The 103,360-nt window shown below is 42.5% G+C and overlaps 1 protein-coding gene across 1 annotated transcript; it reads right to left on the reverse strand.

The window, feature by feature from the left end:
* Positions 1–17,110: 17,110 nt before the first annotated feature.
* On the reverse strand, positions 17,111–91,386 carry TGFB2 (transforming growth factor beta 2). The gene is made up of 7 exons (XM_073338869.1): positions 89,825–91,386; positions 44,815–44,978; positions 26,911–27,043; positions 26,684–26,794; positions 24,621–24,798; positions 23,444–23,597; positions 17,111–20,913 (listed from the first exon to the last, which is right to left on the reverse strand). The coding sequence occupies exons 1-7, from the start codon at positions 90,165–90,167 to the stop codon at positions 20,755–20,757; spliced, it is 1,242 nt and encodes a 413-aa protein (XP_073194970.1). The 5' UTR covers positions 90,168–91,386; the 3' UTR covers positions 17,111–20,754.
* Positions 91,387–103,360: the final 11,974 nt, after the last annotated feature.

Below are 103,360 nucleotides of genomic sequence, written 5' to 3' on the forward strand. Positions count from 1 at the left end.
CAAAACTACCATTGGCTTCAATAGGGCTAGAATTTTACCCCAATGTGTTATGTTGGCTACATAGTCCTCTGCTATAATGCAGCCTCATTGGGGGGGGGGGGGAAAGAGGGGGAGTGAGGGGGCAGGGACAAGGACCTCCCTCCCTTTCCCCAACAAACTCCTTAGATAGACATGCTAGGAACACAGTACCAGGTTGGGGTAGGAGAAAGGATAGGGAAGGGGAAGGGTCACCTGACTGGTGCTTCTTCTGGGGAGCAATTTTGCAGGAAGGGATGGGAATAGATGGTACTGGCTGGCTGTAAGGTGGAGGGGGCATGCTGTGCCCTTTAAATAGCTCTAGAAGTTTATGCCCACCCTCTCCAGAGCAAGAGGCAATCTCCTCGAGAACTGAACCTCAGAAGAGTGGCTGTGAGGCACAGTAGGTGCCTGGCGCAGGGATGCTTATGCACCATCTTTTGCTGAGGGCTATGCCTCAGGGCTCAATCTTGCCCTGTGGATGGAACTCAGATAGAACACTTCCAGAAGGGACAAACTGCAGAGAGAAGAAAAAGCACTTAATGCCTGCTTCCGCTCCCCCTGAACTCAATGGGAGTTTTGTCACAAAGCAAAGGGGAACAGAATTGTACTTTTCAAGCACTGGCATTTACTCAAGACGAGATTCTGCCTCCCGAGCTCATGCTGAATAATACCTTACCCTTAGAGTAGCCCCTCTGAGTGCCCTTTATTCTCAGTCAGCTACTGCTTAATGTGAATCTGGCCTATGCAGTTTTCACCTTTCTTCCCCCCACCCCCACTTCACCTCTCCTTACTTTCAGAGAGGTTTTGGCACAGTGAGCAAAATAGCTGTGGCTCCATCCAGGATAGGTTGCTACCCCTTGGCTTAGGGCTGACTCTACTCTTTGCACCTCTTTTACACAAGCAGGTTTGGTTTGAAAGCCTTCTGTCAAAATGAAGAGGGCGGTTTGCCCCTTTTTATTTCCTGCAAAATGCTAGGAATGTTTGAAAGCTACAGTAACCAACGAAACAGAATAGGAAATGAGAGACATTCATCCCCTTAGAAACAGCTTTATTCCCCTCAGATTTCCAAAGAAGCATAGACATATTCTGCCTGTTTTGGCACCAAAAGATATTAAAACAACTTCTTCAAACATCAGGATTTTTTTCTGCCTTTTATAAGGGTTGCACACACTGGACATCAGAGCAAGAACACAGAGTTCAGCTTTAAAGATTCCAGCTATCAGCAGGAAACTAACACATGTAAAGTTCTCTCAGACTACACGGATTAATCAGAAAGAATATAAAGCCACATCTCCCTCCAAAACCTATTCTCTCAGGGTTAAAAAAAAAAAAAAACACACCACACAAAGTCCACAATTCATAATAGCCTGTCTTCTAATAGCCACCTTCAAAGCTGTTGAAAACTACAGAGGAGCTCTAAGATGAGCATAAAGGCCACCTGTGCTCCCTTTTGTCAGGGATATTTACTTTTCAGCTTTGGAAAACAGAACTTTCATTATGACAGTGGTTTAGCAGATTAATTAAAGCAGTCACTAGGAGTCTGGTTCAAAGCCCTCTGAGGTCAATGGGCTTTGGATAGGGCCTAGCTCAGGGATAGTCAATAGGCAGACTGGGGGTCAAAGCCAGACCACCAGATGCTTTTGAACAGATTGCAAAATCTAGGAGCCGTATCTGGGGATTAGCGCTCAACCAGTCTGATGCCCCCTCCTTCAGTTCCTTGCCCATCTCTCTCCCTTTAGACTTGTCTGCTCCCTCTCCAAGGACTTTTAAGTCCTCCAGCCAAGTCATGGTAGTGCCCCTTTCTAGAGAAGCAAAGTCCCACTGAATGAACTGTTTCAGGCAGCCCTCTGATCCACTGCCCAGACTGCACTGTTTCCCCAGTGGAAGATAGGGGAACCCAGACCCACCTGCTACTCCAGGTTCCAGCCCAGGGACCCTATACCTCAGCAATCAGTCTACCCAATCTTAGACCCTACCACTGTTTCCCTAAATTCTTTCCTACCCTCCTTTCTCTGTCTTCTGGCCAAGCCCTGTAACTGCCTTTGTTCCCTGTGGCTACTTCATTCTTTCTCAGCTTCTTGCTATTCCAAGGTAACATCCCAGAATTTACTTCCCCGCCTCCTAACACCTCTTTATCCCTCCCCTCTAGGAAGTGACTGTAGAGGTCCACCCTCTAGACTTTTCTTCTGTGACACTTCATGGTTTTATACCAACTCAGCCTGCCCCCGGCCCAGCTGGGCTTCATCTTCAGTTAGAGCTTATCAGCCCTGATTCTCCTCCAGGTGTAGCCTGTCTTGGGGCTAATTGGCTCTTTCTACCTACTCAGGCTTTGTGTAAGGGTGGACACCTTATCACAGGGATGGATAACCTTGTGAGCAGCAGTAACAACTGTAATTACAATTTAGGCCCAAAACCTGTGTAAAATTAAGCCCAAGTTTTTGCAGCATCAGAGTTTTAGATTACAAACTCCTTGGGACAGGAACATGTATTTATAATTATCTGTAAAGCATCATGCACATGGTGCTAGAGAAATATAATAAAGATATTGTGTTAATGCCCTCAGCCAGGGGTTCTCAAACTTCATTGCACCGCGACCCCCTTCTGACAACAAAACTTACTTCACAATCCCAGAAGGGGAGACCGAAGCCTGAGCCTGCCCAAACCCCACTGCCCTGGGTGGGAGAGACCAAAGCCCAAGCCCCACCACTCTGGGAAGGGGGACTGAATCAGAAGCTCAAGGGCTTGAGCCTCAGGCAAGGGGCCTGCAACCTGAGCCCTGCCACGCAGGGCTGCAGCCCTCAGGCTTTGGTTTCGGCCCTTAGCAGTGGGGCTCAGGCTTCAGCCCTGGGCTCCAGCAAGTCTAAGCCAGCCCTGGCAACCGCATTCAAAGGGGGTCGTGATCCACTTTGGAGTCCTGACCTACAGTTTGAGAATCGCTGCTCTCAGCAAAAGTTAAAGCCCCAAGGGAGGGTGGCAGTGGTCGACACCATTTTCCAGCATCAGGGTGAATCCCTCTCCTAGAGCATGGGGGGTTTCAGCTTGTGAAAAAAGATGTACTTTACCCCACCCTCTGGCACTTTTTCTTAATTTAGCCCAATGTGGAGAATTTAGAACCAGTACTCAAGGTGAACAAAGCACAGTACTATCATCTGAGGTTGGAGGTTTAATGCAGTTTCACTTCTTTATATGTCGAAGAAGGTGGGCAACCATTTACTGTACCTTGTGGAATGTGAAGAGATGGGATGAGGGTTTCTGTACAGAAGTGTGATGCAATACAAACTGGGACCGAATCCATAGCCCGCTGAAGCTGATGGAAAGACTCCCAATGAGTTTTGGATCTGGTCCTTGATGACTTGTAACTGAGCTCCCTGGAGAAGAAAGAACCTATCTTCAGCAGCCGAAAATGTAAAATAGTCTTGAGGTAAGTGCTGGCCTAAACAATGCTGAGACTTTGTTATTATTATTATTATTTATTATTATTGAAAGGGCCATTTTCACAGCAGCTAAGGCCAGCTACAAGTGATGACTCACTTGCACCACTGATCTACACAAATAGCATGTGCTAAGGTTACCATCTGGTATAACAATCTACATCACAAGGCTCCACATTTCCTGTTACCCAGGGTAAGTAAATTTCAAGCGTGAGGGAAAATTTTAGCAAGTACTGTACCTTTGCAGAGAGAATAATGTGTCTTACACAGAGGAGGGGAAAGAAAGGGAAATTATGAGGTAAATGTTATTCCCCTCCTTCTGCCCCCTCACCGCATAAGAAGAAAAACATATTAAGTTTGCAGTTCTCATTTCTATCGTATTTAAAAAGTCAAATCTATGTAATGAATACCTGCCTGGAGGGATTCCAACAGGATGCTGACAGGCTTTCTGGACACTGTTTGAAATGGATGATGAACATTTCATTCTCCCTTTTTAACGGTGGGATCGTATCATATACAACAATGATATAAGGAGCTTTAGACCCTGAAAAAATGTAATTATGTTCTACTCTCGCTCACGAGACTAGACGATGCCTCTCAGGCACAGCCTGCCCCCAGGGTGCTGAGGAGCCCCTCTGTAGCTGGGCCATCCTTTAAATGGGTGCAGCGTCTGCTCCTTGCACCACCCAAACACCTTGCACATCCTCAGTCTGACTCTGTATGTACATATCGGACGGCAGCTCTAGATGTGGGTGATAGACAGAGAGTTCTAAGTACATAGATGTAGCTATAGATGATACAGATAGGACATAATTCAGCATACCTCCATTCTCTTTAATAGCTCTGTGCTGATTAATAGTAGCAGAGGACCTGGGCCTATCTAGATCTGTGTCGCCAATATTACACACATCCAAGTAAACCGGTGCAGCTATAGATATAAAAGGCATAGTTTATAATTAAAGCCAACATGCAGGGCACTTTTGGGGTCACCCTGAATTCTGGCAAAGCGTGTCAATGTCCCACAAAACTGTCCTTTTGTTTCCTTCTGTGATACATTCCCCACTACCTCCCCTTTTGGGGTACAGAATCAGGGGCCACCAGTGGGTGGAGAGCTTTGAGTAGGCAGCTTTATGGGCTGTCTAGAAGTTACACCATTAAACCTCTCCCCACTCTCACCAAGGAACACTTCTGCATGTTAGGCCCAGCACTTGCCACCTCTAGCAGGAGCACCCGTGGTATCTGGCCAGCTTCTTTCAGCTAAAAGACAGGAACCAGCTCCTCACCTAATCAAACCAGTGTTTTCTACTGGAACAGTGCTTTGACATTTGGCAGGAGCTGGAGAGAAGACCTGGATTTGTGAAGAGAAGCAGAGAAAAGCCTCCCAGACAAAAGAGAGGTAAATAATAAAAATAAAAAAGAACAAGTTACTGAGTGCCAGACAAGGGACTCGGTGGTCTCAGGAGGTCAATGACATATTCCACTGTGTTGCAACAAGGGAGATAGCACAGCTCAATATAGACAAGCCTCTGCTGAGACCATAGAGGCTTCATCCTCCATTCACACCTTACCCAGGATCTGATGTTAAAAGAGAACTGTTGTTTGTTGATCTAAGGGCTTCCATGGCTGCTTCTGAAGTCTGGTGTGCATGATGGAAACAGCAGAATGAGGCCAGCAGCTGTGAGAAAGCAGCATTTCATCACAATCAGAGGTCTCTCATCTTAGCGCATTCTTCCGCGCTGTCCTTGGTATCTGAAACTGCACTTCGTCCTAGAGTGCTAGTTGCCTAGATGCTCCTCCTTCAAATTCCTCCTCCTCCAAACTCATTTCTGCATGCAGTCCCAAACCATTAGCCCGCCTCAGCAAAAATGCTGGCACCCAACCATGCTGTAAAGAGAGAAAATGAATGTATATAGGCAGATCCACAGTTGGTGTAAATTGTCATAGCTCCATTGAAGTTTCAATACTCCAAGGCGATTTCATTCCTGAAGTCAGTGGACAGTTTGCACCAGCCGGCATCTGCCCATTCCCAAGTTAGAAACTTGCTCTTAGTTTCCTCATGCAGTTTATTCTGTCCATCTATTTTGAAGTGAAAACTTCTTAAGGCGAGGAGCCTATCTTCCTCTGTGCTTTGTATAGTGCCAAGTACTTTGTCAATGCTTAGCAAATAATAAATAACTAATAGCCTCAGTGTGCCTCATGGGCTGATATTTAGAAGGTCATGGAATTGAAATCCTGTCTAACCTACTTGCTGGCCACTTTAATCAACTCTGTTGTAGAGTGCGTCTAACAATGTTAGGATCAGTCTGAAAATGTTATATATACATACACAGAGACAAACACAGCTGCTCTGTAACACTGGGGAGAGATTTCTCTCACTACCTACTACCTCACTACTCTCACTTCCCAGCTACTCAGGCCAGATGCTAGGTGCAAGATGTGGGCCTTAAAGAAAATAGTAAATCAGTGAGTGAATGTGGGAAAAGAATAGGCTAGTTCACTGATGGGCAACCTGCAGCCTATGGGCAGCACACAGCCTGTCAGGGTAATCCGCTGGCAGGCCGCAAGACAGTTTGTTTACCTTGACCATCCGCAGGCACGGCCGCCCCCAGCTCCCAGCGGCTGCAGTTCACCGTTCCCAGCCACTGGAAGCTGTGGGCGGTTATGCCTGCGGATAGTCAATGTAAACAAACCGTCTTGCAGCCTGTCAGTGGATTACCTTGATGGGCCGCAGGTTGCCCACCACTGGGCTAAATTGTAGAGGGCCAAACTATTTCCACCCTCTGAGTTAAGACAATTTTTAAGAAGATTTAAATGGGCTAGACCCAAGTACAGTAATCCCAGGAAGCAGCAAGATATGCAGAACGTTACACTGTTTTCCTGTGATATTTATCAGCTACTAACTTTATGCTGAAATACGAGAACAAGAGTATTGACCCAGAAGTTAACGTGGCCTGAAGCTAAGCCAAGGTCATTCTTATTTCTTGTGCTGCCTCAGTAAGGCCTAAATCAGCATTCATTTAGGTGATGGTGCAAATCAAGAGTTACTCCTTTGACATCACTGGAGTTACACTGGTTTAACTGATGGAGAAGCAGGCCCAAATCCTAGTTCCCAAAACATTTTGACATATCTTGTCCATTTTGAAAGTTCTTTACTTTTTGAGCTTTTGCTTTAAGTCACCGATACCCAAACTTTTATTTTTCAAGCATAACTTTAAAGGATGAGGCATTGGATGTGACAGCTTCCAAGAAGTTCATATTGTGTTTACCTATAGGAATACTACCAATGTTAGACCCAGATTTTGATCTTCTTTTGTCTTATATCTTTGTAACAGCCACATAATTCATTGTATGTGTTTCTTATTTCTTTATTGTATGTGTTTCTGATTTCTTTATTCCCTGCTGATTTTTCCTAAATTCTCCTCAGAACACAAGAACCATCTGAATGCCAGGAGCCCAGCACTTCTTAGCAGCCCTACAATAACAACACACCCTGCCTGAGCTCAACGCTCATAAGTCACTCTACAACAAACCCGCCATTGTGCAGAGCCCAAGAACCCATGAGCAACCTGATGACAAACCACCAGTGATAGAATGAAAAAAAACCCACTGAATTAAACAAAATTCAGTTTCAAACTTCTAAGCAATTATTTTATATTTAAAAACCAGGGTGTGGGGGGGAAGGGAATGCTCTGAAATTCTGTACATAAGTTCCGAAATATAATATTTCCCTGGCACATTTTTTATTATTTCTTAGCAAAATAAATAAATAAAATGAAATATACAACCGCCCCCAACTGTCTCACCATCTTCCAGGCTATGGCAAGACAAAGTATGACCAGACTCTCAGCACTGCTCCCAAATTCTATATATCACCAGTACATCAAGCACTTTTTTATTGTATATGTTCATGTAATATTTCAGTCAAGAGCCTTTGGGATGGAGGGGGCAAAGATCGTGTTCTTATTTATTTTTGCTAAACTATCTTTCTGACTTGATTCATCCAGGTTTAGGGCCACAAAATTATTATTGTAGGGTCTGATCCTGTACCATGGGAGTTCACAGGAGTCTTATCACTCCCATTAGTAGGAGCATACCCATGGACCAAGATTTTCAAAGGTGACCAGTGATTTTGGGTGCCTCAGTTTTGGGTATTAAGTTTCTGCCGTTTCAAAGGCACCTGATTTTCAGAAAATGTTGACCTTCTCCCCCTGAAAAATCAGACTTTTTGAAAGTGTTTCAAGTTGGGTGCCCCAGAATCATGCATCAGTTTTGGAAATGTGAGCTTTAGGTCTTCAGGTCTTGCTAGACACTCTGACAGGTATGCTGGGAACCTCTAGATATTGAGTTGGTAAAAAACAGCATCACCAACACAGCTTTAGCATTTAAAATGCTTGTATAGACCGAATAAATATGCTACTGCTATCAATGTCATTTTGAATGAGAAAAAACAGGAGATTTTTCACATACAAATATACATTCCTAGATGGGAAAAATGGTAAAGCTCTCAAGTTGGCTTGTGAATAACCAGAATTATCCACAAATACACTCGACTAAAAAACAAATGAAGGAACAGAATCCTACAATTCTGCCAGTTATCTTATTCCTTTATGGTCACCAGTCCTATCTGTGATTCCAGACCCCTCCGTTTTCCGAGGTTTCTTGAAAAACACATCAGTCGCAATATGAAATCTTTGATTCCCACAGAGAATTACATTTCAGAATGATGCTCCATGCTAGTAATTTTTTTCCTGGCCTTCCACATATGGCACTATTTATCTTCAAAGTTTTCCTCTTTGGCTCGTAGGCTGGTTTGTAAACCAGATGATCTTGTGTGGCCTAATTGTAAAATGATTTGTTGTGTGATTCAGTAGCATTGTTTATTTGTACAGTGGTTTGATGGAATTTGTAAACTGCATAATATTGTTTTACAGTGTTTTCTGTTATGAAGGAGTCACATTTTGGTCTAGTATTTGCAGAGGCAATTATAATTAGATGTAGTTCTCAAGATATTTTGATCTCTTTTCTCTTCCTATATAAGATAGTGAGATTAAAGCAGAAAAGTTATTGTTTAAGCAGGGCACTGACACTGAGTTTGAAGACTGAGTGACAATAATACACCAGGTTTTATATTACAAAAATATTTATGATCAGACAAATAAGATGTAAAGCTGAATGGTGGAAATTTGATGGGTGTTCAGCATTCCTAACAGTCTCCATGTTTTACTATGTTTTGGAATAGAATTTTAGCTCCCCTTTCCACAAATATCTTTTGTATTATGACTTCAGAGATGTGTTATTTGCCATTCAGGGCAATGGTAGCTTTGTTCTATTTGTCCATTGAATATTGTTTCGTTATGAGTATAGCTGCCAGGCCTATAAAATGTTCTAAGGGCTTTCTGACCTTCCCACTTAGTTTCTGTCGTTAAAGATGCCTTCAGGAGTCTGTTTGGTGTTCTAATGGGCAGATTTCTGAAGGGGTGTCATGAATGTAAATCCATGAAAACTTGGATTCCAAAGCCTTGCTCAGGAGATTTGGTAATGGGCCTTTCACTTCTAGGCCACTGATTTGAATCTAATCCACTCCACTCAAAGTCATTGGATCTTATGGCTGTTTGCTGGTCTGTGTGAAGAAGTGGTGGTCTCAGTCCAATTCCTTGTGGACAAACGTCCACATCAAACACAGAATTTCCATCATTACAATTGGCAAGCTTGTGGACAATCGCAGCATATCAGCCATCAATTGAATAGACATAAGGTCTGGGTTACCCTCTTAGCCTTTGAAGTTTTCTCCCTGACGAGGATTCAGCCACATTGACAAAGTGTTGCATATGGGAGCTGGCTCTGCTGCTGACCACATGGTATGATTTCATTGGATGAAAGAGTGACATCTGTTTCCAGGACTGTTGGCTTTTTTGCTTTCACCCTCACTTCATTTTTCATATGAAAAAGGTAAAGCACTGTTAGCCACTGGACCCCACCAGCAGTATGTGGGATCCAGGGAATTCTCCACTGAAGATTAGTGTTGATCACAGAGCACACTGTCCCCTTTGAAATGTTATCCTTCTTGTGTATTCCTTTGCTGTGAAGTGTTTGTGGCGAGAGAAGGGTAGTGATAAAGGGCCAGACTAAGTGTACAGATGGGGAATTGCCACTGTGTGTGATACATGAACCTCCAGTGTCTGATGAGTGTATTATAACATAATTGGGTACAAGCAGTAGAATCACTGTCTCCCAGATTCATTCACTAATGATTCCAGCAGGAAATACAGATGTACTAGTGATTCATACAGAAAGGCTGCTAAAGAGTTTGGCTGACCTTTCATTTTTATTTAGGCATTAGCTGTTTTTCATCTCAGTGTACAAGCAGGTACTGTGAGAGATTATCTCTGGCAGAGTTTCAAAGGGATATATCAAGACGAAGAGATAGGAGTGCATTGTAACAGAGGAGAGTAACCCAAATTTATACTGTAGTTTTACCCAGACTATTCAATTAAGTTATTTCTCCACAACTCTCTGCCAGGTTATCCTAGCAGAAACAGGTCTTGTCATCCTTTACTGCCTTGACAAAAATATTTCTTGTTCTACATTTCTCTACAAATATGTTGTTTTAAAACATGGCATTTTTTATTCCTTGGCAATCTTTATAATGAAACTCATTTCATTAACAACAATCTGGCCCGATTTGGGATTCAAGAGACCTTGGTTCTATTCCTAGCTCTGCCACTCACCTACTGTGTGGAAGCGACTCTTTTCTGTGTCTCAGGTACCCCATCTGTAAAAGGGGGGAAGTAATCATAGAATCATAGAATACCAGGGTTGGAAGGGACCTCAGGAGGTCATCTAGTCCAACCCCCTGCTCAAAGCAGGACCAATTCCCAGTTAAATCATCCCAGCCAGGGCTTTGTCAAGCCTGACCTTAAAAACCTCTAAGGAAGGAGATTCTACCACCTCCCCAGGTAACGCATTCCAGTGTTTCACCACCCTCTTAGTGAAAAAGTTTTTCCTAATATCCAATCTAAACCTCCCCCACTGCAACTTGAGACCATTACTCCTCGTTCTGTCATCTGCTACCATTGAGAACAGTCTAGAGCCATCCTCTTTGGAACCCCCTTTCAGGTAGTTGAAAGCAGCTATCAAATCCCCCCTCATTCTTCTCTTCTGCAGGCTAAACAATCCCAGCTCCCTCAGCCTCTCCTCATAAGTCATGTGTTCCAGACCCCTAATCATTTTTGTTGCCCTTCGCTGGACTCTCTCCAATTTATCCACATCCTTCTTGTAGTGCGGGGCCCAAAACTGGACACAGTACTCCAGATGAGGCCTCACCAATGTCAAATAGAGGGGAACGATCACGTCCCTCGATCTGCTCGCTATGCCCCTACTTATACATCCCAAAATGCCATTGGCCTTCTTGGCAACAAGGGCACACTGCTGACTCATATCCAGCTTCTCGTCCACTGTCACCCCTAGGTCCTTTTCCGCAGAATGACCTTTGCAAAGCACTTTCAGAGCTAGAGATGAGAAAATGCTCCATAAGAGCTACTTATTGTTATTAGGAGCGGTCAGAGAGATGGGCCCAAGCCACAGAGTTTGGGTCCAGAGTTAGATCCAAACTTTCCTAAAGTTCAAGGTATGTTCGATTCTGAGGTTTTGATCTGGTGCAGGAGTGTTGTAAAACACTGGGCTTTATTTCCTGGCCTCACTCACGTGACATGGGTCAGAGTTAAAGTGCTTGCCCCTGTCACCGGCAGAAGCCAATGTCCACTGTTCTTTTTTGTTTTTTAAATCACATGCAGATAAAACAGGAACACATCCCAATCCCCACAAACTAACACAGCCAGTGACTAAAACATGCCATTAGAGAAGTCTAGGATGCAGGTCAGGGTAGATGCCCAGGACCCTCCTGACGGATGAGAGGATTATGCTTCCTGGTGTGGCTCAGCTAGTGGCAATGATTATCTCTGAGCCCCAAGAGCTTCTGATCGCATGGCAGCTTCTCAGAGCTATGCACACAAATGAAATGCACTAAGGAAATCAATGTCACTCCACTCCCGCAAAGCTTGCTGACTCAAACCCATTGTTAAGGAAAAGGTGATCATCTTCATGTGAGAGCTGAGCCCGAGCCAGAACGTTTCCCGAGAGTTCGGGGTGCTCCCATCTGGAGTCTGAGTTTGCCCACTAAGGAGTTATGGATCAACTGCTAAATTCACTTCCCCAAAGTTTGAGTCTGGGGGAGTCCCCATCCCACATGGCGGCAGCAGCAGTGCAGTAAAGAGGCTGGCCCTACCCCCTGAGCCTTATTTGGTTTGGGGGGGGGAGACAGAAGGAAGGAGCTGGCCTCTGCGCATCCCAGAGCCCTGATCAGTTGCCAGCCCATCTGCTGTTGGGTGATGGGGATGCCACTGCAGAGGAGGAGCTCAGCCTTGCACAAGAGAGCATAGGCCACTGGCCGCCTGATCGGCTCTGGGCCTGATGCTGCTGAAAAGGGGCTTGCAGGACAGGGCTGGGAGGAGACTGCATATTATGGCTTGCAGGCAGTGGGATACGTGGCTGCTGTGACAGTCTGAGCTCTTGGCAGAGCTAAGCCCAGAGAACAGCCTACACCAGGCCCACCCCAGTAGGTCTGGCTGCCTAAGAACAAATGGAGCCCATAGGTCAGGGTAATTAGGAGAAAGTACAATAATCTGGCCTGACACTGAAGGAGCCCTAGGGTGACTATATTTCCCAAAGGGAAAGCAGGACACCACGTGGGACTAACCTGAACCTTCCTCCCACCCCTGCGCAAGGTTGGTCTAAGCCACTCGCCCAAGCCCACCACCTACCACGCAGGGCTGGAGTCGCTACTCACCCAAGCCCTGCCTCCCCCCTGCACAGGGCTGGCATCGCTGCTCCCCCCCCCTCCATGTTCCGCCACACCCCACTTTTTGACAAAAATGGGCATTTGTCCCGTTTGCTCTTGCCAACTGATCAAGATGGCAAGAACAAATGGGACAAGTGCCCACTGTGGCCAAAAAAGTCAGGACGGCCGGGACAGGGCTTAAAAAAGAGACCTTCCCAGCCAAAACAGGACGTATGGTCATATTAAGCCCAGACACGATGAGCGCAGTTAGCTGGCAGCCAACACAGCTGCAGCGGTAATGCAGTGCAGCCAGCAGGGATGGGGTGACCGCAGGCAAGGGAAGCCTGTGTGTGAAGGGGGAACCAAAGACGATGGCATCACAACCAGTTCAGCCAATCGGGCTGAGATATCCAGCTCCCAAGAGGAAGCTCTGACCAGCATGTGGACTAAAAGGATAGGCCCCTGAACATGATGTGGAGACCAGGACCTGGCCTCTGTATACTTGTGCCAAATGCAAGTGTAATCCACTCATCAGTGTGTGTTACAAGTCCCCCTCTGTGCCCAGTCTGTAGAGGATATGAATCTGCTACAGCACCACTTAGAGAGCCCTGGCTGACCTGCTGAAGCTGTAGTAACTCATGCTTTTAGGTCTGAAGGTCCACAGGCCAATTCCCAGTGTGTTTGCCAAGCTGGCAGTACCATATAACCATTATCTGCTACCCCAAAGAGAAGAAGGTGCTCCTAATCTGGGGCTAAAAGAGACTGAGGCTGGAAGAGCAATTTAGTTGCTGGCGAAGCTCCTTTGTTACCTGTCTGGGATTTTGTGCTTAGTATATAGTGTATAATTGCTGTGGTTAATTAACCACATGTGAGTCTTGTTAATTGTTCCTTTTAATTACCCTCGGATTCTGTCCATGCACTAAGTGGCTGATAAAGATATTGAAATATTTCTGTGATTGCAGTTATTGCTAGGTAAATTCCTAGCTGCTGAAAGGTTTCTCTATGCCAAGACAAAGGAGTAGGAATTTAGGAATAGTAGGAACCAGTTGCAAGTTTGATAAATACTATAACAAAGACCAAAGCAAAAACAAATACAATTTACTTGTGTCTCTGTTCATCTTACAGTGCTTTATGTTCACACGATCCATCCTGTATCCACATACTCCTTGCACACATTCAGTGCTCTTGATTTATGTGCACCTGTCTCCTCATACGTGAATTGGCTTTAGTTCAGACCAGACATCTGCAATGATTAATCTCGTACATTGCACATATAGTACTTTGGGTTTGTTAAAAAATGCTCATTTATTATATTTTGAAAACTTATTTAACTTTTCTCACCAAACTGAGGGAAGCACCATATTTTATAACATATCTGTACACAGATACACAGATTTAAGAAGATTTGGGAGCTGAGTTACAGCTCCCAAATCTTCTTAAATTGATCCAGACCACCTCTAAGATAGCAGGTTACACACTGCAAATGGAATGCATAACTTGACCGTGAACTGCTGCATATTTTGTACTTCATATTTACATTTTTCCAAATGGGTGGGGGGGGGTGGCGGGAGCCATTGTCTTCCAGATAAAGACACTTTCTGCTTTTGCTGGATGAGATAAATCTGTATATCCTTGGACTCTCTGCTGAGATTGGCAACAAGTTTACACCAGGCCACCAATTCATGTCACACAGGTTCCATCAGCTGGCAATGACATCGTCAGATCAGTACCATACTGCTGGAATTTTAGTCACTAGGTGACACAGAGTTCCCTGGAGGCCATCTTGATTTGTAGAGATTCAGTCCTGTAACTACTATTTTAGCAAATGGCAATTCAGATAATTAGATCCCTAAGTGAGATTTGGAGCTGGAGTGCTGGCAGTTATCCAAGCATTAAGAACTCATGGCACTATGGCCAAAGAGTCTAGGGGCTAAATTCACTCTAGTCACTCACTTAAGTGAGTGCGTAGGCCTTGGGTGAGTGTGAACCCTCTCCACAGGGGAAAATTTCATCCTGCTAATGTAAGTGGGTTCAACTAAAGTCGATGGAGCTGTCCTTGCATACTCCAGTAGTGAATTTGGCCATAAAAACTCTCGTTATAGATCAGCCTCAGAACCAAATTCCCCAAACTTTGGTAAGGTGTGGATCCAGATTTGAACATTATAGCTCAGCTCTAGGTCCCTGACCTCAGAATTTGAAAAAATTTGGACCCTCCTCTGAACTTTCTGGCCTGCACCCACCTCCAATTAGCTGCATGAAAATAGTATATAAGAACTATCTTCTGAATCCCACAGTGTGTTTCAAAACATAAAAAGCACATAAAGTTCTATTTGCCACTTGCATGTAGTTCCCTTTCTTATGACTAAACAATCCATCCAACTCACACCTAAAAAGTTTTATTGGGCTCAGCCTATAGCATGTGCAAACATTACAGAAACCCAGTGATCACTGACCCCTTCCCCACTCCTGCCAACATTTTGGTTTGGATTAAAACAACAAAAAAGGCAATGTTAGTTTCTTGGACCACCACAATATGTTTTAAGAAGGCTTTATACCCATGGGGCTCAGTATTAGATTCCAGCAGGTTACTTCATTAAACGAGCATATCAAATTTGATTGGGAATTCTCATCAGCTTTCTGTTCCGTTTAATTTTATTTTTATACAGATGAAGAAATTACTGTTACACCCATACCCACTGACAAGCCAACTACATTACTTCACATCTACTTTATAACCACATATAATTACATAACCTCTTGGTTTATTTTCTCCCAGAACTCATGGCTCCTCATAGAATCTATTCTGTCTGATCTAAGAGGCAGATTTTGGCCTAAAAACTGGTTTTCAAGACAGTTACATGGTTTGGAGTTTTATTCCTATATTGAATATTCTATGTTTATTAACCACATTTTGATTCAAGCACTGTAGGACGAGTGTCTCTGATCAAGTCTGGGTAAGCTGTATTAGTAAAGGGAAAAGACAAGCCCAACACACAGAAATATTCTGCACAAATAGCCTACCTTTAATTATGCATAGCTGTTTGATTACATCTCTTTATGATGGGGCAGTTCTCATTTTTCAACCCCACATCATAAAATCTTTTCTCAGGACATTCTGTTCTATTTTGTTTCTTTCTAATTATACCCACCATAATTATTTTTCTAACTAAAAATCCCCATCAACCCTCCCCCATGAAACATTCTTCACTTGTAGAAATAGAGAAACCAGGACTTCAAAGTGTTTTGACAAACAGGTGCTCTGTAAGAATGTGTAAGGATTACTTTTGGTAAGAATGTGATTGGAAAGTCCTATCATTGGCACTTTTACATCAAAAGCAGCATCTTTCAGCAGACCTTCATATAAATGGAAATTAAAGGCCTAATAATTTTACATTACTGCAGTTTTATGCTAGTGTAACACCACTGAAATTAATGAAGATCAACCAGTGTAAAACTAGACTAACCCTGGTGAACTGGGCCCTAAGATTATTTTAATGTTCATTCCAAACCTAATTGTTTAAGAAGATATTGACAGTCCTCGGGGTCCTTTTGTTGTTATTAGCAAAATATGCTAAATAACCAGGTACAAACAGATGGGTCTTTTCTTCAGCACCAAGGCATGCATAGTATTTCTTGGATAGCCTCTTAACTCCCACTGAAATCAACAGGAATTGCACTTGCTTTGCACTCCTTGCGATCAGCTTCTATGTTTGAAAACACTTTTTAATATATAGTATTAATAAATTCATCTTAAAACATTGTGGTCTAGCCCTGTGACCATCCCTCATTTGAGTTACGTTTACTCATGTGACTAAGGCTACTGATGGTCCAGGGAGTAAAAGTTGTGGTATTGGGCCCCTTGATTCTTAATTGCTCAGATGACGTGACTGTAAATTGCAGAATGGGGTGGGAAAGACTCTTCTCATAACAAACTGTGGAATCAAATTACTTGTTGAGAGAAATAGAACCATGTAACTATTTCTCTGCTATGAACAAACCACTATAAACACAGTGGTTTGCAAGTAGAGTATAACACACACACTTAGCCAACACATGACAGAACAAAGAGCAGGCAGGATTGTGACCTCTTATGAGACTGTGTGGGAAAACTGCACGAGACAAGACCTCACAGTGACTATGTAGCTCATCAATGTCAATACTGTACAATTTCAATGAGTTCTATCTCGAGGTCTGAGCTGGGCAAGAGCCTTTGTTATGTGGATCAAGAACTGGACTCAGATCACCCACTCACTTCACCTAGCACAACTGAACAGACAGAAGTCAAAATTACTTTGTCACCACCAGGTTGACCTGGTCTGGATTCAAACCCCAGATCTAGCAGCGAAAGCCCGCCACGCAATTGGTAAGAGACTGAAGGCAGTCTCTGTAGAGAGGTTCTAGACTGATTATGCGTTGTACAGATCAGGGTCTGGCACCAGCGATGAGGAGGTGTAACAGAGGTTTACAATACCACTGCCTATGTTGTAACTATGAATACAGAAGACTTTAGTCTCCATGACTGTCAATCCAGAACACCTTTTGCTGGCACTATATTCAACTGGAACAATTTTCTGTCAATCAATATGCCTGTATTTATCCTGCAATGAAAGGGAAAAAAGCACTGCATGGATTATGTAATCTTTGCACTAAAACAGAGCAAAGAAGAGATCCATCCATACAGAGAACAGTTTTTGTTAGATTCAGGCCCCAGAATACAATCTGAAGAGCAAGTATGCAAAAATTACTTCCCACATTAGGCTGAGACATACAGTACTGAACTGAGGGATTTCTTATGTCAGAAGAAGACTGCCATACGAATGCGACATAAGCATATAATTGAAATAATTTATTTACCACTAGAGCACCACAAAAACAGACATACACTGTGTTAAAATACAAGGTAATGGGTCATCAAAATACAACACAGCTGTTCTTATGTTCCTTTTTTTTTTTTTTAAACCATGCTGTCCATACAACTGTATTGCTGCTAAACACACAAAAAATGCTGTCCTAACCCAACCAGCCAAGTGCTGAGATGTGTTCCTCAGCCCCACCCCTTCCCTTTGAGTCTGATCCTGTGAGGTCCTGAGTATCTCCTGCCCAGTGCTGAGTATCCTTAATTCCTCACTATCTTCACTGCAAGCTGAGAAGATCAGCACCTCACAGAGGGGCCCCATAGTATGCGCCTCTGCGCCTCTTTATTTCCACTTACACCTCTTTCTAAGGCTTTACACTGAACTTAAATGGTGCCAGGGCCTCCCTCTCCACAGGGGTGAGTTTCACCCCAAAGGAGCTCTGTCTGCCCTTTGTAGGATCAGGCCCAATATCCTTATTCACTAACGGGAACTATATGTCTAAAAATAAACCAAAAAAGAAAAGATTTAGGAGCTGTAAAATAGAACATTTCAAATACTATCAGTGCATTTCTGAGGAAAAGATACAAAACAAAACTTCATCCAATTTGGGAGAAATGACCTAATGCAATTATAAGGCATTATTCTCAGATTTTTTAAAACATACCCATCTCCCTGGCCCAAACTTTTGCCTGCATCCAGCACATAGTGAGTGTAGTTGTACACCAATAGCATCTCAGATTCCGCTATTTCAAATCATCAAGCTTCAATACCAGGGTTTTGCCACATTTCAATTGTGAATGGCAAGTTGGGTTTTTTTAAAATTGTCCAACCCTTGTCCCCTCCTCCCCACCCATAGAATTCAGATATTGAAGCTAATAAAACAGATGAGGGCTAAATGCTGCAAACGCCAGCAGTCACGGTGCTTTCTACCTCAAAGAGTTTTGTTTATTTCCACGGGTCTCTTCGGGATAGTAAACATGGCTCCTGCAAGTGTTTGTAGGATTGGACCCTTCATTTGTTAATTTCAATTTGCTAAATAAATAATAAATAATAATAATAAGAGAAGAACCACACACACATACAAACCCTCATATACCTCCTCTGCACTGAGACAATAGGCAGGGTCAGATTATTCACAGGGCTACATTTTGATCTCGGCAATGAGCGCAGGCTCCCAGTGAAGTTAATGGGAACTGTCTGTGCAAATCAAAGGAGCAGAATCCAGACCTTGAGCCTGATTCTCCACTATATTACTTCAGTTTTACAGCAGTGTTGCTCGGCTAAAGTCAATGGAGTTACACTATCCTAAATTCAAGTTAATACAGTGGAGGATCAGGCCCCTAATGTTTTGTTTTAAAGCTTCAGGGGTAAAATCTCAACCCCATTTCAGTCAATGGCAAAACTCCCATTAACTTAAATGGAGCCAGGATCTCACCCTAGGTCCTGTTCCTGTATTGTATTTGAGGGAATGTGCCCTTTACATCCAGTTGTCATATTTCCTTGCACAGTCTTCAAGCTTTGCCATTCAGAACAATTTATAATGTAAAATCAATTGAACTGTTCCTTTTCATGTTTTTACACCTCTTGGTTCTAGGTTAGGGATCTGTTGCTATTCATTTTTTTTTAAACAACGTGTACGATGTAGATCTTTTTTTACTCTCTCTAGAGTACTCTGCAGATTGTTAGGGCCCAAAGGAGTTTCCTAGAAGACTTATGTTCCTTTTTTTTAGAAAGAGGAAAAAGAAAAGGTGTTATCTGAAGAAAAAAAAAGATTAAACAAAGACACAGAGCCCGATCCTCCAAATCCTTCCACATGCAAACACTCTCACTAGGCCTCATCTGCTGCCACAGAAGTCAGTGGCAAAACTTCTGCTGACCTCTGTGGGAGAAGGATCACTCCCATAGACTAACTGCAGGTGAAAAATCATTGCTGTGACAAAGGCCAACACAAGGCCTCTAAAGTGATTAAGTCCCACTCAAGCCTTGTTTTTAGGGCTTCAGTGATACATGTGCTTTGTCTTGGCCCTCTGCACAGTAGTGAATTTCACTGTGTGTAAGGGTTTGTAGGACTGGGCCCTAGCCTCATATCACTTAGGCTGTAAAATCTTTTCTTGAAAATCTTGCTCTTTTATCCATCCGTTTGACTGTCTTTAGCCGAGAAAACGAAACAAAACTGGGTTTAAAACGCTAAGTCGCGTTGCGATTCACTGCTACAAACGTGGATGAACTAGGATGTGGGGGAGGGGAGGAGGAGACCATTTTAATCCATCCTTTTTGTAAAACAAAAAACAAATGGAGTCAGGTAGCTTATGTCATAATGATGAACAATATACAAAGCATATGTATAGCAAATTATTATAAAACATGTATTTGTAGTGCAAGTCAAAATATAGGGACTCTACTCATACTGGCCAGCTAGAGGGAAACACATGACTGAGTGATCAAAAAGAGCCCCAAATTCAAATTCAAACTCATGAGAGTTGACAGTATTACAAAATACAAAAATATGGTGAAAATTTACACATTACACATAAAGTACTTAATTTTTTTAATAGTTTACAATAGAGATCTACAGATATGTTTCCAATTAAGCTGGCTTTTACTACCCACCTATTGTAATACTATAGGTATGGTTACATATACCAAAAGAACAAAACATCCCATAGCATAGCTATACAGCAACATATTAAGGTCTGAAGATTAGACCAGTACATGTTAAATATTTCACTGGTTTACTAAACTGACATTTTAATCATTTACAGTAAAAAAAAAAAATCTTATAGACTTGTCTTTGAGACTGAAACAGAGCGTCCTTTATTAGTAAGTTTTTCAGTATTTAAAACAAGGGTTTGAGACTTTAAAAGAAGCCTCCCTAGGCTGCTGGCATGTAAAATAAGGCATTTTTAAGGCAGATTTTCTCAATAATGTAATAACTGACTTCTGTTTTAATTGAACTAAACTAACCATTATTTTCAGGATCGTTTGAGCTTGAGTTCCCCTAAGCATTCAACATATTTCTGGCAGTTTATTTGGTCTCCACTTTGTCCACATTTGTTTCTTTTTTTCCAATGGCGAAGAAATGTTCATGTGATAGTTTTTACATACAAATAAATAATGCACTGTTAACACTAAAACTAAAAAGAATGGGTAGGATGTCTATCGCATAACAATACAGAGAGATCAAGTAAGGCATGGGACAGATACAGCAACTCCACTTAATGGGATTTTCCTGTTTTTTCCTTTCACATAGTAACACTAACACATTCTTCCAGTGTTTATTTTTTAAAAGGTGTGGTTCTTTTTGTTTTTGTTTTTGTTGTTGTTTTTGTTTTTTGTTTGCTTCTTGTCTATCTCACTAACTGAGTAGGAGAAGTGTAGGATAAAGGCCTTCAATGTTTTGTTTCAGATGCCAGTTTTAAAAAAAACAAAACACACAAACTTTCAAACAGTTCGGACTAGTACCGCTTTTCTTCTTCTTTTTAGGTTTTTTTTTTATTATTTTTGTATTTTTTAACACTGATGAACTTAGATTTTCTTTTTTCTTTCTTAATCTCTTTTTCTTTCTTCCTTGGTTATTTTTACATATTTGTTTATTGCTGTTTCAGGGATATCTTTAGCTGCATTTGCAAGATTTTACAATCATGTTGGAAAGTTGTTCAATTTTGGGTGTTTTGCCAATGTAGTACAGGATGGTGAGGGGTTCTAAATCCTGGGACACGCAGCACGGAGAGGCAGATGCTTCTGGATTTATGGTGTTATACAAACTGAGTACCTTGAAGAAGAAAGAAAAAAAACTGGGATGAAAACATTTATCACTGTGTCCACAAATCAATGCCTATCTCCATCTCTAGCATCACTTGCTCCTATAGACTTTGAGCCAAAGTCCAGTGAAGTCAGTGGAAAGGCTCCCATTGACTTCTATACTCTTTGGATTAGGCCTATAGCCCTGGTCACACTTTACACTTTAACAATACATCTCATCCCATTTGTCTTCCTTGCCAAATACAACTTCATGCCTTCTACATCACTCACCCTGTGCCTATCATCAACAGATGCCAGTATACAGCAAGACAGCCTTTCCTGCTACAACAGACTTCTAAAAACCTGTTCCATAGCACTTTCCATCTAGAAATATCATTCCAAACTCTGTTCAGTTTTGTACTGTGTTGTGCCAGCTTGTAAACCATCAGGGGTATGTATGGCTTCTGGCACAGATAATTCACTGTACAACACTGTGTGTGACTGCAGGCTTCACAAATAACACATTTGGTGCTGATGTTCAGCATTCTTTTGCTTTGAGGCTCTCTTATACCCTTGAGGTGCTGTCCCGTTTATTTAGATTGTTAGCTTTTTGGGACAGAGGCCTTGTCCTCTTACTTGGCTGCAAAACACTAGGCAAAAAAATGATATAAGTAAATCATAATGTGTGTGCAAAACTTCCATTAATGGTAAATAAGCTTAGTCAGAGTTGAACGGAAAGGTTTTTTATCTGCCAAGAACTGAGCTGAGTTCACGCTCTACAATGTTTTAAAGTGACAGTGATACACAGTAATCAATTGCTGGAGGAGAAAGGCACAACACTAAACTTAGGTCTTGGCAGGTGAGTAAGAGAGGAAATTCTTTTAAAACTATTTTATTTGCACATACATTGACCTGATTTGTGCACAGATATGGGGGCTCAAGGGCACAATGGACTTATGGGTATTTTTCTAAGGCGACTACCTTGGAAATTCAGCCCTTTAAATCCAGATGTATTAGATGTACATTACATTCTGTTAACGGGGTAGGCACTGAAAGAGCCATATTTATGCTTTCAGATTTTAGTTGACTGTTAACTGATGTTGGTTTTGCAAGTGCATCAAAGGGAAAAGTGAACCCTTCATTGAGTTAGGCATCGCTTGGTTTTTCTCCCATGCTGCTATGTCCATTATTGCTGCTATGGATTAACTGTGACTTTGATCGCAAAACTCTTGCCTGGAACCAACTACGGCCAAGTTAGCCGCTTTCATGCCATAGGAGATGCACATGCAGAATGGTTTTCTCTAAGGGAAGTATGTAGGTTACCCACTCATGATACACAGGTATTTCCGAGGATGCCATTAATGTGTTAGTTAAACACTAAGTGACCTTTCCCCAGAGCTTCAGCACAGGGTTCGCAGCTGAGACAGAAGTCCCGTTCAGTGCAGCAACACTAACTACTTTATTAAGCAACCTCTGCCTTGTTGGGTACCTGTCCAAACCACATATTTGTGACCATGACAGTTATTCTTCCTTAAAAAACAAGTGCTGCTCCAAACTTTGCATACTACTGCTGTGTATCAGAGGGAATTTAGACTTCTCTCTTGCATCTGAGCCTGCTGACCCCACTGGACTACACTGATGCAGCCAGCCAGCCACGTATATGCAGTGAATTGTTTATATGCAGTGCATTGTTTATATTCAATATCAACACAGGCCTGGACTATAAGATTTTCTCATACTAGAGAAAACAAGATTACTGTTCAGTGTACTGAAATCCAATTGCTTGCTAATGCTAATCTCATATTTTAAAGAAGGCTTGAGGAATGGGAGCCATCATTCTTGGTTTGAATCCAGCTGCAGATTCCATGGCACAATGCTGAAGAGTCACTCATCTGGAGACAAGTTTAACTTTTCACATTTACTGAATCTTAACAGTAGACCAAAAGCTAGGGAATAAATCACATCTATTCAGTTTTTAGGAAACTTGTGAAAGGTGGCAGATCAACAGTGGTAACCAAATCCCTCCAGTTATCCAAACAATAGCTAAGGTCCAACCAGTGGCAGCGAACGCTTCCCCATGCGGATACCATGCTTTTGCAACTTTGTAGGTGGAAGAAAGGGAATCCTTAGTGGGAGCTCCATTTTCTCAGGTAGTCTAGCAAAACTAGAACATGTTAACCTCCAGAGACAGCAAGGCAAGGCCCAACTTCTCAGCTGGGCCAGTGGTGAAACTCAGGCACTCTCTCCTTGATGTTTATAACATGTGTGATGTATCCGTATGTCACAGTGATGGGCTCATTATTAAGATGAAATTCACTCCTTTTGCAGAGGGCCAGCAAAAGGTCACATAAGTCCCACTTAATCTCTAAATGGAGGCCTTGTACTGGTCCCCTCTACAGGGCTGAAATTCACCCTAAGAAAATCATTAAAATAATACATGTTTTGCACTATGAAAGCTTTTGGCATTTGGGGGCAAGGATGATATAATTCAACCCAAGATTTTTACATAGATGTTCTAATACAAGTCACATGAATCAAAGTTCTCAAAAGCTAGGACTTACTCTGCTGTGCTGAGTATCTGAGCTCCATAAATATGGACAGGCTCCTGCACAAAAATTAGCATGATACCCTTTAGGTTCATGAATCCATTTCCAGCCAAGATCCCTCTTGAAGTCAATATAAAGTTGACGCAGGCAACAATTATCCTGCACATTTCTGGAAATAAAAATACAGACAAATGCATTGGTCAGAACCACAATGTGTGTGTGTGTGGGGGGGTGAATCCATTTAATTGCTTTCTGCATAATGCTTTACAGGTGAGCTCAACCCTGACTCTCATACTAATTCACACTGTAAGATTCCATACAGTGCCCAAGCAATGATTTCAATTCCAAGTACTAAGGACCAAATCTGCGGTCTCACTGAAGTTAGACCCATAGATGCCTCACTCCTGATGTTAAGATACAGTTTGACAGGTTATCCCATGTACAGGGGAAGCACTAATCAGTCACTAGTCTACCAATGTTGAAGCAGAGGCATATATTTGAAAAACTAATCTATAGTTGTCTCCTGTGTGGAAACAACAGTGCCTGGGAGACTTAAGATTTTGTGGCTCTGCAATGGGGAAACATGCAGGGCGACTGACCAACCCCTATGGAATTATGTGACTCAGCTGTAATTCTTTAAACCATGGCATACTGGCAGAAGCTACACTCCTGGGATTCAAGAAGAAAAAGAAACAATTACTTAGAAACCAATAGTAGCTCAGAGTATACTGGAATGCAATGCGTAGCCACAATTATTTTTGCTCACATATACAACTGTTTGCCAGATTTAAGTTAGGAAGGACTGTTTCCCCCAGCTCGTACAGGTACAGACTCTGCCAGGGTGAACTTCCTCTGAGGAGGTCAGCGTCCTCATATGAACTATTTCCCGTGATTACATGACTGGTGTGGTTGGGGACTAGTACTGGTGGATCTTGATTTCCTGTTTTCTAAAGGTCATGAGCACTCTCAAGTCTCATTAACTTCTATGGGAATTGCAGGTGATCATCTCCTGTTAGGTTCAGATCCCATATGAACATGTCGGTTTTACTACAGACTGACCTAACTTGTCTGAGAGTTCTATGTTAACACTCAATAAAAAGAAATTTATCAGATCATGTTAGAAACAACCCAAGTTACACCTTTAGGCATGTAGGAGTAAATATAAGTAAACTGACTTTATACATATACTTACCTAAAACAATAGGCAGCATCTAAAGCACGCTTCTTCCGCCGACTGGGCTGTTGCGACTCAAGTCTGTAGGAGGGTAATAACATTAGCAGAAGATGTGGGGTCTTCCCACTGTATTTTTTCCTACTGGACCTGAAAGCTTTCCCATCACCACTGGAATATATGTAGGAGTCATCAATACCTTCAAAAAATACATTTTGGTGATAAACATTGTGTTGCTTTTTCTTCACAAATTATATAAACCATCTCTTTAAAAAAAATCTGTCTCTTAGAAAACCGGTGGTGAGGACATCAGCTAGGTGTGTCATGGGGGCAGGGAATCACAACCTGAGATCTCTGCATTAAGGTATATATAGCATCATATACCCTCATGTTTGACATATTGGCCTTCCCCCAATTTTAGTCTATCTAAATGGCTTTTTGAAGGCAATTAATAGATCTATCAAAATTAATGATGAAATAGACTGATTGGATCACCTATCCATGTGGGAAAGTCCAGTTTCTAGTCTACTAGTCTATGCTAGTTTTAAATGACCCGCATTTGCCACTTTGTGTGAGAGACCAATCCAATGGAATCTCACTTTTTTCAGATTTATAGCTTTTAAGGCCAGAAAGCATCATTAGATCATCTCTTGACATTTCACCTATACTTTTCTTTGCTTAATTTCATTTCATTATTCCTATTTTACCCCATTATGCCATCTGAGCAATTCCTCTTCCTTCTTCATATCTACATCTTTCAAATGCTTGTACACTGTTCTCCAATCTTCCATATTACTAACCAGTACATATTATTTTGTCCTGCTAATCTTTCTTCATAAATCAATCCTTCCAGCCCCTTAATCTGGTACATACATGGCAGTGGGGACTTTAAAATAATTTTACTGGAACTAGAGATCACTGATATTGGGATTAATTAAATTTTTTGGAAGCCATTGACAATGATCTTAGATCACTACTAGTCTTATTCAGTAGGACAAAGGACTTCAACAGATACAACATTGTAGGTCATGTATACAAATTTGGCACATACTGTATAGTTCTTCCCCAAATGATCTATGCTACAGTTAAGAGTTAATGCATATTGAAATGTTACAGCAGAGATATAACCAAGTGAAAACACCCAGGTGCAACTGGAGCCATTAGCATCCCCCAAAGATTTGGGAGTCCATTTGCAGGTACTCACTAACAGCGGGGCCTGATATGATTTTACATCAGCCGCAAAACAATTACCCTTCCAAAAATGGTATCTTGTGATCGGCCAAACAGTGTCTGGCACCAGGACATTCTTCGTGTTATGTGAATGGCTCTTCTGCCCTCCAAATTCAAAATGACATTACTCATTTGTTTGGGGAAATGGAAAGCAAAACACCTGACTACTGCCTTGTCTATACTAGAGAAATTTACCATGTTAAGAACTGCTTAGTCCCTCTTGCACACTTGTAAAACACATCCTGTTCACAGACAAAAGTGCTGCAAACAGTTTGCATGTGCTCTAAACACTGTCTGGATTAGACCTGCCTACACCAGTGCTAATCGATGGTTTAGTCTGCACTATTGTGGCTCTGCACCATTTTAGTGCCAGCGTGGACAGCAATAAAATAGTTCAGACTGAAATATTGTGTCGGCTCAGTTATGTGCACCAGTGCACTGGTGACTTCAAAATCTCCCAGAATCCACTGTTTTGGGAGCTGTGCCTTGAATTGTGAGATAGATACTGATAGGGCATTGAAGCTAAACTGGTTTGGAACAGGCTAGCGTGGATGCACTGAACCATTTGTGCTTATGGCAGTGCAATCTCCTTGATTCAGTTGTGGAACAGTTACATTTTATAGTGTTGACATGGCTTTACCCATGTGTCCTCAATCATCCCATTCACTCCCACCCCCCAACAAAGAGTCACAGCTCTCTAGTTCATCATCCTCAGGCCCCCAAATCAGTTGTATTTTATATTTTAAAGAGACCATATAAAGTTTGTTATTTCTATCTTTTAATCAGCAAACATCACTGCCCTTCGTACACCCCTACCTCCCCCCCCACCCCGTTTTTTGTTGTTGTTTTGTTACCTGCAAATCTTGCTTCTAGCTCTTCACTTTTATTTGGGATAATATAATTATTTGAAGGCACGAAGGTGCAGCATGGACAATGTAAACTTATCTTAAATCCAAAGTTCCTCTCTGCAAAACATGAAAGTGGGGGGATCATTTTTACATTTGCAGTGACCCTGAAATAATTCAGGTTATGGAGGAGGAGTTGGGGTGGGAAGGCAAGAGAGAAGAGCACTACTCATCACCTTTGTGATGGAGCCATTCGTGTACAGCTTCAGTGACATCAAAAGACAGCCATTCCCCTTCAGCTCTTGTTTTAACTACCTTGCTATCAATGTAGCGCTGTCCTGGTGAAGGTAGTTCTTTGGATTTAACAACCTGAAAGAAACAGTGAACAAGTCAAGACTGTCTGTAGATTACAGTTTTTCAGACTTATCAAAATGGACACTCTGTAAGAGCTTCTAATAACAGAGTGGTATGCTAATAAATAATGTTACAGAAATCTACACATACACACGGTAGATAGACATTCAGGCATTTTGACACAAAAATGCATACTAAGCCGTGATGCAGGATAAGGCTCGATCAATGGGAGACTTGCTGTTGACTTCAGAGAGCACAAGATCAGGGATTAAGTCATCTGCATATTGTGGTAAAAGTGACATGAAAGATACTGGCAAATTAAGTCTTTTCCATCTATTATTCTGTTCCAGAACCAGTAGTGCATATAGTCCACCGCCAGTTACTCTATAGTTCTGTGCAGTCATAGGGACACTGGAGTTGCCAAGTTGCAGTTCATAACTCTCCCTAGTGCAATATATCTTACCTCTAATATACCTGATGCTTCAAAAAGGGGTGAGGAATCCCCATATTTGCACCTAGACTTACAAAGTATTTTCCTGGGTAGACATAGAGTAACCACTTAAGTAATCAGCTTATATCCTGAAACAAAAGCACTGTCTTCCATGTAGTTCTCCAAGGGAAATCTGGAGAAATGACAGCAACAAAATGCTGCCCTGCACTACAATGCTGCAGAAGTGGTGGAGCAATGGGAATAAACTCCAACATTCAAGTTCGTGAGGCTAGTCCAACATTAGCCATAATATATATGTTGGGTAAATTAACACATGCACACCACAGGCTAAAAGAAAGCCTGTTTGTGCTTTGTACATTGATGATACTGTTATATTGTTTAAGAACAGTTCATCTGAACATAAGTATTACCTTGTTAGAGCTACTAATGTCTAATACTACTCTGACTCAGGGTTACTGGCCACATGAATGCTCATTGTATTACAGACAACTGCAAGAAGATGTAGCTTACGCAGTTGTTTGTAGAGGATACAGCAAAATAAAGCAGTGTAAATCCTAGTTGAATATAGCCTTTTATTCTATTTATTTTGTATTGTTTAGGATGCTTTTTTTAACCCAAATTTTCATTCCAACTTAGTTTGTATTTTATGCCAACAGGTTTATCACAACCTAGTACTGAGCACACACTTCATTAGCAAAACCCTATTTCTACCTCTATAAGATACTGCAGCACCTTTCCAGATTCTCAAGTGCAACAAATTCTTCCCCTTATTTCCAAACAACTAAGCAATCACCGCACTGCATGCAATCACAGATTCCTTCCATATCTAGGAAGAAAAACTTGGACTTATGGCGTCTGTGAACTGCCCAGTTCCCCGCCATTACTACACTGATGCTTTTCTTTTTTTTTTATTCAGGAAGCTGGAACGTCATGCCATGTTAAGTACATTTTAATCAAGACCTAATGATAACATCAGTTTGCACCCATTGGTATGCCAGTTCATGGTTTTTTTCCCCACAGTCTGAATCCATCTCTAAAATGAATGATAGACAGACATGTTCATTTTTCCATCCTGTGTTCTCAACCCAAGTCAGCATTTTGTTGGTACATAATCAGCAAATGAGATGGTAAAATTCACCTGAAAATATCATGGACAACAGGAACGAAAATAGGCCATGTGATTGAAATAGGTTTTTCATCATGAAACAAAGGGAATTAGTCTAGTCTCAGATACTGCCCCAGATGCAGTATTTCTCCACTGACTTCGTTGGAGCCTCTGCATGCCACGGATCAGAGAATTGTATTTGGATCTCTCCTCTCAGAAAGCAGCCCTGGATTTGTCTCTTGACAAGAACAACAGAATGGTAAGTTCTTACTCCAAGGAAGGAGCCTTTCTTCCTCCCACAGACTCCTACTGCAGGACTGGGAGAGAAGGGGTACACAAGATGCTATTGGTCCAATCCTACAAGCTGCTGAGTCCCTCCCAGAAATGGGTGAACTCCTTCAGTGGGCACTGCGGGCATTCGGCACCTTTCAGAACTGGAGCCAATTTTTTCACAATGCATTCTTCAAACTAAGTGTTCACAAAACTCTACAGCAAGCGAATGAAGGCAGCAAAAAGGTTCCCATTCCTCACCTGTGCCTGAGGGGGCTGAGGGAATCAGTATTTACAGCTGCGAAAATCCAATGGCAGCACAGATATAACTTTGGGTTCCCTTGGAATTATATTGGGTCACTTCAAGTGTTCCTAAGAAGACAACACAGCGGCCATGCTGCATGGATGGATGGATGGACGCATGCTTCTCAGGAGAGAGCTGAAGAGGACCCAGCACTTCTGCTCATCTCCGCCCTTCTGTGCAGTCACACCTCACAGCAGGTTTGACTCTTCATATCATGATATGTCTCTAAAGTGCAAAACGTGCAAAAAGCCATTTGCTAATGCAAGTAGATTTGATATGGTTGGCCTGAGACAAGTTAAGAATCTTCAGGTGGGCCCTGAGAGAGTAGAGGGGACTGGCCAAGGGAGGGAACCAGTCCCCAAAGAGCATGTCTTCCTACCCCCTTTCTTCCCCTCTCCCCCATGACAGCCTGCTGGCAAGTGGAACACTATCTGTATTCACCAGGCATGAGAGACAGAGCGTATTTCACTCACCCTGCACATACGGTAGTGCATTGAAAGCCAGTCTTGCTATCAGAACTGAAAGTATTATGAGAAATGTGTAGAAACAGTAGAATGGGAATAATTCAGTGTGAAGGTTACGTGATCATCATTACATTATTGGATCGGGAGACTTATCTCCTCCTTCCATTCACAGCATCTGCAGGAAGAGCAGAAAGCTATGGCACCTCAGGCCGGGTTATTAATTCGCAAGCTAAGCAGTGCTCAGCTAACCTATGTTATCAGTATTGCTAGTTAAGCAGTCAGACTTGAGCAGTACTTGGATGGGAGGCCTCCAAGCACTATGGGTGCTGCTTTAAGTGATATTGGTGAATCAGCAGGAGTGTTTCTGTCTTCCCTCTAGGTTGAATCAGCACCCCCATATGGTGTTAGGAAGATACATAAAATCAGTGCCCTGACTGCTGCTGATCAAGAAAGACCCCATGACATTTTTCCCCCAGGGGTAAGGGCACACTAGCCCCACTGTGCCAGCCAAATACCAGTATGGATCGTTACAATCTACTGACCAAAATTCCTCCTGCACTTTCAGTCAGATAAAGTATTCTTCACTTCCTTTCCTACACTGCAGCATAGTATTGTTGTGCACTGTGAAGCAGCCACCCAGTAGGAGACAAAGTGACTCCTCTTTCTAGATAGTGCTTGGGAATCCTTACAGGAAAAAGGTGTTCTATAAATGAACAGAGATTATAACACTCCACATCCTCTCTCCTATCTTACCCTGTTGTCCTTCTCTCATACTTTTTGCTGTGCACTTTATTTCTGGTCATACCCCACAATGGCAACAACCTTTCCACTTCCCATACACTAGGACCTGCCATCTCTATCACATACTCTTTAAAGCCCATTCCTTTTGGGAAGCTTTTCTTTTTATGCCGCTCTCCCCTCTGACAATGTTTCAGCACCTTCTCTGACCTGAAATATTGTCTTGTGACTTTCATGTGCATGAGTTAGATCAGGGGTGGGCAAACTTTTGGGCCTGAGGGCCACATCTGGGTGGGGAAATTGCTTGCAGGGCTCGGGAAGGGGGTTGGGGTGCAGGGGCAGAGTGCGGGAGGGGGTGTGGTGTGCAGGAAGGGGCTCAGGGCAAGGGGTTGGGGCAGAGGAGGGCATGAGGGGGCTCACAGAAGGGGGTTAGGGTGCAGGAGGGGTGTGGAGTGCAGGACGGGGCTCAGGTCAGGGGTGCAGGCTAGGTGTGGGGTGCAGGAGGGGGCTCGGGCAGGGGGTTGGGGTGCGGAGGAGTGCGGGATGCGGCAAGGGGCTCAGGGCAAGGAGTTGGGGGGTGGGGGTGCAGGAGGGGTTCAGGCTCTGGCCTGGCACCGCTTACCTAGAGTGGCTCCGGGGCGGCAGCAGCAAGCACCGGGGCCAGGACAGGATCCCTGCCTGCCTGCCTTGGCCCCGCCACTCCGGGAAGCAGCTGGCACAACATCCCTGCGCGGCCCCGGGGGGGTGGGGGGGAGTGCAAAGGGCTCCACATGTTCCCCTCGCCTGTGGGTACCTCCCCCAAAGCGCCCATTGGCCACGGTAACCCGTTCCTGGCCAATGGGAGCTTTGGGAGACGTACCCACAGGCAAGAGCAGTATGCGGAGCTCTCTGCTGCCCCACCCCCAGGGGCTGCAGGGACGTGGCCTATTCCCAGAGTGGCGCGGCGAGGGGTCCAAAGCCCCGAGGGGCCGGATCTGGCCCACGGGCTGTAGTTTACCCACCCCTGAGTTAGACTATGGAGTCTTTGGGGCAGGGACCCTGCCTGTTTAAATTATCTGCAAAGCACCATGTACTTCCACATACGAATGGAGGATAGAAGAAAATAGTGGAGTAAGAAAGGAAAGACATCAATGACTCTGGAGGTGCGGAGAGGGGCACTAAGGTAAAATCCCCACTGGATAAATCAATCACTTCACATGTCCCTCTAGAATCTCCTCTAATCCCTCCCTTTGACCAGCTACAAAGAGTCTGATCTTCATTTGGATCCCAACCTGGCTTTTTGTGCAATATCACCTGCGTGTGAAGGTGACAGATTCAACCACGTGCAGGCTTAGGGGGCAGAATTTACATGTACCAAACCCCATCGCGCACATGTACCGGCGATATATGCACACAGGGGTCAGCGCCAATGTTCAAAAGCATCCATGCACCGGTCTGTGTACACACGGCTTTAGCGGTGTATGAGCGAAGCCGCCTTTGAAAATCAGGCCCCAGCTAGGCAAAAGGTGAGTGAAAGTTGTGTGAAATACCTGCAGCTTATAAAGATAAATGTGTGAATGATCTTGTGTGTGTTTAAAGTGCTTTTGTGGTCTAGCTTCCACGTGGGCTCGCACAATCATAATTTTAAAAAGGGTTACTGCACAGTAATACAGCATGCAAGTGCATATGGTCACGTGATGAAAAGATTATCCAGGTAAGAGGACTGTATCCAGTAAAGTTCTGGATAATTACACATAGTATCACTTTTATTTGGCAGTAATGCTTTGACGTCTGAGAGCAATTTCTTGTTTTTTCCCTGCTCTCCTATTGCGTACGGTACCCCTCTGTAAAGGCAATGGCTGGGAGAAATGTCTTCGTTAATCTCGCCAAGATCCCCATTACTGTTGTATCCGAGCGCCTTGTAATCTGTAATGTATTTATCCTTAAGGGATGGGATTATTCTAGACCAGAGGTTCCCAGACTTGGGCCATTCCTTCACGGGCTCGTTTTCTATGGCACTGCTAAAAAAAATGGCACTGCTAAATATTCTGGACCAAGTTTCTTTTTACAGACTCATAAATTGAAGGCACCTTAACAAAACTCCCAGGTGTCTCTTGCCCTGTTGCCTATGCTTTATATCAGGTATGATCATGTACTATCATGTACCCTGTGAAAGAAACACACACACTGTAGTTCATTTGGAGAAGCTAATGAAGCAGTGTAGACAGAAACATGCGTAAGACCTCGTCTACCTGCAAATGTTTAATGAACCCTAACTCACACTGATGAGCACTCGCAGGACTAGTCACAGGGATTTCAAAGGGGCTACTCACAGGAATAAATCCTCATGGATGCAAAAAAGGGTTCCACAGTCTCATAAACTCATAGCTATTAAGATCAGAAGGGACCATTATGATCATCTAGTCTGACCTCCTGCACAGTGCAGGCCACAGAATCTCACCCACCCACTCCTGTAACAAACCTCTAACCTATATCTGAGCTGTTGAAGTCCTCCAATCGTGGTTTAAAGACTTCAAGGTGCACAGAATCCTCCAGCAAGTGACCCGTGCCCCATGCTACAGAGGAAGGCGAAAAACCCCCAGGGCCTCTTCCAATCTTCCCTGGAGGAAAATTCCTTCCCGATTCCAAATATGGCGATCAGCTGAACCCTGAGCATGTGGGCAAGATTCACCAGCCAGATACCCAGGAAAGAATTCTCTGTAGTAACTCAGATCCCACCCCATCTAACATCCCATCACAGGCCAGTGGGCCTATTTACCATGAATAGTTAAAGATCAATTAATTGCCAAAATCATGTTATCTCATCATACCATCTCCTCCTTTGCAGATTACAGTAGGGCATCTTTGCAGAATACACCCAAGGCACTGTAAACAAATGGGGCATTCACAATTATGCTGCTTATTGCCTACAAGACCCCAAAGTATTATATCTTATGCTGAAATTTTATAGTGGTGGTAGCATAAGGACCAAAAACCCCTCTCTCTGCCATTCCCCATTCTGTTCTTGCTCTCACCAAACATGCTGCTCTTTACTAATTCTATAAAGGGACTCACTATAAAGTTTGAACAGTTATGAATTAACCCTGAAGCTCAAAGGGGTGCATTCACTGCTTAGCAAGGAGGGACATATGTAGGCATCTCCCCATCCATTGTGAAGACAGTAGGCTTTTCTGAGACTGGAATTACGAAGAGTAGGGTCACTATATTCAATGATGAAGAGGGTTCAAATTTCATCACAGGTAGATGTTAGAGGAAACTACAAATGCATTTCTAGTACAGGATGTAGTCTCAGTTGCTGTTGCCACTCGTTCCGCTTTGTTTTTAATAGACACTACAGTGCCTTAGCTTTTAAAAAGACATTTAAAAAAAAAAACTAGGAGAACAAGACAATTAGCTGAAATCATTAAAATCTTGGAAGATAAACCTGCTTAGTGCATGTATGAGTCTACTCACTCCCAAGAAAGTACTGCATTTTTTCAGTCAATAACTAGGCAAAACATATCAGCTGCCAGTGTAAAAACTGAAGACAAGGATTGTCTTATTCTGTGTTTTGTAAAGCACTGTGTACATTTACACTGCTATTTATACAATAATAAATAATAATGGAGAGTTTCTGAAACTAGTAGAAACACAGCTCTTTTTTCAAGATAGACCAGATCTTAAGATGGGGTAAAGCAGTGTGGCTCTGTTTCACTTCAGTGGAGTTATGCTGATTTCCACCAGCTGAGGATCTGAATGTCTAACTTTTTAAACAGTGCAAATACAGAAATGCTGTTTTAATCTTTTCATTGGCCTTTTCACACAACAAGTGGCGAAAACAGGGGATGAATGAATAACTTCTAAAACAATAACAAAATAATAAAACAGCATATTCCCTTCCCCACACACAGACAAAAGTAAGAATCCCACAGAGAGACAGATGGAACCTCTCTTCAAATAACTAGAAACTCTCTTCAAATAATTAGAAATTCTCTTCAAATAACTAGAACTCCAAAGCAACTTTCTTAGAGTAAATATAGTTCAGCTGCAAACTAGAACCTGATCCTGCAAACACTCACTCACCTGAATAACTGTACATACATAGATAACCCTATTAAATTCAGTTGGACTATTCAACTGCATAGTTATCCAGAGGCATAAGGGCTTCCAGAATCTGGTCTATAGTGTAATCCAGGTATGGTGGCTTGGCCAACAGCTGCTGGTACTCAGCTACTACATTAAAAAAATGAAAGAACAGAAAAAACTATAAACAAGTGTTCCAGGAACCTTGTAATTTATTACTAGGTAATTTTGGCTAATCCATCACCTCCTTAAAAAAAACAAACAAAAAACCCAACTGCGGTTTAGCAATGACTATATGCAAATGCAGACTGATACTGTGCTTTTGTACATCAATTAAAGCCTAGAAAACTCTGGTCACACATCAAAGGCCAAGCTTTAACAATAATGAGGGTATTTTATACCTGGGGCTGGGTATTACAGTCACTAAGTATTAGGAAAAATTTTGGGGAATTTACTCTTCCTTTAAAAAAATTGCTGAACAATTTTCAAAACACAAAAATCAAATGGCAACCTTAAAATAACTATCTTGTCTGCTATGTTAACACCTTAAATAGGGTTGCAACTATAATCAATTAAGATGGGTTTTAGCTCTTTTTTGAACTAGCAATGAGGGTATTCTCTTGAAAAAACCTGTCAATAATCTGTTTCCCCTCTCCTGATCTCCTCCTTCCAAATACTGTTGGCTCACTTATAAATTCCATCCTTTCATCCTCTCCTCTGCTGCTTCAGACATCTCAGACTGTTTTGTATGACAGCATCTCGGCAGACTCACTAATTCTTCCCTTACTCATCAGTCAATATCCTTTACTATATGGTCTTTTGTCAATAATGTAAATAACCTTCTTTCAAATATTTATCCCTTGTACTGTACAGCCCTAAACAATGACAAATTATGTACTGATATTGGTCAACAGAGGAGCATGAGAGATCAGATCACTGTGCATAATACCATGGCTGTAAATAGTCACTCAGGATAACTGCTTTTACAGTTTACACTGTGTCCCCAGGTAAGATGCCAACAGTCACCAGATGCTATCTCATCCTGTACAATATACGTGAAAAGGTTTCCAAGTTCTGACATATGCAGCTTTTGGTTCCTCTGAAGTGTGTGCCACTTGCTCTAGTGAGTAAGAGACTCATTCCCTGTCAGATCCCAGATTTCACTGATATTCTCAGACAGTCCTCTTTGACTTCACCCAGCTCTTTCTAAGGAGTAAGGTTGAGAAAACAACCTCCACGTTAGTCCTCAATTTCTCCTCACTCTACTGCCGAATTCAGGAACTGGGATCAAAATCTTGCACTCTAGCAAGAAAAATTTATATGTTTATTGCAAACCACTTTCATCTCTGATTGCTCTTCTCCTCTTCTTTAATGATTCTGTGTGAAAGTTCATGTGGTCAATTAGCTGTGAAAAGCTTTTGCAGCACATTTCACAAGATCCCCCCACTATCTGATAAAACTGATCGAAATGTATTTGCTTGTTTAGTGGTTCTCACCATCGGCACAAGAAATCAACCATTTATTTTCTATAAGATTTGCTGCATCAATTTTCAAGATTTTTCTGGAACAGGTTTTGCAAAATATTCAGAATCAGCATCTGCTCTCTGATCCATACAACCCTATGCAATATTATAGGCCTACAGGGGTCTATGGCCCTGATCCAAAACCTCACTTGAAGTCTACGAGGGTCTTTCCACTGACTTAGTGGGTGCTGGACAGGCTCTAACTGAGGGCAGAATCTGGTCCTTAGAAACTAACACACGAGGTGCAGAGTTCTTGCCAAAATCCAAAAGTACAAAGTACTTGCCAAAATGTTTTTTAAATCTATAGCGCTCTGATACATTTGCTTGGAACTTGCCAGACACGTTCTTCATGCAAGCTTCCAATAAAGAGAACATATTGCACACAGACCCAAATCCTGTTTATATCTACAGGCAATGCAGCTGCACTGAGCACAATAACTACCTAGCTACATCGGCCTGCTAGCTGCTTTGAAGGTATGGAGGAGGGATGGGGGAGTGTTAAAGCAGATCAAAAAGGAAGCTGACCACCAGTTCAGGTGGTCATCATGGACAGGTCTCTAAATGTGATGATACAGCACTGCATCATCTTGTGGTGATGGGATGGGCCATGCCGAAGGCATCCCTATCCTCCAAGGAAGGCCCTAGCCAGCCAAATGAACGTTATGCATGAGTGGGTACAATGTGTGGTGCTGGGGAGACATCCCTGGTTTTCCTCAACCTCTTTTCTACAAATGCATGTTTTATACTTAACCAGGAGGGAAGACTCTGCATTGTGTAAGCAACAAACAGGAAAGGATGACCGGGAATCCTTCTTCTGGAAGATTTTGAAATACTCAATGCAATTTCCTGCAGTTTAGAAGAAGATTTTAAGATAGCTCAGAAGCCAGATCAAAATGAAGCAAAACAAAAAAATCCTGTACATTTATCTAGCCATTTAACAGTAACTTGCCAGAGGCAAGTTATGTTTTATTCAAGTACCAACAACTAGGAGCCAAAGCCAACAAAGCGAGAATGGGTTTTCCACTCTCCTATCCCTACCCTCAGAGTTCTGTGCGATCATGTGCTCATCTCCCATCTAAAATTAGGTCTTTCCTGCTCCTCCTATAGTCATGTCCCCTGACATCTATAGCTCACATTCATGTACATTTTATTTCCATACTTTAGCACCATACTTACTATCCAATTTCAAATGTTTTGACTTACTACATCTCCCAAGATCCTGTCCGGCTCCATAAGTCACTCCTCTTTGTTCCTTTCCATCTCTCGGTTTGCCTTGTTTTCCTTAAACTCCAGTTTCCCCTTATGATTAACTTCCCTCCCATCCAAACCTTTACTCTGTCCCACTCCAGTTTTCTTTCAACTCTTCCTGCCAGGCACCTGCTCTTTCCACTGCAACTTCTTCAGATTTCCCTGCCTAGGGAGTTCTTATTTCATGGGAGAAGGGGATCTGTGTTCCTGCACACCAGCGAAAGAAGGGGGTACCTTTCTCTCTTCTTTTAGCAGAGAAGGGGTCCCTGTGCTCTGCTTCACTCTTCCCTTATTTTTGCTCATGCCTGGGTCCCTTTTTACAAATTATTCTAGCTCCCAAGACAGAGCTGTGTGGCAGAAGCCCTTTCTCTGTAGAGTGGCAAAGGAGTCCTGTATGAATAGTAATCAGAGCAAAGTGTCAGCTCCTTTTGCCAAGGGACCTCCACACTCTTGTCAGTGCCCAGAAGACACTGTAATACCATGGTGGTCATTCTTCTGACCCAGGATTTATTAAACTGTCTTTCTAACTCAGTCATCTCTGCTCCTTAATCAGCCAAAAGGATGACTTTCAACAGCTCAAGGTTCTTTATCACTCCTGAAATTCTGCCCAAAATGGAAGCTGAAGCTTCTCCCACCACCACACCCCCAGCTCCTGCTAGTTTGGGGGTAGGAACCCAGCCCAACCCTGTATCCTACAGGGTATTAACTGCTATATGCTATAAATACTAAATACTATACTGCACCCCTGTATTCAGTTGCTCTGACACTCTTTTGCTTTAATAAGGTATACTTGCCACTAACTGTAAATAATCTCTGTCAGTCAATGGTCTACATTTCCATGTGCAATGAAGTATAGCTGTGAATATGTATTCACCTGTGTGAATTTCTAATAGGATACAGATTGGTTCCCAGACCCTGTCCCCAACAGTTGCTGCAATCCAGCCAGGAGACAGCGGCACTTCAGTCGGTGAAGCAAGTTTCCAAAAGCACAATATATAAAGTTTTTAAAAAATTAGACTCTGCCTAATCAACTGATATGCATTATTAGCCAGAGGTACTCTATATAAGGACTGGTGTGTGCTAGGCTTCGCACGACAAGTTGTATTTGGAACAAAAGGGAATTATAGTACAAACAGAAAACAGTTAGGCAGAAATAGACCCTGACATACACTTTATACTGACCCGCCACGCCTCACCAATTCATTTTTTCCTTTTGCAGGGAACAAAACCGTTATGCCTACATATTCTACAAAGTTTCCAGTTTCACAGCATACAGTGTATTTATAGTGAAGGCTAAATATCAGATTGCACAAGTATAATTTCTGGAAAATATCACATAAATTGTGATAACTATCAAAATAAGCTGCTTTATATACAGTCCATCGCAAAACCAGCCAAGTGAAGTCAAATGCCTCAGGTGAGGTTTATAATACAGATAGGTTGTCCTGCTTCAGATTCCCAAATCCAGTTTCTCTGACCAGCATTTCCCATAGCATGAAAAAAGCATTACTTTAGCAAGCCCATTGAATCAATTGGAATTCTCATTCAAAAGAGAAATGAGGCCCCCCAGTTCTGTTCTCAATTACAGTAGGGTTAATCTGGGGTTGCTCCACTGAAGTAAATGTAATTACTTCAAATTTACGTGAGTGTAACTTGGCCCAAGCTTTTAGTATCTCGTTCTAACTGTACTCCCTAACTGAAAACAAGACAAACCACTGTCTGAATTGTAAGTGTGGTATTTGGAACACTGGCTGTGGCTTACATTTAAATCTGACTTATAATGGGGTGATACATTCCATGGCCTCATCATTCTATACCTCAAAAGGGGGCCCTTAAAATATTTTAGGTAACTTTGTCTGAAGTGTAGACTCTACTGTTCAGCTTTTAGGGGCTTATCCAATGCCACTGGAGTCTTGGATTGGGCCCTGAGACACAAAGGGTAAAATGCTGCTCCCAGTTTCTTCAAATTCTTCATTGTAACCTGATGTCCCCCTTGGGCTCTACCCTGGTGCTGTGTGCTTATTTCAGCTTGACTATTTCTTCCTCTAATGTTTCATGTGGTGCATTCCTCTCTTCTACCAGCCTATCAGGTACCCATATATATAGCAGCCTTAGATAGCAGCCACAGTAAGACCAGCGTTTCAACTGCATGCTTCCCGATGCTTTATGATGTGTTACCAAAACATGGCGCCGGTTCCACGGGAAGTCATTTTAACATGTTATTGTTTGACAGTCTGTACCTAATAAAGCTACCTTAAAAACAATGCCTCTCAGAACAACTAGAGTGGATAGAGTCTGCCCTGCTGCGCTTTTCACTTCTCCAGCTTTGCTAAGATACCTATTTATTTTTGGAATGCTTATTCATAAAAGTTGGGCCTTTTCAGAAGAGTGCACAGGCTTTATTCATAAATAGAGAAGCACCTTAATAAAAGAAAGATGTGCTGAAGTCTTCAAAGCAGACAAGAGCACTGATGAACAAAGACATTCCCATAACATCCGAGCTTTATCTGATCAACTTCTAATAAAGCCGGCATTTGGCATAAATCTTTAAAAACATAGCAAGGGCCACTGGAGAATGCTAGGACTTGTTTATTTAATCTTATTCCTCCTCCAAAAGTACTTTAGCCTCCTAATATTCTCTAAAGTCTTCATGTACATCCAAAAGTGCATCGCGTGAATGCTCTCGAGTTGATGGTTAGGGAGGGAGCAGGAAAGATCATTCTCTGGTGTTTGTGGCTGTGCTGTTTTATTTCTTTCCAGCTTCCCACTCTCCAGAGTGCTGATGTTCAGCAGCCACTGTGAACTGATTAAAGGGAGGGTTCAGGGAGGAAAAGGGACAGAAATTATAGCTCTTTTGACAAGTTTAAATATCTGTGGGTCCATCCACCTGTTACAGGCTTGCAAAGATAGTAGCATCTGTGTAATACAGAAGAAATTTGGTTCCTGCTCCTGAGAGAGAGCCTTCCTTTGATGACAAGGATGAAATAGTTAGCACCTGTATAGCACGTCATATCTGCACAGGGCTTTTCACTGATCCTCAGAATGCCACTGTGCGGTAAGTAAGTGTTATTATTCCCCTTTGACAGATGGGGAAACAAAGTCAATCAGAGTTACTATAAGTGCATGTCTTGGACCAGCTTGTGGAGTCATGTCATTACCTCAAAAATAAACTTTCATTTTAAGTTTTTAGCCATTGTGGCTGTAAAGAAAATCTTGAATATATGCCCCTGATGTAACCAATGCAGTCATGTCCGCCTGAGTCCACAGGGAGACAGAAACAATAGCTTTGAGAAGTGTAAATTCCCTGTGCATCTCAATGGGTGTTAACTCTGAGATCTATTATGTGACAGGAGGAGAGGATTGTAGAAGGCCTGGGCCAACCTCTCAAACAGCATACTCTGGCTACTGGAGTAAATATAAGGAGGCCTCCTTGCTGCCAACCCTGCCTCTCTGGGGGTGGGGAAGGGGTGGCAGAAGGGTCCCCTTAAGGGAAGAAAGGCCCTTGTTACTGCTGCTGGAGTAAGAATGGGGCTCCATGCCACTACCCCACCTCTCTGGGAAAGAAGACACTGGCACCATTACATCAAATAGAGGGCTGAAGACCTGGGTGATTTGTGTTTTGGTGCATCTAGGTCCTTGATTGCCTTAATAGAGTCCTGAAGTTAGTGCCTTTATTGGGCCTTAGCAAAAAGCAGTGCACTCATTTTCTGATGAGGCCTCAAAGGAATGGGTGAGTACTGTCAATAGAAGATCTTAGGGAAGCAAAGATGCTGCCTTCTATCTTTTTCAGCTTGAAGGGGTGGTTCTGTAAGGTGAGGGACCCAGGTACCTGGAGAACTAGCGGGAGAAGGCAAGGAAAGTTTATCTTTGTGATAGCTGTCACATGCTACTTTCCTAGTTTTAATCTTTCCCACCTTTATATTTTTGACTGCAACTGTTCCCAAGGTAAGACTATGACACTAACTCCAAATACTAGGACCCAGTCCTTCCATGCATGCTCCATTCACTTCTGTCTAACCAGGTCAGAAAGAACACCAACTGGTCCCAGCCCCGGTGCACACGCTCAAATCATAGCCTCTCTGACTATGAGGTGAAATCTGCTACATGGCAAAGTTAACCAGGTCTCTTTGTTTCCATGGAGCTCTCCACCCCTCATGTCATCCTTGCACATACCATACTGGGGAACACCTCCTTCCCCTTGAAGTGGCTCCAGCCCCTCCCAACCCCCCTGAATTCAGCTCCAAAGAGGTAGGTAGGGGACTCCCATGCACTCTCATTCCTTGAAAGTGGTGGGCGTGGAAGTACTTTTTAAAACTAATGAATAGGATCTCATTAATGCAATGCAACTCTGACACACAATGCAAATCCCCACCCCTGAACTCAGTGGGAGTGGGAAGCTAACAATCAAATTATATATCCCCCATGTGGTATGCAACGCCACATTGTCCCTTCCAGGCTCACTAGTGCTGGCAGGCCTAGCACAAGCTGTCCCTCCACATATCCCACAGCAAAGCAGGAAGTGAGGGTTGTATTTATGCATGAAAGGGGAATATGGGATGTGCAGGCTGACTCTACTAGCAGCCCTGCTGCTCTTGTGTGAGACTCGCTGTCCATGCATGGGACTGTGTACTAGAAGCAGTGACAGGGGCTGGCTGTGAATGTCTCTGCAGACGGTAACTTTCTTTTATTATTCCTCTCTCTTTCCTGCCTCTATCAAACCAGAAGACTTAAGAACCTGCCTCAGCACTCCCTGCTTTACCTCCCATATGCAGGTTCTATTCAAGCTCTCCTCCATTCACAAGACATCTGTCTTTTTTTTTTTATCCCCTTTTCCCCCCACCCCTTGATTTTCCCTTCCTCTCCAGTTCCAACTCTCCATGTTGGACAACAATTCATCTTTGAGCCAACTGAGGCACTTCAAAGAACTGGTCTTCTGAAGACCCTACCAAGTTCCCCTTCTTTTGCTGCCTCCTATTGGGCCTGCAGGTCTTGGAGTGGTCAGAAAGAGAATTTAGCAATACTTAGAGATGGTGGGCCTCATGTAGGCAGAGCCACTAGTGAAGGTACCTTATAGCACAGATTTGCCATTACAGAGCTGGCTGAATGATTGGGGTCAACCCTTTTACTGAGAGCTGTATATAAGGATGTAAGATTGGTAACTAGGCCGCAGTGAAAAGGAAAATAAAAACCACAAGAGGAGGGAACTGGCGATAAGAATGTCCCAGAGTTTCAGGAGCCTTTAAGAAGTGAATCAGAGTGTCTCACTTCAGTACTCAGTGGACAGGTGGCCATACGAACGCATCACTCCAATAGGTGTGCTGCAGAGGAAATGTTGCAATTTCAGTTTATCACACTGGGGACCTAAAACTGTATTATAGTCCCAGGCTTGGTGTCTTTAATCAGTAAGTAAGAGCAAAATAATAAGCACAACCTATTCTTCTCATACAAGAACACACACAGCTAGCTGGCTTTAGCCTTCTGTTTCTTTGGGGAAGTCTGATTTGATTGCACTCCCATCTAAATTTACTGCTGATATAAAACCTTCCCTCATTACCCCCTGCCCAAAACAAAAAAAGTAGGCAGCCCTCACCAATAACTGTATATATAAGGCCAAAGTACGTGCCTTTTCCCAGGTGTCTATACTTTACCTAGGGCACAAGCTTGCTCAATTCAAGCCCAAACCCCCAATAATGAGCTTCAGCTGGCCCTCATTACCAGTCAGGTACTCAGTTAAGAAAAGGCACTTTTTTAACCCTCCTGTCCCTCACTGCCCAAATGAAGAAATTCAATGGGTTTTTAACTCAGGCTGCCTCAAATACACACCTTTTAGGATGCTGATTAGCTACCACAGAAGCACTGTGACAGTAACTCCTGTTGATGGGAGCCAGGTGCCTAAATACCATTGAGGAGTTGGGCCCTTAGAGGAAGTCTCAGTAGGGAGACCAGGTGAGTACACAGACTGAATTACCCTCAGGTAGGGAGATGCACATTGGTGTGGTAGCATAGCGAGCTTGCAACGTCACTCCCCTATGATCTATCTATCTTGTTTATAAATAGAGGGTTTCGGTCAAAGACTCTTCATCAAAGACTCACTTTAATTTTTTCTTTTAATGCATGTTACTGAAACTTCAAAATCATATCATATATTTGAACTTATCTTCCACTCCATCACGGCTATCAAATAAAGCTAGGTTCCAGTCTACAACCAGCTGCAGTTCTGAACTCCGGCACTCCTGCTGCTGATTTCTAAGAGGATTCTGAGACCCTTTGCTTTGTGAGCTGGGCACCTGAAACAGAATTCCACATATCCCTGGCCTAAATGATGACTGCAGTGCATACTCTCATGGCAGCTTCTCAGGGATGATGGCAGCAGAGCTCCAATTTCAAGAAAGCAGCACAAACTCTTAAAGCAAATGGTAATACCCCTATGCCACTGAGCTGTACTTTACTCCACAAGCAGTCTCACTGAAGTCAATGGTACTGCCCAGAGTCTCTCCTGTGGACTTTACTGGGGTTTAACAGGTTTGATCCAAGGCAGAATGCCTAGCAGAGAAGCACTGCTACACTAGTGTCATGTGGTTCCTGTAATACCCATATGATAACCAACATACTCCTTTGGTGAGAACTCCTGGGAGCTGAGCTCATAAGTCACCATACCACATTAGCTGAAGTGCCTGCTGAACTTTCAGAGTAACCAACAAAAAACCATTTTATTAAAATATAAACAAATCTCACCAGGACCTATGGAAGAGAGGCGAGAGCATGTAACTCTCTGTCTCTGCTTCCTCCTTTCCCTTTGATCTATGTGGCTGTCCTATAGAAACCACCCGAGTACCACGAATAAAGCCTGAAATTGTAATCTTGCTTTGAAATGCTATAACGACTTTTGGTAAGGAAGAGTAAACAGGCTCTGATCCAGTTCAGCTGGAGATTAGGCCTGATAACAACAGCCCCATTTCTCACATGTAAACTAGTGATTAGATCAAGAGATGGAGAATTAGGATCCTGGATTCTGTTCCTTGCTCTTGCCACTGACTCAGTGTGTTATTTGGGGCAGGTCATGCAGGGTCAAGTTTCATAAGCACCCTCCAATGTTGCATTCCCAACTTTAGACATCTGAGGTCTAATTTGCAAAGGTGCTGAGCACATTACAGCTCCCCCTGTCTTCAACTGAAGTTGCTAGCTACCTAAATTTGGGGATGCTTTTGAAAATTGGGTCTTACCTCTTTCTGTCTCATTTTGTTCCATCTGTTTAATTGGGGATAATAAATTTTGTTTACTTCAGAAAGGTGCTGTAAGACCTAATTCGTGAATTAGTATTTGTAGAGGACTTTGAGATTTTGCAATGAAAGGAGATGTAGAAGTGCAAAGTATTATTATCATTTATTAATTTACTAGCCTGAACTGTGAAGACACTTGAAATTAGTTTTTCAGTTTAAGATTTTGAACACATGAAGCCTGATTCTCTCCTTGCTTACATAAGTGTAAACTGGGAGTCACTCCACTGAAATCAATGGAGTCACTTGAGGGTGAACCAAAATAAGACAGCAGAGAATCAGGCTCATGGAATGTTATCATAAGGACTTAGTACAATCATCCACAGTAACAGTCAGAGCTTTACCTGATACAGTTCTATTCGTTGTTCAGATACCCGTGCCTTTGAATTCTGCAAACGAAAAACTCTAAACTCTGCCTTCACCAAGTTGGAAGCATTTTTCTCCATCGCTGAGACGTCAAATCTTACGATTCTGTAGTAAAGGCTGTAATAGTTTGGTGGGATGGCATCTGCAAGAAGTTAGTGTAATCTTTTAAAACGATAAAATACATTGTTCTTTCAAAGACCGCAACATAAGATAGCTTCAAGAAACAGTAAGGGAAATGTGTGCAGCATGATTCAGTTTCCAACGGCCAATTTAATATCATTAACAATTTAACCAGAAAAATAAACACATGTGTTTAACTAGGGGAATAGCAGATTAATAGCGATTAACAAACCATTTCAAACTCTATTTCAGGGCATGCATTTAACCCTGTTCTTTGAAAGTAACAGTGGAAAATCCTGGATGCTTATAAATTGGAGCAAGTTCATGACAGTTGATATCTGGAGAATGACTTCAGACTTGCATAGGCTTAATTGTATTTTCCAAGAAAACAGAACTTAATGGCAAGCACTTTGCCCCGTGTAGGTTTCATTATTTCAAAGCCGACAGTAAAAATGCCCAGCCCTGTACAATGTGTTTTCTGTTTTAAATATTTTGATTGTATTAAAGTGCAAAAAAATAATTAGAAGGGAAAGGGAATAGACAAGCATGTACAAAACAGAGAACTACATATCCAGTGACCAACTATAAACAATACATGATCATGTATATTAAAATGAACTGCTGTGCACTGAAGAGGATCAGGCAAAAGCACAGGCACTATTTTAACATTTGGAAAAGCTGAACCAAAATCTTAAAAGTCAGCGTTACAAAAATCATCAGTTTAAATTTCAAAAGGCTTCCGCTCCTAAAGCTTATCTGATGTTAACATGGCAAGCACTTACACCCAATGCCATGTAACATAATGGGTTCAGTGATCCTCATAAGCTGTTCTACCTAATTATGTCCACGAGCACAAACAACAAACCATGTATAGTGCTACTCCTGGGGGAATTCTGCACCACTGCATGTGTGCAGAATTTATGTCCCCCACAGATTTCTTTGCTTCCCCGCAGAAAAATGACTTTCTGACAGGGAAGCAAAGGGAAGCCACAAAAGCAGTGTTGCAACCCTCCCAGCAGTATGTTTCAGGTGCTCAGGGCAGCCACCAGAAAGGTAGATCACTGTGGGGCAAGGGGAAGGACTGGGGAAGACCCGGCTGGTGGCTTCTATCCTGCACCAGGCTCAGTTGCTAGTCCCGGCTGGGCTGGAAGGACGAGACTTCCTCTTCCCCTGCACGGCATCTGGGGCTGAGTCAGACCCACCCCCAGATTTCTCCCCCAACTGCAGGAAGCTCTGCAAACTGCCCCCCGCACCCCACTTCCTGCACCCATCGCTCCTCAGCTACAGGGGGAGGGATCCCTGTACAGGGAGCTGCTCTCCCATCCACCCAAACCCCTTGCATCCAGACCCCCTCATACCCACACCCTTCCACTGAGCCTCACCCCCACCCATGAGCCCCACTCCCCCAGCATCTGGACCCCCCCATTGAGCCCCTCATACACAGACACCCCTGCCAAGTTCAGTCCCCCCTACACCCAGACCCTCCCCCTGCTGGTCCCCAACCATCTTCACCTGGACCCCCTGCAGAGTTCCATTACTGCTGCACCTAGAACTTTCCCCCTCCCTGCCCCAAGCCCCTGTGCATCTAGACTCCCCACACACACTCAGATCCCCCACTGAGCTGCCTACACCCAGACTGCCTCACACAGAACCCTCTCAACCCACACCTGGATCCCCCACACTAAGCCCCTCCACACTTGAATCCTGGCTTGCTGAGCCTGCCTGCCCACACCTGGCATGGAGAGGCAGGGCCCTGGAGTGTTTCTGGGGCAGGCCCGATCCTTGTGCTGTGTCAGGGTTGGGTGCAGCCTCACTGTTAAGTCCATGTCCCAGTGGGGAGCTGCACAGTGATCTCCCACCTCTGTGCAGCCACTAGCCTGTGCTCTCTAAAGCCATGCTGGAGCCTCCACATTTATTTGACAAAGAACATTTGCATAATTTTAAAATACTGTGTGCAGAATATTTATTTTTTTGGTGCAGAATTTTTAATTTTTTGGCACAGGAGTAGTAGTGTTGCTGAAAACGCACTGCAAGTGTGACATTCTCCACATCCTGCTGTTTGGCAAGAGGTCCTCCAATTGCAGAGTGGGTACAGTGAGCCAAATTCAGAGATGAGTCCAAGTGAATCTAGGGGCCTCATACAACTCCCACTAAAGCTAAGGGGAAGTCTAACTTTTCTTTTACATTTTTTTAAATTGAAAACTGTATAGAAGAGAAATAAAGATGAAAAACACATAATGGTGGTGGTGGGGAAAGCATTACAAATTGACAAAGTGGGCCAAATCCTCTGTCCATGTAACTCCATGCGCTTCATCAAGGTTATGCCAGCAGAAAATTTGGGCCACCATCTTTAAAACACAACATTCTCCCCACCTCAATACACTTGTCATGAAGTGGAAGCAGTTGGCACATGGCACATTATAGGATTGGGCCTCTGGACAGTTAAAAACCCAAGTGTGACTCTCGAGCTTTCTCAAACGTCCTGGAGAAGACTCTTGCTCAAACCCTTTTCTGTAGTATACTGACTCGCGGGCATTAATCCATTCTCATACTGATGGAATGGAGTTCTTTCTTCTGTGATGCATTATACAATTCCTAGCTGTAGCAAAGGCAACTCCAATAAGTTTGAGTCTATTTCTAAGCCACTAGTTGTAGAGGATGATTGGGACAGATCATTAATAATGGAAACCCACAAACAAAGAACATGTTGCATGTTTACAATGTCTTTAAGGTATTTTTCCACAGCTATCTGAACTTTTGAACAACCCCACAGTTCTAGATAATTTTCAAAAAGGCACCAGCCTCACATTTATGTTTAGTACACCTGTCACTGTTCATTGCATCTATTTTATGCATTCTGGATTTGAATACGGTAAAGAACAAATACAAGGCAAGTACCAATGCAGTAAAGAGAAGGGCACCATCAGCAAAGAGTGAAATCATATATTTCTACTGTCCTTATGCCCTTTACAAGGGCAGCTCCTCTAGATATATGGCTCAAAATCTCATTAAAACCTGGAAAATGGATAATCTTAAAAAGTAATTCTTAATAAGAGGAAAACTTCAGATGACAAAGAACTGATCTAGACCATAGTTTGGCTTCTCTATACATAGTAGATAACCAATTCTCAGAATACATACCAAAGCCCACATAAAAGGGATTCCCAAAATAAAGTTCCACTCAACGTGGTCAAATGCCTCTCTCACAGCTAGTGCATTGACTTACCAGTCTTTCTTACTGATCCCATCAATTAAAAAATCTTCTCAAATTAGCAAATATACCAAATCCTAAAACAAACCCCAAATGATTACTATGCTGGGCAACAACCTTGCCACCCTGCTGGCTAAAATGTCTGCTATAATCTTACCATCGGAATTCAAGGAGAATTTGGTCTATAAAGCCTCGCTAACAGGAAGTCCTTATCTTGAGTAATACAATGGTCATGGGCCTAGGGTGACCCGATTTTATAGGAACAGTCCTGATATTTGGGACTTTTTCTTATATAGGCACCTATTATCCCTCACTCCCATCCTGATATTTCACATTTGCTATTTGGTCACCCTATGTGGGCCTCTCTCAAAGTACTAGGGAACTGCCTTCTTCTAAAAGCTTCCCTTTAAATATCAAACAAAATTTAGTCTCAATACTTTTGAGAAATTCTATCAGAAAGGTTTCAGAGTAGCAGCCGTGTTAGTCTGTATCTGCAAAAAGAAAAGGAGTACTTGTGGCACCTTAGAGACTAACAAATTTATTTGAGCATAAGCTTTCGTGAGCTACAGGTTCCGATAAGTGAGCTGTAGCTCACAAAAGCTTATGCTCAAATAAATTTGTTAGTCTCTAAGGTGCCACAAGTACTCCTTTTCTTTCTATCAGAAAGGTGTCTGAACCGGGGGGGGGGGTATATGCCCATTTAGAGCAGAAATAGGTTTCTTGATTTCTTTTTCTCTTATAGGGAACTCCAAGATTACTACCTGTCCCTTGTTCAAATCTTGTCCTACTAGGAAAAGAAAATATTTAATAGAACCCTCAGATTTCACATCATGGGAGGAATATAATTTTGCCTAATAATGCCTAAATATATGATTGATTCTTTAGGATTAATTGTAAATTGTACTTCCTTGTCAATTATTTGAGGTATTGGCCTACAGTTTTATTCCCTGTGGATAAACCAAGTTAGGAAAGGGCTACTCCTCCCATACACACAGGCAAATGCACACAAATACACAAACACACACATCCTGTTCATATGCTTTTATTTGAGGTACATAAGATTCTATTCATCCCTCTGTGTCAGAATTAAATTAAGTTCTACTGTATGTCCACATATGTCTTCCTCTATTTCTACTGAACAAGATCTAGCAAGGGTATCCTCCAGGTTGCTCAATGTTGTTTATAGAAATTATACTTCCTTCTCCCTTTTCTGTTTTTTGTTTTAGATACAGACTATTATTAATCCATGAATGCATTCTTGAAGGATCTGCCAGTAATTTCTTTGACACACCTCCACAATATATTTTTTCTGATCAAACAAAATCAATATTTTTATCTATTTATTTAAACATTTTTCCATTGCCAAATAAAATCTAATTCAATCTCCATTACACAAAAGGTGTGGGGATATCAACGATTTGAAAATAACTGAGGACGGGTTACTTAACTTACAAAATCTTTACAAATAACTGCAGAATTGGGGCTTCAGAAATCTATCCATCCTATTGTATCATCATTAAGTCTGTGTATTGTAGCCGTCTTTAAGATAGTAGAAAGACTCACATTGACTTTAAAAAACGTTGGATTTGGCCCCAAGTGACTCTAAAATGCTGTAATTTGTACCTTCTTCTGACCCCTCCTTAGCATACAAATTGTGTCAAATTAGGCACAGTTGGACTCCCTTCAACTCCCCTTTGACTCTGGCCCAAGAATTTCAATGCATTTACACCAGGGATGAGTCTGTCCCGTTTAGTTTCCAAGCACAGTTTCATTGTTAGAGAGCAGAAGCCTTAAATATTCTTTGAAAGAGCATCACAAATGAGTGGAACTAATTCAATATGTTTCCTGTTGTTAGGAAATGTAAACAACTTTTCTTTTCTCATTGGTAGAAACCATAAGGACTGACTTCACACATCCACCCACACTGGAAAGGCTGAGAGCTTCAATCTAATCCTTCCATCAAGGGCTGGTAATAAATGCTTCAAAGATTTATTTTTATTCCCTTTTGTGTTTATTAAACTTTGGAGGGTTTTCTTTGCTTTTTATTTTCCCCTCCTGTCTTCTTCTTTCTGGTGCTCTGCCCGTTCTTCATTATGACAGTTACAAAACATGGTGTCCCCTTTTTCCCCCCCTCTGTCTCTCCTTTTTATTCTTCTTAACTGAATTATATGAATGGCCATGTAGTAGGCTTTGAAGAAGCATATGCAAATATTTATAAGAGGAGTTTGATTGTTATTAAATGCAGTTGTTATGCTTTCTATGCTCTGGCAGAGATCCCAAACCCTCTGACTATTAGAACCATTTAGGCTGTTTAGATTGCAACTCACTGACAGCAATAGCCTACTTTAAAAAAAAAAGGCAGCAGTCACTTTTGCATAACATGACATTGTTTCTTCCACCTCCTGTTTAGATTTCATTCTTGGCCCTACATATGGATTCTTGTCCAGAGCAGCAGCCCCCCCCCCCCCCTTAACAACAATGGCATGTGACAACTGAAGCTGTATGTACTGGGAGGTGGAGGGAAAGGCAACTTGTAAGCTATCACTGAATATCTTTCCAGCAGGATCCTATCCTTGCTGTCAGGCGCCCTCTTCCAGTGAAAAGCCCTCCAAGGAATGAGACAGTTGTCTAACACATCTGGATTCCAAAACCTCACGGCTAATTATTCTGCTCACCCCTTGTGACTCCAACATGACTGTAGAATTCTGCAGGAAGCAGAGTCTCCCGAATGCAATCAGTTGCCTATACACAGATGAGCCAAATCATGCCTATGGCCTTCATTCACGTTTTCAGGGGTCCAACATTCAAGTATTCAGAGGCCCAAATGGACAGCTCAGATGTACACCCCAAGGTAAGCTTTTCCCTCTGTGATAAAGACTTCTGAAGACATCCATCTGCTATTCCAACGCCTTGGACCTAGATGGATCATACTGTGGCTGCAATGTGGAGTTCGATGCAGATATCTACTGAGATATAATTCCCAACTTCCTGCAGTGATGCCACAAAGTCAGAAAGTCAGCTCTGCTCTGGCTCCCTATCTGGATCTGCTTTAACATCCCAATTTTTAATCTTCCAAGTTGTCAATGGGTTATTACCTGACTCCTTCAGCTACCACTTCTCTATCCACAGTCCCCTGCTAAAACTAACATCCAACAGGGACACTGATGGAGCAAAGGGTGACATTCTTGGGAGTGTACAGCAGGGAATCTTCAGCTGAGGGCTCCTGGCAATGGAATTCCCTTCCACTACAGATCAGGATACATTTATGTCTTCCCTCTTTCAGAGCATAATGCAAGACATATCTATTTGTAGCTTCTGTTATTGAGGGAGGCCCAGATTTGTAAAGGCGTTTAAGTATTGCTGCACTCCACAGTGCAATCCATCACTTATTTAGGAATCTAAGTCTCATTTTCAAAAGGGATGTAGGCACTCACAAGCCTAAATATCATTGATTGTCAATGGGATTTGGTTCCTAAGTGCCTAAATGCCTTTTGAAAATGAGACTTTTTAAGGCTCCTATGTCAGTTAGAAGTTGCAATGCCGAGTGCAGCAATGCCTAAACATCTTTTAAAATCTGTTCTGGAGGGCCAAAGCAAAATGGTAGGTAGCTTGATCTATTCCACAGAATAATACCTAATAATAAATCCTAATCACAGTGGGCAGAGGGGAGGGAAAGGAAGTGGAGTACAAGGTTCACAATCTCATACCCCTGGTACTTCTTTGAATTTGTGTGTTTGGTATCTACATATCATGGCAATGGACATAATATATTTGGATAGACAGTGAGACACAAAAAGAAAGTAAGCGATATTTCCTTAGCATAAGGGCAGTAAGAAAAAGAATACGTTTGGGACCCAACTGCTGACTACTCTTCTGAAACTGTGGGAGAAGTGAGGATTGATGACAACAGAAATCAAATCAGTTGCTGTACCACAGATACTGGCTGCTAGAATTGTCAACACAGCAGAATGGTAAAAAACCAATATGCCACCATGAAGAACATGGATTGTCAAGTCCAAATCCTTGCTATGAAAAAAAAACAAACCCCAAACCCTAGCCCGAGACAGGACTCCTACTCTAGTTACCCAAAAAGCTGGCTTTTCCCCATCAGTTGTATTTACACAAACCAATGCTGATGAGGTCTCTTTACTTAATTAACTTCTTTCCATATTAGCTCATGAACTTTCAAGAGTCATTATGGTCAATGCATACCCAGAAGGGAATCTATCTGTGTAATTTTCTCTTTATATTTTCACGAACTGCCTATCAGGACTCAATGTACATCACAGGCCCTGTTCAGCTGATAGCTAATAGACTATCGTCTATGCTGAAATTATACAAGTATTACAGCAGGAAGAGGCGAGTTCTGTCCATGCTGTGCCTATGAAGCTCCACATAGCCACGCAGTGCACAGCCAACTACAGCCATACAGTTCTAGGAGGGCATGGATGTACAAGATGATAATTATCCAACTTTGTGCTTAATGTTCCACTGTTGAACTGCTGTTCCTCTGTAAAAATCTACAATACAATAAGAAAATAATATGTTTATCTGCTTGGAAAGTTGGCCACAGTTAGAAAAAGATGTAATTTTCTAACAGAGATGATGCATAACTGTTGATAGTGGGAGGACACAATTTAAAGGTTCCCCTGCCCCCCTCCCCTAATCCGGTCAAGTCACACACCCAGGCAGGCCTCCCCCTTACCCTCAGTCTCCCCTCCCGGAAAGCAGCAGCCCGTCCCTGCAGCGCCCAGCTGTTGCTCCAGCCTCTCCCCGCAGGGTGAAGCTTGCAGCACAGCTTGCCTCTGCGGTCACTTGACTGGCTCAGTTCCACCAGCTGCCGTGCAGGGCAAGGGCCCAGCAGCACCACCTGACTGAGCAAGGCAGGCTCTGAGTCAACAGGAAATCCAAGCACGGGAGTGGGGCAGCAATGGCCGTGCCGTGAGCCCCTGGAGCCCGGGTGGTTTCCTTCCAGCTGTGGTTTCCAAGACACCGCCCCCACACATACACCCCAGAAGGGCGTCCCCATCAGCCACCCCATGGCCCTGGTTAAATCGCCCACAGGTCCCAGTGCGAGACCCAAACAAGTACTGGGAGATCTGCCCAGCAGTGACCCTGCAGCCGGCCTGGCAGAAATGTGCGGTGGGGGGGGGGGGGTCACATGACCCTGTCTCCCCTCCCCAGCCATGTGTTGCCTCTGATTGTGCATGTTCTCCCTTCCACTCCCATTCCCATGAAGCTACGAATCTTTGCAGTCTCAACTTAAAACATAATTCAATCTGGAAAACAAACAAACAAGGCAGTAAATGGCTATACACCCCCACCACCTATGCAGCACTCTCGCATGCTGCTCTGCAGACCCTTCAAGTTCTTTACCCAAATCTGAGCTAGCAGAGCATGACTCCGCAGCTTAATGCTGCTACTCTGTGCAATTCCACCCCATACCACCAATACCGGCTGCAAACCGGCTACTCTACTGAACACAATCAGTTCTGGTTCTTCCCTCTCCTGCTTTCATTTACTGTGTGCTACCAAGTGGAGAAGGGCTGCTGTGCAAGACAGCAAGAGCGAATGTATGTCCGTCTTCTGGGCTACATGGCAGTAACAGTTAGCCACTCTGCCAAAACACATCCAGTCCCTGCAGCTGAGGAGACCAGGAGAAAGGATATCAGCTACTTCACTCCCTCAAAATGTGAGGGAGGATGATGAAACTTAACACCAAAGAGTAAAGTTACAGGGACATGTAGGTGCACTCCTGGTTTATCTGAAAAGATGACCTGCGTCTGGTGATGGCCGAAGGCCTCAGATATAGTTGACATTATCATCCCTTTATCAGGCACATACAGCCTCTGCTTTCTGATAGACTGTAGTTGCAATGAAACAGTGAGTTAATTCAGGCTTGGAACCCACCCTGATGCAAAGAGACCCAGGGTCCATTTGCAAACTGTGAAACTAATGCTAACATATTTTTGACAGACATGGATTAACTTCTTCTGGTGCTTTAAGCCAAGACGAGAAAGATGAGATTTTCTGGATGCTCAGCACCCATAATTTGGGATAGATTTTCAAAGTTGCTCAGCTTTCACAGACATACCTAAATAAAGGTCAGATTTTCCAAAGACTATAGTGACCAGTAGTTGCTACGGTGACACTTGTGTCCTGATTTTCAAAAGCACTCAGCACGTGCTATGCTCTTTTGAAAATCTGGCATGTATTCTGCGGCTGAAATGGGAACAGAATGCTCCTGAATATCTGGCCCCAATTGTGGGTGGTGAGACCTACTGAAAATCTGACCTAAATCTTCTCCAATCCCTGGTTCCCTTCTCCAAAAGGCATAAAGCAAAAAACTTTCTCCCAGTCCCTGCTAGTTGCCTAGGATAATGGTGTCAAACGTGATAAACAGACCAACTACAAAAAAGTGCAAACAATTGTTGGACACAAGTGTCTGCGTGATCAGAAAGCCACACAGTGGGCTATAAAGTAACACACTGGGCATGGCCTAAATGAAAAGGCAAAAATGTTATGAAAAAACATCTGTGTATCCTTTCTTTGCCTCTCTCTTTCTCTTGATATTGCCTATTATTTGCCGTTAACAAACCCAACATTAATCTGTCACTGGATGCTGTACAACATCATGGGCACCCATTCCTTCTTCCTTTCCTGCAGATGAATGAACTATTAAAAAAACAAAACCAAACGCTAAGTGCTGTCAAAGTAGAGACAGCAAGAGCTAAATAGTTTCGAGAAAGAGATACTACGCATGCCTGCTTCATTCCAGCCCACACACACTGCCACCCGCTGCAGGAGAATTTTACCAAAATAGAAAGCGATAGTGAAAGAGTCTGGATGGCTGATGGGTGAGGTGAGAGGAAAAGGCCTTTATAAAGAAGGGTGACCATATTTAATGTCAGTGGATAACAAAAGCTGGGTTTTTTCAACAGCTACTATTCCCTTTCAAAAGAAGGCCTGCTGTAAAATAATTACCTGTATGTCAGTGTGCTCTTACTAACCCATGCTTCCTGCATTGCACGACACATGCCAATGACATTATGTGGGATCTAAGAGGCTCCCATAAAGAGAAACAGGCCACAGAACAAATTAGAACACACTTATTTTTGGAGACAGAGAGACCTTGTTGAATTTAGCCTAAACAAAGTGTTGCAGGGTCACCCATTTGCAAAACAGCATGGGGGATCTGATTGCGACTCACGGCTAGGAGGAAAGTGAGAATAAAACCTTAAAATATATACACACCATCACAAAGTCTTTCCACGCACAAAAATCCCATTGATTGGAAAGGGAGTTATATATGTGTGCATCTAACATCTGCTTAGATTGAAAAGAAAATGACCATGGAAATCTAGTGGTAGAGACGGGAGACCAAAGACTAGATACTGTGCAATCAGACGTACATGTTTAAATATATATTTGATTAAATTACCACATGGATTGCGAGGGCCTTTTATTTGTCGTACTTCATAGTCAGACACTGCTATTCAGTCAAACACAAAGCGTGATCCTGGCCCTTTAAAATTCCTCCTGTCTTGAGAGTGCATTCCACTGAATAAGACTGAGTTCCTATAAGAATGACACTTCTCCCCCCTCACAAGAGAAGTGGAATTGTAAAGGGCCAGGACTGTACAGAAGAGCAGTTCCACTATAGATGAAACATCTACGACTATCTGGGGAAACATTTTAGGGTGGTAGGACTAAGCACAAAGACCTGAATCAAAATCCTGATCAAAATATCTCTGAACTATAGAGGTGTTCGAAAGCTATATTCAAATTGTTGAAACCTCTGACTAGAGTAAGAAAGGGGTAGTTGTCTGTGGCCTCCGCTAGAAAAACTCTCTCTCTCTTTCTTCATGGCTGTGCTAGACTATTATATTTGCTGCGTGAGTGCTGTATAACATTACATCTCTAGGATTATAAAATAATAAATGAAGTTACATATTCCTGCCCAGAGCAAGAGAATCCAGATGGGACAAAGCAATCAGTGCTGATGGCACAGTGACAGACCAAAGAAAGACTTAGTATAACCAGTGTTGAATGCTTCACTTTCTTATAAATGAATATGGAACCCTTCCCAGATTATGAATCTGCCCCTCTAAATTACACTTTGCAGGATGAAGCAGAACAAGCAGCACTGGAGTGGGGAAGACTAGTAATTATTCCTTCTCTCTGTCTCTCTCTGGAAGATCAGACACTCACCCCTTTGCAAACATAAAAAAAAAAAAATCAGGCCAGCCAGCAACCTGCACGTAAACACCTGCAAGTTTTTCACAGATGTGTTCTCCTTTACTGTATGCATTCTGCTGCTGCCTCTAGGATTGCTTGGAAATGAATCTATTGAAAAGAAATTCCATGGCACACATTCACTTGTCTCATTCCTTCCCTCTGTTTTATTTATATCTTTTTGTGCTGCTGTGTTGCTTTTCCTCTCCCATGCTGAAACACAGGGGCTGAGCACTGATGATAACACTTGGTGCGTACCAAGAGAGCTATTTTCAGGTCATAATTTGGGCTGCTGAACAATGGTCTTGGACTACTTAAAAGGGGTAGCCAAGTTCCCCAAGAGTACTTTGGTGGTACCAGTTGGCTTTCCATCCTGGACCATCTTTAAGACATACACAAATTAAAATGATTAAAAGCTATGAAACTGAACCTCATTTACACTAACGCCTCTTTACACCACTCTGCTGGTGTAAAGGGGCCTTTAAAAGAATGTAAATGAGAATCAAGCACTTTAGCTAATTTTTAAATGAGTAATTGATACACATGGCTCAAGGCTTAATGGTGGCTATGCATCAGAATGGTCTACAATTATGACACAAAGGCAAAAAGACCTGTACAATTCTATAGCTAAATGTACAGTGAAGCTTTGCTTGCTCTACCCTAGAGTCTCATGCCATTACTACAGTCACATGGTCTCGTGATTTTCTACTTCTGGTGAGAACTGGCAGAACCGAGCTGGAAAATCAACATTGCTATCTTTAGTATGCTAGCTCGAACCTTTCCACTAGCGCAAGTCTTTCCACCAGGGCTGGCAGCCACACTTTAAAGCTCTGGGGTAAAATTCTGGCCCGACTGAAGTCAATCCCCTTGACTTCAATAGGGCCAGGACTTCACCCTGCATGCACAGCAGTCTAGTGTAACAATGGAAGAAGGTTTTTTTCGGCACAAGACGACAGTCTTCACGCTCTCTGCCTCATGTTCTCTCCTGCGTAAGGTTGCCAACAAACGGTCCTTCAGCTTTCGCCAGCTATTTTCTGAACATCTGAGGAAGGAGAACCCTTCCAAATCACCATCGGTATCCTTTGAATGAAATCCCAGGTTATCGTGTATCACCGCTGAAATCAAATATGTAAATAGATATGTGTTGTGTTTGGAAAATTCTCAGGTATGCACTTTGCTATTCTGCTTATACTGGAATGTAAGAAAAATACCCAAAGTGTCTTTCATCTCTTTCCATGGAGTGCTGCTCCTTTTTCAGCGAGGATTTATAAGCAAGAATCACATGCACTACCTCCCATCTCCATTTAAGAAACTGATCGTGGAACACAAGCTGAACCTCTTAACTGACAAAGTGGAGGCCCTCTGAATTTGTTGTGCTGGGTAAGCTGAGCATGCTGATGCCTATAACATATCAGATTCATCTCCTGCAATGTTTGCAAGATTGACCACAGGTTACTTCATAACAAAGGCCTTTTCTTCCTTTCTTTCCCGCACATTTTTTCTTGGTTGCAGACTACTTAAATGAAGTTTTCAGAAGGGATCTGTAACAAGAGACATCCCCATTGGCAGAGTGAACATGCAGATACAATGAAAAGCCTGGCTACTTTACTTGTAAACCATAGTGCTTTATACGCAGACTTCTTGAGGGCAGTAGTGAAAATAAAATAAAAATTATACTAAAAAAAACCCCAAGAATGTTTTTTATGAAAGACAGTGTTTTTCATTCTCTTATCAACAGGAGATTAAGTATTGGGCTGGGTTTGGTGTGTGTTTATTATTTTTAAATCTGTCCTCCTTTTGGCACCTGCCTCATAAATTTCATTTATACTGACAGCAGGATTAAACCTGGCTTTGGGATGTTATCTCAGTGCCAATTTACTAATGAGCCATATTTTTAAAAAAATATTGTCCAGACATAGTTTTACTGAATCCATCAGACTTATTGCAAACGTTACTTCTGTTACAAATCTATTCTTCTCTTCAGCATATGAGACTCTTGGCATAGCTACGTTAATGCACCTGCTGTGCAGATCCCTCTTTTCACGGCTCTAAGATTTCTCAAGGTATTGGAACTGAGGCGTAAGGTCAGAGAGAGGCACATGGGAATCATGGAATCTGAATAACTTCAAGGGGAACCTGCCGCAGATGGACAGGATGCACCTGCACTTGGAGACAGGGGTCTGATGCCAATATGGCTGCTCAGGCCAGCTCTGAGGCAGCAAGAATGCAGTTTTCAATACACTGCGCCAAGTGCAAAAAGATTTGTCACCATTGTTTGTTAACAAACTAAATACTATAAATATAAGTCAGAAAAAGACAGTAACCTTATTTCAGCTATGTTTAAAGCCCTGAGTGGGCATACTGGACAGCTGGTGATATTTCTCAGTGACTTCAATGGACTCCTTAGTATTTGACATTTTCAGAAATGGCCTGAATATTTCTAGGTGGGTCTATGGGGCCACTTTTCTATCCTCTTTCCCTACCCCCTGCCAAATATAAATAACTCCTCTCCACTGTGATCACAGCACCATTCTCAGGGCCAGGTTGAGGAGTTTAGGGTGGGTCAAAATGGGAACCTCATTTTCTGTCTGGAACCTCAAACTTAACAGGTTCATTTTATGTAAAAAGGGTCTGGAGCAAAACTTTATGCTGTCTTCCACTGCAGAAGTGGAGGCCAGCTGCTTGTGCTAGGGTTGTAATATTTGGAAATGTTTAATTTCAAGGGGATATTCTCCAAATGAGACTGGAGTCTGGGGCTCTAGGCCTCAGTCCCTGTGCGGGGGAGTGTGTGCGATCTGGAGAGTTCTAGCACATGCATAACAGTGCTCTACAAACATCAGTTCACTATTTAATCCCAGAAACTGGGACTGGGCGACAGGGCAAGGATCACTTGATGATCACCTGTTCTGTTCATTCCCTCTGGAGCACCTGGCATTGGCCACTGTCGAAAGACAGGAGACCGGGCTAGATGGACCTTTGGTCTGACCCAGTATGGCTGTTCTTATCACCTTAGGGTTGCCAACTCTCCAGGAATTAAAGATTAATCTTTAATTAAAGTTTATGCCATGTGATGAAACCTCCAGGAATACATCCAACCAAAACTGGCAACACTACATATGTTAAGTAGGTATGGAGATATGTATTATTGCTTCCATCTTACCTATGGATACACAGAAACAAAGAGTGGTTAAGTGATTCGACTAGCCCCCAGAAATAATTCACTGTCTGTCAGATTAGAATGCAGGAATCCTCAGGTCTCAGTCCCAGGCTAAGTCCATTTAATAATATAGCCTTCCATGCTGGGTACTTGGGAAGCCAGCTAGCAGGCTGAGAGGAGGCCTGTTGCTGCCTTGTCAGCAGCAGCAGCCCATGAGGCATTACCCCCCTCAGCCACAAATTGGTTTGCAGTCCCCTTGATTTGGAGGGGTTCAGGCTGTGTGGTTTTTGGGGTACCAGAGGCCAGTCCTGGGTGACTGTAAAAGGGACTGTGAGTAACCCATGATCTTTGGAGTAGAGCACAGGCACAAACTTTCAACACCAAAAACTGTCTTAGTACACTTTCAAGGCTATCCCCCGCACAGATTTACTCTTCTTTTAATGTAAACTGAGACTGGCCTTGATATTTCTATGTCCCTAAAATCAGGCCTGGCCCAAAAAACTGGTTCTGTAAACCTTACAACTCCCACAATACACACAGCCATCATAAATTCTCCTAGCAGCTGAGTTAAGCTTTTCAATGTTAAATTACCAGGACAATGTTTTACCTCTCTGAACACATAACTGCATTTTAATCGTCTGTGGGAAAGGACTTGTAACTGCAAGTGCTGTTGTACAACCCAGTACAATGGTTGGAACCCCCCAAGGTTACCTCCCGGTTATACACTGACACCATGACTCAGTGCTAACAGACTATTCGTACGATACAAAAACATGCCACTGCTGAAGCAAGCTGCGCTGAGGGGGGGGGGGGGGGGGAAAGGAGAATTGGAAACATTCTGAATTACTTAAAGAACTACTAAGTAAGCTTTCCCTAAATCCAATTTTCTACAACAGTGTCACAACAACCACAAAGCCGTCATACATGACAAACTTAGTGGTGTTGAAATCAAGGAAATGGCAGTGAAAATACATTCTCAGGCTATTTCACAATTCAGTTTGAGCTGTTCAGACTGTTGTGTTTATGTGTCTCTATCTTAGAGCGGGGGAATCCAACTGCAATCATTTTGCTCGTTTCACAGCATTGTTGTTTTCATGTAAAACATTTTCTTTTCCCTTTATTAATCTGCAGAGAGTTTCAACCAATTGGAAAAGAAGATGTGTGGGATAAATGATAAAATCAGTCTGAATCTTCTATAGTGCAGTGGTATAAAAAGTCTGTGGCTCTGATTCAGGAAAGCACTTAAGCCTGTGCTTAATTTTAAACTTATATCCCACTCAAGTCAGTTTAAGAGCTTTCCTGAACAGGCATGGACTTAAGCATGTGCTTAAGAGCTCTCCAGAGTTACATTCTGTAACTGTAAGAGCAAAGGGTGTGAATTTTGTGTTGGATAGATAGCCCTAATGACTGAATCCCTCTATTTATCTATGATGGTGGCAATGTGAGTTCCCCCTAGTGCCCCGCCATTGTACTTGATTCCTGTCTTGAAGAGACCACCTCCGAGAGTAAGCGTGTAGTTCAATTTCATAACCATTCCATTCTTGCCCTCCCATCTGAGGCTCCCATTCAGGGCTGACAATTAGTGTCAGCCGTGGATGGGGAATCTGTGAAGCAGATATTTACTGGAGTGAGATTCACCTGGACTGGATGTCAGTCTAGACAGAGCCACCCAGGCCCACAAAAGCATCTAACTTTGAAATATGAAGTTGGGCTTTTAAAACTCAACAGGCAAGTGTTGCTTTAATTATCAAGAGAGCTAGCTTATATGGACAATTCTCTGCATAGAGTGAGCACTACACCCATTAGTGATTTACTGTTGAATTGCTGCCATCTGAATGAATCATGATCCTTCGGTGTTGTCCCTTCCAAGCTATCCCTTCATCTCTCAGTCTACTTGTATGGCTCCCACCAGGAGAGATGCTGAGTGCCGCCCAAACATGACTCTCCATCACTTTTGCTCCTGCATATCAGTTGGAACTCTCCCATAATTTTCTTCCTTCAAGCCACTGAGTCATTTCCCATCTTTAATTATTCCCTTAAAACTTCCTTTCTCTTTAAGCTCACAAATTATTCTTTCAGTGAAGCATTTTGCAATGCCCTCCATGAAAGAAAACACTGTTTTGTTTTTTTTAAGGCCTAATTTTGCTGTCATGTTCTGTATAGTACAATTCTGTACCTGTCAGAGGAGAACAGATGCCTATATTGATAGTTAAGGTAAGATTGTCAAGTTTCAGCATCTTTTGGAATCGAAAGGCAGCCAAATTAAATGCATAATTGTAAGACGTGAAGTTAAGTAGGCTTCTGCAATTGAAAGTTGCTGATGAAAGCAGTTCCCAGTGCTGTGGTTTTAATTATTACATAAAATGAATGGAAAATAGGATTAAGGATTTTGCACAATTGCAACTCATTGTATTAGGAATTGGAGCGTTTTTTTCAGCTGGAGAGGCATGAAAAAAAACCAACAGAATGAAGTCCAATTGGCTCCAGCTTCTTTTTAATATTTCAGTTTACTAGACAACATTTGAAATCATTCTTCACTGGCATGTAGAGGGAATTACTGGGACACAAATTATGTAGGTGATTTTGCAAATCAATCCTGTTTCTTCTCAGACTCTGGATTTTATTATTTGCTCAGCAGAAAAATGTTTATGGGACCCTGTCTCTGCAACCCTTTAGCTTTATCTCATTTACTAGCTCTGTTTATAAACAAGAAGTTTTCCAGCATTGATGAGAAATTGACCGAAATCCCCTCTGACTGAGAGAAGTCTCATGGCAAGACAAATTCTGGCTTGGTAAAGCTATGTAGGGATGAAAGTCTTAAAATGGCTATTGTGTCATCGTAATAACCAGTCCACATGTGCAAATGCAATAAAACCCAAAGCTTGCTAAGATGTTAGCCACCTCCAACAAAGCCTAGAGAGCTTTACATCCACAGCTAGAGTGGTTCTTTCAATTCCCCCCCCCCCTTTTTTTTTTTTTTTGCTTTTTTGCACAGTGATTTTAGCCTGAATAAACTGCCCAGTGAGTGACTCTGTTCTTTACAATGTCTTCACCTAAGTCAATTACCCAATAAGAATTTAGCAAGCTGTACCAGTTCATTCAAGTTTTCCCTCCTCAAGCTCAAATTCTCCCTACCTCCCCTTCCTTCACAGGCCTGCTCTTCATCTCCAGCTGAAGTGAAATCTGGTAAATATTACACTTACAAGGTAACTGGTTTGGAATGTAAAGAATCTCAAGCACAGCAGTCTCTCTCCTTGGCACCTAAATGTATATGCTTTGTTGCCTAGTGCCAAACTGCATTCAACTGGCTTTATGCAATTCAAATAAAGGTATTAAAATCCTGTGATATATAAACAGTCAGATTGTTTACCAATCAAAGTGACAGTTAAAAGAAATGCCTTCCTAAGGGAAACAGACAAGTGTTACTTGCCTTTTTAGTTAGAAACCTTAAAGAGTGCCGGGTCTTGAATAAATCTTTCAACTTTGGGTAGAGGAACAAAATGTTTACATTTTTTGGTATGATCTTCATAAATATAGAACAATGGAAGGAAGATTCAGGGACGATTTGTTATGCTCTTCACCTCCCAGAGAATCTTTCCCCACATCATCACACATAGCCATGGTCATCAGCAAGTGGAGGACTTCCTGACATTTACAACAAAGCTCATTGGGCAGTATTTTAAACCAAGTAAAAGCTTTTCCTGCATGTAGGATTTTTAAATCATTTGACCACCATTCTGCTAGTACAGAATTAGCCATAGATGTCTGCAAAGTGTGGTACCTATGAGTTAGGAGAGCCAAGTTGGAGACATTTGCTTACAGTATAGCCCGGCAGCTGAAAATGCCTATCTGGATGCATTAAACAGGCCTCTGCCTGCTGCCTAGGAGACAATGTTGATGCTAACGGGTGAAAATATAATCACATTGCAGTATGCAGATTCAAATGTCTTCTCTTTATAAGCAAGCATTACTGAGTGGCCAAAATGAATATCATGGCAACTACCTTCTGTATCACACAGTATGGACTGGCTGTCAAAAAGCACATGGCTGTCAAAAGGCACATTTCTTATCTGCTAATTTAGGACGAAGTCTTGAGAGGTACTAAGCAAATGCAGCTCCCATGAGCTTCAGCTGGAATTGCAGGTGCTCCAAAAGCGTTCCCAACCCCTCTGAAATTTGGCCTTTCAATTCTTAGCATTTTCACTTTCTAGTCCGCATGCTTGGGTTAAGATTCCTTACATCCAACACACAGAAATAGAAAACAGATAGGATTTCCAGCTCATAGCACATCACTGAATGCTTTAGTTGGACGTATTCCACATGCTCCTCGAATACTGAAAGGTTGAAGAAATGATTTAGATGGGGTGAGGAGAAATCTGGAATTGGACAGAACTCAAACAACAGGTAAGAAATACACCATCCTTTCTTATTCTGCCATATCCGTCAACAGCCTCAGGACTTTCTGACTGGTATGGTACACTAACCTAACTATAAGAGGATTATCTTTTTATTATGACCTATAGAACCTCCCCACTAAATACTCCTGAGGGAATTCTATGCCAAAAAATTAAAAATCCCCCCACCAAAACTGCACCTGTGGTCTACCCCTTCCCCCACTAAATGGTTCCCCTGGAGAAAACTGGAACACTGTATCCTGCTGGTAGCGTTTGCTTGTGGAACAGAAGGAGACTCAAATAAGGGACTTATACTATTATCTGAGTTTAGAAGTCTCTGGTATTTCCACTCGAAAGGCAACGATGACAGAAATGGAATGTATCCCCACTACTACACTCACTGAAGAAACTATGTTAATATAAGATTTTACACATCCAGCTATAGCGGGAATGGATTATGTGGTAGCCACAAAAAATTCTAATAATGTTAAAACTTTAGAGCTTTCTAAACATACTTTAAACCTACCCTTACCTCAAAAAACTTACTATGAAAGCACCTCTTCTTATCATCTGCTCATTTGAGACTGAAAAGGGGAAGGAGGAGTGTCTCTTTATCAAGGTTGAAAGAAGAAGAGACCACCCTGTAGAGATGCATGTGTGAGAAGCAGACTTACTGTATGTATTGTTCTGTCTAATGGAATACTAAATAGGAATCTTTTCACCATTAGGCTTGAATGTCCAAAGAGGTCACATGTAGCATAAGGTTCTCGAAGCAATTACAGATGGGCTGCCATGTATCTAAGAAGTCTGAGACAGAATCATGCTGTGACCTGCTGTGACCATCAGTATGAAACAGTGCAAAAGGATTTCTGGGTACTCCTTGTACTATAGGGAAGAATTTTAAAACAGCTGAAGGGAGCAATGTACTGTACTAAGTATTTCTAGCCTACACAATTAGAGTAGTCTGTCTGTTAGCTTTTTCCATGGTGTCTACTGTGAGCAGGCTTCTGTCAAAAGATGGAAAAGCAAGTCTGCTTCCAGACAGTCACTGCAAAACCCACCAGGATTTTGACAAAGGTATAAGACAAACACAAGGCCAGTCAGCCTGTACTAAGAGCTTCAATTCAGGGAAATATGGGAACACCTTTAGTTGACTGCTCTGCTTCGTTCTACCCTCACCTGCAGCAGTAGATCCACAATAGTGTTGCCCAGGTATAAGTGAGCACAGAATTCAGCACCTAATATACAAAATGGAAACAAATGAGATCACTTTGAATCAAAAAAAGGGAAAAATCCTACATTTATGTAATAGTTCCATGACTAATGGCAGGATCTAACAATTGTTCCTCAGGCGTTATTGTTTCAGATTTCTTGGTATTCCAAAGTATCCTTGGAAATGCTGTAAGCATTCGTATAAATAAATGATTTACAGTTATTTTTTGGTTTCCACTAAAACAACATATCTTTTACATATTTTGATCTAAGCAATTCCTCAGATTCAGAAATGGCTAACTGTGTCCAGAAATCTAAGAAATGGATCGCTGACATGAACAAAAGTTTTAATGTATTCTCCCATTGCAATGAACATGAGATTTATATTGAAACAGAAGATCATTTGGTTGGCAACCGTCTAGCTGTCCTTTACCAGGAAGGCCTTTTGTGTACAATAGAGAACTTTCCCATACAATTTAAAATGGGAAGAAGTTAGTAAAAAAGGGCATATTGCCCAAAAACTTGGATTCAAAGTTTTCAAATTACAATACAGTTGTTATTTCTATTACAAAACTTGGCTAGTCACTATTTTTTGTTGGAAAAAAATAGATCATTTTTCTAAAACTAGCATAATCTACTGTGCCCTAGACAGTCTTCTCAGCCTTAAAATGGACTTATTTCAAATACTGGTTATTGTAGATCTAGACAGATGCCTTGCCTGGAGCAAAATCATATACAGACTGAAAAAGGATTAAGTATTTGATACAATCAATGTGCACTTATGATATTTTAACCCTTCAGTGGCTGGAATGGAAGAAGTGCAAAACCAAACAAAATCACTGAGCAGCACAAATTACTGCAGCACTACAAACCAAACACAAGGTAGTAGAGTGCCAGTGTGGAGGCAGGGCATAACAGCAGCTCAGCTGTTATTCTGCAATATGGCTCTCCCTGGTGATAAGGAAGTAACTCAAGGATAATCACATGAGTTAACTCAGGAGTGAAGACACAAGTCTTGTCTGTATTGCATCTGGTATTTTCAAAATCGATTGAGCTTCCTATTTAATAAGACAAGCTTTGGTTTTCCTGGATGCGACTGCACCAGCTAAATAGAGCTAGTTGGATCTAACTGAAGGACATGACAAACGTCTTTGATTGAGACAGACTCATTTTCCATCAGTCACAGCGATGGCAGCTACCTGCATCATGTTCATCAGCAAAGTATTAGTTTCAAAGAGCACGTTCTGCTAAATTGTCAAGGGGTTGGTTCCTTTTTTTCCCCTCGGTAAGTTTCAGATTTTCTTTTAAGTCAGCTCTTCCACATACCAAAAGAGGTGTCAAAAACTCTGAAAGCATGACAGAAAACCTGCACTTCAAAATGACCCTACAATGCTGAAAGCTATGGAGCTGTATCAGTACCAGTGCGTATGACTGAAAGCTACAAACCACATTAGCAGGTACTCAGAATTCCACAGATACTGAAATGATGTCCAAGCTTACCAACAGATCAAAGTAAAAAGGCCCTATTTCTACAAGTTTTGATCGCTGCTTTTAGTCCATTAACTGTCCCTGAAGTTTCACCTGTTTTGTTTCTTAGACTGTTCTTTTCCTAACAATAACACCCAAATAAACGATCCTTGAAGCAACACTTGCTTCATTTTTGTAGGAGCTCCCTTCCCGTTCTCCTGGACAAACATAAATGGTTGCGGTGAAGTGGGGAAACAGGAGACAGACAGACAGAAAGAATCCAAAACTAACCCAGACTGTGAACTGAGTTGTAGTCTACAGATTGCTTCATATAATAGGATGATTCAGTAAATACAGATTTACAGCAGTGTGAGAAACAGTACCTTTAAAGATCAAAACAGACTAACAAGGCATCTGCTCTTGCAAAGAACAGACTATGGAGCGGATTACTTATGAACACACTAGTATAAAGCAACAGAGCAACCAAGAGGGCCTTTCAGAACAAGTTGCTGGTTTTGCGTTGTATACACATTATAGATATATTTTATTGATTACAGTTGTTATCAGTAGGATAGTGCAGGTATTTAACTGATTAAAGCTAAAGAAGCATAACTTTAAGTAATCTTCCTGATTTAATTTAGTCAGATGATTCTGTTTCAAGTTACACAGGATGTTAAGGGCTATTAAGTACAGTATATAGTGTTTAAATTGGCAAGGGATTTACAGAAAATAGGGAACACCCTTCTGCAAACTAGGATGTGAAACATGGAACTGACCCAGAAATTAGGAAACCAAGTAGCTATACTCCCTTTGGGCAAACAGTCCTGAATTTGTAAACTGTGAAATGGAATGTTTTTATTGAGAAGCATCATGCATATTTACATGTGTTTCAGCGGTGCCCATACCTTGCCCAACTGGAGGTTGCTCTGGTAAGCTGCAAACTCCCTACACTGAGGGTGGTTGCAGCATTGGACAGCAGAATTCCAACACGTGCATTTGGTAGCGGAATGCACTTTACCCAGCTTGATACATATGACAGGAATCACATAACACTGCAGAATGACACTTACATACAGCCAATTAAGACACCTCATCTAATGCCACTGGGATTCTTGAAATACAGCACATGAAGAAGATTTTTTTCAGTATGCATAAACATTTCAAGAGGTTCTCCCATGTGCCCCTGCATATAAAAAGCTTTATGGACACCTAGAGAGAGTAAAAACAGAGTAATTAACTATGAAGTTTAAACTGAAGGTTAATATGTCTGGGGAGAAATAACCCAAAATACTGGTGTTCTGCTGGAGGGAGAGTCCTGGGAAGTAGTGAGAGATAGAGTTGACAATGGATATAGCAGATTAGAGATGAATTCCCAATCTGACATGGCAGCAGAAAAAAAACATGTGCTTTTGGACTGCATGCCCAGAGGCATCCCATCACAGAGCAGGGAGGCTGTTTCAAGTCTACATGCAGGGCAAGTCTACATGCAAGTGCTACACCGGCACAGCAGCCCTGATGCAGCTGCGCCGTGGTAGCGTGTCTGGTGAAGATGCGCTGTGCCGATGGCAGAGCGCTCTCCCATTGGCATGATTATTCCACCTCCGCGAGAGGCGGAAGCTATGTCAGCGGGAGAGCGTTGACACAGCAGCGGTGTGGACAACGCTTAGGTTGCTGCAACTTGTGTCGCCCGGGGGGTGGCGTTTTCACACCCCCGAGTGACGTAAGTGACATCAACTAAAGCGGTAGTGTAGACCAGCCCTATGTGAATCAACTGTGGCCACATCAAGAATATTGCATTCGGTTCCTCCGGGCATCTCTTATGAGAAAGATACTGGCTAACTGGAGAGAATTCAGAGAAAAGCAACACAATGATTAGAGGGCAGGAGGAGCTGGCTAATGAGGAAAAATGACAAGAGCTACATATGCAAAGAGGGTGACAGTAACTGTTGACAAACCTCTGAAGCATCTAAACACCAAGAAAAGAGAGCTTATTTAGGGCAGTACTACCATTACCCTGGAAAATATCTTGTTAGTTAGAATAATTTCTGGCACTGTCATGTGAATGCTAACAAGGTGCCAAAAACATTATCAGGTGTTTTTAAGCACTCAGATACAATGGTGGTAAGTACAGAATAGACAGACAGATCAGTTAGGCAGAAGAAAGAGAAGCTAAAAGCATCGGGTTAAGGTTGGGTTAGGCTGAATATCAGGAAAACCTGGTATCTCCAGACAGCGAGATATTGGGTACAATTTTCAAAAGCACTTAAGTGATATAGAAGCCTAAGTCCTATTAACTTTCAATGAGTGCTTAAGTCACTTTTGAAAATGGGACTTAAGTTCCTAAGTCACCAAGCTGCTTTTGAAAATTTTAATCATAGTCCCTCAGAAAAAGTTAGCCTATCGGTTCAGACAGTTACCACCAGACTGGACTGAAGTGAACACACACCAGCATTGGCAGGGAGATGGCCGACCTGTCCTATTAGATCTTTTCCATCCCTAACTTCTCTGATCTATATGTTCTGTTACATATATATATTTGAACTCTGCTCTGCTTTAAAAAACAAGAAGGATATTCAGTGCCTTCTAGAAGCAAAGTGATGAACAACTTGCACCTACATCACTCAACACTCCCACCCCCACAAAAGTTTAACATTTTGTAGTCTCCCTGCCCCATCTTGGTCCTGATTAAAGGATATATTATGAACAGCAGGAAACAGAAGACAATCAGCAAATAATATTTTATAGAAGTCTCTCAGTCTGAGAAGTCAAACCAGACACAGAAGATAGTGTACGACGGAACTTAAGAAAGTCGGTCCTTGTATTGACATGTCTAGGACTATAAAAGGTGCTTATACATTTTATTTAGATCATTCTTTCCTAAGAAAGCAATTTGCTGTTTATAAGCATTCCAAGAAAACTATACAAACCAGTCCAAAAAAAAAAAAAAACCTATTAAATGGGCTCTTTTCATGATTTATCTGTAAATTTTGGTTGCCACCTACATCTCAAACCTTTCAAGTAAATCAATGCACATTTTTGTCAGAAGTGGCCAAATCATCTCCTGCTTGCATGTTACTCAATGCTAAGAGAATTATTGACAGGCATTCCTGATTTGCCAGGAGGAACTATATGTCCTTTGTAAAGAAAGATATGATCTTAGTAATAGAGAAAGAAAAAGGAAATAAAACCGCCATTAAGGTGAAAAAGTGAAGGCAAACTAAACAGGGCCCAAATCAGGCAGTAGTAACGTGCTCAGAGAAGGGGCGCAAAAGAATGCCCATGCCCCTTCCTGTGGGTGATGCAATGTTAATATTTCAGGCCTTACGGGATCATGGTTAGTTCAAGGCCAGTCCTGATATTCTGTTAGAGACTATTGAGTCAACAGCTGGCACTCTGAACAGCTGCTGAATTCAGCATCATCTCCTTGAAACAGGATCAAAGCAACGCTGTTGCTGTTTCCATAAGAGTAAGTTGGGCCCTTGGATTCAAAGGAAAGTTACACACACTTATCTGAAGGAAGAATTTGGCCCACAGTTAGATGTTAACACTGTCTTTATAAATCCCTGTCCTCCAGGGATTAGGACTATGTCACGAACATGTGGCTTCAGAATTAAATATGACGTGCCTATGCCATTTTACACCAGTTGAGGATCTGCATGCAATTCATTTAAAAAACAAAATATAAATTTATAGTTAATATCAATTAACACTAACAGATTAGATACACAATAGATGCTTAGGAAAATGCCAGTTCTATATATGCTTCCTTGCCTAAACCATTCCAAATATATAGCATCATTCTCCCCTATCATCCACCTGAAGAGTGTGGGAGGCTAGATAATGCCTAGGTTCAGCAGTGACAGGTGCATTAGATGGAGACAAAGAGATGGAGGCTGAGACGAAGGGAAGCACAGAAGAGGTGAAGGAGGGAGACCCATTAGCAAAGTAATATACTCATGGCACCAAATGTAGAGCACAAGTGAGATGGTGTTTTGGAAATCATAACAAAATAATCTGAATAATAATAAAAATAATAACTTGAATGATGGTGGTGCTTCCAGACCTGCACCCCATTGGGCGAGGCACTGTGCAAACATAACTGAAATAGTCCTTGTCCAAAGAACAAATCTGAGAAGATGGCATTTTCCATCTCTGCTAAACCCTACTGACAGCCATTGCACATTGATTGAATAAGGTCAGGAAGAGGATACTACTTGGCTTTGATTTATTGAAGACGAATGAAAATTAATTACTTTAGAAACTCTTTTGGTCATTTTGAGGTCAGAAGTAGGGGAAAAAAGGAATGCTCTGAGTTTAATGTCTTCTTATTTACCAACCCAATCGTTCCAAAATAGCTTCCGTTTTTTGAGAGGACATTTGTCAGATCCTTAGCCCTTAACAAAGAGGAAACAACTATAAAATCATAAGGCAGGCAGTCAGAGCAGAGATCTATTGCTCCCACTTTCTCGTAATTTCCCATGTGCATTTATAGAGTGCTTTGAGATCCTTGGATGAAAGATACTAAAGAACTGCTAAGTGTTGTACTACAGACAGCCATTTAAAACACACCCACACAAAAATGACAAGGGTTGAAAATCAGACGCTCTACATGCTCAGCAACTTCTTCCAAGTCACTGTTTGCTACATATTTCTATTAGGGGGAATTCTGATACCGGTCTTCCTCTTCCATGCAGACACAGATGGGCCAAAAGGCAGCAGAATCATAGAATCATAGAATATCAGGGTTGGAAGGGACCTCAGGAGGTCATCTAGTCCAACCCCCTGCTCAAAGCAGGACCGATCCCCAATTTTTGCCCCAGATCCCTAAATGGCCCCCTCAAGGGTTGAACTCACAGCCCTGGGTTTAACAGGCCAATGCTCAAACCACTGAGCTGTCCTTCCCCCTACAATGGAGTTCACCTGTATGTAGGGACAGCAGGCCGAGAGCCCATGTGCAGCGGCTGTTCTTTGGAAGACAGGAGAGCAGGCACAGCCAGGGAATCTGCACCAACCAGACCTTCCTGTCTTGGAGCATATGCAGCCACTGTGGATAAGCCTGAAACTGTAGTTGTTCGACACACCTAACTAACTCCCAGTCACGGTGAATGACAGGGCTATAACAATGTGCTATTAAATAGTGAAATAAGTAGGTAATAAATGAAAGATGGCAATATTTCTTTGAAGCATCCACAGTGTACTGGATAAATAATCCATTTAAAATACAATTTTCTAGTATTGTACTAGAGCTAGTTCTCTAATCAACAACAGCAGCTCCTCAGGTTAAAAATGACATGCCTTGCTAACAAAATATGCTTTCTCTCTCTCTCTATATATATATATTTACCTGGGAAACCATGATATATATTCTTGTTATTTGGATGAATAATGTAGTATCTTTATATATAACTTCTATTAATGCAGAGAATTAAAGAACTCCAGTATAAATAAAATAGAAAAACTATTTTGCAATGATGTAAATTTTGTGATAAAAGCAACCCAGTGCCAAATTCTGGCTGACATCCCATCCTCAAGCCCAGAATTTACCACCCTCCCCTCACTAGGCTGAGTAGTACTTTACTCCATGAGTAATCCTATTGCGTTTCATTGGAATTACTCATAGAATAAGGTTATACTCAACACAAGTAGGGTGGCAGAGTTTTAGTAAGTTCATTATACTGTGTGTTTTTTGGAGTCATTGGAGGTATTTCATCCTTAATTTTGAACTTCCTGCTTTTGCTGGTGTGCAGTAAAAGCCTAAAGCGAAACAGTCTAACAGTTTGAGCCAGAAGTTTGACCTACATTGCAACTGCTATTGTCTGATGGGGAAATATACTCTAGATTCTAAATTCTCTTTGCAAACCTCACACTCGGTTGACAAGAAATAACAATTACTAGAAGCTATCTGGCCACTGTTAAAGAAGTAGTAAAAAGCAGGCCCTGCAAAAAGCAGTAACACTGAATGATAAGTGACATTTCTAATGCATAATTCCCTCTTTCTACTGTAGGACTGGTCTCTAGATAAGTCCAGGTACATTGGACTAGTACAGCTGCAGGATGATGAATACTATCAGCACAAAGAAATCTTTGAGCTGGTATGAAAGTCTACAGTTTAGAGCCGACTCGTTTCTTCTTCAGCATAACTGTTTATATCATGGAGCATCCATGGCTCATCAATTTAAACTGCTAGCCTATCAGGGCAGGAATTGTTTCTTACTATGAATATGAGAGTGCCTAGCACAACAGAGGCCTGATCTCAGTTGGGGCTTCTGTACTGCAAATATTAAGGTATCCTTCACTTTGCCTCCTAAAGCCTCTCTTGGATAGTATTGATAGCAACAGATGGATGCAGCATATTTCTTCCAAGGAGTTGGCTGCATTTAGGTTTGGAGTGAAATGATCCCCGTAAATACATGGCCAAATTCTGGTTGGCATGTGGTTCCGTGCACCAGAAAATCCTCAGCCAGCAGCTGCAATACGGAGTGGAAAGTGGTTCCTCCCATTTTGGCCCCTCCACAGCATCAAAGAAGAGTGAATCTGCAGGGCCTCTGTGACAAGAACTATGGAGCAGGGGATGCATATGTAACATCAACAGACCCTCATCGGCAGGTGGAATCGAACCTGGAACCTCTGGAGCTAAATGCATGAGCTTCTACTGCATGATCTAAAAGCCCCACATGGCCCTTAGCTCAGGCTGTAGCAGACTCATTAATCTTTAAGTGGTCTCGGTGCCACTTGCTGGGACAGAGCACCACACCCAGGAGATGTGTGGGTTACACATACTCCCTGATCTGGCAATAGCTGATAGACATAATCTGCAGAGGGAGGCTGTACCTATCTATATTAGTGTCTGCTGTTTGTGTGGTTTTTGGAGGGGTGGTTATATAACCACTGTCACTGGGGTATCTTTAAAAAGTTAAGAACAATAAAAGTCCAGAATATAAAGGGTTTTGTCTCCATTTTTCTGGAGCACAGTGTTACTGCTTGTGTAGAGGTTTGGATTATTTTCTCTGGGGCACTATTAAGAATAGCAATTCCTTATCAAAAAAAGTGTACCTTGATCTAAGCACTGTCTGGTTTGTACTTTGTCTGACCTCTTCTGCCAAGAAGTTTCACAACCAAAGCCCTGCCACCAAGAATGCTTTGTTGCCATTTGCTGACTGTTGGAATCTGGGCCTATCCAGTTACGTGGTCCCTGTAAAGTGAGGGTAGATGTCTTGGTATCTCCTAGAGGGTAAGGCAGTCTCTAAAACAAAACAGATTTCAGCCTATTAAGTGCCTTCTAGATTAGAACCAGGCTTTTGAGCTTTACACTGAAGCAAATGGGGGAGCCAGTGAAATTGGCAAAGCACAGATGTGATGTGTTTGCACTGGGTATTTCTACCAGTAAGACATGCTCTACCAGCTTTGGCCTTTTTGAAGCAGTTGCGTCCAACCTAAGTAGAGTGAGTTGCAATATTCCAACCTGGGCATGTTAAAAGCCTGGATCACTTTGGCTAGGTCCTCACCCGAAAGGAGTGAACATGGCTGACTGGTCAAGTGAAGGTCAAAGAAGGTGTTTCTTGGCACTGCGGCAAGCTGCATGTCGAGGGGGAGTAAGGCTTCTAGCAAGACCCTGAGGCTTTGCACCACCATGACAATCTGTGATGTTCTGGATCACTGATGATTTCAGTGTACTGGTTAGTTCCTTAAAAGTATTTTCCACTCCCTACCAGCGCTGGTTCTGTATTTCCTAAATTGAGTTTGAGCTACCGACTCTTCATCCTTTTGCTGATTTCATAGAGACATTGGTGCACCCTAGTGACTGCAGAGGCTGAGTCATTGGAGAAGACATGCAGATGAGTTGGGTGACAGCTAAGTCTATGAGGAGTACTTGTGGCATCTCAAGATCTCTCTGAGTGGTCTCAGGAAGAAGTTAACGACGAAGGGAGCAATTATTGAGACACAGAGGTCTAGCTGTATCAGCAGACAGATAATAGGCCTGGAGAAGATTCTCCATCAGGGCCATTTTTGTATTATGCCCTGATCTGAAACCTGATTACGATGAATCACGGAGTCTAGCAGAAGATAGATGCTGCTGGATGCCCCCATCTTCTCAGTAATTACGTTAGCAGCAGAATGGTCCTAGCTACAGTGCGGGTACGCACTAGTGGTTTTTTGCACTCTGTACCTGTTTAGTGGGTGGAACACAACACGTGATACTGACCCTGTCCTGTGTGAGGGAGACTAACCCATGTAAACCTGACATAGGTCAGGTGAGTGACATTAGGAAACAAAGTTCTGTTGTCTCTTACCAGCAGTCCTGCAAGTCACACTTTTATTACTCTGTACCTTATTAATCAGTACTCTGTAAATATATCAGATTTGTAAAGTTGTTACTGCTATAATATGCTTGCAATTTGCAAAGGACTATAAGAATCCTGAAGCATCATCAATATCCAATACACTATTTCCAGCAGAAGGGTTCACTCTGAGCATTGATACTTTTGCACTGCAAACCAGTGATGGGCCCAAACCAGAACAGATCCACATTTCCCCTGAATTTTGGAAAAAAGCTGATGTGAATCTGAGCCTTAGGGCTTGTCCCTGCCTCTAAATATGCTGAAATGGAGAGGAGAACACAGGCCCTATTCTCCCTAGAACAATTCTGAGTAGGTGTGTATTTGAGAACAGAGGCAGTTCATGCAAGGTGACAGTGAGGATGGCTCCAGCTGCTTAGAATAGCCCATTTTCCCTTACCAAGTGTTCAAAATCACAATCAGCATGCAGTAACTCGTTCTTACACTAGCTGCCTTCCCTCCAGCACAGACTCACTTGTCTTTTTACTCAATTACTATCTAGCAGAGTAGGTTGTTTTTCTTTAAACAAAGGGCCCTGTGGCCTATCTATCCTGCCTGGAACGTTTAAAAATAGTCAGCAAATGTCTGCATTGGTTTGTAGAGAGGAGATGAAAGTAAGTCCCACGGTTTAGATCCTGTTCCTCTAGCCCCACCTCTGCCAGGAAGCGCTCCTGTTCCTTTGGCAAGCCCTGAAGTTGGCTTCTGACACTGAGCCCAGGGCCCAGAGAACAGAATTTCTAAACTATTCCCTGGCTGTAGAAGGAAATGAAAGCAAGTCATTTTCAAGAAAAGCAGGTTGAGCAGTCCAACCTTTTGCTCTAGAGACAAAAAAAAACAAAAACAGGAAATATACAGAGAGAAAAAGTGCAGTCAGGAAGGGAGGGGAAAGAAAGTAAAAAGAAAATTGGACATTTTGATTCATATTGCAATCAAGTGAAGTTCACAGATTCTAATCTCAGCCAATACAATTTAAAATAGTTAAGATAAAGATACTCCAGCTAATGGATAATAGATGAATGGCAGAGACAGAAGAAACAGCAAGTTTTTAACTAAATTGGAATTCTGATGTCTTTTCTGTCTCACATCAATAATTAAAGTGAAAGCAATGCTTGCAAATTAGAACTGGAAATGCACAGAATGATTTTGCATTGTCAACCAGGAAGAAACCTCAGAAGAAACTACGGGATAATATTAATGATATAAACACCTGGAGTGGTGAGATTACTCTTTATAAAATTTCAGAGTGGCCCTAAGCTGTGACTAACAGACCTTTCAAGTCTAATGCCTTCAAGTACAAATTTAGTAACCACTAAATTTCAAGTAGGCACTTGTCTATTATTTTATGCTAGTGTAATAAGCAGCCATTTGATCTGTCAGTGAAAAAAATGTTTGCAGCGTTGTTGTAGCCATGTTGGTCCCCAGATACAAGCGAGACAAGGTAGGTGAGCTAATAAGTTTTATTGGACCAACTTCTGTTGGTGAAAGAGACAAGCTTTTGAGTCCAACAGAGGTCTTCTTCAGGTCAAATAATGAGCAAACAATGATCAGATCAGGCCAGTATGCAGCTAGGATTCATGAAGCACAGGTCTTATGGTTATTTGTGATGTCCAAGCAGCCATGAGTGGGGAGGGTATTCTGGGTGTGGGTTTCTTTCCATCCTGGTAGAATGGCTACTGGGAGATACAGAGCCAGCCTCCAAGCTGCTGAATCAGCACAGGATAGCCCGGGCGAGGCGCAGGGATGTGACTTACGTGGTCACTTGCATGACTTGGCCTAAGGTCAAACCTGAGGAAGAACCAACACGTAGTAACTAGAAACAAAACTAAATCTCAACTTTTAGCCAACGTTAAATATTTTTTACATTGTTAGTATGAGACACTCAGGCCAAACCTGCCCTTCATTGGCAAGTTCTATAAATATGAATACACAATATAGCCTGCAATCTTAAAAGCACCCACATGTATTGAGTGCCTAACTCTTTTAGGCACCTTTGAAAATCCTAGCCATAAACAATACTCTGAAAACCTATAGATTTTAAAAAGGAATAAGACCCTAACTACAGGATTTTGAAACCAACCTGTAGAATTCTAACCATGTAGCAATTGATGCTGCAGTCATTATACGGACCAAAGTCCCACTGGAGTTAATGGAAGTTTTCCCTGCTCCCAGACTGAACCCTGAGCCCATAACCAGGAGTCAAATTTGATTCACCCTGCCACATGTTTCTTTCATTCTGCACTGCAAATATACTGGAGGGCAGCATGTCTCTGATCACATCTATGCTTTAACAACAGTTTTGGATACCAACACTGGGTCCCTCCATATAGTATTACACTGGACACACCACTAACAACTGTTCTGTAAGGAACAATGTTACATTGGCAGGCAGATGAGCAAGATGAGCTAATGATTTTCAAAATTAGCCTCCATAATGATACCCACTAATGATAAGCCAACAGAACTCAGGCTCTGAAGTGCCTAAGTCGCTTTTGAAACCGGGATTTAGGCTCCTAAGTCATTTGGACCCTTCCATATTTTACCCAGGGAAAATAGGATAAGCCCAATAAATTCATAATTACCGTGGTATATGCTAGGCTCTAAACCTAAGTCAATGCATTTAACCCTACTGGATCCTAGGTTAACACACAGCCTCTCCCCAACTACAACAAGTCAAGTTATCAGTTAGTTATTAGTTAAAAATGAAGCCAGATCTGGAAATGTATGCTCTGAGCAGAATCTCTTGTCTCTGCTCCTCTCACACACATCAAGTGGCATTATGGCTCCATTAGTAAGCAAGCCTTTGAAGCAGAAGATTGTAGGTTTGATTGTCATGTACACCCAGGCCCCTGCACACCACTGGGGCAAGGCAAAGGAGTAAATGAGAATCAGGCTCTTTGGCTTTAATTCCTACTCCAAAATATTTGGGCACATACTCCAGGCTGACCCTGATCAGGCACAGGAAGTACTGCAATAATGGAGCTTTCCTTTGGACAAGGGGGTATACCAAGCCCCTTCTTTTTTGCCTCTGATGGCTGCTGAGCTCTCACTGATTTTATTTGTGTTTTTAAAAGCGCAGGATAAACTCCTAGAAAAGCAGGTTGCTCAGGGGATTGCTATTTACAAAGGGGGCCTAAGGGACCAAATCTCATTGCATTTTGATGGGAACTAGATAGCTAACTCCCTTAGGCTCCTTTGAAAATCCCATCCACAGTGACTGCTCCATTTGCCGAATCAGTCATTCAACAACCTCTGATCTCCATGACTCCAGTGACAATCTGGATTAACTTCAGTGATTTCAATGGACTTACCCCAAGTTTTCATCTGTGTAACTGAGATCAGAATGTACCTCCAAATATTTAACTCATCACTTTGTGAGGCACTTTGAGACACATCAAGCAAGAGAGGCACTATCTAAAACCACATTCACTTCCAGCCCATTAGCACAGTTCCTGTTCCCAAACTCCTTTGCTTTCCAGCTTGTAGATTCAGCATATATCATTGCAGCTAGTTGACTCAAAACCTGCTGCTTTTAGCAGTCGCTCTGCTGGTTCCAGCTCCATTCAGGATGGACTTTAAGATTTTGCAGATAACATACAAGGACCTTGTTGGCTTAGGCCAGGCCTTTCTTTCTAATCTGTTGCTTGGTGGGTTACCAGATTCTTATTTTCAGCCTTTAGAATCTTTCTTGCTATGTCTATTAAGGTTTGATTTTTATACTTGTCTGTAGAGAGACTGTTAGATATGAAGCCCTTAGCTTCTAGACTAGAACTGGATTTAGGGAGGATGATAGTAACTTATTACAGCATGTTTATCTGCAAGGTCTTCATGGTCAGATTGTCATTTCTTTTAGGGAGGGGGCTGTGGAATACCTGAGAGGTACAGGACATGAACTTATGTCTATTACTCTGTATTCTATAATCATCTGCTCTTGCCATATTGCTGCCATATGTTGCTACCAGATGACATCTGCTATCAAATGCTGCTACCAATAAGCTACAATGTAGTTTATTTTTAAAGCTTTTTACAAAGCCTTATACCGAAGAATATCTCTGAGGGCAATTTATCAAAGGCAAAGAGCCACATTACAAAAATATGTCCAAAAATACCTTGCAAATGTGGTTATTTTTTTAAACCAAGGGTAAAGCATCATAGGCCTGATGCAAAGTTTTTTGTAGTCAATGGAAAGACTCCCACTGAGTTCAGTGGGCTTTGGATCAGGCCCTAAATCAGTAGTACAGACTCTCAACAGTCATGTAGAAGCAGAAAGTTCAGGGACTTAGCTGCAACACATGTGCAGCTGGTCTTGTGGTAAGTGTGGATTAGACAGAACTCTCTCCAGCCCTACCATAACACATGGCCTACCACCAAGAGGAAGAGAATTTTCCCAGTAAAGTGGATCAAGACAGGACCTCAGTTTGGAAGGGTGGAATGTTCCCTTAGACACATGATACTTGTGACTCAGCCATTGGCAATCTATTTAAAGATCCTTTTTTCCGCATCTTTTTAGGGTTTTCTGTTCACAAGAAAGGAGGGGTGTGTGAAAATTCCAACTGACTCGCTCCCAGACATAAAGATGGATCCAACCTGCCATGTTTGGATTCAGATTCAACTTTTGAGAGAGCTTGGACACAGGGTTTTAGTACAAGCCCATTGTAAAGACATCTAACTGCGAGTTTAGATATCCAGCTGCCCAAAACGTAGATCCTGAATACAAGCCTCTTGGTTGGTAACACCACCAGATCAGTGGATTTCTTCAAGAAAGGTGGCACTTATTCCCAGGCTGACATGCCTAGTGCTCTTCATGCTGTTTGGTGCAATATTCTGTCACTCTATATTACATCAATATTCAACAGGAAGGACAAAGAAAATGTGCAAGCATCTCTCTGCATATCTCAATGCTGAGATGCGGCTACTCTGTATCTGAAGGGCACATCACAAAGAACTTGAGCTCAGGGAAGGGAAACAATGGTGCAAGCCACCTATACCCCTACTCTGCTAGGAGTCTGGAGCCAGAACAGCAGCTCACAAACTGGGCAGGATCAGCCGGTAAGCGGGTGGGACCAGAGCACCCAGGACATGCACTGATCCCACACATCTCCTAGGCAACAGCCACTAGCAGAGCTCCTACGCAGCCCCTATTTAAAAGTGCCCATCCCGATAAAGGATGGCAGTAATGTAGCTGCCTTTCTTTCCTCAAGGGTGAATGCCTCCTGTTGAAGCTGCTCCAGCCGGCATGTGGTCAAGGGGTGCAAATTGCCCCCTTCAGATGTGGGAATGAAGTTGCTAAAGATTTCACTGTCTATATTTTCATTAAATATGAGGTTGCGCAGGGTTAGCTGGAGTTGACTCCAGTATGAAGAAGCTCATAAATGGGGAAGTCTGCAATTAAGATCCAAGAGGAAAAGCTGGTGCTATGTTCACTATGCTCACAGGAGTGTTTCTCAGCTTTGTTGGTCTGCCCCATTCTTATGGGCAAGTAGGGTTTGAAAACGGACAAGCAAGTTCCTATATTCGCTAATTTCCTGCGGTGACTTAGATTCCTCTCTCACCATTCCAGGCTTGCCAGCCACTTCTGGCCAGTATTTCAACTCCTCTGTACCTAAAGAGGGGGAACTTGCGCCTTAATATTTACATGGCACTTTGAAGACTTAAACTGCTATAAAATTGCTACGTATTACTCTTCCTATTAGAACTCTTGACAATTTCAGCTAGTCCTTAGTGCCTGTTTTTCCAGAGCACAAAAACACCAATCCGTACAGCACATTGGGCAGCGTCTGCTCAGGAGCAGCCAAGCTTTGAAATAACAAGGGCTATTGCATCTCAAACCTGACCTGCATTAGCAGACATGTGCAGACTGGAGAGCTTAAAACAGCATCTGCTTACTGAATGTTGGGCTCATTATTATTGTTTAACACTCATATGGCAGGATTGGGCCCACTGTGCCAGGAGCTGTACAAACAAACAACAAGACACAGGGCTATCAGTTTTTCAACTTCATGAGCACAAAGTTCACTCCCAATTTTTTTTAAAGGAAAACCCCCCACATTTTGATTCCTTAGTCATCTCTATGATTTGACCAACACTCTGCTTTAGTTGAGCTAGCTACTGAATTGCAAAGGCCCAACGTAAACAAAAACAAATAAGAAAAGGAAACTTCAGCAGCGCTTAGCTTGCCTTTTAAAATTCAAGACGGGGTTTGAATGAGACGAAGCCAGTGAAAACACAAACACTGGCCAAATGAGGAAAAATAATGAATTTATACAAGTGAAAAATTGAAATGGAAAGAATGACAGATCAACTGCTGCACTCGGTGTGCACATAATAATCACTGATAGACCTTCCCCAGGAAGTGTTGAAATTACCATCACTGAAATGAGTCCAGCAGTTTAAAATTAAATTATCTTTCCCAGAACATTCCAATTTGGGCTTTGGCAACAACAGCTGTTTTAATGCTCTTAAATATATTTATATATATTTTTAAAAAGTGTAGTATCCTCTTTCAAGCAAGACCTCCCTCTTAGTTTTTGCAAAGTCAGACTGGACTTGTGGTCATTTTGCAGGGTCCTTTTTTCAAAGCCAATGTTCGAATTCACAGTCATCAGATTAAGCAACAAACAGGGATTCTTACAACAGCCCTGAGTTATGAATGAATGGTTATTTGTGAACTAGCCTGTCAAGACAGATGCAGTATTTGTCAGAATAGTGTGGGTTAGATATGGTGGGAAGGAGCCAAACAAACAGAGCCAAGGTCAAAGTCATAACATTTTCTTTCTCTCTCTTTTTTTTTCCCCTGTTTTTTTTCCCCCGTTTTGTTTTGTTTGCTACAGTGTTTGCTGAAATATAATGCACTAGTGAATATTTTCACTCAGCCTGCCCTATATTTTTGTCTGAAAAGCAATATCTTCTCCATGCAAGGAAAGCAAATGAATTTATAAATAAATGAGTAATAGTTTTTATAATACAAGGAAAATATAACATGTTGGGCCTGATGCAAAGCTCACTGAAGTCAATGGAAAGATTCCTATTGATTTCAATGACTTTGGGGTCATAGGGAACTTGGATATGTGGTGCAATCTTGTCCAGATTAAAACTATTATTGTTATTTATTTGTATTGCAGTACTGACTGGGAGGCCGTCATGGACCAGGACCCATTGTGCTAAGTTCTCTACAAACACAGAGCAAAGAGACAGACCCTGCCCCAAAGAGCTCAGCCTGGTGGCAAAACTTCCATTGACTTCAGAGGGAGTAAGATGAGGTCTGTAGTGAAAATCCAGAATAGTTTCAATGCACCTCACTGTGCATCATGAAACCACAGTTATAGGAAATTTCTGTTTCTAGGGTCATACCTTCCCCTCTTGCAGGAAAAGGTGTATGATGGGAAAAGATGTTCTGAAAATCCCACCAGTTCAAACTCACAGGGTTGCTACTGAGCTTTCTTCCCTAGGGTGGGAACATGGGATAGTATCCATAGGATGGTATTCAGGGTGCAAACTTCACACTGCCTGGGAATTCACAGGGAAATCCAGGTGCCATACTCCCTGGGCCTCGGGGTATGACAGAGTCCATCTGCACTGCTTGCCAGACCCTTCCCCTAAGGTATATTATATGGCTCATGCAACAGCCACAGGCTTCTTCCCCTGAGGGAAGTCAATACTGTACTTCAACAAGCAGTGAGAAAGCACAAGCAGATTTCCACTTGGAACTCCACTGGGTTTGGAGGCCATCGTACTGCAAAGAGAAGGTGCTTCCCAGCTCAGAACCAACTTGCAGAGCTCCTGTTGTATGTAACAAAAAAAACTCAACAATTACCCAGAGGTATACACCTAGTCATTCAGATCCAAAAGCCCAGCACACTGTCATATGAGCTAAAGGAGAACTCCTGTAGTAATTAGTAATAGCACAGTCCCTTCTCCTCTCTGTCAGCCACTAGAGGGCATCATCATTCACTCATTCATTCACACAGAGCCTGCAGCTTACATTGGGAGGAGGGGGGATATGATGCCTGGAGTTGAATGTGCTCTCCACCCCCTTGTGCAGAGTTGTGGCCTTTGAACCCTTTCCCCCTCTCCTTTACTCCCTTCTGTACCATTCAGCTGTATTTTTGTACTTCTGGGTTTTCCCTCACAGTTATTATAGAACAGCAAGGACGGTGTAGACAGTTTTGAAGGAGTTGTTTCAAGAGGAAATGTAGCTGCTGTAGCCAGACCATTCCAGGAAACCAGTTGATAGTAATGTTGCTGTTAGGTACCTACTTGTGGATATCATAGATTTAAAAAGAAACAAACAACAGTTTGCGGTTGTAGGCAGGATGCAAACATACTCTATCCAAAATGACAGAAGCAAACTTTTTAGTCTAAACAAATCTGTTCAGCATCCATAACATATTATTAAATTAAAATAATACCTGGAGAACATATAATTCCCAGGCTAAAAGCTGCCCATTTAAATGTATAGCATATGGTTTCACAATGGGAATGGAAACATTTGTGCATCTTCACTAATGACTTGTTTTGTCAAGATGCACTGGGAGTTTCCTCTTAATCTGTAATGTGGAAGCATTTCTAGCATAGAGACACTTGCATAACAAAGAAAGCAAGCTGGCCAACTGGAAGAGACTCTTCAGAATAACAAAGATAATGAACAGAGAACTTTTTTTTTTTTTTTTTTCCTGAAAAAGACTTTTCTCGTCTTGCCTCTGCTACTGGTCCTGATGTTTAGCAATACGTTTTCTAAGCGCTGTGAGGGATTTTAGCTGCATGGCTCCAAAATTCTGTTCATACCTCTGCTAATGTCCTATAAAATCAGGTCCCAGTTCAGCAAGCTACTTAAGCTTTAATTGTTAATGGAACTATTCACATCCTTAAAGCTGCACACTTGTTTCTTGCTGAATAGGGACCTCACTGAAGAACAAATCCTAGTGTCCTTGTTTAGCTTTTGCTCAGTTCTTATACATGCAAGAGTCCCAAATTTAACGCGATAACATCAACCTATGAAAATATTTTACCTATTGTCCTTACAAGTGATACCTAAAATTACTAGGACTGACAAGGGTTAGTGAAAGCAAATAGTTTGTCTTAGTTTTTTTCAGTTTATTTACATTGTGTGTTTGACAGCACTTTGAGATAGTCAGTTCTGCTTTCTTCCCTCTGTAGCCATTTGCACCTTGATCCTATAACAGGCTGAAGCCAAAGGGACTTCATGTGGGTATAGGGTTCCATCTATATAGTCACTTACAGGATTCGCAAAAAGAAAAAGGAGTACTTGTGGCACCTTAGAGACTAACCAATTTATTTGAGCATGAGCTTTCGTGAGCTACAGCTCACTTCATCGGATGCATACCGTGGAAACTGCAGCAGACTTTATATACACACAGAGAATATGAAACAATACCTCCTCCCACCCCACTGTCCTGCTGGTAATAGCTTATCTAAAGTGATCATCAGGTGGGCCATTTCCAGCACAAATCCAGGTTTTCTCACCCTCCACCCCCCCACACAAATTCACTCTCCTGCTGGTGATAGCCCATCCAAAGTGACATTAACTTGGATTTAAACTTGGAGAGTGGTCAGTTTGGATGAGCTATTACCAGCAGGAGAGTGAGTTTGTGTGTGTATGGGGGTGGGAGGGATGTGAGAAAACCTGGATTTGTGCAGGAAATAGCCCAACTTGATTATCATGCACATTGTGTAAAGAGTTGTCATTTTGGATGGGCTATCACCAGCAGGAGAGTGAATTTGTGTGGGGGGGTGGAGGGTGAGAAAACCTGGATTTGTGCTGGAAATGGCCCACCTGATGATCACTTTAGATAAGCTATTACCAGCAGGACAGTGGGGTGGGAGGAGGTATTGTTTCATATTCTCTGTGTATATATAAAGTCTGCTGCAGTTTCCACGGTATGCATCCGATGAAGTGAGCTGTAGCTCACGAAAGCTCATGCTCAAATAAATTGGTTAGTCTCCAAGGTGCCACAAGTACTCCTTTTCTTTTTGCGAATACAGACTAACACGGCTGTTACTCTGAAACTTACAGGATTTGCACTTTAGTCAGTCAGTTTCCTCCTTTATTTATGTGGGTCTTTCACACAGAAGCAGAAGACAGAAAAACATCTAAAAATGGTCACCTGTGACTGTAAAACCCCAAACTGGCAGAGGAGTAGGGACTGGGTGGAGTACCAGACAATCTACATTTTAAAAAATGTGACTAGATTCCAAGATGATGTATCTATTTAAGACAGATATCAATGGGAGTTTTGTTTGAGTAGGCACTGAGACAGGGCTTCAGGATTTTGGTCCTAGGGTTTTGTGTTTTTTTGTTCTGGATGGTCTTCTGAACCCCTCCAAGAGCCTAAGGTATTCCTTGCATATTTCTTTCCCTTAGTCTCCCTCTCCTCAAATCACACAGTAACAGAATTTACCATGCCAGATCAGATTACTGAGCTCCCAAATCTGGTACTCTACTATTGGCTGTGGCCAATACCTGATGGTTCAGAAGAAAGTGAAAAACACCCAGAATGCACTTTGCCATTTGTATGATGAGGGTACATGTGGGAGGACTGATTCCTTCCTGACTTCAGTGGTGATCATCTTATGTAGAGAAGCAAGACATTTGACTACCCCCCTCAGTATGTAGAATTACAAATGATACCATTGTTCATAATATTATCGCGCCCCTTTTAAAATCCATCAGCAACTTCTTGGCTCTAAAGAGCAGAGGAAGACTCATGAATGATACTCATGTTTAAGCCACATGGCATCATTCCCACCACCTTCCCTCTACCCTACTGGAAGCCTCCTCCAGTGCTCCAAATTCCTTATGAGCAGTAAGAGGCTATGAGGAAATCAAACTCCAGGGAGGTGCTGAGCACCACAGCTAGGCCACTGGGTCAACACAGTGGGGAGGTTTAAAAGAATATACTCCTTTTGAGAATGCTTCCATATTTTTAACAAAATAAAAAATCCTGAAAGATTAAGTTCTGGGCTCTGCTAAATGCAAAACACACATGAGCTGCACATGAGTAGCTGTTAACATTTGGTAATGATGCAATCAGTGAAGGGGAGGCATATAGCATAGACACCGCTGTACTAGTAACTCAATTATTCTGAAGACAAGAAGTCCACATGCATATAATTACTGGTAAATCAACTCCTTGTTCATAAAACAGAAGCATGGCCTTGTACCCAGCCAGTTTATAGGTGGTTTTTTTTTTTCCCATTGGTCAAATACTCAGCAGAATGACAGTCTATGTAACGCAATATTCATGCAATAGAGTTCATTCAAAGATAGGTTATATCAATAACTTCCATAAAATGCATGTATAGACAAGAGCTTGGCTTCATGGGGGGAGGAGGGGGACTTGTATAATATTAGTATAACGTTAATGTGAAACAACTATCAAGAAAAGAAATCATAATTTTTCAGGGTTTTGGATATTTTTAGTCCCACCTCCTTCAAAGATGATAGAATACTCAAAGTGATCACTTACTCTCATAAGGCCCAATCCCCATCAGTTTTTACTGACTGTAATGGGAGTTTTAGATGAATAAGGAATACAGAATTGGGCCTTTATATGTTTACCACAAATAAGCTTTCCAAATCCCTGAACACATGTCTCATTAATTATATGTATGTATAATAAATGTCCCAGATGTCAGATTATTATTATTTGCAATCTGTAACTGTACTGATATTACATTTCTGCAGATTAACAGTGCAATGTTTGCCATCACTAAATTGAAATAAACATTCAATTTAAATATCAGAACCTGTCTAGTCAGCAATTTTATCCCAGAGACAAAATTATCTTCTAAAATGCTCCTGCCAAGGAAGGTTAAATACCTAAATATGACCTCATTTTAATAAAACCAAGACTTTGGAACTTGAAAGATAATGGTTTCTAGGCACAGAGTTTTCAAGCGTTCTATCATCTACTGTCTTTAGATTTCACATTCAATCTCCTTTTACAGATCTCTGTAAAACAACTCAATTACTGACTGTTTGGACTTTTATTACCTAACCCAAAACAAGATACATAGGGATTGCTGCAGAAACCAAAGCTCAGCTGCTTTTTGAGTTTGCAAAACTAGTGGCACAAAAATAATATCAAGAAGCTTTGGAATCTATTGTCTACATGGGTCTATTATTCTTTGACTCTCTGAATTTCCACATATATTCTGACTACAAGTGTCTTTAACCTCAAATGGACTGTCAAGCAGACACCAGATGCCCCCTTATTCCCTCAGTGCAAACTATCAGTAAACCTTAGCATAACTTTACTTTGAGCCTTAAACTAACAGCATGTGAAAAGATTAATATGAATAAATTCAAAACTAATCAGATCCCTTCTTTAAATGTTGACACAGTATTATTTATATCCCATAAATACCTTCTTGACTAAAATTCATCCCAGGAGATTGGCATCTTGCCAGTTCTATTCATATTTACGGTATTTATATAGTACAGTTGGCCAAGGATAATATTTAAGACAAAATATGCCTTAGGGTATATACAATATCTCTTATAGTTTTCCTTTTACATCTCCTCATTGCTAAAAATATTTAGTCTGAACTGTATAAAATGCCTCACAAAGACCTATCAGCAATCTGCAGTGATATATAGCTGACTATGAGTATAATTAGAGCATATTTGTAATACTTGGTCTGTAGTCAGTTACTGAACGCTAACAACTTTGTGGTTAAAAACTCAACCACTGATCTTTCCCATGCCTTCATCTCAGCAGCTTTTGACCTTCAATGCATTCATATTGATCTCCTTCTCCTTCCTCATCACTGTCCCAGCGGGATCAGGAACTGCAGAGTTATGACAATTATTCAGTGAAGTCTAGGAGAAAGTGCAGCCAATGCTGCACTTTCAATTTGTTTGTTTAAAATATGGTGGAGCAATTCCTTCCTTTCTGTCTTTTTTGGAAAGGTTCGCTCAATCCAGTATAACTAGAGAGCAGTGGAAAAACAGTTAACCTACTTACTATGATGTTAACCACGGCACTTGCACAGTAGTATTGGATCTGTTGCTAAATGGCCTTCTGATCCCAAACTTCTGATGCACTCTGTTGGTAGATACCTGAAGTCTATTTTATGCTGCCAAAACCCTTACTAATACTTTAGCACTGTTCCGACTTTTGACAATATTTTAAAAATAGACCCTCTTTTGTCAACTTTGATGTCACACACTTCAGATATTTTAATTTTCTGACAAGTATACGGCTGGATTTGATAATAGTAACTCTTTGTGTGATTTTCTTTGGGGGGAAAAGGGGGCAGATCTGTGGTCAGGATCAATGCACCTTGCCTTCAAAAACCCTCTATTACACGTTCATACCCGTATATCAAGGAGTTGCTACTACTTCCTATGGCCTTTGTTAGTAAATACTTGCTACCAGGCTCAGGGCATGAGGTGTTGGGTCTCAAAACAAAGTTCTGACTTTCACCAAAATACCAGCAAGGATGGTATGGCAGTGAGGGTGTGAGTGTGTTTTGAAGGAAAACTGCCATGATTTCTACGTTCGGTCTCAATGTTATTGCTACAAATTACACTGAAGCTTTTGCGCATACCCACTTGGCTCCAATATACATAAAAAAATCTTCCTTCCCCCAGGGTAACAAGGGTGGAGTATATTTATCCTAGCTGTTATTGTAATTACAATAATAAAATGGCTTTGACTGCGAGGATGTCCTGTACCTGATGGTGTCATTTAACAGTAAAAGAAGAAAAAGGCAGCTGCAAAGAGTGGGGTGCGGACACTTTGGCTGGCATCATGGGACTATCGCATGCAAGACACAGCAAGCTATAAAGCTACAACTTGTTAAAACTAAAAATAAATAAAAGAAAATGCAATTAGAAACTCTAGGATAAAGTTACCAAGATGGCTACATTATCTATTTAAGCAAGAGGTATGTACTTTTCAAAAACAGACAGCAAATATATAGGGCATCAAGTGGAGGGTGGGGGAAGAGGGAGGGAAATGAACAGATTAGGCACTGGAGTTTCGGATACACTGATGGTGAAGTTATGTTTTTCTCTCTCTGGTATTTAACCTTCCTTGGCATGAGCAGCTAGTTTGGTTTTTTTAAGGACTTTTATGCTTTTCTGCACACCCACCGCCGCCGCTACCAAAAGAAAGAGGCATGTTATGATGATTTGTATTCATTATAGGTGGGATCTGATGAGATACCAGCACATAACATTTTTCCCTTTTATTGTTCAGAATGAGATGTGTATCATCAGTGTCATTCAAAAAAACAGCAAAGGGCAGAAAAATGAGAGGGGTTGCAGGAACCTGGCACTAAACAGAAGGGAGAACTTCTTTGTACCTAAATTAAAGGCACCATGAATTGGAAGGGTGGCTATTAAACTGCAAACAGAAGGGAGAGGTCTCTGCAGTTGTCCTTTCTTAGGGTACCAATTTAAGAAGAGATCTTGAGAATGATGTTCTGGGGATTGGGGAGTTGGCAAGGATGGGGAAAGAAGCCTCGGATTCTTTTTTTTAAACACCTTTTTTGAAAAACGCAGGGATAGACTGAGGCAAATTGAGGGGAAGAACAGCTGTGGAAAGAGGGTCGTTTTAGAGAGGGAAGGGTGTGGGGGTGCAGCACGCCCACGTCCTAGGGGCACACACAGTGACGTGTGTGATGAGTTTGAGGGAGAGGGTGAGAGGAGATCAAACACAGCAGATCTGCAAGCAACCGACCCACCCTTCCCCCCAAAAAAAGTATGAAAAACGAACTAAGAAGATGAGTGAAATGAACAGATAAGGGGGCTTATGGTACATTGGGCAGGTATTTCAGGGCACTGCCAAGGCTGGGGCGGGGGGTGAAATCACACACACACAGAGGACTTACTTTCGGGGTAAAAAGGCAGCATGTCTATTTTGTAAACCTCTTTGGCATAATACTCCTCATCGCTCCTCTCCCTTTCGCAAGTGGCGGCTCTGTGGTTGGCTTTCTCCTGCAGCAGGTCCCTGGTGCTGTTGTAGATGGAGATGACCTCCGGGGGCACCTCCTCGGGCTCGGGGTACTCTTCAGGGGGGCTGGTGAGCTTCAGCTTGCTCAGGATCTGTCCTCGGATCGCCTCGATCCTCTTGCGCATAAACTGATCCATGTCTAGGGTACTGCAGGTAGACAGGCTGAGCGCCACCGTGGCCAGATCCAGGGTGAGCACCACGCTCAGGAGATAGCGGTGCATTTTCGGGTTTAAACCCAGCGTCCCAAAAAGAGTGACTTGGAAAAGAAGGGGATGGGGGGAGGGGTGCAAAGGAGGGGGAGCAGCTGCGGTTGGAAACGCAACCGGGTTGCCAGGAAAAGGCAACGGGGGTGCAAATGGAAAACGCCCCCGGGTTACACAGGCGAGTTGCAAAGAAAGCAGGTCGCTACCTCTGCATCAGCCTCCAAACTGAACAAACATGGGGGGGGGGGTGGATTTTAACCAGCCCCCACCGCGGCGAGAGCCACTAGAGGAGAGTTTCCCTAGCGAGCCGGTGTGGCGGGGCTGGCCAGGGAGCAGCGCTCCTGAAGCCGGAGGGCGAGCGGGTGGCAGCCGGGCGCTCAGCTCCGGGCTCCTGCTCTGGGCTCCTCCAGCGCCACGCGCGGGACGGGACGGGACGGGAGAGGGGCGATGTCAGGGGCGGGCTGGCGGCGCGCGCTGAGCTGAGCTGAGCTGCTGGCCCCGCGCTGCGGAGCTGCAACAACACACGCAGCAGCTGCGAGCAGAGCGAGCCGCCCCGCAGGCGAGAGGGCGCCCACGTGTGTGTGTGTGCGCGCGCGGGGAGAGTCCGGGACGCCCCGGGGCTGGGTGCGGGGGGGCTCTGCTCTGCTCTTCGCTCCTTCGTGCGGCGCTGATCCTGCCGCCGGCACCCCGGGCTGCATGCACCGACCAGCCCCCCCTCTCTTGCGGTGCAGCTTCCCCGGCGCCCTCCTCTTCCTCCAAAGAAAGCCAACCCAAGCCACAGTCAACAAGCCGGCGCTGCTGTTGCTGCGGCTGCGGCGGCGGCGGCAGCCTCCTGTGGGTCGCGAGCCCGGGCGTTCAAAAGGTGCTTTGCCCCTTTCTCCCTCGGGGGCACCTCTCCCCCCTGGCTTGGTTTCAGAGCTTGCCACGCACGGCCCGATCCGCGCAGCTCCTGCTTTACTTTATCTGCAGCCCCGTTAGTCTCTCTCTCTCTCTCTGTGTCCTCCTGCCTCCCTCCCTCGCTGAGCCCCGTTGCTTTCCTTGCGAAGAGGGAAACTTTGCCAGCAGATAACATCACGCTCTTGCGGGGAGAGGGAGATTTATAAGGTCTCCCTGCACCACGTGTTTGCCTCCCAACAAAATGACGTGGTGGGATTGCATGGAAGAGGATTCCTCTCGCGTTTCCCTCACCCCGGCTCCTTAGTCCCTCTGTGCAGCAGGCAGGGGCCCCGCCAGCCAGCATTAGCGGTGCATACGCTTCAAGGTGCCGCACCGCGCGGGGTCGGAGAGAAGGGGAGGGGGGACGCGAGCTGAAAAGCCAAAGCAACTCTTGCCAGGCTTGCTTGGGGTTTACTGTTTCTTGAGCCTGTTATTAACGTCATGGAGCCAAAGCGCACCGCGGCTTGCAACTGTGTTGCAGGGAATTGACTGGCACCCGCGATAGGGGTCACTGTCATGCCTGCCCCACCTTTTGTGGAGCTCTGTGAGGTATTTCTATTAGAAAAGTATGTGCAAATAATTATGGTTCATTATTAGATTAGGCAGCAAATTTGGCCCATTGTTTCAATAGTCAACAGAAGGTATTCTGGCTTTGCTCAATCCACTCGCCTGTACTTAACTTCTACTTCCATACACATTTTGTGGCCTTGTTCTCATCATTCTCTCCTCTGAAGTGTTACCTGGTTATCATTATACTCATTAGGACTGTGATGATGATTCTCTCCTGCCTTCTCCTAGGTGTCCTTTGTGCACATTGTCATTTGTACTAGGCCACTCAGTCGCTCACTCCAGGAGCTTTTTAATTTCTGTCTCTCTAATTTGATCTCTCAGTTACTTCTTATATCCACCACAGTCTCCTAGATGTTATATATAGAATGACCTGTTGGGTTTACCTTGTCCATCTTGGTGCCAATGCATGATCATTCCTTCTTTGTACATAGGGAATTGCTAGTGGTTTGACTTAAATGCATTCTGCCCATACCGCATTCTGGCCCTGCTCTTGAAAAATTATTCTACAGTCAAATAGATCTCATTCTTAACTTCATCCCCTATGTCTTTTCTTTTTCTGTCACAGTCCATTTATCACATCTGTACATCAGCATGAATGAACTTCATGAAATGATCAAGTAGCCTTTGTTCCTTTAACACCCGCCATTATATCCCTACATTCCCTTAAGCATTAAGTTGTCATAATTTTTCACTGGATGTGTTAAGAGAGAGAGAATCATTTGGGAGCCTCTACTAAGTCATCTAGCCCACGCTCTTCCATAGTGACCAGATTGTTTCTAAACCTCCTGTTATGGTATAAGATAGGGGTGTAGGAGCATTCAGTGCAGCATGATGACATAAGGGGCATAAAGGGTTAGGACCACAGCTATACTATTCCTAATTATGTTAGAAAAAATGTACAGAGGAAGCGAGATAGGACGGCTCAAATATCCCAAAAGATATAGGCCCAGATCCTTAGATGGTATAAATCAACACAGAACCACTGAAGTCAAAAGAGTTATACCAATTTATACCAGCTGATGATCTAGCCTTAGAAGTACTGTTTCTAGGAAGTATTACAAAGATTTCTAAAAAAGAAAAGGAACGGAACGGTATGCATCCGATGAAGTGAGCTGTAGCTCACGAAAGCTCATGCTCAAATAAATTGGTTAGTCTCTAAGGTGCCACAAGTACTCCTTTTCTTTTTGCGAATACAGACTAACACGGCTGTTACTCTGAAACCAAAGATTTCTAAGACTTGCTAGTCACTTGAAAGTGGTAGCCCTTAGATTAAGGGCAAGATTTTACTTCTCAGTATGTCTGCAAGGAAAACAGCTTCCTTACAGCAGTTATAATGGGGGGGGGGGGGAGATAAAAGGGCCTAGCAGTACTGAACTACTGCATGTTGTTCACAATGGCAGGGCTCCACTGTAGGGAAAGCAGTGTTGCGAGCGCACTGCTGAGGATATAAGCAAAGACGAGCCTTCCTACTGGATAAAGGACATGAGAATACTGTATATTTGAAAGGTCATTTCTTTCATCGTTTGAAAGTAAACACGTTTAAAAATAAGCAGAGATGGATGGCACTGCAGCCACACAACTGACATTGCACCAGTCCTGAATATCGCATTTAATGGCACCTGTCCATTTAAACCTGTTTGAATTCCTACAGAGAGCTGAATAAAAGTTTTCCTCTCACATCACCACATTTTGATTGTTTTCTGTGTCAATGTCTTACTCTTCTTGACCTGAAAGGTACAGCTCCAGTGATAATGATTTGGGAAATAATATGGTTTCCAATATCAGGCAAAATGAAATTGAATTAGTGGATTCATTTGATCTTATTTCTGTAAGATTCCTGTTTAAAAACAAAACGCCATTTCCTCAGCTAGTATAAATTGATATAACTCCATTGACTTCACTCACCAACTAAAGATCTGGCCCTGCCACCCGTTGGATCTAAGATGTGAATGTTTCTGAACATAAGTTTGTGAAATTAATGTAGTTCCTCCCAAACCTGTACCTGAAACCATGAAGAAATATACTGTAATACATCCAGGGCCACATAAGAATTTACAGTTGTTACTACGCTGTACCTCATGCCAATCCACAACTTCACAGCGACAACACAGCTAGAACACAGATCCTCCTACTCAAGCACTAGCCCACAGCATGTGAGCATTTAGACACTCTTCACTAGCTGTCCGCAATGATAAGCAGAGCTGGGCAGAGAAAGGTAATTCTCCTTCAGGATTTTGATATTTTGAAACTTGCTTTTTAGGAAGTTAGGAATAAAAAACAAAAATTTCAAAATTCTCTGTGGACCCTAGGGTCTCTGACTCTGAGGCAATCTGTTTGGGGGGCTGCTCCAGAGCCGAAGACCCTTCCAGGTGAGCTGGGGAGTGAGGCAAATGAGCTGGCAGGAAAGCGCGCAGGTTTCAAAACCTGGCTGGTTTTCAGCTAAATGTCAGCGAAATTGAATGGTCTCCAGGAAATGTTTTGATTTTGCCAAATCAGCAAATTCCAAAAGAAGAATGTTGTGCCAGAACTTTTCCGATCAACTCTCGTTACAAGTCTTATAACCTACAACAGAGCAGTTCTTATGCTGTCCAGTAGAGAGGCCAATAGTGGTTCACACACACAAAACTACCAGTTCATTACACACTTTCTTAGTTTGACAAATCTCAACCTCAAGTGTCTGGCATTCACTATAGTTCAGCTCTCAGTTTGACATCAGTGTAACAAATCTGTTGCTACCTAAGGCTTCTTGGTATCACTATGGTGCAAATTATTGAAGCTCTCAGGAGCAGCCGGGATAGAATGTAGACTCCTGTTCCAAAAGCATAGATGGATCCCTACCACTTGATCTAAGCCCCTACCACCTGTAACATAGGGCCTGATATACACAGCTCAGCCATTGTGATTCTCCCTAGTAGAGAACATTCTAGCCAGTTCATTACAATATATACCAAAATACACAAGCACCAGGTTTCCATTTGAAAATTTGGAATTCTCTCTCTCATAACACATTGCCTACTTTCTATGTGCACCCAAAACTCTTGCTCCCACATATTTTCTTGTGGATATACAAGCAATGCAGAATTGGACCCCAAAGAAATTATGGCCCAACCTCTGTTTATCATGGACATGTGACCAATTGCATTGAGTAAGGCAATCAAGATTTGGCCCTGTAACTTTTGCCATTTTAATGTGCATGGTCCAATGCAATTCTGCTAGATAAAGTGCCATAAACTAAACATACTTTCAGAATTAAACAACCACATGCCTTTCAATACAGGTAATTCAGTTTTTGAGTTATAACTTTATTTTCACTCTGCACATATCTAATAGGCTAAACTATCATAATTAACCCTTGCATTTTATTTTGGGAAGGTATCCCTTGTATGTATTACATTCTAAAGAGTGAATTAGAGTGAAAAACTACTGTGGAAAACATTTACTAAATACAAATGCAGTTAAATTTCATTTGATCTATATTTTTTTTTAAATGGACCCCATCCTGCATTTCTTGGGCACCCAAATGTGAGTAAAGAAAGCACAGAGAAAGAACAGGACTTATCTGTTCTTGTGCTTTCAATTCAGTACAATGCTGTCTTTTTATATGTTGATTTTTTTTTAATAAACAGTAACTGTTTATTACAAAAACAGGGACACCTGGAAAGTTACTTCACACACTGAACTTAAGGCTTTCATGTTTCCTGTTAACTTAAAAATTATGTGGTCTGGATTTTACAATTTGTGGTTTCTTTTTTAGATTGTTTTGGTTATACACAAATGTGCTGTGCAAAATACAATGGCAATAATCTTTCTCAAACTGCTGACGACCAGGTCATTAAGTAAGGTGGCTGGCCACATTTCATAAACTAGAGAACATTGTTGGAGAAGGAATAACTTTTAAAATTTAAGAGGCACATTTCATAAGCTTCACATTGATGACGAGCGTCTGACAATTGCACAATTAATTCTTTGTGGCATACACAGAACTTTGCAGCAGTTACTCTGCTCATGTTGAATCTTAGCTGTTCTGACGCAGTCTGCCAGTCAAGAAACTTGCGAATTCTCCTTTCTATAAAAACAAGCACACACAACCGTTCAATTTCTAGAGCAGAGGTAGCACCTTATAACGGTGAGATGAAGAGATGACAAATAGAGGAAAACCATACGTAATAAAACACTTGATTTTACCATTTGGTGTAGCTGAAGGCACCAGTCCTCTACACTTCTGTATTGTGCTTTTCATTAGTGAGCATAGTGATTCCTATGTGTACTTGACACCAAAATCCTATTGAGCTTACTTCTGCAAGTGGCCCCATTGCCACCAGGATGTGTCTCTTATTTCATACAGGACTCTGTCCTGCAGCCCTTACGTTTCAAAAACATTGACTACTTTTTATCTCTGGATGTTCGACATAAAATTAAAATGATCTTATGTTAACATAGTGATTTTTGTTTTAGAGGCCCAAAGTTCTTTGCATACTTTACAAAGTGAAGGTCTGATCCTGCAACCTTTCCTCACAAGTAGTCCCAGCTCATGCAAACAGACCTCTTGGCTTCATTAGGAGTGTTCATGTGAGAAAGAACAACAGAATTCGGTCCAAATAACTTTTTCCACTTATACAGTGCCAGCACCTCTGAGTTGAAAGACGGGAACTGTTCTCCAGTGCACACCACCACTACACAACAATTTAAGACAGGAAACAAAGAACAATACCACAAGCAACTGAAGGTATAGTGCAAATTTAGAATGGACTATGACCAGGATACCAGCATTAAGACACCTAAGGCCAGATCAACCACAGATTTCCCTAACTGGAGGAGTATGCAGTCCCCGGTAGGTGCTGAGCTGACATAGCTATCTCTTGGACCACTCCTCCCGGCAGCTCTAGCTGTTGGAGGAATTCTGGGAGCAGAGATGGGGGTATGGCCACAATACTCTAGTTTAGGAACTGTTACTAGCTGACATAGATTAGACCCTGACAATCTGGAAGCCACAACAGCACCTTTGTGGAACAACCCTCCACTACTCAGTGCAGACTGGATGCTGCAGAAAATCGGGGGCACTAGTATTATGAAAATTGTAAGGGAATTTATAAAGACCATAGTGGTCAGGACCTCTAATCTAAACTATTATAAATTCATAGATCACTGCGTTATATGGAGTGCATATGTATTTCTTCCATAATATTTCAAGGCCTGAAAGGTTATTGCATGTTATTTTAGAATTGTATATAGACAGTGTTGATTGTGCGCCAATAAATAAGACAAATGATAATCGTAGAAATTGTTAGTAGTTCTAGCAGAACATCTATATGACAATATTCAGGAAATTCAATTGTACAACTTCAGTGAAAACATGCTTCCAGGCTGTACTTGTGGTGGTTTTTTAAGAAGAGGATTGTTTATAAAGCAATATTAAGTAAGTGGCAGCAGCCTCAAAAATGGGCCTGTAGTAATGTAATATCTTAAGCCACGTATTGCAGCTGCACAGGAACAGAGTTATTCTTTAGTTCACGAAGACTGTAGGGTTCTTGCTTCTCCGGCAGCCCGTTGGTGCAGCTTGCACAAAGAAAAGCGTTAAATAAAACAAAGTGGATTCCTAAGAGTGTAACATCTTCAAAGTGGCTCATTTTCAAGGGCAGCGGAGAAGAAAAACTCTAGACAGTTAGACTTTGATTTACTATTTTAGACCGTCCCAGTAGAAAGTCCACGCTGATCTACTTTGGGGAGTAGGAAGTGGGGAGAGGGGTGGAACAACTTCTAGTTTTTTCCCTGTGGCCAGAGATTGATATCCTCTTCAAATGTTTGGGGTTTTTTTTAAACATTTTCAAGTCCACTGTTCATGGACCACTTAAATCAACTGGCGCTCTGCACAAGAAGAGCTTGCAGGATTGTGTCCCTGTAGAATGAGCTGATGTAAATGAGGAAACTGCAGTCATTCATCAAACTGAAGAGACAGCCCTAGACCAAGTAGGATCAGATTTGCCTCTGTACAGAGTGCCTACAAAAAGCCTATGCCTTTAGCCATCCTAAGTGCTTTTAAGTGTTATGTAAGCCTTGAGTGGTTGCTCTGCACAGGAGTGAATTTCACCCCAGGGAGCAAATATACCCATAATAAAGTGTAATAAACTTTGTGTCTCACTGTTTTTCCTGGCTTTCACCGTGACAATGAGCATCCTTGGTCTACTGTCATAACCCAGCTTCATTCAGTGCATAAGGCTGTTCCCTATGAAAGCAGCTAGTTGTCAAGCCACATCAAAGAATCAACACTAATGTTTCTAAATAGCGCAGAAAAACGTTGCATATTCCCAGAATGTTTACACTGAGAATCAGAACTGGATTATTTCATTCATACATTAGTCATTCTAGTTTGCTTTGGTATGGGTTTTGTTTGATTGGTTTAGTGAATGCAGTGAGAGGAACTGACATCCTTTGAAGTTGGAATCCTGCATTTGTCTACAGCATGATACTGCTAACACAGCTCATCCCCTGACTAGAACGGGTAAGAGGGCAGCTCAGTATCTATGCCACTTCAGTGGCCTCAGCTGAGACTGCCCTCAAGAGCATCAACCATGCTGGCATTTTTCTGCAGTGGGTACAGTAGCACGTCAGAGTTGCAGATACCTTGGGAATGGAGGTTGTCTGTAACTCTGAAATGTTCCGTAACTCTGAAGACGACGTTATGGACTTCAGTGCTGGGGGCGGGTGGGGGAGGTCATTGAGACTGCAGGCGCAAGGTGGGGGTGGGGGTCAGGGCGGAGTTGGGGCCCACAGAAGCACCAGAGCTCAGCACTTTAGACCTGCAGGGAGCACTGGGGCTGGGGGCTTCAGCCCCATGGCTCCACACCCAGCTTCAGCCTTGCAGGGGGTGCCGAGACTCAGGGCTTCAGTCCTGGGTGGGGAGTCACCAAGGCTCAAGGCTCCACTCCTGGTTTCGGGGGGGGGGGGGGGGGGGTTGCATTAGGGCTCAGGGTTTTAGCTATGTGGGGAGCATTGGGGCTGAAACTGGCACTCCCCTCTTAGCTAAAGTCCCGAGCCCCAGTGCCCTCCCCCGCAGGGCTGAACACCAGGAGCAGAGCCATGGGGCTGAAGCCCCAAGCCCCAGCGCTCCCCCCAGTCTAAACCCCTGCGCCCCAGTGCTCCTGAAGACCAGAAAATCCAAGCCCCCTTACCCTGTAGTTGCAGCCCCAACCCACCATGCCTGAAGCCCTGAGCCTTGGGCCTGAAGGCTTGAGGTAGTACAGCATTTGCTGGTGGGGGGTTTTTTTTGTCTCCACTGCTGCCTCATTGAGGACTTCCAGTTCCACAGGGTGTCTGGCTGACCGGTAAGTCCGTAACTCTGGTGTTCATATCTTTGAACTGTACATTCCCACTACAGATCAGTCTGAGTCCAAACTGATTTCACATCGGCTACTGAATAGCCACTTTTGGTCACTACTCCACCTGTGCTAGTGATCTAGAGGTATAGGGCTCTGATCGCTAGTCTGCTACGCCATCCAGGCCCTCTGCTCACCTCCAGTATGCCTCCCTCAGAATCTGCAGTAGTTTTACTACATTTACTAAGAGTTGTAGGACCTACACCACGAACAGGCTCAGACAGCAGCTTTGGATCTGGTTGCTCCATGGGTCTTTTAGCTGAGGCCTAGTATCTCAGCGTCAGATGTACCCTCTACCTGGACCATATCTTACACTTGCGTGGGGTGGGGATAGACTCTGACATTGGAGGCTTTTTCCAGTCATGCATAGATGATCCTGCTTGCCTTTCTATAAACTCTCTCAAACTGGATTTCTTTGGCATGCAGTTTTGGAGGCTTCCTATAAAGCACTTCCAGTCAGCTGTTCCATTTATTCACTTAGAGCCAATCCCTTGACCCTGTAAGGTCTATAAAGGCAATTCTATAGCATTCCAAATTAAGCCCGATCTAGGATGGATTAGCAGCTGCAAAGGCCACCCACACACAGGGATGTAACTCTCAGCTGTTCTTGTTTCTAAACTCACATTTGCCCCACTCCCATGCAAATTTGGTGCAGCCTCTTTTATTACAGTAAGCCTATTCCATCATACATGCAGAATCAAGGAACAGAGGTTACAGAAAATGTTATTTCCATTAAAGTAGGTAATTCCGCATCAATGCAAACTTTAAGGGCCTCCAGGCTCTATCTATTCCATCTCCCATTGACTTCAATAAGAGCAGGACTGCCCCACCTATTGCTTCCTCCTTGCCTTCTCTGTGTCCTTCATTGTATTCTATTTTGGTGTTGCAGCAGGTGGAGACTATAACATGGAGCTTTCTTCCAATTTTTGAGGCCTGCAGAAGCAGGCAGCTCAGGAGATGTACATAGCAATTAGGCTGTCTGGTCACAGAGCACTTCCTAGTCTAGCACTCTAAGAGTCCAGTAATTTCAATGAAGAGCACCCATAGGGCAAGATGGTAGCCAGTCTTGCATGGGTGCTCACAGTTGGGGTATAGAAGGAAGAAAACAGGGCACTAGGAAGTCAATACTTCTTGCACACCTGTCAGACAGACAATCCGTCCCGGAGACCATGAGGATTTTGCTCCTCTGTCCACACCCCACCCGCAGTGGAGGGGAACAAACATGGGGGAGAGTACATACAGCACCCTGTAAAAAGGTGGTGGAGCTCCCACAGCAGAGCATATACACACCCTGCCCCAGAGGCACTGAAACTGAGTCAAATAAAATGCCCTTGGGAGCTCCAGCTTCGGCCAGGCCTCTCTTCCACCCAACCAGGCTGTGGATTAGAGACCCCGCCAGGTCTTTAAATCCATAAAGACGACCAAAATAATTGTAGCATATTTTGCAAATCTTTGAAGCCTAGATTTCTTAGCACATTTTGCAAAAAATAGAATTATATGGAGACAAAGAGGCTGTGCAAACTGGATTTCTATACCACTGGGACCCAGGACTCAGAATACCATGAAAAGGACCCTCTCTTTGCGCTAATACATATTAAATTATCTGCCCTTTGGCCATTATCTAATTATAGGAACTTATCTCCTAACTATCTGGAGCGTTCCTGATCCAATTTATGAAAAGTTTAGACTTCAGAGGAATCTGTCTGACAGACCTCCTTGTACAGACATTTATTTCCCCCTTGTAGCTTTACCTTTCCTTTTTGCATCTTTCCTATTGGTCCATTCAGCATTGTACACAGCTGCTGGATGGAGGCTACTCAGAGTGTCTTCTTTTAATTTTGTTAATTTCATTCGAATCTTGGCCCAAACTCTGTTCAATTATTTCTTCCTTCCTTTTCCCCCTTGTGTTGACCAATTTTACATCTAGTCTCATTGACCGGTAGATTTGTATTATCTTGCTGGAAAATCTGGCTAAAACTTAATTATAAATCATGTATTAAAGTGAGAAACAGATGGCACTGAATTATATGTGTGCAGCAGGTTGGATAACTTTACGATGATGATGAAAAAAGGTTAATTAGGAAGACATCCATTGGAATTGATATGTTAGGTTGCATCAATGTGCATGCTTCCAAGTATTTTTTCATCATGTTTGAAAGTATTGGGTAGCTAGTTAAAATGGATTTTTAGCCACCTGTAGGTTGCTGGATTAAGTGCAACACACGTTGCTAGTATTATTAACTGCTAATAGTTGTCTGAACATCCTGGGTGAAATAAGCTTAATGGTCGGAGTGCACAGATTTCCATCTCACAGAACTACCTATCATATGTACACAGGCGCTAGTTGTCTGAGCAGAACGGCCAAGGATGGAATGCGGCACGGAGCTCAAATGGCAAGGCAGTGTGGCAGAAACCTCCTCTGGCCCTGTTGGTGTCAATAAACAGACTTCAGTCAACAGACCTTCTGCTCTAGCATCTTGCATGAGCTAAATCCTTTTCCTTTCAGACGCCTGTCCCCCTTTCACTCTAAAACAGAGCTGGAATCAGCAATTTTATAAACCTCTTCATTATATTTTAGTTTTTAATAAACATTTTGGGCCTAGGTTGCTGTACATCCAGATGTAATTCCCCACTGCTTTACAAACAGGGCCAAGTATTAACTGCATGCTACAGCTGGGGGAAATTAAGGCAGAGAGGTGAAGTGACTTTGCCTATGTCACCTTGGGTGTCATTTCCAGAGCTCTGGCCACAGCTCATCCGTCCCATAAAGCTCTATTCACCAGTGTAGATCACTGGCACGCTGTATCGTGGTTTGGCCCTACGCTTGGCCTACTGAATCAGCAGCAGATCAGACGGGTTGTGTGTGTTCAAGTCTCAAGGGGCCAGTCTATGGTTTTTATTCTCAAGTAGCTAGCCAGAATCATACACCCAGCTGCCAAAATTCAACCTGCAGGAAGGAGAGTGCTATATACAGGCACAAGGAAGTTCCCAAAGTCAGTCTTGCTATCAATTTACCTTGACTAATTGCCCCCTTGATAATATTGCCCACCCCATCACAAGCCCTGGAGCCCATCTACCAGTACTGTATGCTACCATGATGTAGGAAGGATACAAATCAGCCCTTGGATTTGGTATGGCACCGTACAGGAGGCCAAATATTGAGTTCTGTGACCCTATACAGGAAAACAATTTGTCTCCTGGACCAAGTCTAGATTATGTGTGTTGTACCCAATCCTGCAGAATGTTTCAACACCCACTGAAACCAATTAAGTCTGCGGGTGCCGGTGTATCTACCAGCATCAAGCCTTTAGCCTTATGTATGTCATACGGACATCTGATCATTTTTTACCTCACAAAAAGCAAACTTTAAAGGGACTTGAATTTAAAAGGACACAGCCAGTATGTTGATTTTCCTATTTGATCTACCTAAAAACTGTTACAATCTAGTGAGGAATGTTCTTCACATACTAAGTACATTTCACATAATTTAATTTTTTAATCCTTCATTTTGGCACCAAAAACTTGAAAACAAAAAAATCCCCAGGCAATTAAATAATATCACAGAAAACTAGCCATGTAATAAAGGCTATAATTCTGTTGAGCTGATGTGAGATGACAAACAGGTGTGGAGTTGGCAGGTTCACACATGATCCTGCAAGGTGCTGCAATGGGAGAGAAGAGTACCTTGCAAGAACTGGGGCCTTCACTACCCAAAGTTCCAAGACTGAATTTCCATGTATTATTTCACTGTTGTCAGTTTTAAAATATTATTTGATGTGTGTGCTTACACTCTGTGGCTCTGACACCCTGTTCTGGCATTGTGAAGAGGCCTGAATGTATGTGAGAATCAGATCCTGTTGTCTTAAGTCACTAACATTAGCATGGTCCTACTGTGATATGATGCTAATCAGTAGCACCACTTGCAAACTTCTAGCCTAAAGGAATTTTCTGAAACCACATGTTTTATAAAGAAATATTAAGTCATGTGCCTGCAAAATAAAAAATAGCACAGAGATTAACAGGGTGTTACTGAATATTTCATTCAGTCTTAAAAAAATTATTATACAAAGCATACCAGGCACACTTTCTGAACATTATTAACATCTTGCTGCTACATAGTATCTTTTATCCTTGAATCTAAAAACACTTCAGAAATATTTATTAAGGCTCTGATCATGGAAAACCTCTGCACAGGGTGCCGGGATCTGCCCATGTGGTGCTGGTAACAGAATGGGGAAAGCTCTTGTCCCTAAAAATTCCTTGGAGGTGTTTGGGAAGGTCACTTAATTAGTGGCAGGGTTGTGAATAAAAGCTAGAATTCCTGGATCCTTG

The sequence above is a fragment of the Lepidochelys kempii genome, chromosome 3 (genome assembly GCF_965140265.1).
Source record: "Lepidochelys kempii isolate rLepKem1 chromosome 3, rLepKem1.hap2, whole genome shotgun sequence".
NCBI lineage: Eukaryota > Metazoa > Chordata > Testudines > Cheloniidae > Lepidochelys > Lepidochelys kempii.

Excerpts from the sequence above, each read along its gene's own strand:
- TGFB2 (XM_073338869.1), bottom strand. The coding sequence starts at position 90,167 with ATGCACCGCTATCTCCTGAGCGTGGTGCTCACCCTGGATCTGGCCACG. Across the intron at positions 27,044-44,814 it reads AACGAATAGAACTGTATCAG|GTTGTTAAATCCAAAGAACT; the intron begins GTAAAGCTCTGA and ends TGTTTCTTTCAG. Across the intron at positions 20,914-23,443 it reads CAGATACTCAGCACAGCAGA|GTACTCAGTTTGTATAACAC; the intron begins GTAAGTCCTAGC and ends TTCTTCTTCAAG.